The sequence below is a fragment of the Haliotis cracherodii genome, unplaced genomic scaffold (genome assembly GCF_022045235.1).
Source record: "Haliotis cracherodii isolate W230 unplaced genomic scaffold, xgHalCrac1.p SCAF_7, whole genome shotgun sequence".
In the NCBI taxonomy this organism is placed as follows: Eukaryota; Metazoa; Mollusca; class Gastropoda; order Lepetellida; family Haliotidae; genus Haliotis; species Haliotis cracherodii.
Window position 1 is genome coordinate 18771716 of NW_027266330.1, and position 121896 is coordinate 18893611.

Consider the following 121896-nt stretch of genomic DNA (forward strand, 5'->3'; position numbering starts at 1 on the left):
GACAGTGTGAATGAATTGCCCTAACCATTTCACATTTTGTCGTAAAAGGAGATTTCAAAAGTTTGGCCACGACATCTAACGTTATTCGACGTCAAATTGTAAACAAATTGTGTCAAGGTCGGTTTCACATGTGGTGGTTCGGCCCTCGTTACTGTCGACGGTACACGCGAAACATAAAACAACTATTGAATACATCGACATAACTTCTAAAATACGGTTTATTTGGTTTTGTTTTTTTGTTGTTTAACGCTGCACTAAGCAATATTCCAGCTACATGACGACGCTCTGTAAATAATCGACAGACAATCCAGTGAATAATATCATGAGCATCGATGACATGCATCAATCAAGTCAGCGAGCCTGACCACCCGACCCCGTTAGTCGCCTCTTACGACAAGCATAGTCACCTTTTAGGGCAAGCATGGATTGCTGAAAACCTATCCTACCCGGAAATTCACGGGTTCTAAAATGACAGCAATACCTTTTTTGCATTTGGGTTAACCGCTTATGGATACGATGTGCTGTAAAGTACGATTTTGATTATTTTTCCTTTCATTGGAACTGTTATACTGGCGCTATGATTGGCTTGCTGAAATAGTATTTTCCGCGAGTAATGGTACATGCTGTGATTGCACAAGATAATTGATAATCAATTATGTGTGTATATACATCATCAAATGTGTACATCAATACACATTATAAATGTCCTCAGAAAATGGAATATATAACCATACGACTGCTCGTATTTCCAACATTCTGCCATGGATATAAGATCCAATTGATATTAAATTTACAAATTATTGCTGTAGACTGTACTCTCGATTAACGTATTATAATCTATTGTGTGTCTTCAACTCTCATTTGATATGTTATCTGAAAAGTCAGTACTGAGTAAACGCTTTACATTTTTTCGTTTAATGACGTTACAATCTTCAATTTGATTTGTGTAGGCTAAATAGACGGTCCGTGACTTCTCGCCACTGTGATTTTGTCGTCTGGAAAGGTACGCGTGATTTGACCACGCGTGTTGTGACGTGAATGACGTCACGTTAAACAGCTGATCTAATGTTGTTGTCGTTCGTATAATGGATACACGTGGTTTCAGTTTCCAAATAATAATATATTCTCTTTGACAGAACTAGAAAGTAGACTAGTACGTCACGAATGGGAAGATTACCACGGCGACCGACGAGTGAATGAGACCCTTTATCACTAGACTAACAGTCAGAATATTTGGGACCATTTTCTGATTTTGGTATGTTGACGAACGTGCTTTTCAGATCTCTTTAAAGGTTTAATATTCCAAGAAAATAATGTGCATCTAGTTGAGTAAGGGAATGGAATGTTTAACGGTGAGAAATCTGTCAAAATGGACCCAATATTAAACAACCTTTTGTTTATTTTTTAACCTCATACACGTATATTAGAATCTCGCATGGTTCAATTTATAACATAAACAGTAAATATAATCAGATCTACACGCAATATATAGGTAAATTCATAATCGATTTCTGAATGACAAAATGATTTCAGTGTAGACTAACTGTGATTTCGTTTTGATGTTAGAAATAGTTTTCATTTTGTTTTTTTCACTGTGCATTATATATATTATTAAATACTTCGATCAGTGGCATACGTATTTAGTAATAATTACTTTGTTTGCATCCTTAGTAAGAAAGAGAATTTGTAAAAGAAAAATCTTGTCTAAGAGAAAAATGAATGCGTTCTTGTGGGGTTTTTTTCACAATTTTAAATTGTGTCTTCCTCAAAGCTGTAGTTAAACTAGGCCAAACGAAAAAAGGAAAGACATAATAACTGAAAACAATTAATATTAAAGATTGTGTTTAATTGGAAATAAACTATCACAAATGTCTTTGACTGTGCATGTACATACCTAAGTGTAAAATACACTTCTAAAGTCGTATTTATAAAACAATATGAAAGAAAAAGTTGTATTTCAAGGACTAACCATACAAGTATGTTTTGAGCAATGTTCTAAGCCAAGTTCGAAATACATGCTGAGTGGTCATTGTGAAACAATTCTTTTCAGAGTTTTGAGCACATGAACTGTATGTACATTGAACACTACTTCAATCGAAGTAATTCATATTTTCGTAATTTTCTCTTTCACTTGACCTAGATATTACTTTTAATTGTACCGCAAAAACAATAATATTGCCTTCTTTCACCTGTGCAAGTTATCGTTTCCTTGTATTAAATATAGCCTACTCTATGTTTCTTGGGCTTCCAAATTCAAGTATTAAAATTGTCCAATTAATCTCGTTTCAAGCTTTTTGTAAGGTAGATTTAAACCATTAACAACTCATCATAACACACGAAGTATAATTAAGCGGTCTGTGTGATTGCACAAGGAAGCAATATGCTTGTATGACATACAGCGCATAAGTAACGAGTGATCGAAATAGCTTTGTTCAATAAATTTCAACCTATGAAGACCGTTCATGAACCGTTTCACCGATTTTTATTGAATGTACATGTACTTACTCTTGCGTGGTAGTACGTTAAAATCTTGTTAATTATTAAGAAAAAATGATTATGTCAGATATTGAGCGATGTCAATTTGAGTATTGTCAGGGCTGTTGAGCGATCTTTCACATTTTGTCCTTTGAAAATGTCCGATGTCATTTACCCCGAAGTTGTTTTTATCACTAATGAAAGAGCACGGACACGGAAACCTACATGGACGTAATCGGGATTTCTTCAAGATATTCCAAAATGTCATTCGTATTGTAACATTCTCTTTGACAGCCTGCGTACGAACTAATCACGACAACTTCCGTCAATTTTGTTTGGATGTGAAAAACACTAACAATTTCATCGGGATTTTATAAAGGTACTGACCAGTTATCGCTGAGAAATATTTATCCGAAAATGATGAATAAAATGGACTCGTGATAATTAGAAAAAAATCACCAGAATCACCTTGCTGAAATACAACTTTAGAAAAGATGCGTGGGCTGTGTCACGTGAGTATTTCATGCGAAAATATAAATCAAACAACACAATAAAATATTTTCAGGTCTGTCATTTCTTTCTATCTGTCTGGTGCTTCCATATCACGATTAATGTAGAAAAGAAGGAACCTTACAATACCGGCACTTTTATCGATGGCTAGGCAGTGCCAGTAGAAATACTGAAACGCCCAGACAGTTTTGACAACAGACAAATTTTATGTTAAAATGAATCATATACATATTCTGTCACACCATACCAAACCAAACCAAAAACAACCTCTGGCAAATATATATTTAACCATTTCATTTATCGGGACAAAAAGTGTAGAGACCAAACCATTATATGAACTAGTGCCACACACCTGGAGCTACAGTATTAGAGACCAGCCCATTATATGAACTAGTTCCACACACCTGGAGCTAAATTATGAGAGACCAGCCCATTATATGAACTAGTGTCACACACCTTGAGCTAAAGTATTAGAGGCCAGCCCATTATATGAACTAGTGTCACACACATGGAGCTAAAGTATTAGAGACCAGCCCGTTATATGAACTAGTGCCACACACCTGGAGCTAAATTATGAGAGACCAGCCCATTATATGAACTAGTGTCACACACCTTGAGCTAAAGTATTAGAGGCCAGCCCATTATATGAACTAGTGTCACACACATGGAGCTAAAGTATTAGAGACCAGCCCGTTATATGAACTAGTGCCACACACCTGGAGCTAAAGTATTAGAGACCAGACCATTATATGAACTAGTGTCACACACATGGAGCTAAAGTATTAGAGACCTGCCCATTATATGAACTAGTGCCACACACGTGGAGCTAATTATAAAGTTTTAGAGACCAGCGCATTATGACAGGAGATATCTCAACTAGAGCTATAACATGAGTGAACATCACATAATAAAAGATGTCACACCTGTAGCTGAAACGATAGAGATGAACTCATTATATGAATTGGCGCGTCACAACTGGAGCTAAAACATTAGAAACCACGGTCTAGATTTTCGAAGCGATCATAGTTACTGATTTCTTAACTACTTACGTTCAAAGATAAGATATCTCAAGTTTAAGATCAGATTCATTTTCGAAACTAACTATCAGAGAACTCATTTGTGTTAGAGATTGAAAAAGCGGGGTGTTTTCCAGTGATGTCACGGGTATGTCCCAGCTGCTGACAATAACAACATGGAGAAGTGACACGGAATTCATAATCACATTGTCAGGTCACACTGTTTCACACGCAACATTTTGAGTGACAGTCCGTTAAGTGCTACATATGTCCAATGTGTAGACGTTTTGTTCTTATGATAAATGATACCATGACTCCCCGAACACAGATATCATTCGTGCGCCATGCAAAGTGAGTGAGCGAGTATGGTTTTACGCCGCTTTTAGCAATAATGCAGCAATATCACGACGGGGGACACCAGAAATGGGCTTCACACATTGTACCCATGTCGAGAATCAACCCGGGTCTTCGGCGTGACGAGCGAACGCTGTGCTATGCAAAGGCATTTTTTAAACAAAATAAATGTTATAATCAATACCACATTATAGTTATTAGAATTGAAATAATGTGCAAAAAAGATACTTCACTATTTTCCCTTTTAACGATCCTCTCGCGAGAGGGCAGAGCTTTATGTAAACACATCGCGTTCAAAGTCAAGAACGAAAGTAATTAAGGGACGTTATTCTAAATGACAAAGGCGAAACCTATTATCGAATAGCTGGCGTTCAGCATTTAAGATGCGCGTTCAGGTCTGATGTTACGTGATGTATGCTGGGTTAGTTTCACAATACTGCTTGTTTATGTGTTTATGTAAAGAGTCAAGTTTATAGAGAAATCACTTACATTATACCTGGAAACACTCAAAAAAAACAAAAATTGTTCAGGAAGCAGCGCACCCACGAGCGAGTTACAAGGACAATGTAAGTTTCTTTTGTTATTTACAAATCCAATATATTTCAAGAATAAACAAAGGACTCAAATACAATATCAAGCTTCTTGTATTTAGATTTCTTTATTTTAAACCTATCTAGGTCCAATTCTTATCAAAATTTGAAAGTTACACTTTCGTTCACAAAGGGATCTTCAGCGTGGACTCGGATGGAAATATATTGTAACTATTGACTATAGTTATGTGGATCGCTGTCGCGATTAAGAACATTTCTAACGTGATATCTTCGATGCGTTCTTCGTGGTTTTTTTTCCGAATTGTCAATTTGAATCACACAGTTTAACAAAATGAAATGTCAGTCTTTGAACGTAAATCAGATTATTTGTTTGAAAACAGGTATGGAGCTATCTTAGATTAATGACAATCTTATGATATCTTAGGGTTACGATAGTTTCGAAAATACTCTACGATAGCCTACGATTTCCTTACGATAACTTTACGATAAGTTTTGAGCTACGATCGTTTCGCAAAAAATCTAGCTCATTATGATAGAAATAATACGTCTTAGCTGGAGCTAAAGAAGATACACTCATGTTAATAAAAAAAATGGGGCGCCTCAACTGATACTGACACATTAAAAACATTAAAAGATCAATTCATTTCAAGAACCATAAAATTGAAAACGATAATGTCTGTATCTGCATCGTCTAAGAAATCTAGATAGATTTCAACTTGAGCTTAAACATTAAAAGTACAACTCATTTTAATAGGAAGTGGCGCGTCTTAAATGGAACTCATTAAAAGACTTATTGTAGGAAGTGGGATGTCACAAATGAAGCTAAAACAAGCTACGAGACAATCATGACAGGGTTTCACGCATCTGCGCTGGAGCCAAAACATTAAAAAACGCACTCATTATTATTCATTCTTTCACATTATTTCATGGTATAATCGGCCGTAGCAACTACTATCAGCGACAGCGACAGCAACATCCCGGCATCAACATCAGCACAACGTCCGACTCGCAAACATCTTTCATCCTCCACCACTAAAGTCTCCATCTAAAGCCTCCGACCCTACCACAATCCAACAAAGTCCTGTCCGCATTCTTCTTCAAATAAATAAAAGCGACAATATCCTTACCACATTCAATAGAAATCTCTGCTAAAAGCAGAGTCGATTGTACGACATCCGACTATGTCATGAGCATGTGTTTATGAATCACTCGAGAATAGTGATGATACCAGGTGTTCGGGAAAGGTGAGCGTATCCTGCACCACCGGTGGCACCCGTCACAAACACATGTAAAGGCAAGTTAATTGTTCACCTGAAACAACACGGGAACATACCCCATGCAGCCACCATACCCACCGCCATTGCTGGCGCCAGTCGAGCCCCAAAGTTCATTCAGTTTGTACCACACTCTGTGAAGGTTCATTCTTCAATAAACTCACCCAAAGTGAAAGTCGATTTTTAAGTAATCCCTGAGGGCAAGAACTGGAACCTCCCTCAACACATTACTTATATTATCTCACCTATTATCTACCCCCGCCAACTCTAAAACTCTTTAACTTAGCAAGATGATCAAAACATTGTAAATCTATATGGACATAAATCCCTTCACACTAAAAGCATAAACTAAATGGAACATTTTGTTCTTACTCGACCCATTTAGACAAAGTAAGTTCAAGAATTCACACAGCCATTGCAGATCTAAACTCTGCAACTAAACACCACAGTGATCAATGTACAAACTGCAAAACCACCGCTGACCTTGACAACTGATCTCTATATCACGATCAGTAACTAACTTCATTCTTCACCACTCGCCTCTTTCCGTAACCTGCAAGAAGATATCGCTATTCGGCTTGTCCCGGAATAACACCAGTTGGTCACGAATGTAACTAACTTCTGTTCTATACATCAAAATATAAAAAGCAATCTAGCTTTTCTCTTCAGGCCATTTAATGCATCGACAGTATTCACGGCAATTTCAAATGGCATTATAATACACAGCAAATATATTAGATTAGGGTTTGACAAAACATATTTCCAAACTAACCAAATGCCATATATATTGAATCTAAATTCGTTTTTGTATATCTTTGTAAGCTTGCTGATGTCAGTCAATGGGTGAAGGGGTTTAGCAAAGTCTCACCTTGTGAAGATTTGTTGATAAGAATTCCGAAGGAAAACGTGACATCTAACGTCACCCCTCCCAATTTAGACACTGTACTAACTTTGCGGTTGCTTACAGCGGTTCAAACAACTACCATCGTCGGAGTAAGACTGCTGAATCGACGGAGCTAAACTCGTTTTTATTGCAATTAGTACTAAGATTTATTGATATTTAACCAACAGTTTGCAGGTTTCACAAAGAAAACAACATGTATTGATGTTACGACACCTTTCATAGCGCAGCTGGACAAGATAGAGCTGCAATGAATGGTTAAAAGCGTCATTTCGCAGCAAATACGCTGTATGTACATGCATATGTTGTTCGCCTATGTGTGGAGGTATTGGACAAAATTCTTACAGCCACAGCGATTGTTTACATAATTATATGTTCACCAACAAGATTGTTTAATTACATATTGCTGCACTTACCATGTCGTTTTGTTCAACGTCCTCTCCAGAGTGAAATCATACGGCAGGGCAGGAAATCAAGCTGAAATGTTTCTTCGTGAAAAGTCTTCATTATGCACATGACATAACAAAGTTTTAAACGCATCGTTCAAAATAGCGCGTGAATAATATTTACATGAGAAATAGGGGTCTAAGCCCATTGTAATCTCTATTTTATATGAATTCTAAGCAAATTGTTGAAATTAATTTAACATGCACCGGTGCATTTGATAATGTAAACGTCGTCTGCTTCGATCAATAGAGTCTGGATTACGCGCAGGAAAATCTCGTGCAACGGAAGTGGTCCCCGATTGGCTAAACTCGTAACCATGACATCGCGTGACTATTCTGGTGAACACCTGCATGAAATATACAACACTTCAAACCTGATTTGACATTTGTTTATATAAATAATCTTAACCGACAAAGCCATTGGCGGTGGGGTTTGTCTAGCGAGGATAAAGCGTTGAGTCGTCACACCAATTCACCACATGGGTACACCATGTAGAGCCGATTTTCACGGCCCTCTCCGTAATATGGCTTGGATTTTGTTCCAAATTTCGCAAATGATTTTGTAATAATAAATGGTAATATTTAGCGGTATTCATCATAATAGAATGGCGATGTAACACAGTGGATGGTCGACCAGGAGTTGCCAAGCGACTTAACATTTTAATGCGTGTTAATCATAATGATGATTATGAAAAACAAATTATCACAGAATTATGAACAATAAGTATAAAGTACCACACGAGTAAAAACGTATTAACTGAGGGTCAAAGGAGAGTATACCGAGTTTGTTTTTTTATATAATGGAAAATAATTGAAAGAACTGTTGTTAGATTTGATTATGTCTATTTAACCATCACTCATTCCTGCAACAGTGTAAGAAAAGTAATCTGTGGCTGAATAATTTTGTGTACAAATATATAGGTTCGATAAAGACTAGGGTAGGAAATGAATTTGCAACCACATGACCGCTCATGTTTGAAATGTTATAAATCTATGTCGAAAAGAGCAAATTTATTGATTTTCAAGATATCAAAGTACCCATCAACGAAATTCATATAGTCGGTCCCTTAGAATATATATAACCAATAATTCTGTTTCTAGACGGTCATTCAACGCACCTGACCCCAGAACGGTGCACTGTTTGTGTGGAGAACAACATCGTCCTGTGCTGTCTCCCTTCACACGCATGACTTGTTATTAGACCTGAGTTTCTTTAGTCCTCTCAAACATGCATGGCGCCAATCTACGAGATTTTCAGATTTCAAATATCGGAGAATGCCTGAGCAAATGTACCTTTGCAAACGTATTCAAAACTGCTTCTTTCACAGAAATTGCAAAGAGGGGTTTCTTCGAATCTGGCCTGTTTCCGCTCAATCCTGGTATAGTAACTGATAATCAGAAATTTAAACCCAGCACTATCTTCGATACATGCAAACCAGTCCTTCAGTCAACCCCTGTAACCCCATCCACGGTCAGAACATTCCCATCTGCACCCCGGCAGACACTCGGTTAAGTCAGGAAACTCCATCCCAACCTTCGGCTACACTAACATCACCAGAATGTGCATCCTCTCCAGTCGTACAAACAACTCTGCCATCATCACCTACAAACCCACATGCGGACCGCCTCCGTGGTCTAGTGGTAGGGAGTCCGCCCGGAGAGCGGGAGGTCCGGGGTTCGATCCCCTGCGGGTCATACCAAAAGACGTTAAAAGATGGTACTTGTTACCCTGTCTTGCGCTCGGCATTAAGAGTCTAAAACAAGGACTGGTCGGCTCGGAGTCAGTATACTGAGCCCGAGTGGGGTATCCATGTTAAACTGCGGCATGGTATCTCATTGAGCTAGCACTATAAATCGGCATCAGTGCGGACTAGAACAAGCAGCCACACAAACACATAAACGTACATACACGTCGCTATATAAGTGCAATAATCTTGGACGCGACGTTAAACCCAATTTCACCTCACCTCACCTCACAAACCCACAGACACCCGTACAATTACAAACTGGACACATCACAACGCATCTAACAGACACTTCACCCCTCGCCTTACATTCTACATCAACTGTAGCCACAGCCCACACAGCCAACGCATTTGACAAATATTTGGCTCTCCCTCAAGTATGGAGCCGTACCCAAAACTGTAAGCCTACAATGTTGCCCAAATCATCAGAGAACTTCTCCTATCAAAGAAGGAAAAGGCAGAGGAAGAGAAACAGATGAAAGAAAGCAAATGAGAGAGGAGACGAAACTTAAACGAGTGAGTGAGTGAGTACGGTTTTACGCCGCTTTTAGCAATGTTCCAGCAATATCACGCCGGGAACACCAGAAATGGGCTTCACACATGTACCCATGTCGGGAATCGAACCCGGGTCTTCGGCGTGACGAGTGAACGCTTTAACCACTAGGTTACCCGACCGCCCCCACACAATTGGGATCGATGACATGCATCAACTAAGTCAGTGAGCCTGACCACCCGATCCCTTTTGTCGCCTCGTACAACAAGCATAGTCGCCTTTTACGACAAGCATGGGTTGCTGAAGACCTGTTCTTCCCCGGATCTTCACGGGTCTCCCTATCTACAACAGGAGAAGGGAACTTCAAAGAGGGAAGAAGGAAACAGAATACCCGACCGCCCCTTAAACGAGAAGAAGAGAAAGCAGCCCGGAAAGCCCTAAAAGAAAAGGAACGGGAAGAGAAGCGTGAACAGAAGAGAAAACAAGAAGACGATAAAAAGACATCCAAAATGTTAAAACAAATTGAAATGAAAAGAAAGGAAACACCAGACAGTGACGAAGACCTCTCTGATTTCGAGAATCCCTACATGGATGACGACGGCTACGACGACAGCGATTTTCCAGATAATACCCCCGGGTTTTTTGTCACCTTTTTGGGGGTCAGGATTTGGCGGATGATGACGACTGGGTTGGATGCCTAAATTGTACAAAATGGTTCCACAAGAATTGCCTTGGATACCAGACATTACCACGCCAACAACTGGCCGACCTTCCATTCACGTGTCACACTTGTAGCTGAGAGAGAAAAGAATGTTTCCCTCATATGCAATGTGAATTTTATTATTGGCATAGTTTGCTATTTTTTTTAAAGTGAACTCAGTGTTAATTTCACATTAAAATGTACAAAACATATACATTCTTTTCATATTTAACAGAAATATGGAATTTCACTTTGACGCCCTGTTCCACGAGATCCATGCATACTCTGGACCACCTGGGTGGGGTATAGACACCAATGCAGCTATCACCATAGCACGAGACCCACCGAAATATTTTCGTCAATAACTGGGTAATATTAAACCTGAAACTATATTCATTGGCTGTAATGGTTTATTTCTATGATTATAATTAATGACTTTGCACCTAATTAACAACGGAAGATTATTCAGCGAAAGTTGCCACTTGTCATATTATATTTTCTTTCTTCATAGGTACCATGTGTATCATCTGAAGCCGTTACCATTTATGGCACTGAAGATGAATCAGGAACCAGAAAACAAACATCTATCACGTAGAACGCCCTCAAAATTAGCATTCCCGATGAAGCTGACATACATTTCCGTAGTTTAGATCTGACACAATGAGAAAAACACAATTGTAATTATGTTATATTCGGGTAAAGACATTTTTTTTTTAATTCTTAAAGTGCCCGGGTACTGCCGCAAGGGTGTCCGACTTCAACCGCTGGCGTCCGATTACTACCGAAGTATTCGTCGAGGATATATCCTTCGAATTTGCTGAAACAAGCACAGGAACACGTCCCGTCCATTTGCTGTACATATGTGCCTTAAACGAACTATTTGGTTATAACGAACTAAAATAGTGCTCCTTTTCAATTCGTTATAACCGTAGTTTACTGTAACACGAATCTCAAAAGCACGTCAGAATTTACTCTACAAAGGCAGAATGTCAACCACAGACGAAACCCGACAGGACACTTGCTGAGCTCATAAAAGGATGCGATTTAAAGTTAAATTACAGAAAAAGTATCGAAATATAGAATATGTAAAGAAATCGTTTTAATACATCATTATCATATCAAAATGTTGAATCTGAGTACCAGATACGATTTTATTTGCGTCCCGTGTAATGCCCCCGTCACGCTTATTCGGAATCAGCAGGTCAAAGCAGAACCAGCCGGAAAGAAGAATTTTCAAAATTCGTGCCACATTCGGGGGGAATTTCAAATTGGCCAAGCTTTGTGAGAATGCTGTTCGAATACTTAGAATACGCTTCGGACACGCCTCGAATGATTCTTGCACATTCCGGGTGTATTAGCTCTCGAATGTAGTGGGAGCACAGTAGGAATATCTAGAATACAGTCAGAATATTTAGAATGCCATACGAGTGCGGTTCGATTGCTGCCCGAATACCGCCCGAAGTCTGGTTGAAAGGTGCTCGAATGCTGTACGAAATCACCTCGGATGCAGTCAGAATGGCCGCCGAATATGGTTCGAACGTCCAAGAATTCAAACAGAATGCAGCTCGAATACTTAGAATGTACTTCGAATGAAACACGAATGTCCCGAGTATGTGAGAGATGTGAAGGAGGCCAGGAGGAGAAGACCCAGAAGATATCAGACCCAACAATGGCCGCGGCCACTGGTGGAGTCCTTGACCTTGGCTCCCTAAGTTCCTCCTTGGCGGCATGACGTGAATTATGTCCGGACTCATTCGAGGGCCAGTCGGGATGTTCCGACTGCATTCGAGCCGCATTCGAGCGGCAATCGAAAAATTCTGACGGCATCCGAAGTGTATTCCAGCTGCATGAATGCTTTTAATTTCGAAATAGATTCCGGCAATCTAGTTGCATTCCAGCTCATTCGAGGTGCATTCGGGACATTCTGGCAGGATTTGATGTGGCTTGGCGTTTCGATTCTCCCTCGAATGCGATCAGAATGTTTCGAATGCTAATATTTAGGATGCGGTCAGGGTGCAGTTAAAATACACTTCGAATGCCGTTCGATATGTTTCTCCACTTCGAATACACCTCGAAAGTTTTGAGCATGAGCAAAACATTCAGGCCGGCCACCGAATATTTGGAATGCACTCAGAATGCAGTCAAAAGTTCTTTAATGCACTTCGAATATCCAGGAATAAACAAAGAATTTTCATTCAGACTTCATTCCGCCTCTAGTCCCGAACACCCTGTGAACAGACCCCCGAATTGCGCCTACCGAAAGGGGGTTGAATTGGCAGCCCCACAAAACGGAAGCGACGTCGGTGTTGGGGGTTGTATGAGGAGGGTTGAATAAAGATTGATCTAAACGTTTATTGTGCTGGATGGAAAGAAGAAGCTTATTTGAAGAGAAAATGAAATAAATCGAGGTGCGCTAATTTAGAATTTTCCGTTATATTCCGCCTCGGCCGTCGACCTCGTTTGCGAGTTTATTATTACAGAATATTAATATTAGTAAGTTAATACTAACATCATGGACCGTAAAACAGATTATCTATTTTATGGTATCTGGTAACATACGGTCCTGTGCTTCAGACAAACCTGTTATCATGTAGATCTACGTTCCCTTAGATCTATTAAACTTTTTTTTTTTACTAAAATCTAACATATATCTGGGTCCACAGTACCATGTAGGTCACATTATAAAACATTAGTGACATGCTTCTGAGCTAAATTGATAATATTGAAATAAAGCTTTCTGACATGATATAAGCGACATTATTATTTATTTCGCTCAGCGACACTAAGGGAGATAACTCTGTGTGGCACACACGGTCAGGATATCAACAAAAGCAAAGACATAACAGTGAAACATGCGGAACGATTGAAAAGAGGTACCCCAGGCCGGCTGGAAATGTTTTGTTGAACCACACACGTTTACAACGTGTTTTAATCGTAAAATTGAAATAAACCAGACAATGACAACTGGAGACGGGGGCATACGATTTCTCTGGTTATCTGGTGTGTGTGGCCCAGTTCTCTTGCTCAAACGTTTGTAATGAAGCCTTGGTTGATATGATGTATTGTTGTGATTGTGGACCAACTGTAACAGAGGACAGAGACACAAAACATTAACTCGAGGTTAATGGTTACTCAAAATAACTATACCAAAAAAAACACATGTCTCGATAGACAACTGAAAACTTGTTTTCTGTCTCTGTTTATATATGTTTTCTCTTTCCATGACCATTTGACTTTCTTCCTAATAGCCACTTTGGAATTTTGTACATTTTCAAGAAAAACACTTTCTTAAAATCAATATTGAAATTCAAATTGTATTCATGCCATTTCACATTTCATATGAAATCAACATGTGTAAAGTACAAGGGAAGTACAATACTTTGGTACCACGTAAGTTGGTCACGTTCATGGTCATTCTGTTGTATATTCAGCAGGTACTTTGTGGCGAGGATGGGACGTTATTCTGATAGTGATGATGATTATGATCTGAAGAAATCCAAGAAAAAGAAGAGGAGAAAGTCTAGGTCCAGATCAAGGTTCAGTACATCATCACTTAATGTTGTTGCTATTCACCCATCTGTGTCAGAATTTGGCAACTAATCATGCTAATGCAGCCAAATTCATGTCTGACAACGCAGTTTATCATAAAGATGTCTATAGTGGCTACGTCATAGTCATATATGCAGACATAAAGGCTGGGACAGGTAACTTGGGTGGGTACTTAACCTGCTATTAGCACAGCCACGGCGATTGAATTAATTAGTATCAAGCGCTTCACTCAGTACTGTGGACCACACCCGTCTTGCGTACAAGAGACGGCAGAGCCGTCTTGTGTACATGTTAGGTCTTACAAAAGCAAAGTCATTTTTTTACTGCAAGCATGGATTGCTGAAGACCTGTTCTCTACCCCAGATCTTCACAGGTATGTAGTTGTAGTAACAATGAAGACAGTTGACGTGTGACAGCATTGAAGCATATTTAAAGCATAGAGAAATGGTTCAGAATTATAGCCCTCAAATGATACAAGTCAATGAGGACTACCATCATTGGATTTGTACTTGTCCTCAGGACAATTTTGTAGTCTCGGGCTAGTGGACGAGTGTGAATTTCGAAGGCTGTTCCAATGATAATGTGACATGCACAACCAAAGGTGTTTCATGGCAAGTACTCTTTGCGAATTTATGCAGTTTGTGTCTCTATCATTGATTAAACAAAGACTATTATCATGATTATGTCCATTAACTGTTTGCTCTACAGATCAGCTAGCAGTGGAAGCAGCAGGTACTCCAGTAAGCATAAAAAGTCAAAGAAGACGAAGCACAAAAAAAGATCTCGCAGTCGCTCAAGAGATCGCCCTTTGAGAAGGTCAAGGTCAAGAAGTAGAGGTCGGAGGTCAAGGAGCAGAGATAGACACAGGTTAGTTCGTACTAGGAGTAACATCAAGTCTCTGAAATAAAAAGTTTTACAGAAAAACTGTTATGTTTTCTTGATCAAATATTGTAAAAAGAAGCCCAGAGACTCTCTTCCTGATACTTCAGTAATCTAGACTTGCCGACTATTATAGACTTGCATAGGCTTTTTAGATATATTTGTTTCAGGGTCATTTGATGGTAACAATTCACCAAACATTCAGTGCATCGCATCGCAATACTCTGCACGGCTCAAAAAAATATTTGAAGCCTTCGAGTTTTTGTTATATGTTTAAAAAATGTGGAGATATAGCGATCAGCATGTCCATCTGTCCGTCTATGGTCTGTTCACCGTTCGTTTTCCGTTTTCGGAGCTGAACTCCTAAACCTGTTGAATATTACTTATTGAAACGTGCTATACAGATCAGTCTAGTGATGAACTGGTGCCTTTTGATGATTTTGAACTTTTATGTATTTATATTTGTTATTATTTTCATTGATGACAATGAGGGTGCTTGTTTCCAGAGCAGAACTCCAAAACCGTTGAATATTTCTTGATTAAACTTGCTTTGCAGATCAATCTAGTGGTGAACTGTTGGCTTTTAATGATTTAGGCTATTGAAAAATAATGAATAACTTTATTTTTTTCTTCACTGAACTGAAGGTATCCCATGGCAATGAACCCAAAGTGGGTATAAGTAGCCAAACTCCATTTTCGAATTGCATCAGACCCCCCTGTCTCTTAAATGGCTTTTGTTCTATTTTGTTGCTAAAGTATGACTTTCCTTTAGAGGGGGGGGGGGTTCTTCCTGTATGTTTCCACTTGATGAAACACTTCCAAAATCTTTTTTATATTCTTTTTAATCTAGGTCAAGGTCAAGGAGTCTGGAAAGAAACCGAGACAGATACAGGTCAAGAAGTAGAGACAGGCATACTAGGAGAAGATCCAGGTCAAACTCTAGAAGCAGAGCTCGGAGGTCAAGGTCTGATTCAAGAAGTAGAGGTCGGAGGTCAAGGTCAGATTCACGAAGTAGAAGTCGCCGATCAAGGTCAAGGAGTAGAGGAAGAAGATCAAGGTTTGTCAGAGACATTTTTTCTCAGAATGTTCGAGTGAGGAGGTGTATGTTTCTGCAATTGAATGAAACTTTTGTCTAGATGGGTTTGATAAGAATTTTTATGTGGAGTAAGTGAATGTCGTTTTATCATGAGTGGTTGGATCTGGATCAGATCACGTGTCACGGTTATAGTAAGCAATGGCTCCAGATGGGCACCTCGTAGATTTGCCTCAACAATAACCATGGTGACAGTAATGTTGCTTTTTATGGCATAAAACCCCCTTTGTGTAGAGTAGTGATGTTATTGTAAAACCTGATAATGTTACCATGGTTACAGAACTCCAGAAAAGAAGAAAAACAGATCCCGCAGAGAGAGCCCAGCTCCCAAAGAGTGAGTATCTGACTGACATGATCACTATCAGCTTCTGGGAATAATATACAGTATCGATGTACCACTGTCATACTTCCTGCTCCTGGAATAGAACTGGACTTCAGCAGTCCATGCTTGTAGTATGAGGCGACTAACAGGATCAGGTAGTCAGACTCGCTGACTTGGTGTTAGATGAGTTTTGTGTCATTTTAGTATCACTACTTCACACAACATACACATCTGGGGAATCAAAACACCAATGTTATGACCTCTACCACGTTCCCTAGAAGTTATACTGCATCAGTTGTCTAGTTGATAGAGTGTCTGTACTGAGAAAGGAAGGTCGATTGTTTAAAAAAAAATGTTAAAAGATGGTACTTGTTGTTACCCTGCCTGGTGCTCAGCATTAAGGGGCTAAAACAAGGACCGGTTGTTACAGAGTCAGTATATTGTATCTGAGTGGGGTATTCCTATTAAACTGCAGCAAGTTATCTCAGTGGGCTGGCACTATAAAAGCAGCATTATTCCAGACAAGTACAAGCATGCATGCACGTACGTCGCTATTAAGTGCAATAATTTGGAACACAACGTTAAACCCTATTTCACCTTCCACTATATTTGTTACATGAATCTGCTTGAAACCTAAATTACTCATTTCATCCTTTCAACTTGTTCAACAAACACGTTTCAGAAACATTTTATGTTTTGCAGCATCCAGGCAGATATTCGAGAACAAATACCTGGATTTGATGATATGGTGAGTGATTACATGCACACAGGAAGGCCTATTTGCCCTGTCATGAAATGTGTTATAAGTTGTGGGTTGTCTCCCTTACAACTGTCCGTGCAATCTTGCTCAGATCAGTTTTCTTTGTAAACTGCTGTAGTATGTCTCTTTCGTCGACAAATTTCCATTTAAGCTTACTTATCATTGACAGATCACTCCTAATAGAAGTTTCAACTGGAATATAACAATAAAACATATAATTTTCCTCATTTGTTGTAAAACTATATGCTTAAAAAATGGTTGGGGTTCATGTGTCAAATTGTGTCTGTTCCCGAAGTGAAATTGTTCCATTGTACTAATTTTCTGCAGGGTAATTATTCCCAGGAAACAGTTTTACTAGCTAATATTTTCTAAGATACATTTACACTGGAAATATTTTTGTCGGATGGAACTATTAATCACTGACACACACGCCGCCACTTTTATCCGTGTATGCCAAAAAAACAAAATGTAATCCTCCTACCTGGTGTGAGAAATCCTTGTCTTGTTTTTCTTCCCCACAGACACCAGGAGAACAAGCTAGTGCCAGAATGAGACTGGCGCTGAAGGCCGCAGGTAGGCATGTCTTCATGTTCATGTAGGACCGGCTCTGTGGTCTAGTGGTAGAGCTTCCACCCGGAGAGAGGAAGGTCAGGGGTTCGGTCCCGGCCGCGTCATACCAAAAGACGTATATAGATGGTACTTGTTGTTACACTGTCTGGCGCTCAGCATTAAGGGGCTGAAACAAGGACTGGTCGGCTTGGAGTCAGTGTACAGTGTCTGAGTGGGGTATTCATGTTATGCTGCGGCATGGTATCTTAGTGGGCTAAAACAAGGACTGGTCGGCTCGGAGTCAGTATACTGTGTCTGAGTGGGGTATTCATGTTAAACTCCGGCATGGTATCTCAGTGAGCTAGCACTATAAATCGTCCAGACGAGTACAAGCAGGCACACACACACACACACACACACACACACACACGTGCATGCACATAGCTAAATAAGTGCGATAATCTTGGATGCAACGTTAAACCCCATTTCACCTCACCTCACCTCATGTTAATATATCAGCCTGACTCATTGAATCGAGATATGTAAAACATGTTCAGTAGCAGACTGAATTATCCAGTGTACCTTACCTCCATTAGCTACCATAGTTATATATCATGTCAAATTCAGTTACACAAATTGCTAAAATCAAACTATTGTGGATTGGGATTAAGGCCAGTTTAGACAGCAGTCCGGATTAGACAGAAATATGATTGCCGGGTAGTCAGACTCACTGGTTGATGCATGTCATCATATCCCAATTGTGTAGGTTTATGCTCAAGATGTCAATCACTGGATTGTCTGGTCCATACTCAATTATTTACCTAATTGCCATGTGACCCACAGCTGTAACCAGTGCTATTTGACCCACAGCTGTAACCGATGCTATATGATCCACAGCTGTAACCGATGCGATATGATCCACAGCTGTAACCAATGCTATATGATCCACAGTTGTAACCAATGCTGTATGATCCACAGCTGTAACCAATGCTATATGATCCACCCCACAACTGTAACCAATGCTATATGATCCACAGCTGTAACAATGCTATATGATCCACCCCACAGCTGTAACCAATGCTATATGATCCACAGCTGTAACCAATGCTATATGATCCACAGCTCTAACCAATGCTATATCATCCACAGCTCTAACCAATGCTATATCATCCACAGCTGTAACCAATGCTATATGATCCACCTCACAGCTGTAACCAATGCTATATGATCCACAGCTGTAACCAATGCTATATGATCCACAGCTGTAACCAATGCTATATGATCCACAGTTGTAACCAATGCTGTATGATCCACAGCTGTAACCAATGCTATATGATCCACCCCACAGCTGTAAACCATGCTATATGATCCACAGCTGTAACAATGCTATATGATCCACAGCTCTAACCAATGCTATATCATCCACAGCTCTAACCAATGCTATATGATCCACCCCACAGCTGTAACCAATGCTATATGATCCACAGCTGTAACCAATGCTATATGATCCACAGCTGTAACCAATGCTGTATGATCCACATCTGTAACCAATGCCATGTGATCCACAGCTGTAACCAATGCTATATCATCCACAGCTCTAACCAATGCTATATCATCCACAGCTCTAACCAATGCTATATGATCCACCCCACAGCTGTAACCAATGCTATATGATCCACAGCTGTAACCAATGCTATATGATCCACAGTTGTAACCAATGCTGTATGATCTACAGCTGTAACCAATGCCATGTGATCCACAGTTGTAACCAATGCCATATGATCCACCCCACAGCTGCAGCTGATGAGAAGATCCGGGAACAGCTGCAGGAATCAGGGGTGGAGGACACGATCAGCTTCAACAAAGCTGTTGCCAACATCGAGGCAGACAAATTCAAACCAGCAGTGTTCAAGTCTAACAGGGGGGATAAGATAAAGGTTGGTGTCTGATGTTTATACTGATAATGAAACTATAAGCCCTTCAAAATGTTGGCAAAAGTTAAAAAATAATAAAGAAGTATAGTGTATTTGAGTAAATATATACATGACACATCATCATGATCATTACAAAAAAATATTTCAAGATTTGTTTTTGAAAATTAAATTTTTCAAATCAACCCCAAAAACAGCTTAAATAAATATATTTGCCTCCTGCCTTATCTAAGAAGGAAATATCAAGGTTGAAAATCTCCTCATTCCAAAGTTCTCCCTTTCACAGACGGAGCCTGCAGATGATGGCTACACTACACACGAACAGGCCATGTTTGGGTCGGGGAAGGTCAACATCAAGCTGGATCCTGTCAAACCAGTTTACATTGAGCCCGACTCATATGCCCATCCTAATGTATGTGGTTTCCTTTTTATTTAGTTATATCATTAAATGACATTAAGTGAATTCGTAGACATTAAGTAGAATAGGTTTTCAGAAACCCATGCTTGCCGTTAAAAGTGACTAACGGGATCGGCCATGATATAACTGTAATACTGTTCAAAGTTGTGTTAAACCCAACTCACAAACTCACTAAAATCTGTGTGAACTCAAAAAATGTTACCGTGGTCATAATGAGGCTGGGATGGGCAGCTTCGGGTTGGGATGGGCAACAGTTTGGGAGGGGTCCTGAGTAGGACCCGGGTACCCACAGGACTACCCGAATCTGTGGATAGTCATGTGATATATTTTTGGTTGACAATAACAATATACTGCATGGTTACACTACAAGTTGGTTACACTACAAGTTGGTTACACTACAAGCTGGTTACACTTCAAGTTGGTTACACTACAAGTTGGTTACACTACAAGTTGGTTACACAACAAGTTGGTTACACTACAAGTTGGTTACACAACAAGTTGGTTACACTTCAAGTTGGTTACACAACAAGTTGGTTACACTACAAGTTGGTTACACTACAAGTTGGTTACACTTCAAGTTGGTTACACTACAAGTTGGTTACACTACAAGTTGGTTACACTACAAGTTGGTTACACAACAAGTTGGTTACACTACAAGTTGGTTACACTACAAGTTGGTTACACTACAAGTTGGTTACACAACAAGTTGGTTACACTACAAGTTGGTTACACAACAAGTTGGTTACACTACAAGTTGGTTACACTACAAGTTGGTTACACAACAAGTTGGTTACACTACAAGTTGGTTACACTTCAAGTTGGTTACACTTCAAGTTGGTTACACTACAAGTTGGTTTCACTACAAGTCACTGATGTTCACATTTCATTCTGACTTCAGTGTCATAATCAAATCTTTTGATACCTGTATCTAAATAGATTTTGCCAGGTTTCCAATAAAACATTTCCCAATCAGACAGTTTGTATCCAACTCTTGAGATCTACAGCACCTAGGGTAGGGTTGGGTAATAGGGGTTTGGGTTTTACCCAGGTAGTGAATTATGTCTCCCTCAGAATGGAGGGAGACATATTGTTTTTGGCACGGTTCCCGTCGGCGTCGGCGTCGGCGTTCCCACCGTTTCCGGACCATAACTCAGAAACCGTTTAATATTTTTTCGCGAAACTTTGTATACACATTAACCCAGCACTGAAGTGGTGCCTTTTGCTATTTAGAGATTTTTGACATTTTTATTTTTTCTCGTTTCCATGGAGATAAGTTGCACATAGGCTCTGAATGGGGGTAAGCTTTGTTTCCAGACCATAACTCAGAAACAGTTTAATATTTTTTCGCGAAACTTTGTATACACATTAACCCAGTACTGAAGTGGTGCCTTTTGCTATTTAGAGATTTTTGACATTTTTATTTTTTCTCGTTTCCATGGAGATAACTTGAACATAGACTCTGAATGGGGGTAAGCTTTGTTTCCGGACCATAACTCAAAAACTGTTCAATATTATTTCATGAAGTTGTAACATATTAACCAAGTCCTGAAGTGGTGCCCATTAGTTGTTTGAAATTTCTAGGAGTTCTATTTTTGTCTCTGTTATTTAGTAATGGAGGGTGGGAATGAAGAGATGGGGTTTAACGTGAAGTAAACGAATGAATGGGGGTTAGGGGAGTGAGGGGAGACATATGTTTTTACGAGTAAAAACACTTTCTAGTTTGGACTTGTTTCAGCCCTAGTTCATAACATGAATGAGATATTCTATGTTGTGTTTGTTATCGTTCAGTTGCATGGAGATCCCGAGGAAAAGATGCAGCGGTGGTTGCAGAAGCTGGGTGCCATGAGGAAGAAGAAGCTGGAGGGAGAAGCGTTGTGAGGGTCAACAAGGAGACGGTTGCCGGACACCCAAAGACATGAGGGGTCACATGGAGGAAACTGACATTGGGAATCTGAAAATAGTGTTATTACATAGCCTGTTGATACCTGTCCTTGTGTATGAGTGTCAGATCATCATCATCACCATCATCATAACCATTGACTAACGGGATCGGGTGGTCAGGCTCACTGACTTGGTTGATGCATGTCATCGTATCCCAATTGCGTAGTTTGATGCTCATGATATCAGTCACTGGATTGTCTGGTCCAGATTTGATTATTTACATACCACAGCCATGTAGCTGGAATATTGCTGAGTTCGACGTTTAAAAATGTGATTATTTACATACCACCGTTATATAGCTGGAATATTGCCGAGTGCGGCGTTTAGAAACAAACAAGCAAACCATTCATCAATAACAGGCACTCAGTCATAAAACTATGTTAACGCAATTACTGCTGTAACTCCTAAACTATCACATAAACATGCGGCAATGACAGCAATAAGATTTCATGATGGACAGGTCCCTGGGCAGGTGGGGTTCCCGGGACCAGGGGAAAAACATGGATGATCATTATGGATATGTAAGCGAGGACAGATAATATATGTCCTAAATATGTTTCCGGGGTAGAATAGGCCTTCAGCAACCCATGCTTGCCGTAAAAGGTGACTCTGCTTCTCGTAAAATGCGACTAACTGGATCGGGCAGTCAGGCTCGCTGACTTTGTTGATGCATGTCATTGATCCCAATTGCGTGGATCGATGCCATGATATTGATCACTGGATTGTCTGGTCCAGACTCTATTATTTACAGACCCCGTCATATAGCTGGAATATTGCTGAGTGCGGCGTTAAACGACAAACCAACCAACCAACCTAAATATGTTGTGTTGAACAGCTAGGACACCCTAGGCGAATTCACAGAAATTCGGATCTATGTTAGTTAAAGTCCATGATATATCTTGGGCCAGAAGTGTTCTCTTTTGTCAAATAAATGGATATCCGTGCTGTTTCCCATGTGTGTTGGTAGTTTGTCTGGTTATTCAAGGGTTTAGAACCTTGCAGATTTAATGGTGGTTACAATTTACCTCTATGGGGTCCATTGTGAGGTTAATGCTGCAATTGTATTGGAAGTCATCTTGCATGCTCTGTTGGAGTAATGAAAGTCATGGCAATCAGATCACTGTGCATTTGGAACGTGACAAATTTAGGTCTGTTTGGTTCCAGAGTTGAAAGTTCCATCAAAGGTTTACACCACTTAACTATTACTGGTAATCCAGGATAAGTTCAATCAACTCACAAAACACGTTGTGCACGTGCAGGTCATGACGATGAAGTTGACTATTTACCTGTTGCTCAGAGATCGGTACCACAAGTCAATACTAGAATTCTCAAAAAGTTGTTTAATAGAAGTTACTTATTAACAAATAAACAAGCTAGGTATGCATGGCCAAATCATAATTCTCATGCTTGAGATTTGGCCTATTATGTCATAAATTACATGGAGAAAGTATGTACAAATATATCTCAAGCACTGTCAAAAGTTTGCATTGCCACTGGTCTGTCTGTGTGTCTATGCTTAAGCGCCTCAAGAGCCGAAGGTATCGCTCGTGACAATTGTGAGAGTTGTTTCATCAGCCCAAGTATGTGTCTGGTGATCAAATCCCAACTTGAAAAAACAACTACCAACTCTAGACAATATCTGTGACATGATCAAAGCTGATCTGAATTATGAGACCCGTGAAGACCCGGGGTAGAATAGGTCTTCATCAATCCATGCTTGTCATAAAAGGCGACTATGCTTGTTGTAAGAGGCAACTGACGGGATCGGGTGGTCAGGCTCACTGACTTGGTTGATGCATGTCATCGATCCGAATTGTGTGGATCGATCATGATATTAATCACTGGATTGTTTGGACCAGACTCGATTATTTACAGACCGCCGTCATATTGTGGAGTGCGGCGTTAAACAACAAAACAACCAACAACCAACTGAATTATGAGGGTTCTGGAGAAAGCTTTAGGTTGGGTAAAAAACATATGGCATTTAGATGGAGTAAATGGAAGGTCATGACACTATTCATAATTGCTCTGTGGGATAAAAGTGGTATTCCATTAAAACAGCAAATGAATGCCCTTCATTGTCACGATACTTCTCAATTTTACTCAATGGGACCTCAAAGGTAGCATTTTAGCCTTCGCCATTTTCAGTCATCAATTTCCTCCTTGTGTGGATCGATCATGATATTAATCACTGGATTGTTTGGACCAGACTCGATTATTTACAGACCGCCGTCATATTGTGGAGTGCGGCGTTAAACAACAAAACAACCAACAACCAACTGAATTATGAGGGTTCTGGAGAAAGCTTTAGGTTGGGTAAAAAACATATGGCATTTAGATGGAGTAAATGGAAGGTCATGACACTATTCATAATTGCTCTGTGGGATAAAAAGTGGTATTCCATTAAAACAGCAAATGAATGCCCTTCATTGTCACGATACTTCTCAATTTTACTCAATGGGACCTCAAAGGTAGCATTTTAGCCTTCGCCATTTTCAGTCATCAATTTCCTCACATCAGCATGTACTATTTTGTGCTATTGAACTCGCCACGTGAACTTGTTATCCCAGACAGGACACTTACGTATCCATTGTACTATTTGTTGCAGACCACCTGCTACCCCTTCCTTCACAATGGAAGGTGCCAGTGGGCCTAATTCATCATCATACGGGGTAAATTGTCAGGTCACGACTCAACTTATTCTGGCTCACCAGTAGACAATTCATTTTCTGAAGACATGCCATATTGGCAATTTCATTGGGACCTGGCGAAGCACATAAAGATTCTGAAAATTGTACCCATGTGTGGAATCAAACTCGGGATTTTCAGCCAAATATGTCTTCTGGCTCCTGATTATGATGGCGTTAGCTGCCTCCTAATTATGATGGCGTCTGCTGCCTCCTGATTATGATGGCGTCTGCTGCCTCCTGATTATGATGGCGTCTGCTGCCTCCTGATTATGATGGTGTCTGCTGCCTCCTAATTATGATGGTGTCTGCTGATATATGTCTACTCCCTCCTGATTATGATGGCGTCTGCTGCCTCCTGATTATGATGGTGTCTGCTGCCTCCTGATTATGATGGCGTTTGCTGCCTCCTGATTATGATGGTGTCTGCTGCCTCCTGATTATGATGGTGTCTGCTGCCTCCTGATTATGATGGCGTCTGCTGCCTCCTGATTATGATGGTGTCTGCTGCCTCCTGATTATGATGGCGTCTGCTGCCTCCTGATTATGATGGTGTCTGCTGCCTCCTGATTATGATGGCCTTTGCTGCCTCCTGATTATGATGGCGTTTGCTGCCTCCTGATTATGATGCCGTTTGCTGCCTCCTGATTCTGATGGTGTCTGCTGCCTCCTGATTATGATGGCGTTTGCTGCCTCCTGATTATGAAGGCATCTGCTGATATATGTCTGCTCGCTCCTAATTATGATGGCGTCTGCTGCCTCCTGATTATGATGGTGTCTGCTGCCTCCTGATTATGATGGTGTCTGCTGCCTCCTGATTATGATGGTGTCTGCTGCCTCCTGATTATGATGGCGTCTGCTGCCTCCTGATTATGATGGTGTCTGCTGCCTCCTGATTATGATGGTGTCTGCTGATATATGTCTACTCCCTCCTAATTATGATGGATCTGCTGCCTCCTGATTATGATGGCCTTTGCTGCCTCCTGATGCTGATGGCGTTTGCTGCCTCCTGATTCTGATGGTGTCTGCTGCCTCCTGATTATGATGGCGTTTGCTGCCTCCTGATTATGATGGTGTCTGCTGCCTCCTGATTATGATGGTGTCTGCTGCCTCCTGATTATGATGGCCTTTGCTGCCTCCTGATTCTGATGGTGTTTGCTGCCTCCTGATTATGATGGCGTTTGCTGCCTCCTGATTATGATGGTGTCTGCTGCCTCCTGATTATGATGGCCTTTGCTGCCTCCTGATTCTGATGGTGTTTGCTGCCTCCTGATTCTGATGGCGTCTGCTGCCTCCTGATTATGATGGTGTCTGCTGCCTCCTGATTATGATGGTGTCTGCTGATATATGTCTACTCCCTCCTAATTATGATGGATCTGCTGCCTCCTGATTATGATGGCCTTTGCTGCCTCCTGATGCTGATGGCGTTTGCTGCCTCCTGATTCTGATGGTGTTTGCTGCCTCCTGATTATGATGGCGTTTGCTGCCTCCTGATTATGATGGTGTCTGCTGCCTCCTGATTATGATGGTGTCTGCTGCCTCCTGATTATGATGGCCTTTGCTGCCTCCTGATTCTGATGGTGTTTGCTGCCTCCTGATTATGATGGCGTTTGCTGCCTCCTGATTCTGATGGTGTCTGCTGCCTCCTGATTATGAAGGCATCTGTTGATATATGTCTGCTCGCTCCTGATTATGATGGCGTCGGCTGCCTCCTGATTATGATGGCGTTTGCTGCCTCCTGATTATGATGGTGTCTGCTGATATAAGTCTACTCCCTCATAATTATGATGGCGTCTGCTGCCTCCTGATTATGATGGCCTTTGCTGCCTCCTGATTCTGATGGCCTTTGCTGCCTCCTGATTCTGATGGCCTTTGCTGCCTCCTGATTCTGATGGCGTTTGCTGCCTCCTGATTTTGATGGCATTTGCTGCCTCCTGATTCTGATGGTGTCTGCTGCCTCCTGATTATGATGGCGTTTGCTGCCTCCTGATTCTGATGGCCTTTGCTGCCTCCTAATTATGATGGCGTCGGCTGCCTCCTGATTATGATGGCGTCTGCTGCCTCCTGATTATGATGGCGTCTGCTGCCTCCTGATTATGATGGCGTCGGCTGCCTCCTGATTATGATGGCGTCTGCTGCCTCCTGATTATGATGGCGTCTGCTGCCTCCTGATTATGATGGCCTTTGCTGCCTCCTGATTATGATGGCGTCTGCTGCCTCCTGATTATGATGGCGTCTGCTGCCTCCTGATTATGATGGCGTCTGCTGCCTCCTGATTATGATGGCGTCTGCTGCCTCCTGATTATGATGGCCTTTGCTGCCTCCTGATTATGATGGCGTCTGCTGCCTCCTGATTATGATGGCGTCTGCTGCCTCCTGATTATGATGGCCTTTGCTGCCTCCTGATTATGATGGCCTTTGCTGCCTCCTGATTATGATGGCCTTTGCTGCCTCCTGATTATGATGGTGTCTGCTGCCTCCTAATTATGATGGTGTCTGCTGCCTCCTGATTATGATGGCCTTTGCTGCCTCCTGATTATGATGGCCTTTGCTGCCTCCTGATTATGAAGGAGTCTGCTGCCTCCTGATTATGATGGCCTCTGCTGATATATGTCTGCTGGCTTGGGTACGACAGTTTCTGTTAATAATCTGTTGGTGGCATTTAGTAGCTGTGAAGATCCGGTGAACATGGTGAAGAACCCATGCTTGCTGTAAGGGGTGAATATGCTTGTCGTATGAGGTGACTAATGGGATCAGGGGGTCAGCCTTGCCGACTTGGTTGATGCATGTCATCGTGTCCCAATTGCATGGATCGATGCTCATGATGTCAATCACTGGATTCTCTGGTCCAGACTCGCTTATTTACAGACCGCAGTCATATAGCTGGAGTATTGCTGAGTGTTGCGTTAAACAACAAACAATCAATGCTTCATAAAATAGCATCTGTACCAAAATGGTGAATTAAAAGAATAAAAGAAGTTAAAATCTATAAACTGATAGAAATCTCCCGATTCCGAGGTAGGAACTTGAAACACATAAAGCGAACCTGGACTGAAGAGGATGGGAATGCTTTATTCTCATTTAATACAGATTTAATCTCAATGCAAGTAAACAAACAATGTAACCATGAAAACTTATTCCTTTCCTCAATACACTGTTGTACAACATAAATATTCCTACATATTGCACATGTAAATATCTGTACTAACACCAGTTTAACAAACACCAGTATCTTACAAATGGGTGTTGAGAGCAAGTCTATTGTGATAACCAGTGAAATATAGCAATTCTTCTTATGATGAAAACAAAACAAAAAAGCCAAGTGCCCTGGCCCTGAAGCTCACCGTGATACGTCAACAGTTCCTAAAATGTCCAAAAGGAGAGTCCCTTATGCAAGTTGATGTTCGCATTGTTCTTGTTTCACAAGCATCCTCTGCAGTGAGGACTTCAACAAACTTGACACAAAGTTTCAGCTTTTGAAGTATTGTAGACTTTGTGAGTATCATTTTTAGACATTTTATTAAATTTGATTTTTCTCTATAATTGAGCCAAAAAATAATCAAATCAAAAAGATCTGTGTCATCATTAGATGTGACATGTCAGCTTTGTCAGTCCAGCAGTTTTACAGAAGATTTTGCCAGACTCCAGAAAGCGTTTTTGAGAGTGTGAAGGCAAAATCAAGGTCAAAATTTAAACTTTTGCCAAAAGCACACTTACATTAAAATTCATAAAATTAAAAAAAGATGCCCAAATATGATCATAAATTGGTTTTCGAAACAGTTGCAGACCTATCATTGGTGGGAACATACATGCCAAACTTTTGTTTCATTGGACCAGCAGATTCTGAGAGGATGTGTTCAGATGATGCAGAGGTAGGGCGACTGACGTCGAGGCCATGACATAATGTCACTTGACTTTCAGTCAGGTGAGCTAAAAATGTTGAAAAAAGGATACCAAATAAATCGTATCACAAGACATGTTGAATGAAGATTGTCACAAGTTGATGTCATACATTGTCTGATTACAATAAATGCAACTACACGAACCTGATGCACCATTTACTGTTAATCCACCATAGCAATTTCTTTGAAATCAATTTAATTGACAATTTTCACAATCCTAAAAGTAATATTTTGTCAGCATCAAAAAGATGTAATTATGTAAAAAATGACTACCAATGCGTGGTAATTTTGATTTTAACCTGCCCAATATGTTGATGGTGAACACAACGATCTATGCATATCTCTATCTGCTCGGATCAAAGTGACTAGAACTGCCTTGATCACAAATCCCACTCCCTACTGAAGGAAGAGTACAGCGCTTTACAAAATGTTCATAACCATGTCCCCTCTACCTTTAAGCACCTCTTGTAGAAAATGCCCTGTTAATAGAACAAAACAAGTGTACTGGGGTATAAAAATGTACATGTAAGGTTGAACATGGTCTTCATGAACATGGTCTCCAATAAATGTCTTGCTTATGAGGAAGGTGTCAGTATGGGACAAACTGACCGTGTTACACTAAAACGTTTTCTGTATCTCATGAACTAATAGGTCCTCTGTATCTCATGCAGAAATGGAATGTGGTCAGTGTGTCATTGTCATGTTGGACATTAAGTGAGTGAGTGAGTTGGCTTTAACACCGCTTTTAACAGTATTCAAGTCAGCTTAACGTGGGAGGAAAGTGATGCAGGTCTCAGACGTTTACCACTTCAATGAAACCAACGAGCATTGGTATGGTGCTGACAAACGTAGAAACATAATTGGGGCGCGTCCAAGGGACGCAACTCTGCATAGCGAATTGCGGCACCTTAGATGACTAGGCCACCTAGTGGATGGTCTCCAGAGGTCCTTCAAGCTTACCGCTTTAGTACTTCGGGGAGTGACTATAGAAACATAATGGCGCCAAACCAGGATTCAAACCCACAATCATTGGTTCCTGACGTGCCCAAGGGACACAACTATGGATGGCGAATTGTGGAGCCTTAGATGACTGGGTCAGCCGTGCCCCCTTCAGTATATGAATCTAGGACCAACTAAATATCAAACTTTTTACATTCAGGATAAAACAAGGCTCTTTAAAGCAAATGTCTCATTTTTTCCACTGCGTCGTTATGTGGCCACGATGTGTCCTCGGACTGTGTTCTGCATCATTACTCGTAATATCAACCAGTGGTTTGTCTGGTCCAGACTGTACTACTTATAGGCCATTGTGATAAAATGACAATATTGCTGACAGCGGCAAAATACAACAATCGCTCACTCTACCCTGAATTTGTTCGAGGAAACGCGTAATTGGCTGTCTGGCTGTGACAAACGATTGAGGAGCTATCATTGATGAGGCCTAGAAAACTAGCTCCCAAGTGATCTTAGCACTACGGTTTATGGGAGTTATAATCATCTTAGCGGTTACTTATGTGACTTATATATCATCTTAGCAGTCGTGTATTGGAGTTATGATATTCCTAGCAGTCGTTAATGTGTACAATCATCTTAGCAGTTGTTTATGTGTGGTCATCTTAGTGGTCATTTATGTGATATAATCATCTTAAAGGTTGTGTATGTGATATAATCATCTTAAAGGTTATGTATGTTATATAATCATCTTAAAGGTTGTGTATGTGATATAATCATCTTAAAGGTTGTGTATGTGATATAATCATCTTAAAGGTTGTGTATGTGATATAATCATCTTAAAGGTTGTGTGTCATATAACCATCTTAAAGGTTGTGTATGTGATATAATCATCTTAAAGGTTGTATATGTGATATAATCAACTTATAGGTCGTTTATGGTTGTTATGATAATCTTATTAGCTGTCGTGTATATGACAATCATGTTGGTTGTAGTTTATGTGACATAATCATCTTAGCAGTCCCTTAAGGGAGTAATTATCATCCTAGCGGTCACAGGTCATTGTTGGTGTGCGGTTTTACGCCGCTTTTAGCAATATTCCAGCAATATCTCAGCAGGGGACACCAGGTCATTATCCAGTTCGGGAGTTATGATTGTCTTAGCGCTAAGATTGGTTTTTGAAATAAGGATGAACATGAGACAATTCATATTTTTTTAAACCCCAGAAGATTAAACCCGGGAAACACAGTGAGAACCAGTTTGAATAGCAACATAATGTCAAAACAGGTTCACTGTTAACAGGACGCTCTTCATACGAGGCTGGCACTGTTACCCCCATTATGGTTGCCACTGGTCAACAATTTGGAGTGAGTGAGTGAGTGAGTGAGTGAGTATGGTTTTATGCCGTTTTTAGCAATATTCCAGCAATATCACGGCGGGGGACACCAGAAATGGGCTTCACACATTGTACCCACGTCAGGAATCGAACCCGGGTCTTCGGCGTGACGAGCGAACGCTTTAACCACTAGGCTACCCGACCGCCCCCAACAATCACATGTGCATGGAAACTGAAAGCAGGGTTTCATTACTCGTGTCAAAAATCATGAATGTCCTCAATATTAATACATGTACCCAACAAATAATCAGAATAATAATGGAAACTAGTTATTGATCATGATAAGGAAAATGTAAGTCTTGAGGATGAAAAATTCAATGTGAGAAGAATACTAACAAAACCAAGGAACAATATAATCTGGACATTTCATGTCAGTTTGAATCTAAAAGAAATATCTGCCTTTACCAAACTGGATAATAACTCGTTTCAGTCTTACTTATGGAACTGCAACACCAAATCGAAAATGCAAAGGAACTGAGACAAAACATTTTTCAACAAATAATTTGAAAGACTACCATCTTGAAGTAATGATAGCAACCTTTCTGAAACTGTTGCTTGAAGAAAATCATTTTGGTTTCTGCTTAAACCATCACTCCAAACTATGGAAACTACTAGATTAGAGAAGACTTGTAAACAATGATTCCCTTTCCTATCTTGGTTATATGTCAATATACACTGAACAAAAAATGTTAGGGGTCATGTTAGTTTGAGGGAATTGTTTCTGTAGTGAAGTGAAAAAATTGCACGATCCTTGACTTATTTTGTTCAGTATAGTAACTATACGATGTACAAACTGTGAAGAGCCAAGCTCTTCCGGAAATGGGCCAGAGGACCATATTCCAGGGTTAGAATTTAACACCAGCACGCTAGCTCGTGGCTAGTACAAATGCCTGTAGGCTAGTACAAATTTCCAATTTACCCATCGTTTTAACATTACAAACGCATTTTACCCGGGCTAGTAAAGCTTTTGAGTTCATGTCCTGAACTCACCACATCTCATGCCTTGTAAACTAGCTGCGTCATTCCCGTGAAGTGCTTCTCTCAGACAATCTCATCATAATCAGATCTTATTCCTCACTACAGCTTAAAAAGATCTGAGTGAGTGAGAGACTGAGTTGGGTTTAACGCCGCTTTTAACAGTATTCCAGTTGCGTGTCAGCTTAATGTGGGAGGAAAGCCCAAAGTGATGCAGGTCTCAGACGTTTACCACTTCGGTGAAACCCGCCAGCACGGGTATGGTGCTAACAAACCTAGAAACATAATTGGGGCGAACCAGGATTCAAACCCACAATCATAGGTTTCTGGCATGCCCAAGGGACGCAACTCTGCACAGCGAATTGCGGAGCCTTAGACGACTGGGCCACCCGTGCCCCCCCTCACTGAGAGAAGCTAATCCAAGTAGCCAGCCAACCTAGCTCACTGTAACCTGTCAAGCTTTGGGAAATGACAGGAGATTCATCTATTCTGATACTTTGCCTCATTTCAATACCAAGGCATCAGTTTCAGTGAGTGAGTGAGTATGGTTTTACGCCCCTTTTAGCAATATTTTAGCAATATTCCAGCATTATTCCAGCAATATCACGGCGGGGACACCAGAAATGGGCTTCACACATTGTACCCATGTCGGGAATCGAACCCGGGGCTTCGGCGTGACGAGCTATCGCTTTAACAACTAGGCTACCCAACCGCCCCGCATCATTTTAAGACATAGGACAAGTTCAAATTATGGCTTGGCTTGTATGTTTCAGATCTGAAAAATTACTGGATAATGACGAATAATTCATAAATAATTATACAATTTTAGCCTAAATTCTTCTTCGTTTTAAGTGTCAAACAATTAAGTATTCATACCAAATTAAAAAGAATCAATTATCAGAATTCCAAGACTGAACTATGCTACAAAAAAATCATAAAATGTTCAACTATGCATGAGGATGGGGAAAAAAATGTAATCGCTCAATTCTTTAACAAGATAAACTACATGAACTATCAACACATTAAAAGTGAGCAAGATATGATGTTAAATATATTAATCACATTAAAATTACAAGTGATGATTGTAAAACAAATGTAAACAGGACAACATAAATGCAAAAACACATGTTCATGATGTCTTAACATGTCCATTCAATCGCTGTTGGTCAGAGTTATCCTCCCTTGGGAAAGGGTGATCTCCCCTTGGATGATTACTTTGGTGAAGATACTTGGTGTTGCTCCTTTCCCAGCAGCTAACTTCCTGCATATGTTCTTTTGATTGTGCTCGCCACACGGGTAGATGATTGGCGATTACAACATAAACTTTTCCGAGGCATGGTATGAGGATTGTTTGGTGGGTGAGAGCACACAGCCGGTAATAGGGTCCGTGGAAGGGGTCGGACACAGCAGGACAGAGCATGTTGTTCAGGTTGACTGTGGAAAACTGGAACAATATACACACAGTTAAATGAGTTTTTCACAATGCATTGTTTGTTTGTTGTTTAATGCTGTGTTTCTTTAGTGCAGTGTTTGGAATGAGGTGAGGTGAGGTGAAATGGGGTTTAACGTCGCGTCCAAGATTATTGCACTTATATAGCGACGTGCATGTACGTGTGTGTGTTTGTGTGGCTGCTTGTACTAGTCCAGACTGATGCCGATTTATAGTGCTAGCTCACTGAGATACAATGCCGCAGTTTAACATGAATACCCCACTCAGACACAGTATACTGACTCCGAGCCGACCAGTCCTTGTTTTAGCCCCTTAATGCCGAGCGCCAGACAGGGTAACAACAAGTACCATCTTTTTAACGTCTTTTGGTATGACCCGGTTGGGGATCAAACCCCGGACCTTCCGCTCTCCGGGCAGACGTTCTACCACTAACCACGGAGGCGGTCGTGTCTGGAAGAAGCCTGAAAGTCCAGGGGTCCTGGTCATAGAAACGTTACAGATTTAAACATTTGTTTGCTGTTTATTGCCCAGTCAGCAATATTGCAGCTACATGACGGCAGTCTGTAACTAATCAAGTCTGGACCAAGACAATGCAGTGATTGACATCATGAGTATCGATCCACGCAATTGGGATACGATGATATATATGCATCATCTAAGTCAGCCAGCCTGACCAGCTGATCCCGTTAGTTGCCTCTTACGACAAGCATAGTCGCCTTTTATGACAAGTATGGGTGGGCTGAAGACCTATTCAATCCCCGATCTTCACGGGTTTCAAACTGCATTGCTTTTATATAGAGTATCATCATAAACAATGGGATGAGTGAACGAGTCAACGATTAGTCAGTCACTATATCATCATCTTCTTGGTACTTGATGATCTCGCTTGATTTTGAGATTACCTATTTTTTCATATGATTTGTTGATAAATCAGGACAAAAGTGATGCAAATTTGCTATCTTACTTGAACAAAATATAATCCAAATGCAAAATCACTTCCCGTATCGTACAACTGACCCCCGTGTTACTCACAGATGACCCCTGAAGAAGATACTCACAACTGACCCCTGAAGGAGATACTCACAACTGACCCCCGTGTTACTCACAACTGACCCCTGAAGGAGATACTCACAACTGACCCCCGTGTTACTCACAACTGACCCCTGAAGAAGATACTCACAACTGACCCCCGTGTTACTCACAACTGACCCCTGAAGAAGATACTCACAACTGACACCCATGTTACTCACAACTGACCCCTGAAGAAGATACTCACAACTGACCCTCGTGTTACTCACAACTGACCCCCGTGTTACTCACAACTGACCCCTGAAGGAGACACCCACAACTGACCCCCGTGTTACTCAAAACTGACCCCGTGTTACTCACAACTGACCCCCGTGTTACTCACAACTGACCCCCGTGTTACTAACAACTGACCCCCGTGTTACTCACAACTGACCCCGTGTTACTCACAACTGACCCCTGAAGAAGATACTCACAACTGACCCCTGAAGAAGATACTCACAACTGACCCCCGTGTTACTCACAACTGACCCCCGTGTTACTCACAACTGACCCCCGTGTTACTCACAACTGACCCCCGTGTTACTAACAACTGACCCCCGTGTTACTCACAACTGACCCCGTATTACTCACAACTGACCCCTGAAGAAGATACTCACAACTGACCCCTGAAGAAGATACTCACAACTGACACCCGTGTTACTCACAACTGACCCCCGTGTTACTCACAACAGACCCCCGTGTTACTCACAACTGACCCCCGTGTTACTCACAACTGACCCCCGTGTTACTAACAACTGACCCCCGTGTTACTCACAACTGACCCCGTGTTACTCACAACTGACCCCTGAAGAAGATACTCACAACTGACCCCTGAAGAAGATACTCACAACTGACCCCCGTGTTACTCACAACTGACCCCCGTGTTACTCACAACTGACCCCCGTGTTACTCACAACTGACCCCCGTGTTACTAACAACTGACCCCCGTGTTACTCACAACTGACCCCGTGTTACTCACAACTGACCCCTGAAGAAGATACTCACAACTCACCCCTGAAGAAGATACTCACAACTGACCCCCGTGTTACTCACAACTGACCCCCGTGTTACTCACAACAGACCCCCGTGTTACTCACAACTGACCCCCGTGTTACTCACAACTGACCCCCGTGTTACTCACAACTGACCCCGTGTTACTCACAACTGACCCCCGTGTTACTCACAACTGACCCCGTGTTACTCACAACTGACCCCTGAAGAAGATACTCACAACTGACCCCCGTGTTACTCACAACTGACCCCCGTGTTACTCACAACTGACCCCTGAAGAAGATACTCACAACTGACCCCTGAAGAAGATACTCACAACTGACCCCCGTGTTACTCACAACTGACCCCCGTGTTACTCACAACTGACCCCCGTGTTACTCACAACTGACCCCTGAAGAAGATACTCACAACTGACCCCTGAAGAAGATACTCACAACTGACCCCCGTGTTACTCACAACTGACCCCCGTGTTACTCACAACAGACCCCCGTGTTACTCACAACTGACCCCCGTGTTACTCACAACTGACCCCCGTGTTACTAACAACTGACCCCCGTGTTACTCACAACTGACCCCGTGTTACTCACAACTGACCCCTGAAGAAGATACTCACAACTGACCCCTGAAGAAGATACTCACAACTGACCCCCGTGTTACTCACAACTGACCCCCGTGTTACTCACAACTGACCCCCGTGTTACTCACAACTGACCCCCGTGTTACTAACAACTGACCCCCGTGTTACTCACAACTGACCCCGTGTTACTCACAACTGACCCCTGAAGAAGATACTCACAACTGACCCCTGAAGAAGATACTCACAACTGACCCCCGTGTTACTCACAACTGACCCCCGTGTTACTCACAACAGACCCCCGTGTTACTCACAACTGACCCCCGTGTTACTCACAACTGACCCCCGTGTTACTCACAACTGACCCCGTGTTACTCACAACTGACCCCCGTGTTACTCACAACTGACCCCGTGTTACTCACAACTGACCCCTGAAGAAGATACTCACAACTGACCCCCGTGTTACTCACAACTGACCCCCGTGTTACTCACAACTGACCCCTGAAGAAGATACTCACAACTGACCCCTGAAGAAGATACTCACAACTGACCCCCGTGTTACTCACAACTGACCCCCGTGTTACTCACAACTGACCCCCGTGTTACTCACAACTGACCCCGTGTTACTCACAACTGACCCCTGAAGAAGATACTCACAACTGACCCCCGTGTTACTCACAACTGACCCCCGTGTTACTAACAACTGACCCCCGTGTTACTCACAACTGACCCCGTGTTACTCACAACTGACCCCTGAAGAAGATACTCACAACTGACCCCCGTGTTACTCACAACTGACCCGTGTTACTAACAACTGACCCCCGTGTTACTCACAACTGACCCCCGTGTTACTCACAACTGACCCCCGTGTTACTCACAACTGACCCCCGTGTTACTCACAACTGACCCCGTGTTACTCACAACTGACCCCCGTGTTACTCACAACTGACCCCCGTGTTACTCACAACTGACCCCTGAAGAAGATACTCACAACTGACCCCTGAAGAAGATACTCACAACTGACCCCCGTGTTACTCACACCTGACCCCCGTGTTACTCACAACTGACCCCCGTGTTACTCACAACTGACCCCTGAAGAAGATACTCACAACTGACCCCTGAAGAAGATACTCACAACTGACCTCCGTGTTACTCACAACTGACCCCTGAAGAAGATACTCACAACTGACCCTTGAAGAAGATACTCACAACTGACCTCCGTGTTACTCACAACTGACCCCTGAAGAAGATACTCACAACTGACCTCCGTGTTACTCACAACTGACCCCTGAAGAAGATACTCACAACTGACCCCTGAAGAAGATACTCACAACTGACCTCCGTGTTACTCACAACTGACCCCTGAAGAAGATACTCACAACTGACCTCCGTGTTACTCACAACTGACCCCTGAAGAAGATACTCACAACTGACCTCCGTGTTACTCACAACTGACCCCTGAAGAAGATACTCACAACTGACCTCTGTGTTACTCACAACTGACCCCTGAAGAAGATACTCACAACTGACCTCCGTGTTACTCACAACTGACCCCTGAAGAAGATACTCACAACTGACCCCTGAAGAAGATACTCACAACTGACCCCCGTGTTACTCACAACTGACCCCTGAAGAAGATACTCACAACTGACACCCATGTTACTCACAACTGACCCCTGCAGAAGATACTCACAACTGACCCCCGTGTTACTCACAACTGACCCCTGAAGAAGATACTCACAACTGACCTCCGTGTTACTCACAACTGACCCCTGAAGAAGATACTCACAACTGACCTCTGTGTTACTCACAACTGACCCCTGAAGAAGATACTCACAACTGACCTCTGTGTTACTCACAACTGACCCCTGAAGAAGATACTCACAACCGACCCCTGAAGAAGATACTCACAACTGACCCCTGAAGAAGATACTCACAACCGACCCCTGAAGAAGATACTCACAACTGACCCCCGTGTTACTCACAACTGACCCCTGAAGAAGATACTCACAACTGACCCCTGTGTTACTCACAACTGACCCCTGAAGGAGACACCCACAACTGACCCCCGTGTTACTCACAACTGACCCCTGAAGGAGACACCCACAACTGACCCCTCCCCCCCCCCCCCCACCCCAAAGAGACACCCACAACTGACCCCTGAAGGAGACACCCACAACTGACCCCCACCCCCCCACTCCCTGAAGGAGACACCCACAACTGACCCCCCCCTGAAGGAGACACCCACAACTGACCCCTGAAGGACTCACAAAGGACTCCTGGGTCACACACAACAGAATGAGATACTCACATAAGCCAGGAGCTGGAGGGGCACAAAGTGGTAGATGTAGAGGATGCCCAGGGACATGAAGCCCCACGTGAAGTCCAGGATGTTCTCTGGAATGTATGCTCCTGAAACAACAACACGGAAAATGTCAACACAGGGGACGGAGGCAACATCATACAAATAGTCATGGAGCCGTCGTACAAAACAACCGTAGAGCTACGGCCAATCTCATTAAAATCAGATCTTAGTTCTCGCTGCCGCTTAACAAAGAACTGAGGACATCCCATTACGGGTCACATCAGACCGACCTTGCCCGAACTTTGACTGACCAATGGAATGACCAATCAGAAGGCAGCTTTCTCATGCTTTACGGCACTAATTTCAAATTGGTGTATACATTTCGCAACATATTTTGACAAATTCTCGATTAATAATTTGAAACCTAAACAAAAGAACATTCCGGAATGGTAAATAGATGGTCCAGATTGTATGGATTCAGTCGTTAAACCCGTAACTATCGTTCGGAATACCCCGTGTTAAAGTTTTCGAGGTTGTATGATTAGAAATCACATTCCGACTGTCCCTTTCATGATCTGGTAAGCAACGCTCTGATTGGTCGGATGAAAGGTCGTTCTGACGTGATCCCAATGGGATGTCTTCAGATCTTTGTTTAGCGGTAGCGAGAACTAAGGTCTGATTTTAATGAGATTGAGCTACGGCTATCGTAAGTCTATGTTAAGGTATGGGAGTTACAACCACCTTAGCGCTAAGATTGCTTTGTACAACGGCACCCTGCAATGTTATGCATAGGGATTATTACACAAGCATGTGTGTCATACTGGTTTCATAAAACGAATGTCAGAATTCTTGAGCGAGAGCGAGTGTAATGCTAAATTCTTACACGAGTTTCGTAAAACCAGTATGACACACATGTGAGTGTTATAATTTCTTTATTACCCATTATTTCGTAATTCTTTAGAGCGCCCCTTTACAAAAAATGCACTGATCACCACCGCTGTCCTAGAAAAACACAATTTGTCAAATGACGTCAACAATCTTCAGCTATGATGTCGTTTCTAGTGTGACATCATTCCATCCTAATGTCACAATGAAATTGGAATGATGTCAACTGCCGTGCAGAGGACGGAAACAATACACTGGTGTGCAAGAAGTGATATTTCCACTACTGCACAATGAGTTTTATGAACTCCATTATATTTCTAACCCTATGGGTAATAAAGTAAGTTTGGTTGTTGTTTGAAGCATTAAAAATATTCCACTTACACAGGGCTGGAGTTAAGAAACTTGTTTTAACCTGCACCTGGTGCATGTTGACATGAAAACCTAGTTGCACCAGGCAAAACCAGTTTGCACCCTGGTCAAGGGATTGACTAAGGCTGCAATTCAATGATATCCTGCATAGTTGTCGTAGATATTGCTTCAAAATTCAATCAGCGCAATTGAAAATCGCGTACATCTTTCAATAGTTTTATCTACATCGACACTCTCATTTTCATCTACAAATGTAGTATTGCTTGAATAAAATTATCTACCGTACCTAAAAATGTCAATAATAAACTTACACAGTAGTTTATCCATTCGTCAAAAGTGTTCAATCAAAACAGCAATTTGCATACTCACAACACTGCATGCTATCTGTTACTGTGCATAACCCATTCCTACATCACTGCATGGAGCTTTGCATCAGCTGACAATGGTCGATCGCGCAACATTATTTATCCCAGATTGGAAAAACAAGTGTTTGTTTTTACAATACATACACTTTGGTAGCGCCCGAAAATCCTACACCGAGTCATTAAACATTTAAAAAAAAACTTAAATCCTAGCAGAAATCAAAGACGTACATGTATGTGCATTTGAGCAGAAATCAAGAGAGAAAAAAGGCAATCACGAGTAAAGTTTCAAAACACGAGCAAATTTCGCTTTTGGAATGACAACAAAACAAAAACTAAATGAATATAGCTGCAACTCTTTCTCCATAAAAACATACAAATTTCAGATCACAAATGATTGTATTTTAGATGAGATTTGCCTAGCCTTTAGATAAGATGGCACTGAGTTTTCATGAACAGTCCCCTCATACAAGAATGGTCACTGAGCGTGAATTACAAATTTTGAACTATTTCTCGTAGCCAAAAAGCAAGTTGGATTTAGATTTTTTATAATATACTACGATACGTTTTTTTCCAGAGCTGTCCAACAAACTTGAAAACTGTGACTTAATCTTTCAAATGTAATTCATAAACATCTTGAATGTCAACAGTCTTTTCAGCTTTCGGTAACATTTCTGGCTGCTGCACATGGCAAACACGCCACCTTCTGCGGAAAATGAATGACTTAATTGTTGCTAATTAAACAAAAGGTGAACCTGGAGCAATAGTCGTCATATACTAAACTGTCACTTCTAATCAATCGAAAAGTCCATATTGATAAGATTTAATTTGATACGGTCTCTGATACGGTACACACCAAAGACAAAAATAAGACAGCGAAATTGATGAAAGCGCTGGAATGTAAGTAATGTATTTTTTGCCAACAAACTATCGCTATTTCTTTTTATCATTTTGAATATATCAAGTTACGATCTAAACACACTGTCGAAATTTGATAACTGCAGATTGTTGTCTCCTGCATGCCAACGAAATGAATAGCTGATGGTTGTAAAAATGCCTCTTAAATGATCTATAATTGTCCTCGAGAATATATCCCCACCAAGTCCACAATGAACGGAAATACATCAATATTAGTTTAATTTCTCCTACTGTAGACAATCAACAGAAATATAAGTACTAATGTAATGTTTTGTTAATACTAATGCTAATATTTTTAAATAATCGCAGTGGAATAATTAATGTTCGAAAAAATAGGATATCTGAGGATACATCCATATAATCTTGTAACATTAATTGCAACATTATTCGAGTCACAAGTACCAAAAATCAAATACAGTTTCCACTGTGTGAAGACGAAATATCTCTGAAAATTAGCAAAATCCAACAAATCTCTTTTCTCTCATAGGTAAAAAATTTCAGGATAATCCCTGCTGGTTCCATACACTTATCACAGTTGAAACACAGGCCAGTCTACAAGCAGGTCACATAAATGATTGCAGTAAAACAGAAAAGGAACATGTGCACATAATCTTGAAGTACCCACAGTTTGATGTTGTCAAGCCCAAGAGAGCATGACAAATTACACGTATCACAGGGATTAGTGTTGTAGTTTGGTAAATAAACTTTAGAATTACTAAGTGTGTACAAAGATTGATTTTGTGTGGACAAGTAAGGGTGCGTCTGAGACAAACTTGAAAATGTTTGATCTGCACTTGGTGCATGTAGACATATATATTGGGTTGCATTTTTCAATAATTGGTTGCACTTGTGTATGTTTCATATAGCTTAATCGAGTGCTGCTACATAATGGCAGCCTGTAAACAATTAAGTCCAGAGTTCGATGTTATGGTGATGACCTACAACGACAGGCTATGATGACATGCTATCAACAAAGTCAACATCCGACTAGCTGATCCAGTTAGTCGCCTCTTACAACCAGCATCGGTTGAGGTGAGGTGAAATTGAGTTAAACGTTGTGTCCAAGATTATTGCACTTATATAGCGACGTGCATGTACGTGTGTGTGTGTGTGTGTGAGGCTGCTTGTACTCGTCCGGACTGATGCGAATTACTAGTGCTAGCTCACTAAGATACTATGCCGCAGTTTAACATGAATACCCCACTCAGACACAGTATACTGACTCCGAGCCGACCAGTCCTTGTTTTAGCCCCTTAATGCCGAGCAGCCAGGTAGGGTAACAACAAGTACCCTCTTTTTTACGTCTTTTGGTATGACGCGGCCGGGATCAAACCCCTGACCTTTCGCTCTCCTGGGGGACGCTCTACCACTAGACCACGGAGGCGGTCTCCGGGCGGAAGCTCTACCACTAGACCACGGAGGCGCTCTCCGGGTGGACGCTCTACCACTAGACCACGGAGGCGCTCTCCGGGTGGACGCTCTACCATTAGACCACGGAGGCGCTCTCCGGGTGGACGCTCTACCACTAGACCACGGAGGCGCTCTCCGGGTGGACGCTCTACCACTAGACCACAGAGGCGCTCTCCGGGTGGACGCTCTACCACTAGACCACGGAGGCGCTCTCCGGGTGGACGCTCTACCACTAGACCACAGAGGCGCTCTCCGGGTGGACGCTCTACCACTAGACCACGGAGGCGCTCTCCGGGTGGACGCTCTACCATTAGACCACGGAGGCGCTCTCCGGGTGGACGCTCTACCACTAGACCACGGAGGCGCTCTCCGGGTGGACGCTCTACCACTAGACCACAGAGGCGCTCTCCGGGTGGACGCTCTACCACTTGACCACGGAGGCGCTCTCCGGGTGGACGCTCTACCACTAGACCACGGAGGCTGTCCAGCATAGGTTGAAGCAGACCTAACATAACCTGAGTACCCACAGTTTGTTGCAATAAAAAAGGTTGTTTGTTTGTTTTTTAACGCCACACTCAGGAATATTCCAGCTACATGACATCCGTCTGTAAATAATCCAGTCTGGACCAGACAATCCAGTGATTGACATCATGAGCATCGATCCATGAAATTGGGACATGATGACATGCGTCAACCAAGTCTGCAAGCCTGACCACCCGATCCATCGAGTCACCTCTTATGACAAGCATAGTCGCCTTTACGGCAAGCATGGGTTGCTGAAGACCTATTCTACCCCGGATCTTCACGGGTGGAGTCGCCACAGATTGGCCACACAGCTTATTAGTCTTATCAAAGGTCAATGATCAGATTGGGGGAGGTAAGTCCAGAGAGAACCAGGTTGTAGACGTTTATAATTTTGGTGAATTTGGGTGTGTTACCACCATATCCCTACACAGTCATACATACATGGCTACCCGTGAAGATTCCGGGGTAGAATAGGTCTTCAGCAACCCATGCTTGCCGTAAAAGGTGACTATGCTTGTCGTAAGAGTCAACTAACAGGATCCGGTGGTCAGGCTTGTTGACTTGGTTGATGCATGTCATCGATCCCAATTGCGTGGATCGATGCTCATGATATCAATCACTGGATTGTCTGGTCCAGACACGATTATTTACAGACCGCCGTCATATAGCTGGAATATTGCTGAGTGCGGCGTTAAACAACAAACCAACAACCAACAACATACATGGCCATAGTCAAATGACACCTCTATCAATACATTAAATGTGATAGGATGAAATGGAGTAACCACTCAGACACATTATACTCCAAGCTGACACCACCTGGGCAGTTGAAGGGTACAGTGGAACTCAGATCTCTGTTTTTAGACCAAACTACACGACACATATATTGACACACTGTACACGCTAGTCACACCAGTCTTACTCTAACAATAGCATCACACAACGTTCACAATGAAGAACCTTGCTATGATAAACACCCTACCTCCAGTCTTCAAGAGGTAAAATGGTATGACAAGCATCAGGATATGCTGTATGTAGTAAACCTCTGTCTCCATGGGCAACTGAAACAAAGCATGGAGCCCATTAGTTGGAAACTAAACAAGTTTCGCAAGTTTAGCATCTGACAACTGTTAACTCATCAGGGAATCACAATTCATGTAAAAAAAACAACTCTGTAGACATCATACTTTTACCTGAAAATAAATGGAATCTCCATTGTAGACATAAATACATGTTCGTGAAAACGCAACTTATCTGACATACCTGAGGCAAATTTATTTTGTTGGGCGACACTTAGGTTTGCAAAGTCGTGATGTTGATGAGAGTCGTGGAAAGTTTCCATAGAACCAGGAATGAGTATATACTATTTCGGTCTTTGGTCTTAACCTAGTCTGTGTTATTCAAAGTTTGTTTGTTTGTTGTTTAACGCTGCACTCAGCAACATTCCAGCTATATGATGGTGGTCTGTAATACTCGAGTCTGGACCAGACAACCCAGTGATTGACATACTGAGCATCGATCCACGCAAATGGGATATGATGACATGAATCAGTGAGTCTGACCACACGTTCCCGTTAGTTGCCTTTTACGGCAAGCATAGGTTGCTGAAGACCTATTCTACTCCGGAACTTCATGGATCTCTTTGGTCTTAACCTAGTCTGTGGTATTCGAAGTTTGTTTGTTTGTTGTTTAACCCCACACTCAGGAATATTCCAGCTATATGACGGTGGTCTGGACCAGACAATTCAGTGATTGATATCATGAGCATCGATCCATGCAATTGGGATAAGATGACATGAATGAACCAAGTCAGCAAGCCTGACCACCCCATCCCGTTAGTCACCTCTAACGACAAGCATAGTTGCTTTTTTTCGAAGTAGTATACTATTAAAAACAATGTCCACGGTGTATTGTCATAAATGCAGTGCTCCAGAAGGATGCGGGCGGGCGGGTAGCCTGGTGGTTAAAGCGTTCGCTCGTCACGCCGAAGACCTGGGTTCCATTCCCGACATGGGTACAATGTGTGAAGCCCACTTCTGGTGTCCCCCACCATGATGTTGCTGGAATATTGCTAAAAGCGACGTAAAACCATACTCACTCACTCACTCACTCACTCCAGAAGGATGCATCAAATACACAAATCGCCATTACCCAAATAACTTTAATTTGCTTGCAGCATGCGCATGCAATTACACAAGAAATTATAAAAATAAACCCCAGTAATATAACAGCACTGCACATAATTAACCAAATAAGTCTTTTCACCTTCTGTACCTGTTTTTTTCTTACAGATAATTATTTACTGATAATGCATACTATTTTGAGAATCTCACCTGAGTGTCTTTTGATATCAAATAAATCAACACAGGTAATTACAAGTTTTTTTCATCTTGCACTGATGAGTGTGGATATATTTCATACCTAAAGAAACAAGGATGAGATACCACTTATCATCCAAAATCAGTCTTCTAACTTTTTCAGTTTTGTAAAAAGGAATAAACAGGGTCCACAAAGCGATCGTAGCGCTACGACTGTCGATCATAGATACGATCATCCTAGCGCAGAGATCGCTTTGGGCAATGGGCCCCAGTGCCTTGAGTCTAAAGAGTACAGCTAACCTGCTTCAGTGGCAAAGAGATTAGTGATGTCATTGTGATGTCATGATAACCGATGATGTCACAATGGTCTGCAAAGCGTTTTGATATCCCCATTATTAACACCAAATGCTAAGGCCAGATAAAACATTTGCTTACCCATATATTCTACTCATAAAAAGCTAAGGTTGTTGGTTGCATGTTTTGTTGTTTAACGCCACACTCAGCAATATTCCAGCTATACGACGGCGGTCTGTAAATAATCGAGTCTGGACCAGACAATCCAGTGATTAATATCATGAGCATTGATCTACGCACCTGTATATACTACTCATAAAAAGTTAAGGACCATTCGGTTCTTTCAAACGTCATGCCATGACAGATTAATGACAGTAATACGAACCAATCGGAAAGTCCTTAACTTTTTTGGAGTAGAATATGTTGCATAACTCAAAACATATTGTGAGAAAACTTCGTCTTGCATCTGTAGAGATTTCACATATTTATTGAAACAGTAGGGGGTGGTGGGGTAGCTTAGTGGTGAAAGTGTTTGGTTGTCACACCGAAGGCACAGGTGGGATTCCCCACATTGGTTCAATGTGTGCAACCCATTTCTGGTGTCCCCCGCCGTGATATTGCTGAAATATTGCTAAAAAAGGCATAAAACCATACTCACTCACTCACTCACTCATTGAAACAGTGAGTGAGTGGGTTTAGGTTTGCTGCCACTTTGGGCAATAGACCAAGCATATCATCGATGGGACACCAAGAATGGGCTTTACACATTGTACCCATGTGGGGAATCAAACCTTGGTCCTGAGTGGGATGAGTACATGCTTTACCCACAAGGCCACCTCCACTACCTTGTAACATAAGGAAAGAATCTGTTGAATCCAACTGACCGAGAGTGAGTGAATGAGTTTGGTTTTACGTCACTTTTAGCAATATTTCAGCCATATCACGGCGGGGGACACCAGAAATGGGCTTCACACATTGTACCCATGTCGGGAATCTAACCCGGGTCTTCGGCGTGACGAGCGAACACTTTAACCACTAGGCTACTGACCGAGAAGCCTGATTAACAATGCTGTATGTTATCATAAACGCTTGGCAAAGCAGGAAGTGGTTACTTCCTTGATAAGGGATCTAAAATACAGAACCATCTGGCCTTTCTTCCATCAAGATTTTCTTTCAGAGATAGCAACCTAATGAAATCTCAAGAATTTATCATCAAAACCACCATTATCTTTCCCTTCCTTGCCATGTGGCCTGAACACACGGTAGTCCCGAACCTAACACTACAGCCAGATGTCGTGTAGACGCTATCTTCCTGTATACATGTCAGACGTGCCTGTATACAACCTGTTTCTCATAGAGTAAACATTTCCTTCACTTCCTTGTCTGACACAAGACCCCATGCTCTGTGTCCTGCTCCAAGAATAACAAGGAGGATTTTCAAATGATGATGAAATGCTTAGTAGAACATTCTTTGCATAGACCAGTCATATCAACCTATCACGGATATCGGCCATTGTTTTGGACAGAACTTGTCTTTTCATAATAACCTCTTATGGAGTGAGTGAGTGAGTATGGTTTTATGCCACTTTTAGCAATATTCTAGCAATATCATGGCAGGGGACACTGAAAATGAGCTTCATACACTGTACCAATGTGGGGAATGGAACCCAGATTTTCGGCGTGACGAGCGAACGCTTTAACCACTGGGCTACCCAACCGCCCCTGATCAGTTTGAAAATGTTTTACTAGAGATTCTTTAGGAATTCCCTTTTATACATAGTAGTAGACAAGAATGTTTTATGGATAACAGCTTCTTTATTATACTGTAATTGGGACATTTCAGTATAGATCCTGATACCATTGTCAAGACTGACTAATGACCACTGAGTCCAGATTGGCCGTCACAAGCCTTCTATCAACAGAGATCTAGGCCATTTCATCCCATTCGCCTACCATGAACTCATCAAGCACTAGTTTTCCCAAACATCCCAGCTAACAGCTTAATCTGGTTTAATTGGCTTCCAGTTAATTGGCTGCCTGATCGTCTTCTCTATCATGTTGTTAATATATTTTCCTGCTGTTGTTATGAGTTAACCTTTCCCTCTCATGTATGCAATAGTTTTTATTACACGGCCCTTTCCATGCATAATTCTGTACCATGTTTATTAGTCAGTCTTGCGTGACAACGGTATAAGGATCCATACCAAAATGTCACAATGACAGTATGATATAGAAGTTGTTATCCACTAATTATCCACACAACGTTGTAAATCCCTATGGAGTGTTTATTCATTGTGACCACCGGATCACATTAATTACCTTTACACAAACCACCAGCCACTAATCACATCAAATACGGTACTCTACCTGACCCTACATGCCACAACGTTGTAAATCCCTATGGTCTGTTTATTCATTGTGACCACCGAATCACCATAATTACCTTTACACAAACCACCAGCCACTAATTACATCAAATACGGTACTCTACCTGACCCTACATGCCACAACGTTGTAAATCCCTATGATGTGTTTATTCATTGTGACCACCGAATCACCATAATTACCTTTACACAAACCACCAGCCACTAATTACATCAAATACGGTACTCTACCTGACCCTACATGCCACAACGTTGTAAATCCCTATGATGTGTTTATTCATTGTGACCACCGAATCACCATAATTACCTTTACACAAACCACCAGCCACTAATTACATCAAATACGGTACTCTACCTGACCCTACATGCCACAACGTTGTAAATCCCTATGATGTGTTTATTCATTGTGACCACCGAATCACCATAATTACCTTTACACAAACCACCAGCCACTAATTACATCAAATACGGTACTCTACCTGACCCTACATGCCACAACGTTGTAAATCCCTATGATGTGTTTATTCATTGTGACCACCGAATCACCATAATTACCTTTACACAAACCACCAGCCACTAATTACATCAAATACGGTACTCTACCTGACCCTACATGCCACAACGTTGTAAATCCCTATGATGTGTTTATTCATTGTGACCACCGAATCACCATAATTACCTTTACACAAACCACCAGCCACTAATTACATCAAATACGGTACTCTACCTGACCCTACATGCCACAACGTTGTAAATCCCTATGATGTGTTTATTCATTGTGACCACCGAATCACCATAATTACCTTTACACAAACCACCAGCCACTAATTACATCAAATACGGTACTCTACCTGACCCTACATGCCACAACGTTGTAAATCCCTATGATGTGTTTATTCATTGTGACCACCGAATCACCATAATTACCTTTACACAAACCACCAGCCACTAATTACATCAAATACGGTACTCTACCTGACCCTACATGCACAATGTTGTAAATCCCTATGATGTGTTTATTCATTGTGACCACCGAATCACCATAATTACCTTTACACAAACCACCAGCCACTAATTACATCAAATACGGTACTCTACCTGACCCTACATGCCACAACGTTGTAAATCCCTATGATGTGTTTATTCATTGTGACCACCGAATCACCATAATTACCTTTACACAAACCACCAGCCACTAATTACATCAAATACGGTACTCTACCTGACCCTACATGCACAATGTTGTAAATCCCTATGGTGTGTTTATTTACAGCAGCATGTAGCAGGAGTGTGGAGCTGGCAGGGCTGCCTTACCTCAAGTACATCTGGAGGCAGTTACCACCAGGTATACATGCCCTGATGGTCTGGCAACAAACACCACATGGGGAACTGGCACATCCAGCAGTGAGTGAGTGAGTGAGTGAGTGAGTGAGTGAGTGAGTGAGTGAGTGAGTGAGTTTTAAATGTTTTGAGTGAGTGAGTGGGTGAGTGAGTGAGTGAGTGAGTGAGTGAGTGAGTGAGTGAGTGAGTGAGTGAGTGAGTGAGTGAGTTTTAAATGTTTTGAGTGAGTGAGTGGGTGGGTGGGTGGGTGGGTGAGTGAGTGAGTGAGTGAGTGAGTGAAAAATGTTTTGAGTGAGTGAGTGAGTGAGTGAGTGAGTGATGTTGCAGATGCTGGGATGCAGGGATACAGAGAATCTCACCCTTGTGACTTTTGAGGTGAGGTGAGGTGAGGTGAGGTGAAATGGGGTTTAATGTCGCGTCCAAGATTATTGCACTTATATAGTGACGTGCATGCAAGTGTGTGTGTGGCTGCTTGTACTAGTCCGGACTGATGCCGATTTATAGTGCTAGCACACTGAGATACCATGCCGCTGTTTAACATGGATACCCCAATCAGACACAGTATACTGACTCCGAGCCGACCAGTCCTTGTTTTAGCCCCTTAATGCCGAGCACCAGACAGGGTAATAACAAGTACCACCTTTTAACGTCCTTTGGTATGACGCGGCCGGGGATCAAACCCCGGACCTTCAGCTCTCCGGACGGTGGCTCTACCACTAGACCACGGAGGCGGTCTGTGACTTTTGATATCAAATATATCAACGAGTGTTGATATATTTAATATCAAAAGAGACAAGGGTGAGATTTTATTTTTCATCAAACATTATTCTTCCAACTTTTTCAGTTTGTAGACAGTAATAAGCAGTGTCTTAAGTGTAAAAAGTACTGCTCACAGCTTCAGTAGCAGAGCCTTTAGTGATGTCATTTGATTGTGACATGATGGTAACAATGAAAGTCCCCTAATTCTAGGTACGAAAAACTTATACACAGCAAAACAGTCAAGTCTCGTTAAATGGTCAATCAACTTTATCTGACACAGACTCGGAACCGATTTAATCAGTGTTATTTAGACCTATTAATCTGACAGGCTCGCACTCCGACTCAGACCTAATTCGAACGAAATACCAAAATCACTCTAAACAGTATCGTTAATCCGACACAGTGATCAGCGTACTCCGTGGTCATCTGCTCGTGAGTACACAGCCCGTGTTTTGATGCGAGACGAGTCGGTTGGTAGCTGCATATTACAACAGCTGCAGAGATAAACTTGCTGAACATTAAACAATTAATGCTTTTAATAAAGAAAACAGGATTAATCACATGCTTACATTACTTCAATCTCATTAAAATCAGATACAAGTTCTCGCTATCGGCGAGGACATTCCATTACAGGTCACATCAGAACTACCTTTCGCGAACTATGAGTCTGACCTACCAATGAAATGACCAACAGGAAGTCAACTTTAGCCACTTAGAAAGCAGTTTTCTTAAGCTTTGCGGTACCAGTTTCAAACTTGCGACTTCCATTCCAGACTATGCTTTTTAAAGTATTTTGAATAAGTCATACAGTCTGTAACAGTTGTTTAGTGTTAAACTTTAGAAGTTGCATGATTAGAAAACATATTCCACTAACAATGTAACATAGCAATATGAATATTTATTTAATATTTTTTTATTACGTGTTTGAATCGTTATCTATCATGTAGTTGTCCGATTATCGATCACAGGACTTGACTGTATACGGTAATCACAGCAACATGTGTCTACTGTCTAAGTTACTAGAAGCGAGATGTAGCACTTATTTGCGATATTCACTGCAGTAGAGTAGGGCTGGGATGGATAACTCGTGTATTCGGGTCTCGTGGGTACTGAGTAGGACAAGGGTACCCACACAACTACTCGGACCCATGGTTATTCACATAATATTTGTTTAATGGCAAAAATTATCTAGAACTCTATGGTTACACAACAAGTCACTAATGTTCGTATTTTGTCCTGACTATGTACACATTCCTTCTGACTATCATAAGCTTGAATAAAGATACAACTTCAGTCAACTTAAGTGTATGCATGACCAGATCGTTTTATACGTGTATCTAAATACATTTTGCCTGGGCTACAGTCAAACTATTCCCCCAAAGACATTTTGTACCTATCTCTTGGGACCTACAGGGGGTACCCGGGTAGGGTCAAGTAACGGGGGATGGGTACGTGGGTAAAAGGGGGATGGGTACGCGGGAAGTAAATTTGGACTCGTCTCAGCCCTAAGTAGAGTTCCTGTATATGTGATGCCTGATTCAATCAACAAACAAAGATCTGTCAAGACATGCAGGTACACAAGCTGAAATGTCCACATTGGACAGTGTTGGGTACCGTATATGTCTGCAGATAAGTCGAATTTTGAGGATCAGAAAAAAGATTCTGTAGAAAGGGGTCGGCTTATATACGGATACACTTTCATGATAGTATTTTTCAGATAGTGAACTGTCAAATACATCGCCTGAAGGACGGGCTGATAGATTACAACTTTACAACATTTAACGACCATTATGAGATTAAAAAAAGACAAGAGATGCTTCCCACATTATGAGAGTGGATGACTGGTTTGTTAAATCTTTATTATAAATAATAATGACTTTTTCAATATAATTACGTTATTCTTCTTATATTATTGAATATCTGCGAGTACCAGCACATGTCTTGCAGTCCGACTTCACAGTGTTTTTTGCCTTTCACTTCCTGGTTCGGTTTATCTACGGGTCATATCATTTTCTTTTGTATTTCAATGGTCAAGTTAATACCTCGGCTTATCTACGTGGTCGGCTTATCTACGGGGTCATATACAGTAATTATTCACATTTCTCATACAAAAGTTGTTTTCAAAATTTCAAGTGTATTTGCAAGCAGCTCAATATGAATTGGGTTATGGTGATTTTTTTATCGTATCATATGCAAATACGCAGCCTATTTGGAGGTCTGTTTGATGTACCCTATCAGCCAGGTAAGACTGTCATCAGTGGTCAGAATAAGGCACAGTATTTTACTTGTCTTGACACTTGTCACTAAAAACATTAAAGTCTCAATAATAACACCACAGGAGGAAACCCCAAGAAGGCAAACCACTGATTGACATCATGAGCATCAATACACGCAACTGGGATACGATGACATGCATCAAACAAGTCAGTGAGCCTTACCACCCTAACCCATTAGTCGCCTCTTACGATAAGCATAGTCGCCTTAATAGGCAAGCATGGGTTGCTGAAGACCTATTCCAGAAGAGGAAACCCCAAGAAGGCAAACCAGTGATTGACATCATGAGCATCGATCCACACAATTGGGATCGATGACAGGCATCAACCAAGTCAGTGAGCCTGACCACCTGATCCCATTAGTCGCCTCTTATGACAAACACAGTCGCCTTAATAGGCAAGCATGAGTTGCTGAAAACCTATTCCCGAGGAGGAAACCCCAAAGAAGCTTAGGACCCTAAATTTTGATCAAATTTGTTTCTTAAGTTTCTTAAGAATAAGATATATGGACAAACAACTTCTTTATTACAACTAGGAGCTATGTTTCGATGTAGGTTCTAACATTTTGTTTGTTTGTTGTTTAACACAGCACTCAGCAATATTCCAGCTAGGTATTTAGCTCTGATACTGACAAAAATGTGTCAAAATATCGATCTTAAGTTGTTTGTTTGTACAAACCTAAGTTCTATGTCAGTCCTAGGATTCACCCTGATTTTGTTTTAAGATTTGTCAACACTGTTCTTTCCGTGCTCATGGATTTCACCAAAGCGGTAAACGTGTAAATCTGCATCACTTCAGGTTTTGCTCCCACATTAAGCTGACATATAGCTTGAATACTGTTGAAAGTGGGGTCAAGCACGCACGCACGCACGCACGCTCGCTCACTCGCTCACTCACTCACTCAGTTACTCAATCACTCAAGTGGCGGCACGCACGCACGCAGACACGCTCGCTCTCTCGCTCACTCACTCAACCACTCAAACACTCACTCACTCACTCACTCACTCACTCAATCAATCACTACACGAAATCGCACCCAGTGTTAGAGCTGAGAAGGATTTGAGAATAAAATGCAGGTGATTGTTTCGTTAAAATAAATTCTTAGGTCTGTAAAGGAGACTAGACCTGGATGTACAGTCAGGACCTTGTTCCCTGCAATTCTAGTACCCTAACTCAATGTACAGGAGAGATGGCAGTGTAGCTCTAGGTCTATACTAACATCTGGTCTCTGAAACGAACATATTGTACAGAAAAAAAAACAGTTGTTAAATTATCTTAATAAAAATATAATACTGCAGTAATCTAGACTTGCCAAACATTATAGACTTGCATAGGCTGTATTTGATAGATTTGTATCAGGGTCTGTAAGACAGACTACTCTCGTTTTCTGTAAAAGGCGACTATGCTTGTCGTAAAAGGCGACTAACGGGATCGGGTGGTCAGGCTCGCTGACTTGGTTGATGCATGTCATCGATCCCAATTGCGTGGATCCATGCTCATGATGTCAATCACTGGATTGTCTGGTCCAGACTCGATTATTTTACAGCCCGCCGTCATATGGCTGGAATATTGCTGAGTGCGGCTATAAACGACAAACAAACAAACAAACAAACAAACAAATACTCTCGGTTTCTCTGTGGTCACAAGTAAACATGGCAGCAACTCACCAATCTTGTATTCACAACAGGAAACAGGACAGCTATAGGCGCCCCCGTCAACATATGCATGTGTAGTCGAAACATCGCTGTCACTACTTTGCTTGGAGGTGCCGCAAGTAAAAAAATCTGAAACAAGCAAAATAAAATCACTACCAAATTCATTGGCAGATATGTGAAAGATCAATTCCTCAGAAATATCATCCATCTTTGAAAAAATGTCTCTCTTTTAAATTAGGAATTTTTTTAGCTGTTTTTCTTAAATTAATTACGACTTGTCTTCAGCGTGTTTCAGAGTTTGTTCTGTTTGCATTTCCCTACATTCATTATGAAACTATTACTATATACAGTCCAAGTGTAACAACTGATAAAACTGTTACATCATCAGCAAACACAAGTAAAAATAGTTGCGTTAATTCTGGATGTAGTTGGATATCTGGATGACAAGTTAATTCTATTTTTCTGCCAGTTCATTTATAAATATTGAAAATATAAAAGGGCTCAAGACACAACCTTGAGGTACACCAATATTACACTTAAACATCTCAGAGAGGAATAATTATATTTAAAACATGACTTTACAGCGGCATAAATAGATCTTATACAACCTGTCATTCTTGTTGATATTGATAACCAGCACGGAACCCTGCCTGTGAGTCAACAACCCAATCATAAGCATCGCTCCAAAAACTTTGTCAAGTTTTAATAATTGAAATGTATAATTTACTGTGATGCCTCTATAATTAGAATCCGTACGCGGATCCCCCTTTTCATGTAAAGGGACAATTAGTCCCACTGACCACCAAGTTGGACACGAACACTTATCAAACAAAATATTAAACACATTAGCAAGACATGGCACCAGTATATCCCTGGAGCGTACAAGATATTCTGCAATTATTATGTCACTTCCTGCCGTCTTTGCACACTTTAGATGACTTGATGCCTCATTTACTTCCTTGATAGTGAGTCATGAATAGAGGACAGCTGATGTATACTCGTCCGAGATACAGGACCATACCATATTGCTGATCAAAGTTGTCTTTCTTTTTGTCATTATCCATAGATCAGTCAAGGGAAACTGCCTTGGAATCCACAGAGGCAAGCAAGGCACATTTGGGGGTTTAGTCAAGGGATTCGCTTTGGAAGCAAGCCACATTTGGGGGTTTAGTCAAGGGATTCCGCTTTGGAAGCAAGGCACATTTGAGGGTTTAGTAAAAGAATTCTGCTTTGGAAGCAAGGCACATTTGGGTGTTCAGTCAAGACAACCTGACCAGAACAACCCAAAGCAAAGATAAGAAGTGACCTACCTGTATAACTGTTGCCACATGACACGGATTAAACACCCATATAAACTGTCGCGTAGCGAACTTGAACCCAAGTTCGATCCCGAAAGTTAAACACATCATGACTAGAAGAAGGCGTTTCCCTATCTGATTGTCCCTTAAGTCATCATAGGAAATCTTTGGCAGAGTCAGGCGTGGATATGCAATCCACATGACAAACAATGAAAACAGGGTGGCACAAGAACTCTCCACTATCCGTTGTGAGACTCCTAGAAACTCCACACACTCCCGCCCACCATTGCCTGGTAGCGTGTGGTCCACTCCCTCGTACATCCACTCAATCAACGCCATCCAGCCGGAGCTGTTCCGAAACTTTCCTGAATCCATCGTCATCTCGCTTCCTGGCATCAGCTGGTATTTCGTGGACTCATTGATACCTGAAACAGGTGGAATATATTTGTTATTTGAGTGTCAAACAATCATTCCTTGTGTCACATAGCCTCGCCCTCATCATGTTTCAGTGTGAGTTTTTCATTTATTATTATTTTTCAGCTTCAGTCAGCAATATTCCAGCTACTGTATATCACACAGCCTGTAAATAATCAAGTTTGGGTTGGGCAAAGTGGTTGATGTTTTCAGCAACTTTCCAAGCTTTTGGGGTACAATGATATACAATTAAACAAACCAACAGCCTTGACCTTCCCGCAATTTTTGTTGACCCTTACAACAAGTGTAAGTTATCTGGGACCAGTTCCATGCTGGGATCCCAACAGGGGCTTCGGAATGAAATGAACAAAGATATGCCATGTTTTGTATCATACTGGTATGGTAATCGGCAGGGTTCGAAATTAACATAAGTCGGCTTCATTAAGTTAATTGTGTGTGGACTACCACTTTTTTCAATTAAGTAGAAGGCAACACTGCGACAGATCATTTTTGCGGACTATTGTGAATACAAATTAATTTCTAACCCTCCTCATCATCAGAGGACAAATGTGACAGTGATGTGCTTCAAATTGGACTCATCTTGTTACAATCAAGGACATTAGCAACTGGGCTACTCCAGCAATCCAAACTTGAAGTCAATACATCTCAAGCACCATTTATACCAGTTGGCACAAGAGTGTCAATATCGTACACACAGTGCTGTGCCTGTACCCGCTGTACTAAAAAAGTTACTACATCAAGCACATTGTCTATGCAGTCATAGCGACCGACTGATGACATTCTGAGTGAACATTTAATCCAACAGGCTAATGATCAGGCAGCCAAAACATGTATTTATGTCTAGAATCACTTAATCCCCTTTGTTAATTCCCCTCATGATTGTATGGAGCATTCACAGGCAGCCGCCCTGAACGGGGTGTGCTCTGTTTATAGTTGTGACTTAATCTGTGCAGTCTTTCAAATATTTTTAAAACCCAACAAGACAGCAAAGGAGGTGCCCCACAAGTGTTGCCTGCTGAGTTAGTGAAGATCTGGGGTAGAATAGGTCTTCAGCAACCCATGCTTGCCGTAAAAGTCGACTATGCTTTTCGTAAGAGGCGACTAACAGAATCGGGTGGTCAGACTCGCTGACTTGGTTGATGCATGTCATCGGTCCCAATTGCTTTGATTGATGCCTCATGACGTCGATCACTGGATTGTCTGGTCCAGACTCGATTATTTACAGACCGCTATCACATAGCTGGAATATTGCTGAGTGTGGCGTTAAACAACAAACAAACAAACAAACAAACAAACCTGCTCGCATTCACACATTATATATATTGAAAAATTGCAAAAAAATAAGAGAGAATCGTGTCTTGTTCAGTTGAAATAATGCAAACAATTACTTGACTATCTCCAAGAAGTTAAAATAAACTGAATACGTAATTACTCATAAAATTATCAACCAGATACCAGGCAGTCGGGTAGGTGTGGAAAATTTCATGCAGCCCAACAGAAACGTTACCCACCAGGGGTAGGCGGGTAGGAGGGTAGGCGGGTAGGCGGGTAGGCGGGTAGACGGTAATTTCAGACACTGAATCTGTGTCAGATGCCTGTCAGCACTCATTTTAAGGGGCTAGATATAGATTGCACTTGGTGCATGTTGACATCAAAATCGTGATCATTGTTGATGCACCAGACTAAGCCAGGATGCACTCGCTTCGATACCTATTACCTATTAACCTGATACAAATATATCAAATACAGCCCATGCAAGTCTATAATGTTTCGTAAGTCTAGATTACACCAGTATCTGAAAATGAAGAATATCTGGGCTCTTTTTTATAAAAAAATTTAAAGATAATTTAACAACTGTTTATTTTTCTGTATGATACTGACTAAAGTGTTTTCAAAATGGCAGATGTAATTCTAGAAATATTATCCACTAGGGCACCAACTGGTTGTACTTGTAGCCTAATCTGACATGCTTCCACAAGCACAACCTGTTACTTTCACTGCATTATTTATTATCTATAAAATGTTGACATGCACCAGGTCCATGTAGAAATAAATAATTGGTTGCATTTTTTAATATCAGGTTGAACTAGTGCATGCTATGTATAGTTCAATCGAGCCCTGCCTTGCCATATAAGCCATGGTCCAGAGACATAGAGAGGTTTCACACTCAACTTTGCTAGGGTTAAACCAGGTGTTCTGACCAGGGCACTTTATGATCACTCAGTAACCACTGTCAGGATGTGCTGACCAGGATGTGCTGACCTGGCACATAGGGTTTCTTGTATAGATCGACTTGAATAAAGCAAACTTGTACACAACCCAAACTACCTACCCCATGTCGTCACTTCCTATCGAAAAACAGTCCTTAGATCCCTTGCACAAAAGGAAAATGCACACAATCATTATTAACATCGCAAGCATCTTGAACCCTAGTCTGTCTTACAGACCCTGATACAAATATATATCAAATACAGCCCATGCAAGTCTATAATGTTTGGCAAGTCTAGATTACTGCAGTATCAAGATGAAGAGAGTCACTGGGCTCCCTTTTATTATATTTTTATTAAGATAATTTAACCCCGTTTTTTTCTGTACGATATGTTCATTTCAGAGACTAGATGTTAGTCTACATGAACCCAAACGCGCATCACATGCTCTTAGTGTCTTTAACCAACTGGCACCATAGGGTCAATATCTCAAGCAGTCTGAGGTCCATAATAAAATAAAATCTTTGGCAAAACATCTGACAGACAAATGGGGAATAGCATTAGCGATTTCTGCGACTCTAGGTAAGCTTAGCTAATAATAGTCCTGATAATAACACTAAATTCTACTGAATAATATGCTAAGAGCCAAGTTCGGGCAAGCACAGACTGTCATGATCCGTACTAACCTGTTATTTTTGAACCAGTACAATTAGCAAATATACACACAGTCTTTACAATGTTGCACACAAGCCAGTAGATTTCACTGTGCTGAAGTGAATTTGGAACTGAACGCACAATGCATTGCCACACACTTCTGGAATAGTGTATAACCCTAACTCAGCAGTTTGTAACCCAGAACTGTACCTATTATTTCAAAATGTCTACCTTCTATGATTGAGAAACAACAATGCCTTCCTGTAAGTGTAAATATCAGCATCCACTGTCATTAAATCAGCAGTTTCTATCAGAGATGGTTATCGTGATTTGAAACCTCTAATTAACCAGAATCAAATCTTTTCCAAATTCATGGTAGAATTATGCAGTAAACTTTCCAATATTCTCTTGCAGGGACAAATATTTCTTCATTAAACGTGTTCAGAACTTATTTTGGGGTAGACTAAGGCCTCATGGCCACCCATGCTTGCCGTAAAATGCGACTATACTTGTAAGAGGCAACTAATGGGATCAGGTGGTCAGTCTCGCTGACTTGGTTGATGCATGTCATAGTATCCCATTTGCATGGATCGATGCTCATGATATCAATCACAGGATTGTCTGGTCTTACCTCCGTCATACAGCTAGAATATTGATGAGTGCAGCTTTAAACAACAAACAAACAAACAATCGTAACTTATTTCTTATGTCCAACTATACCTTAAATCGTTATCATGTCCATCATTACATTACATCTGTAATATGAATCCAATTTTTAAAAAAACAACCTACATAACTAATTCTTTGAAAATTTTACAAAATCCTAACCTTTTCTAAACTCAACAATACCCTTAGCCTTTCCAAAATAGAACAAAAAACATACTTACCCGGGCACACAAACTGATTCCACCATGTAGAGACTTAACTGACTACCCGACTCTACTGACTAATGATATATATACACCACACAGCTTTGGAACAATATCAGTAATTTATTGCATGACCACATCATGGACAAAGAACAGTTTTAAATGGCCGACAGATGCTGCAATAACCATGTATTAAGCATGTTAAGTGCTGTTTTACTATTTCAGATGAATTGTTATCACATTTTAGAAGTATCTTGAAAACAGTAAAGAAGGCTATACATAAGTCAATGAACACATTAGAGCTGAGTATTGCCTTGTAACTTGCAATACGATTCGTATCAGGATACGGACTGACGATAATACTTGTATCACGATACACATCAAATGGTAAGAAAGGATGAAATCACTTAAATACAGATCTAAAACCTCTCTCTTCATACATTTATTTATTGTCTGAAAAACTTTCACAAAGAGAACCACAAAAACAAAACAGTTTTAAATGAGTGAGTGAGTATAGTTTTACGCCGCTTTTAGCAATATTCCAGCAATTTCACCGCGGGGGACACCAGAAATGGGCTTCACACATTGTACCCATGTCGGGAATCGAACCCAGGTTTTCGGCGTGAGGAGCGAACACTTTAACCACTAGGCTACCCGACAACCCCCAGTTTTAAATGAAAGATTGGTTATTAAATATAACAGTTAGTTGATGTGCCCTGTCCCAAAGTGTTCTGCCATGCTTACAGGTGCCGCTATGATACTTCTGCCATTACAGGAGGCAACTCAATTAGTTCCACACAAACACACTGGACTAATAATCTCTCTATATACACAATTGATTATATTTAATGTCTTTTACCATTCAAGCCTTTTCAAGTCTTTTCGTAGCTGAACATCTCATTCTGTTTAAACCTTGCTTATGTTCATAACTTTCACATTATCTTGCTAAGAGACCTTGTGAAATAACTACCATTTACATTAATGGCATATGCTGATTGGTCAATGAAACATCTGTGCTAGCAATAAGATTGGCTAATGAGCACACATGCCTATTACAGAACACTGAAAGAGACAAGGAAACATACTTGGCAGTATAATCTGACAGTTAAGTGTATTCTAATAACTTCAATAGCAATTTGTTCAGCTTACTGAAAAGCGAAGTCAACAAATCTGCTTTACCATGATCAAGGCTGTATATTGCTACTATACTATTGTCAGTTGAAAGTTTGATATATATCCATTTGACCTGCAATAAAATAAGCCACATGTCTAAAACAGTGTTTGCCTATTTCGTTTTTAAAGATCTCTTAAAGTCCTTAATGAGTAATAGCTGATACATGTTGTAATTCTCTTTTCAACATGTTCAAGGCATGTAGTGAGTGAGTGAGTGGGTGAGTTGGGTTTAACGCCGCTTTTAACAGTATTCCAGTTATATCACGGCGTGTCAGCTTAATGTGTGAGGCAAGCCCAAAGTGATGCAGGTCTCAGACCGATACCACTTCGGTGAAACCCACGAGCACGGGTATGGTGCTGACAATCCTACAAACATAATTGGGCGAACCGGAATTCGAACCCACAATCCTAGGTTTCTGGCGTGGCCAAAGGACGCAGCTCTGCACAGCGAATCGCGGCACCTTAGACAACTGGGCCCCCCGTGCCCACCTCAAGACATGATGTAAAGATAGGAGGCATGTTTCCTTCTCCAAACATTCTTATCAGTTCCGCTGTTACCTTTCAACGCGTTAACATTAAGAACATCTGCTGGTACGGTCTTGTGTTCATTGCACAACTCAAACTGTTCAGTATCGGAAGTCATGTTTGTGAAACAGTTGGTTCACAATATCATTGCTAACTGATGGTTAAAACTTTGGATTACACTCCCTTCAATGCTTAGGTGGTATAACAGATAGTCTTGAAATATCTTAAAAGTAAGTCTGAAAATACATAAGCAAGACTGGACAACAAAGACATAAGAACGTCTACAAAGACGTGAGTAAGTCTACATAGACATGATTAAGTCTACAAACACATGATTAAGTCCTTTACTTTGGCAACTCTACAAAGACGTGAGTAAGTTTTCATAGACATGAGAAAGTCTACAAGTGTTGAGCAACTCTATATAGACATGAGTAAGTCTACATAGACATAACTAAGTCTACATAGACATGAGTAAGTCTACAAGTGTTGAGCAACTCTATATAGACATGAGTAAGTCTACATAGACGTGAGTAAGTCTACATAGACATGAGTAAGTCTACAAGTGTTGAGCAACTCTATATAGACATGAGTAAGTCTACATAGACATAAGTAAGTCTACATAGACATGAGTAAGTCTACATAGACATGAGTAAGTCTACATAGACATGAGTAAGTCTACATAGACATGAGTAAGTCTACATAGACATAAGTAAGTCTACATAGAAATGAGTAAGTCTACAAGTGTTGAGCAACTCTATATAGACATAAGTAAGTCTACATAGACATGAGTAAGTCTACATAGACATGAGTAAGTCTACATAGACATGAGTAAGTCTACATAGACATGAGTAAGTCTACATAGACATGAGTAAGTCTACATAGACATAAGTAAGTCTACATAGACATGAGTAAGTATACATAGACATGAGTAAGTCTACATAGACATGAGTAAGTCTACAAGTGTTGAGCAACTCTATATAGACATAAGTAAGTCTACATAGACATGAGTAAGTCTACATAGACATGAGTAAGTCTACATAGACATGAGTAAGTCTACATAGACATAAGTAAGTCTACATAGACATGAGTAAGTCTACATAGACATGAGTAAGTCTACATAGACATGAGTAAGTCTACAAGTGTTGAGCAACTCTATATAGACATAAGTAAGTCTACATAGACATTAGTAAGTCTACATAGACATGAGTAAGTCTACATAGACATGAGTAAGTCTACATAGACATGAGTATGTCTACAAGTGTTGAGCAACTCTATATAGACATGAGTAAGTCTACATAGACATAAGTAAGTCTACATAGACATGAGTAAGTCTACATAGACATGAGTAAGTCTACATAGACATAAGTAAGTCTACATAGACATGAGTAAGTCTACATAGACATGAGTAAGTCTACATAGGCATGAGTAAGTCTACAAGTGTTGAGCAACTATATATAGACATGAGTAAGTCTACATAGACATAAGTAAGTCTACATAGACATGAGTAAGTCTACATAGACATGAGTAAGTCTACATAGACATGGGTAAGTCTACATAGACATAAGTAAGTCTACATAGACATGAGTAAGTCTACATAGACATGAGTAAGTCTACATAGACATGAGTAAGTCTACATAGACATGAGTAAGTCTACAAGTGTTGAGCAACTCTATATAGACATGAGTAAGTCTACATAGACATGAGTAAGTCTACATAGACATGAGTAAGTCTACATAGACATAAGTAAGTCTACATAGACATGAGTAGGTCTACATAGACATGAGTAAGTCTACAAAGACATGAGTAAGTCTACATAGACATGAGTAAGTCTACAAGTGTTGAGCAACTCTATATAGACATAAGTAAGTCTTCATAGACGTGAGTAAGTCTACATAGACATGAGTAAGTCTACATAGACATGAGTAAGTCTACATAGACATGAGTAAGTCTACATAGACATGAGTAAGTCTACATAGACATGAGTAAGTCTACATAGACATTAGTAAGTCTACATAGACATGAGTAAGTCTACATAGACATGAGTAAGTCTACATAGACATGGGTAAGTCTACATAGACATAAGTAAGTCTACATAGACATGAGTAAGTCTACATAGACATAAGTCTACATAGACGTGAGTAAGTCTACATAGACATGAGTAAGTCTACATAGACATGAGTAAGTCTACATAGACATAAGTAAGTCTACATAGACATAAGTAAGTCTACATAGACATGAGTAAGTCTACATAGACATGAGTAAGTCTACAACTCTGCAAAGATGTGAGTAAGTCTACAAGTATTGAGCAACTCTACAAAGACATAACTAAGTCTACAAGTATTGAGCAAGTCTAAAACGCCATTAAAAGTCTAAGGTCATGAGCAACTCTACATTTCCGACATGAGTAAGTCAACACATAAATCAGCAAGTCTATAAAGACGACAATGACAAAACATCGATCGACAGAATGTAAAACACGGAGGAGACTTTCCTCACAGCTCTCACTACTTCAGAAACGCAAATGACCACAAAAAAATTCACTCACCTGATTCATAACCAACTGCACATAGAAACACAGGCTGCAATAAACGCCTGACCGCTGACAACACTGATATATGGTGAGGCTGTTCACACAGTAAACATGACCATACTGCTACAGACAGGCATCTACATCATAAACTATAGGTCACGCTAAGCAGGCCTAGCTGAATACGACTGCCAGTTATGAGTCCTTTCTGTGCCATCTTCCATGATCCGCTGACAACTAGGTATATGTGTGTATTAAGTACAAAATCAATTGATCATAATTGCCCCCTTGTATGATATTAGTGATCAAAATATAAATGTTTTATTGTTGGGAGGCAGTTTATGGTTGATTTAATTGATTTAATTGATTCATGCTTCAGGCTTCTGCTTCGATTCCAGCGATTTCTTTATTTATTCTTCAGCAATGTTGAGGCGAGTACCCACACGTTTAAAGTCCAACTATTGCACTCTCAATATCTAGATTTCTACCTCCAGGGCAACCGGTAGATATTTATCATATTCAGTATCCAAATAGCTTTTCAGAAAGCTTAATCTCATTGAACTGTTGAAGTTAACTGGATGTCTGAACCCCATTCCTGCTGGGTCAGACATGAGTTAAACCTGGTCTACACACCATTCCTGCTGAGATAGACATAAGCTAAACCTGGTCTACACACCATTCCTGCTGAGATAGACATAAGCTAAACCTGGTCTACACACCATTCCTACTGGGTTAGACATGAGTTAAACCTGGTCTACACACCATTCCTGCTGGGTTAGACATGAGTTAAACCTGGTATACACCCCATACCTGTTGGGAAAGACATGAGTTAAACCTGGTCTACACCCTATACCTGCTTGGTCAGACAAGAGTTAAACCTGGTCTACACCCCATTCCTGTTTGGTCAGACATGAGTTAAACCTGGTCTACACCCCATTCCTGTTTGGTCAGACTTGAGTTAAACCTGGTCTACACACCATTCCTGCTGAGATAGACATAAGCTAAACCTGGTCTGCACACCATTCCTGCTGGGTTAGACATGAGTTAAACCTGGTCTACACACCATTCCTGCTGGGTTAGACATGAGTTAAACCTGGTATACACCCCATACCTGTTGGGAAAGACATGAGTTAAACCTGGTCTACACCCTATACCTGCTTGGTCAGACAAGAGTTAAACCTGGTCTACACCCCATTCCTGTTTGGTCAGACATGAGTTAAACCTGGTCTACACCCCATTCCTGTTTGGTCAGACTTGAGTTAAACCTGGTCTACACACCATTCCTGCTGAGATAGACATAAGCTAAACCTGGTCTGCACACCATTCCTGCTGGGTTAGACCTGAGTTAAACCTGGTCTACACCCCATACCTGTTGGGAAAGACATGAGTAAACCTGGTCTACACCCCATACCTGCTTGGTCAGACAAGAGTTAAACCTGGTCTACACCCCATTCCTGTTTGGTCAGACATGAGTTAAACCTGGTATACACCCCATTCCTGTTTGGTCAGACATGAGTAAAACCTGGTATACACTCCATTCCTGCTGGGTCAGACATGAGCTAATCCTGGTCTACACCCCATTCCTGCTGGGTTAGACATGAGTTAAACCTGGTATACACCCCCTTCCTGCTGGGTTAGACATGAGTTAAACCTGGTATACACCCCCTTCCTGCTGGGTCAGACATGAGTTAAACCTAGTCTGCATCTCATATCTTAGCAGTTGCTTATACAACATTTAGAACGACATTTAGGGAGAAAACAGGCAGGCCTTTTTGATTTTCAGTAGGGCTGACTACTGGGGCTATGTTCTCTATTGTGATTGTATTGTGGGGAGGTCGGGTAGCCTCGTGGTTAAAGCGTCCGTTTGTCACGCCGAAGACGGGGTTCGAATACCGACATGGGTACAATGTGTGAAGGACCAAAGCTGATCAGCACCGAAAAGCGATCATATCTCTCTGATTCGATGGAAGCCTGCTGACCAACTGAGTTGTTTGCTTGTTTGTTGTTTAACGCCGCACTAATCCAGCCAAACAACCGTGGTCTGTAAATAAATCGAGTCGGGACCAGATGATCCAGTGATTGACATCATGCTTATCGATACACGCAATTGGCATACAATGACATGCATCAACCAAGTCAGCGAGTCTGACCAACCGATCCCGTTAGTCGCCTCTTTCGACAGGCATAGTCGCCTGTTACGGCAAGCATGGGTTGCTGAAGACCTATTCTACCCCCGACCTTCACGGACCCCCACTGAGTAGAATGTACACACCTCTTAGCATAAGTTTTCCTGGAGCTACAGCTGTAATCATAGAGACACACCACTACACACTGTTCCGCTATGCAAGCTAACACTCTTGTCTGACCAACACTCTCATCAGAAAATACTACGTGTTAGTTTCTGTAAAATATGTACATAGGAGAAAATCGCTGTCAAAAACAAAACATTTTGCTCGATTTTTGCACATTTTTCTCCCAATTTGACCGTTTATTATTTTTCTTATGACATTTTTTTCATGTCATTCAATAACTAGTAGAATGATCAATAACTGTACTTAATTTTGTTTTATTATTTTCACAAATAACGCTTGTAGAGACATTTTTTCAACATGCAGAAATCCATGGTCCACTGACAGGCCGTCACGCATACGAGTGACCCCCTCTCAGGTGGTCACTTGTACGCGAGACGGGAGAGCCATACATGTCTCGCGTACATGTTACGTCCTCTGCTGCTCATCTAAAGTACAATGCAGATCCTTCTTAGGTTTCTTAACTTTCCTGGGTGGGATTTTCAAAGTGCAATGTTGATTGTTTGTACTATTAAACATAACCTACACATGTCATGGTATTACCTGGTCCAAGGTCAGATTTTTCCCAGTTGACGAACCAACAAAGGGAGGCCTAGGTATCCAATAACAGAGATTTATCAAAATCCATTTATGATGCTGTTCTGAACAATATAACATCATCAACCTCACAGCTTAATCTGACGCCTATCGATCACAAGAACCCTAAAACAGGTCAAGCTATCTTGCAAAAGGAATAGGGTGAGATGAAATGGGGTTTAAAGTCGCTTCCCGGATTATTGCACTTATATAGCGACATGCATGCACATGTGTGTGTGGCTGCTTGTACTAATCCGGACTGATGCCGATTTATAGTGCTAGCCCAATGAGATACCATGCCGCAGTTTAACATGAATACCCCACTCAGACACAGTATACTGACTCCGAGCCGACCAGTCCTTGTTTTTAGCCCCTAAAAGCCGAGCGCCAGACAGGGTAACAACAAGTACCATCTTTTAACGTCTTTTGGTATGATGCGGCCGGGGATCAAACCCCGGACCTTCCACTCTCCGGGCGGACACTCTAGTAACCACTGGACCACGGAGGCGGTCTGCAAGAGTAATAAGGTGCTACAAACAGACCACATGGTAGAACTCGACATCTGTTTCATGTACTGTTCCATCAAACTTCAGGTTTTACAATTTCCGACACCTTCCCAATATCTTCACACTGACAGCCTTGTTTGGAACAATGTTGATTTAGATGGCGAGGGACAAGAATTAGGCCTTATTTTCTACCACATTTGGGTATAGTCCCTAATGGCGAAATACATTTTGGCATTTGTACACAAGTTTCTATTGCTCAATTCAAAAGAAACTGCTTTACCTGAGAATCTACAAATCTACTGCTTTATCCGAGAATCCACAAATCAGATCTGACCAATTCCTAGCACATGATTCTTTACTCAACGTCTTCCACAGAATTGATAAATGGAATTTTCACACCTTCACTGATCCACTGTATTTTGTCTGAAGCACCCAGTCGCCATACATTAACATAGGATTGAAGTGAAGCCGCTCTTAATGCTTACAAGACAAAACTAGAAATCAACAAACATTTGTTTTGTTTGTTTGTTTGCTGTTTGATGCCGCACTCAGCAATATTCCAGCTATATGACGGCGGTCTGTAAAATAATCGAGTCTGGACCAGACAATCCAGTGATTAACATCATGAACATCGATCCACGCAATTGGGGTCGATGACATGTATCAACCAAGTCAGCGAGCCTGACCACCTGATCCCGTTAGTCGCCTTTTACGACAAGCATAGTCGCCTTTTACGGCTGAAGACCTATTCTACCCCGAAATCTTCACGGGTTAGAAAACAACAAACAATTCAGTTATTTATATATTATGAGTAAAGCTTAAATTCAATGAAGTTCACTGTTCGGAATGTCATGTATTGTCAAAAGCCAAAGGGAGATAACTCTTGTTGCACAAATTACCACCTGTCATCGGTTCTGGTACATGGAATGTTCATGTCACTGAAAACATATCACTCTGTGAATAGCAAGGCCTCCGACCACTGAAGCCTTGACCGCGACCACGAAATGGATGGGAATGGCTGAATGTTCTTTGATTTTCTTGTTGAGTAAGTAACGTTACCACAACAGCATTATGCACATTTTCTATGGCATCTTGTTTAAGCGTGGTGTATTTTGTCTAAATGCACAGAATAAACTTGCTGCTCCGTTGACAAGTGCAGAGTGCATATTCGTCTTGCAAATAGCGGATATTAGCAAGCAAAACTACATAAAAGGCCCAGAGGGCTTGACTGACACCAGAACTATTGATGCTTTGCAGCACCTTCAAACCAGTCTCGATATAACGAGCACACAGAATAGAGCAGTTGTTCTTGTCATCGAATACCGTTGCGCAAATCCTGCAGATTATGATCCTGTGCAAGTCTGACACACTGAAGACTCTCTCTAATGGTGTGAAATTCACCCTGCACATCAACTGCACTCGTAATTCTTGTCATTAAACAATATATCATGTGACTAACCCCGGGTCCAAGTAATCCTGTGGGTACCCAGGTACTACTCACTACCCACCCGACCGAGTACCTGAGTTACCAGTCCCAGCCCTAATAGAGACCTATATGCCTCTTTGTTACTGACCTTAAAGTCTTCAAAAATCAGTCAGCCAAACACCATAGCCCCTTAATGCCGAGCGCCAGACAGGGTAACAACAAGTATCATCTTTTAACATCTTTTGGTATCACGCGGCCGGGGATCGAACCCCAGACCTTCCGCTCTCCGGGCGGACGCTCTACCACTAGACCATGGAGGTGGTTATTGGTTTATAGGAACAGGTGCCCTGGACTGTCATACTTGTGAATGGGGATTGATGCGGTGATGGTGTGGAAATGAAATATCGCCCAATCTAAAAGGCTCATTGGTATATTATTATTGTTCATAACAACAGGAGAGACATCCCAAATCTAAATAAGTCCATTCTACCACATGTAGAGCATATCTGTCCCAAGCTGAGTGAGTGAGTGAGTGAGTGAGTGAGTGAGTGAGTGAGTTTGGTTTTATATACGCCGCTTTTATCAATATTCCAGCAATATCACGGCAGGGGGCACAAGAAATGGGCTTCTCACATTGTACCCTTGTCGGGATTCGAACCCGGGTCTTCGGCGTGATGAGCGAACGCTTTAACCACTAGGCTACCCGACCGCCCCCATTGTAATTAAGGCAGATGTAATTGAATTCTTCCTGGTAATTACTGCTGATACTGTGACCACCAACTTCCAATACCTCATCAACATACTGTATCCGGTACGAGACTTGGGGTCACTTCCTAGAAGTATTGTGCGACAAGAACTGAAACCAGTCGTGCTGCCACGCTGTGTTATCCTGTTTACAGTTATACAACAAGTCATAATCCTGCCTGGAAGTGACCATCTCAATATCCTGATAACAGTACGTGTCTGCTAACAGCTTCCTTGTCCATCTTCCTGTTCTGAAATGTGCCAATGTAAGTATCAGTGCTGTTTAGGGCTAGGACGAGTCCAAATTTACTACCTGGGTAACCAACCCCCTATAACCCGCCCCTACCTGGGTACCCGCCCCCCTATTACCCGACCCTACCTGGGTAACCAACCCCATATTACCCGACCCTACCTGGGTACCCACTGTAGGTCTCAGGAGATGTCTGATGTCAAAATGTCTGATTGGGAACTTTTTTAGCATAGCCCTGGCAAAACATATTTAGATACATGTATTAAACAATCTGGTCATGTATACACTGAAGTTGACTTAAGTTATATCTTTATTCAACCATATGAAAAATCAGAAGGAATGGTGAGAGTGAGTGAGTGAGTGAGTGAGTGAGTGAGTGAGTTTGGTTTAACGCCCCTTGTAACAATATTCCAGCAATATCACGGCGGGGGACACCAGAAATGGGCTTCACACATTGTACCCATTTCGGGAATTGAACCCGGGACTTCGGCGTGACGAGCGAACGCTTTAACCACTAGGCTACCCGACCGCCCCTGCATAGTCAGAAAGAAAAGCGAACATTAATGACATGTAGTGTAACCATAGATTTCGAGATAATATTAGTCATCAGACAATATATCACGACACTAACAATGGGTCCGGGTAGTCCTGTGGGTACCCGGGTCCTACTCAGTACCCACCCGACCCGAGTACCCGAGTTACCCGTCCTGGCGCTACTGGTGTTGACTCTCAAAAGGAGGACTTGTCTTGAATTGTCTGGCTGTTCTAGCAACTTACTTAAAACCCACCTTGTCTGCATAGGCCATTAAAAACTCCAAATTTAAAATGACTATATCATTGAGGTGAGCAGCATTACTGGTATGGAATGATTTGACTTACTAATGAATAAATATCAGTTTATCACAAACCATTTACCGGGTTAGAAATTGGCACTAGTCCTATAGTCCTTGCCAAACTGCCCAATAGTTAAGGTATCATAAGGACTAGTAGACATTTGCCATTTTAAAGGGTTTTGCTATACATTATCATTATAAGGACTAGTGGTCCAAAAATATTTGTTTCTACCGCTGATTTAGAAATGGTATATTGCGTTTTTCAAAATTATTTTCATCTTGTTGGCAACATTTAGTGACAAGTTGAAATTGAAATTGAAATTATGTGATTGAAAAAGCAAAACTTGTATATAATGTCTCATATGCATAGCACCGTCCATGGCGGATGACTATGAATTTGTAAAAAATGTGCGAGGGTCTTTTGCAGTGGTCTTTAAAAATGAAACTAATCACATATAACAGCGTACAAACACTGTGACTCTCTTATGAAATATGCTTCATGTCATGTGGGTTATTTTTATGCAGGTTCATAACAAATTACAGATGAAAGAACACATGCAATATATCGTGGTGCGTAATGCAGTACATGAATGATTACAGCAAGACACTGCAATACGCAAGTCAGGCCGATACCCGACCCTAATATATCAGTCTAGCAGACATGGATTAGTCCAACTACACAGAAGCAATGTCGAGTTAACTGATAACAATGTCCAGTCCTTGCCAGGGGCGGTCGGGTAGCCTAGTGGTTAAAGCGTCCGCTCGTGCTAAAGACCCGGGTTCGATTCCTGACATGGGTACAATGTGTGAAGCCCATTTCTGGTGTCCCAGCCGTGATATTGCTGAAATATTGCTAAAAGCGGCGTAAAATCAAACTCACTCACTAACTCCAGTCCTTGCCTGGAATAGGGCTCCAGACTGTAGGGCAAAGTCACCCTAAAAGGTGCAGAGAGGATGTTAATTTTTCAAGCATATTTTCAAAGATTTTGTTATTTTGAGGAATGCCTAACAGTGTTAGAAACTAACAGTTTTAGACCACTAGTCCTTATAATGATAACATCTAGCAAAACCCCTAAAAATGGCAAATTTCTACTAGTCCTTATGATACCTTAACTATTGGGCAGTTTGGCAAGGACTATAGGACTAGTGCCAGTTTTTAACGCTGTCTGGTCCAGCTTTTATTTTTCACAGACCACCTTTCCATGCGGTCGGGTAGCCTAGTGGTTAAAGCATTTGTTCGTCACGCCATAGACCCGGGTTCGATTCCCGACAATGTCCTGATACAATGTGTGAAGCCCATTTCTGGTGTCGCTCGCTGTGATGTTGCTGGAATATTGCTAACACTGCCTAATCTTTTACATGATGAACCCTTTATGCAATAGCACACATTTGTAGTGATTTGGGGCAAATAATGAAGTTTGAGTGGATTGTGGAGTTCCGTAAACCTTATTTGCCAGTGTCCCTGAGATCAAGGTGCGATTCCCCACCTCTGCTATCTTGTACTGCCTAGGGATGCCAGTTACCCCGGACATTCCCCAGTGTATGGAGGTGAGACGAATAGAAGTACACGCTATTATTTATTATTAGTGCTAATTTCTATCGATGCCACGGACCTGGTTTCAGACTGATCTTCCTCAATGACAAACTTAAGTGAGTTAGTGAGATTGTTAATATTTATATTCACATCGGCATTATTTCAGCCATATCGTGACTACAACAAGTTAGACATGAATATGAAATATGTTTAGACTTCCTAAAAAATCTGTCAGCGAAGAACAGTAAAATCACTAGAGTATCGCAGACATTTTTAAAACTAGTACAGAACGATAAAACGATATCACTATACATAACAATACCGGATGAAAAGAGCTAGAGATCGCCAGTAGCCAAATTTGGCCACCATACTAGAAACCGTGGGGACTTAGAATACTTCTGCTACCTGCACGGTTCCAGCAGGATTTACACCATTCCTTCAGCTGCTGGCGATGATACGGAATATAGCCATCAATTAAAATGAAAAATATACTACGTTTTAAAACTGTAGTAGGAATGTTACTACATTGAATGATGTGGTCTAACATATCCTCTCAGGGGGACAATAAGATTACACTACTTAACCCCCCTTACACTACTTTAAACCACTAAATTAACCACTTAATTAATATTAAAAGTAACTTTGAATAAAACTAATGAAATAAGTTACAAACAAGTCCAGACATTCAATGAACACTTTTATAACCAGACTGTGTAATTACATGATTAATTTGCATACTTCAGTACAGATTTGTTGACATGGTATTTCCGGTGTTACGTGCTCACGGTAATGTCTTTGCGTTAGGGGGAAAAAACATCAAAACTCATTATGACATGTATAATGTGCACCCCCTTCTACACAGCTGTTTTTAGGGGGAAAAGTGTGCACTATACTCAAGAAAATATGGTTAACAAACTTAACAGTAAAACTAATGAAATAAGTTACAAACGTAAGTCCAGACATACAGTGCACAATGGGGGGAAAAAACATCAAAACTCATTATGACATGTATAATGTGCACCCCCTTCTACACAGCTGTTTTTAGGGGAAAAAGTGCGCACTATACTCAAGAAAATAGGGTAGACAAACTTAACAGTAGTGAAGACAGAGCAGTTTAAACGAGAGACAAACGGACTTACAGCATGTACCGCACACCAGAAAACACCCAGAAGCGATGGCTGCTGTGCAAAAATGAACGTTTCGTTCAACTTCCCCTTACAGGACATAGATAGTTGTAGACTACTCAATAAACTAATGCTATCTGCGTGTAACGTGACTGCCCTCATTTAAGAGACTCGGCCAAGAGACAATCAATAACTTCTATGGTAATGAAGCTACACATTTAATCCAGTGACACAAGCTACGTGAAATTGACGTGAAATTGACGTGAAATTGACGACTGCAGTATAACCACACAACATGGTGTCGCCTTACAAAACAGTCAACATTGGGAAATATACGGGAGTCTGTAGGCTTGAACAAAACAGATGACAAATACATTTTTGATGGAGTGAGTGTGTGAGTTGGGTTTAACGCCGCTTTCAACAGTATTCCAGTTATATCACGGCGTGTCAGCTTAATGTGGGAGGAAAGCGCGAAGTGATGCAGGTCTCAGACGTTTACCACTTCGGCGAAACCCATGAGCATGGGTATGGTGCTGACAAACTTAGAAACAATCGGGGTGAACCGGGATTCGAACCCACAACCATAGGTTTCTGGCGTGCCCAAGGGACACAACTCTGCACAGCGAATTGCAGCGCTTTAGACGACTAGGCCACCCGTGACCCTTGATGGAGTGAGATGAGGGCGAGTTTACTGTAAGTCAGAAAATGTAACTAGAAATTTAATACATGGCTATTTAATGGTTCAATTCTTCACTTGTCAGAAACATATTAACAGTGTGAAAGGTACAGGATTTCATTTCTATATGCATTTCACAAACATTTTATCAACAAATTCAAAATTCTTAAATTGAAATGACATTAAAACATATTATTTTAAAGCAAGACACTGATCTCTTCAGCAGCATTCTCAAATCCTACTCCTATCCTAATTTTGGGGGAAAACATAACAATAATTATAGTAATTGAGCTGAATTGTGCTACTATGGTGGATTCAATGATTGAATTAATGAATTACATGAAGTCTTTCTGAACAATGTTGACGTAAAGTACATTCATGATGAACTCAACATTACAGCTTTCTTTGTGTTAAACATTTCTTCTTCTTTTTTTAAAACTATTTTTATTTCAATTCAGAAGACATAAATGAAACATTGGTACATGAGGTATATAAGTGTAGCAATTCACAGAATCTTAAAACATGATCAGATATGGGTATATACATATATTGATTGACTGATAAATTATATTAAGTAGGCTGATAATTCCTTCCACTCTGTCGATTTTATTAATCCTACTATTTTTCATTGCGATAAATTTTTCAATTTTCATACATCTTTCAATATTTTTATGAAGAAAGGAAAGCATAATGGAGTATTCTTAATGCTTGACTGGTGAATGGGTTTTTTTACAAGATGTTAAACGTTTCTGATTCTACTTCCTATAAGGATCCTGTAACAACACGATATATTCATTTCATTTGACGAACAATCTAACCAACAGTTTCCTCAAGATGTCATTTTGTCGGACACAGCAAACTATTCAGTTTAATTTTTAACTCTCGACGTGATCAATACACTGTATCATATTTAGATCAATCAATATGGTTGAGAAGCTATTAATACATGTAATATTTCTGCTGAACATACTACATGGGGTCTGAGACAGATTCTGGATTAAAGTACGTCCCCAACAGACGAAGCAGACTAAAGGATGGGTGGTCAACGATTTGGTTCATTGTGTGTCATCAAGCCCTATGGCATGGATTGCTGCAAATCACTGAATTGTCTGGTCTACACTCAGTTATTACAGGCCTCCATCAGATGGAATGCAGCTGAGTGGGCATCATCAGCAACAACAAAATCCTACCTGAGTCAGTGAGTATGGTTTTACGCCGCTTTTAGCGATATTCCAGCAATAGCACGGCGGGGGACACAAGAAATGGGCTTCACACATTGTACCCATGTCCGGAATTGACCCCGGGTCTTCGGCGTGACGAGCTAACGCTTTAACCACTAGGCTACCCAACCGCCCCTATATCCCACCTAAAAGATCTGAGTTCTTGACTTAAATAATGTGAGCCACAAGTTTGAAACCCGAGTTTTCTAGCCTAGTGAGTGAGTGGGTTTAACGCCGCTTTTAACAATATTCCAGTTATATCACGGCGTGTCAGCTTAATGTGGGAGGAAAGCCCGAAGTGATGCAGGTCTCAGACGTTTACCACTTCGGTGAAACCCACGAGCACGGGTATGGTGCTGACAAACTTAGAAACATAATCGGGGCGAACCGGGATTCGAACCCACAATCATAGGTTTCTGGCGTACCCAAGGGACGCAACTCTGCACAGCGAATCGCGGTGCCTTAGACGACTGGGCCACCCGTGCCCCCTTTCTAGCCTAGTGAGATCAGCTTACATAAATACTAGTCCATCTACAAAGACTAAAATATACTGAAAATAATATAAAAAATACATGTTCAGACAAGAGGACACAAAGGTTTTTGTAATACAAGTCCGGATAATTAAGAGAATAAGATTTCTGGCGTGTCCAAGGGATGCAACTGTGCATGGCAAATTGCGGCGCCTTAGACGACTGGGCCACTCGTACCCCTAACAGCTTGCTGATCATGTTTAACGCCCCACTCAGCAATAGTCCAGCTTTATAACTGCGGTCTGTAAATAATCAAGCCTGGACCAAATAATCTAGTGATTGACATCATGAGCATCGATTCACGCGATCCCGTTAGTCGCCTCTTATGGCAAGCATAATGGCCTCTTAAGACAAGCATGGGTTGCTGAAGACCTATTGTAATCTGGATCGTCAAGGGTATGGTATTATATTGACAAGTCATGGCAGTTTTACTGCTTGTACAGATCACAAGTGGCCTATTGTATGTTGTTCACTACATCACAACAGGCTTTGAATGAGTCCCAGCACAGGTAGGTCACACAGTGTGAATGTCAAATGCAGAAATAGGGCTGCACAATTGATACATTGTCCTGGCCGGAATATTTATGTTTAAAGATCTGCCAAGCTCCAGATAAGCTGCGTATATGCATAGAATACACAGATCAAATCACCATTACCCAGTTAATATTGAGTTAGTTGCGTACAAATACACATGACTTTTTTTTTAAACTAAATAGTATAGCAACACTCTACATAATTTTAGTAAAACCTAAATATTTTTTACATTTGTATACTTATCCTGCATTACGACGATTATTACCCTTTTCACCTAATATGTATAAGTATTTCTTTACCGATCTTTATTTGCTGATAGAGTACAGGCAATGTACATACATAAACAATGTGGCTACGCCTTGCTTATTGTTGATTAGACATGCACATCAGTTTTGTGAGTTGATGCGACAGGTTACGCACTTGGGGCAGCACACAAACAGATACAAAACTAGAAATCACTAGTAACCAGTCGCAGACGTAACGTGTACGCGAGAAGGATCTGCCGTCTCTTGTACTCGAGACGGGTGCGGTCCGCAGTACTCAGTGAAGCACTTGATACTAATTAATTCAATCGTCGTGGCTGTGCTGTCACCCGCGACCTCCGCGAAAGTAATTAAAGCGCTATGTAAAATCACCCACTGCCGAGAGAGCCCCCAATCCACCCAGGGCCGTGACTGGCAGATCGCGTGTGCATCGAGGTATTCACCTTCCCATCTTCACATACCCTATTTTCAAACAGTTAAGACATGTCAACAGCATTAAAAGCAGAATTATTTTTAAAAATGTCATTGGTGTAAAATACCAAAAAGAGTTACTATAATGAACACCTAAAGAAAACTATTAACACCTAATGTGAACGATAAGATGTGACTAAATACTAGAGCTGTTACAAGTCACTCGTGTCGAACTGTATCCCTTCATGAATTGAATTCGTTGTCACTAGAATTTAAATATTTTTAAAACAATTTTTAAAAGATACTTTATGTACTCTGCACTCAGCAATATATGACCGCGGTCTGTAAATAATTGGACGGACAATCCAGTAATTGATATCATGAGCATCGATCCACTTAATTGTTATATGATGACATGCATTAGCCAAGTCAGCGAGTCTGACCACCCCATCCCGTTAGTCGCCTCTTACGATAAGCATTGTCGCCTTTTACAGCAAGCATGGGTTGCTGAAGACCTATTCTACCCCGGAATATTCACGGGTCGCTTTTTTTTGTTTTAATTTCATTCAGGATATTGGGAAAAATGATTTCAATGAAATACAGATTTGTCAGAAATTTGTACAAGAAAAGATAATGTCACAAACATTTTGTTTTCATATACATGTATTCATGTCGTCAGTTGAGTATCACGTTGCCAATCTGCGTGCATGTCTACGAATGCTAGAAATGGGATCCAAACCTCCATCAGTTGTAGGGCTGTAAATAATATTGGATGTGCTAGCCAGAGCCTTGTGACACACCGTAGAGGCCTTTATCTCTGTCTCCTACATCAGGTTCCATGAGGGGCGGTCGGTTCGCCTAGTGGTTAAAGCGTTCACTCATCACGCCGAAGACCCGGGTTCGATTCCCAACATGGGTACAATGTGTGAAGCCCATTTCTGGTGTCCCCCGCCGTGATATGGCTGGAATATTGGAAGTGGCGTAAAACCATACTCACTCACTCACTTAAAAAGGCAAATTTCTACTGGTCCTCATGAAACCTTAACTTTTGGGCACTTTGGCAAGGACTACAGGACTAGTGCCAGTTTCTAACACTCCACTGCCCCGAACTAAACACATCTTGTTTATGTCCTGATGTAGCATTCAGGAACGGTTGGTATACAGACTTGTACATCACCACAATGCTGTGTCATGGACTGTCACAGGCATATTGATTAGAACTACATATTGCATGTGTTGCTTGGGAGACTCAAGCAACATTTCCTAGCTGTCCACATGTACATTGTGCAGGAATCAAACACTTGTAATGATGCTGTGGGTGATGAGCACCCACTTGACCCACTTGGCTATCCTAATGCCCTGATCGAATAATTCAACTAACACCTTGTTCCCAACAAGAAGCCATTTTGTCTGTAAGTTTACTGGGTTAGTTAATATTGTCTGCTGCTTGCAAGTTTATTTAACAATTGAATATAAAATAATTAAATCTTATACATTTATATAAGATATGCATATAACTTCCATAATTTGCCATACTTACGCATGCCCTCTATAAATGTTGTAGGAATCATTCAATGCATTGAGGGGGGCACGGGTCGCCCTGTCGTCTGAGGCGCTGCGATTCGCTGTGCAGAGTTGCGTCCCTTGGGCACAGCAGAAACCTATGATTGTGGGTTCGAATCCCGATTCCCCCCGATTATGTTTCTAGGTTTGTCAGCACCATACCCGTGCTCGTGAGTTTCACCGAAGTGATAAACGTCTGGCTCTTCGGGCTTTCCTCCCACATTAAGCTGACACGCCGTGATATAACTGGAATACTGTTAAAAGCAGCGATAAACCCATCTCACTCACAATTCAATGCATTGCTTAGAGCGAGTGAGTGAGCATGTTTTTTACGCCATCTTTAGCGATATTCCAGCAATATCACAATATCATGCAACGTACCCGTTTGGGGAAGCGAACCCAGACCTTCAACGTGATGAGCAAATGCTTTAGCCACAAGGCTACCCCACCAGCCCTAAAAGAAGAAACTATTTAATAATGCCACCCCTTTAACAGAAAGTGAGCACGGGAGTAATTTGCTGTTTGTGCCAAATAGTTTTCAGGTTATGTTCAAAGAAACTCACACCCAAATACATTCTATAGCTTATGGGAGTGGATTGTTTTCTGGTCTACCAATTAATCAAATAAGACATAAAGAAATGGCTTTGTCATAGTGAACAATAGGTACCATGTTGTTGGCACACACCAACAGTGGCAAGCAATGAGCTTATATTTCCACTCCAATGTTAATTAAGTATTCATTGTTATGGTCCTTGGTAAGAGGTGAGGTGAAATGGGGTTAAACGTCGCGTCCTTGATTATTGCACTTATATAGCGACGTGCATGCCCCTGAGATACCATGCCGCAGTTGAACATGAATACTCCAATCAGACACTGTACACTAACTCCGAGCCATGTGTGGGACACTCAGTACACCAGGTCAGCATGTGGGGTGGGACACTTAGTACACTGGGTCAGGGTGTGGGGTGGGACACTCAGTACACGGGGTCAGGGGGTGGGACACTCAGTACACGGGGTCAGGGTGTGGGGTTGGACACTCAGTACCCTGGGTCAGGGGCTGGAACACTCAGTACACGGGGTCAGGGAATGGGACAGTCAGTACCAAGGGTCAGGGTGTGGGACACTCAGTACACAAGGTCAGGGGGTGAGACACTCAGTACACGGGGTCAGGGTGTGGGACACTCAGTACACTGGGTCAGGGGGTTGGGTGGGGCACTCAGTACACTGGGTCAGGGGGTGAGACACTCAGTACACGGGGTCAGGGGGTGAAACACTCAGTACACTGGGTCAGGGTGTGGGACACTCAGTACACTGTGTTAGGGGGTGGGACACTCAGTACACTGGGTCAGGGGGTGAGACACTCAGTACACTGGGTCGGGGTGAAACACTCAGTACACGGGGTCAGGGGGTGAAACACTCAGTACACTGGGTCAGGGGGTGAGACACTCAGTACACTGTGTCAGGGGGTGGGACACTCAGTACACTGGGTCAGGGGGTGAGACACTCAGTACACTGTGTCAGGGGGTGGGACACTCAGTACACTGGGTCAGGGGGTGGGACACTCAGTACACTGTGTCAGCGGGTGGGACACTCAGTACACTGGGTCAGGGGGTGGGACACTCAGTACACTGGGTCAGGTGTGGGACACTCAGTACACTGGGTCAGGGGGTGGGACACTCAGTACACTGTGTCAGCGGGTGGGACACTCAGTACACTGGGTCAGGGGGTGGGACACTCAGTACACTGGGTCAGGGGGTGGGACACTCAGTACACTGGGTCAGGGGGTGGGACACTCAGTACACTGTGTCAGGGGGTGGGACACTCAGTACACTGTGTCAGGAGGTGGGACACTCAGTACACTGGGTCAGGGGGTGGGACACTCAGTACACTGGGTCAGGAGGTGGGACACTCAGTACACTGGGTCAGGGGGTGAGACACTCAGTACACTGGGTCAGGGGGTGAGACACTCAGTACACTGGGTCAGGGGGTGAGACACTCAGTACACTGGGTCAGGGCGTGGGACACTCAGTACACTGGGTCAGGGTGTGGGGCACTCAGTACACAGGGTCAGGGTGTGGGGCACTCAGTACACTGGGTCAGGGTGTGGGACACTCAGTACACAGGGTGAGGGCGTGGGACACTCAGTACACAGGGTCAGGGTGTGGGACACTCAGTACACAGGGTCAGGGTGTGGGACACTCAGTACACAGGGTCAGGGCGTGGGACACTCAGTACACAGGGTCAGGGGGTGGGACACTCAGTACACAGGGTCAGGGCGTGGGACACTCAGTACACAGGGTCAGGGGGTGGGACACTCAGTACACCAGGTCAAGTCAGTTGATGTGGGGTCTGAGACACACCAATCAATGGGACAACTCTACAGTTACTACTGTTGCGTTACCATGGTCAGCAACCTTCAAGTTTCAAAAGCCGTGGGTTTCAATTTCCTCATCATACTGCCATAGATGATTACCACTGACAGAGAAGTAAAATAAATTCATAAACAATCTTCACATAAACATGCAATACACATCCATATGAAATGAAACCCCAATGATCTGGGATAAGGACTGTTACTAGTTATATCCCCTGTATTTACACATTCCCAGACTAACAAATGTCATTCTACCATGAATTTGGAATTTACTCGATTCTGATTGGTCAATCAGAGGCTATTAAATCACAATAAACCCCCTCTGATTGAAACAGCTGGTTTGACGGCCGCATCACCGCGGAAGCTAAAATTGATAGAATAGTATTATTTTCAGTCATTGTCGGTAGGCACATTTAAATAATTATATCTACAATTACGGGTTACAAAATGCACAGATGCGGTTACTACAATATTCAAAGGATGTGTGGCAATACATTTCGTGCAGAAAAATACGACAGAAATCAACAAAGGGAATGTATTTACGTTTTGGAGACAACAGAGAGCGAAGTATTACGGTGTAAACAAACTGCTTGCGTATATACAGCACCATATTTTGTTCGGTGATTCCGCAATTCAGATCAATAACCCACTCAAAACACTGAACTCAACCCATGCCGCTTCATTCAGTATATTTGCTAACACCAAAGAGTTCGCGTTTTATTTAGTCATGGTAGAATGGAGATAAACATACTGTGTTTTCAATGTAGAGCTAGGTTACCTGTAGATCATGGTAGATTAAACCCTGCTAAATTTAACATTTGAAACCTCACGCTGCGCGTTCGGTTCCAAATTCAATTTAGTGGGGTTAAATCTACAGGTAACCTAGCCCTACATTGAAAACACAATATGTTTATCTCCTAATTGGCTGTAGAGTCCTGCTAGTTTGCATACCTGGGACTATACATTTGGTTCTGCAGTAGACGTAAACCAAGAAAGAACAAGTATTTGTCACAGAGTGACGAAATATCCCCCGCCTGTACACCATAGTACCAAATATGAAGACAATCCAGCGATTAGTTCTTGAGATATTGTGGCAACACCGTTTTCCAACTCCAAAAACAGATTTGCCTGCTGTGACCTTGAAAATGGGGTCAAGGTCACCAAATCTGACAGGTGTATGCGGTGTCTGTATATACACTATAGTTCCAAATATGAAGACAATCCAGCGATTAGTTCTTGAGATATCGCGGCAACACTGTTTTCTAACTCCAAAAGCAGATTTGCCTGCTGTGACCTTGAAAATGGGATCAAGGTGACCAAAACCGACTGGTGTCTGCGGAGTCTGTATATACACCATAGTTCCAAATATGAAGACAATCCAGTGTTTAGTTCTTGAGATATCGCGGCAACACCGTTTTCCAACTCCAAAAGCAGATATGCCTGCTGTGACCTTGAAAATGGGGTCAAGGTCACCAAAACCGACTGGTGTCTGCGGAGTCTGTATATACACCATAGTTCCAAATATGAAGACATTCCAGAGATTAGTTCTTGAGATATTGCGGCAACACCGTTTTCCAACTCCAAAAGCAGATATGCCTGCTGTGACCTTGAAAATGGGGTCAAGGTCACCAAAACCGACTGGTGTCTGCGGAGTCTGTATATACACCATAGTTCCAAATATGAAGACAATCCAGTGTTTAGTTCTTGAGATATCGCGGCAACAAACAGGTGGGACGTACGGACGGACGTACGGACGGTCGTGAATACTATATCCCCCGCTTCGCGCTTTCGCGCGGCGGGGGATAATAATCATGATACCTGGCCACAAAAATTCCCTTGTAACATGTTTAGGGTCTCAGTAACAACATTCTGCCTCGTGTTGAACTTTTTTGTGATGGGAAATCCAAACTTTCATTCATATTTAAAAATCCCAATCTTATCATAAGAATATTGAAATATACAGTACAAGTTACCTTAGTCCTGCACCATGACCGTGGAATATATTTATTTTATGAAAAAAATAATCTAGAAATGTATACAAAAGCAAGTCTAGCCAGCTTAAGCTAAATCAGCTTAGGGAATTTTTTTATTTTTAGAGACAAGAGGGATATTGTGCAATATAAGATTTGAGAGACTAAATGTTAGTCTAAAGTTACCTGAATAATATGTATTTGAAAGTACATTTGCAGCAAGGAGCTGGTCAATATTTTAGTAAAATAAGTGTCACACAAGGTAGCTTAAATTATATTGCACAGGGAATTTTCCTAGGTAGACAATGGTACACCTGATACTTCTTTGATAACAAAACTTATCATCCCAAACTGGCTTCCACAGGCAATATCGCTTGGGTGAGGTCAATGAAATTACATCACAATGCTTTGCAGACCATTGTGATGTCATTGGTTACCATGATGTCACAATCAAATGACATCACTAATGGCTCTGCTACTGAAGCTGTTAGCAGCACTTTTTACACTGCTTATTAATGTCTTCAAACTGAAAAAGTTGGAAGAATGATGTTGGATGATAAATTAAATAATAAACCTTGTTATTTTTTTATATCAAATATATCAACACTTGAAATATTTGATATCAAAAGACATGAGGATGAAATTCTCTATTCATTTTCACATGGCATTTTGTCTTCTTGATACAACTGATTTCCAGCTGGGTGCTGGGGGTATGAACTTCAATTATAAACCTATTCATTGGGATTGCTATTAAGTAAGCGAATTCTTTCTATAGGCATTAACACCTATTGTGAGGTTTTACTTTCCAGTCGGGTTAAATCTCATAAACAGGGACGTTGTAATATCCCAAGGATTTTATATAATATCCCAGGGATATTATATAATATCCCAGGGATTTTATATTATGTCCTGGGTATTTTATTAATATAACTTCTGTTCAGATTGTAACATGTAATGAAATGTAAAATCAAATGACAAATGTTTTCTTTATATTCCCGAGGATTGAACTCGCAACCTTCATATCTGTAGCCCAGTGAGTGTACCACGAGGCTACAGAGGTGTTGATAAGCCTCATTGGTTTTTAGAATGTCCTTTTCAAGATCCGTACCTAGCAACAGATATTTTACGCGTGTTTCCTAAGGTTCATGGAAAGTATGTTCGAAACATAAAAATGTTGATAAATGTTGTTTTAAGTTTCTTTTTTTGGTTTATAAGCATGGAAAAACACTTTCCCTCGGTTTTGGTAGACAGAGCATGCCCTGGGCGTCGGGAAAAACCACGGGGCTTGCCTCTTTGGTTTTTCCCTCTCCCCAGGGCATGCTCTGTCTACCAAAACCTCGTGAGCGTGTTTTCTCCAATACGTCATCCACTGGCTTGTAAAGTGTACTCCCGTCAGCATGCTGTACATCTAATTATAAGAGAATTACTCCACGACCTCGCAAAACATTAGTTGAATGTAGGTGAATGTTAGCTCAGTATGGTTTAGCTACCTGAGTATACACAGTGGATAAAATGAGTTAGTACCAGGCGTGATATTGCATATTAAACTAAGGACCATTTAACAATGTTTAAATATTTTAACTGTAAAGTCATGCCCCCCACTGCCTTGACATGCATGTATTTCTAGGTTTAGGAATGATATCCTCTTGCAGAAGTGGAAATCCATCAGTCAACCCTGTCTTCCACAACACACACAACATTGGAACAGTGTATCATATTAAGCACAAAGAACGTGGGACTTAGCATTACTATAACATCACATGTAAACATGATTAAATATTAAATATCACAAGAGGATCCCTGCATTCAAATACTGTGGCCACAACAGTATCGTCCACACACACATGCCATATAAGTTCTCGTATCGTCCACACACACATGCCATATAAGTTCTCGTATCGTCCACACACACATGCCATGTAAGTTCTCGTATCGTCCACACACACATGCCATATAAGTTCTTGTTTCGTCCACACACACATGCCATATAAGTTCTCAAATCGTCCACACACACATGCCATATAAGTTCTCGTATCGTCCACACACACATGCCATATAAGTTCAGGGCTCGATTTAAATATGAAAAAATGCACAATTGCAACCTATTATTGAAAAATGTTTCCAAAAAGTTTCAAATTTGTGTCTGACTAACCCTTACTTTTCCACACAAAATATTTGAACACTTTCAAACCTCTAAAGTTTATTAAATACTGTATCACTATCCTTGTGTTGCCATATTTGACATAATAAGTGCCCCACTCTAATAAGCGCCCACGGCGATATTTGCAAATATTATTGGCTAGTGAACAATCCCAATTAGCACCCCTTCCAATTGATCAATGTACACTTTTTACTCATGTATAATACGCACTCGTGTGTTATATGCACCCTTAATTATGGGCAATTAAATTCTGAGGAATATTTATGTCGTGTATAATACTCACAGACTTTTCTTTAGTATCATTTCAGGCTACGATCAATTTACGATCTTTCAACTGTTTTTTTTCTCACCCAAATCATATTCTAATAAGAACTCCGTATTTCTAATTTTGAGAGCTCCCTGGGCACTTATTACGTCGAATACGGTATATGTAATTTGTCATACATTCTTAAGCTTGACGTCATCAAACTGTGGGTACTTCAGGACTATGTGCCCATGTTACCATTAGGTGTGATAGCAATGCATCATACATTTACGTGACACTGGCAACAGACCGATCTATGTTTCAACTAAGATCAATTTATGGTGTTTGGCGAAGCATGCAATGGTGCAAATTAGATCAAGTTCCTTACATCATGCCTTAAGTGCAATGATCAGATAATCTTGACCATTTAACCACGTTTTACCTCACTATTAGATCATAAGTGTCGTACATCGGCCCATCATTTTAAAAGATATAAAGTCGTCAAGACAGGGTTGGAAACTAACAGTTTTTGTCCACTAGTCCTTATAATGGTAACATATAGCAAAACCCTTAAAACAGGCCAATTTCTACTAGTCCTTAGGATACCTTAACTATTGGGCAGTTTGGTAAGGACTACAGGACTAGTGCCAATTTCTAACACTGCAACATTCAACAATCATCAGCATTCAAGGAGTAAAATTTAACATAACATTCAAATGAAGACACACACATATGAATGTCCTTATAACAGAACAAAGAAGTTGAGAATCTGTAAGTCAATCAGTCTATATTGATATTATAGCTTCTACAATGCCACTTGAAGATAAAACACCCTAATTAGGAGTCACACATACCTAGAAATATTCCAACTTGAACACGTCTGAAGGTTTCGACTCGTCACACTGAATCAAACCTAGATCCTTTCCCTAGACATGAAGCAGCTTGAGGTATTGACATCCTGTTGGTCAATACTCTGATAGTAATCCACAGCTTTCAGGGAATTATATTCAGGAACACATGTACGTATCAATTGTTCCAGTTTGATGTTCCAGCATGTGGGGAAGGCTCGCTGCCACCTGTCACAGTCCGGGGCCTGACTTCTACATTGCAGTCTTATAGTGAGTGAGTGAGTGAGTGAGTGAGTGAGTGAGTGAGTGAGTGAGTGAGTGAGTGAGTGAGTGAGTGAGTGAGTGAGTGAGTGAGTGAGTGAGTGAGTGAGTGAGTGAGTGAGTGAGTGAGTGAGTGAGTGAGTGAGTGAGTGAGTGAGTGAGTGAGTGAGTGAGTGAGTGAGTGAGTGAGTGAGTGAGTGAGTGAGTGAGTGAGTGAGTGAGTGAGTGAGTGAGTGAGTGAGTGAGTGAGTGAGTGAGTGAGTGAGTGAGTGAGTGAGTGAGTGAGTGAGTGAGTGAGTGAGTGAGTGAGTGAGTGAGTGAGTGAGTGAGTGAGTGAGTGAGTGAGTGAGTGAGTGAGTGAGTGAGTGAGTATGGTTTTAAGCCGCTTTTAGCAATATTCCAGCAATATCACGGTGAGGACACCAGAAATGGGCTTCACATATTGTACCCATGTCGGGAATCGAACCCGGGTCTTCGGCGTGACGAGCGAACGCTTTAACCACTAGGCTACCAGACCGCCCCTGCAGTCTTATAGTACCTTGACTTTCATAACTCTGTGCTGCAGTCCCTCAACATCATGATCTTCACTTCTGCTCAGCTATTACTGTAATGCTATAGCTCTTAATGAAGCAAGTCTAGATTTTCCACAGAATGTCCTATCTCACTGGGACTCCTTTTCAATATAAATGGAGTTTACTATCAAAATTATCTATTTTCAGAGACTAAGCATTTGTCTGTAAAAGATGGAGTGACGATAGTCATAGTGCCTAGATTGCATATACCCCTAGACATATATTTGATGAATCTATTTTTGTTTTGATGATGAGAGCTATAAAGGTCTCATGAAGCAAACTTCCCCTTATATGACGCAAAAATACCCCTTATTATATATTTTTCGGCTTTTTAAAAATAAAATATCAGTCAGAACTAGTTCCAATAGTTTGTTTGTTGTTTAACGCCGCACTCAGCAATGTTCCAGCTATATGACAGCGGTCTCTAAAGTCTTGACCAGACAATCCAGTGATTGACATCACAAGTTTAGATCTACGCAGTTGGTATACGATGACATGCATCAACAAAGTCAGAGAAGCTGACCACCAGATCCTGTTAGTCGCCTCTTACAAGGATGGGTTGCTGAAGACCTACTCTCTCACACGGATCCAATGCACACGTGAAGTATTGCACGACGCTTCTTTGTAAAAAGGAGCTGGGGTAGAATAGCTTTTCAGCAACCCATGCTTGTCGTAAAAGGCGACTAACGGGATCGGGTGGTCAGGCCACAAAATATGGACACGATGACATGCATCAACCAAGTCTGTGAGCCTGACAACCAGATCCCATTAGCCACCTCTTACGATAAGCATAGTCGCCTTTTACGGCAAGCATGGGTTGCTGAAGACCTATTCTACCAAGGATCTTCATGGGTCAGTTCCTATAGAAACATCCAGATTCAGAATTTTTTGAGAAAGGTGTCTGTGCACTCTTCCCAAGTGATGAAGTGAAACAGATGGAAACTAGAGAGTGTTTTTACTCGTAAAAACATATGTCTCCCCCATTCATTCGTTTACTTCACGTTAAACCCCATCTCTTCATTCCCACCCTCCATAACTAAATACCAGAGACAAAAATAGAACTCCTAGAAATTTCAAACAACTAATGGGCACCACTTCAGTGCTGGGTTAATGTGTATACAAAGTTTCGCGAAATAATATTAAACGGTTTCTGAGTTATGGTCCGGAAACGGTGGGAACGCCGACGCCGACGGGAACCGTGCCAAAAACCATATAAGTTCTCGTATCGTCCACACACACATGCCATATAAGTTCTCGTATCGTCCACACACACATGCCATATAAGTTCTCGTATCGTCCACACACACATGCCATGTAAGTTCTCGTATCGTCCACACACACATGCCATATAAGTTCTCGTATCGTCCACACACACATGCCATATAAGTTCTCGTATCGTCCACACACACATGCCATATAAGTTCTCGTTTCGTCCACACACACATGCCATATAAGTTCAGGGCTCGATTAATATATGAAACATGCACAATTGCAACCTATTATTGAAAAATGTTTCCAAAAAGTTTCAAATTTGTGTCTGACTAACCCTTACTTTTCCACACAAAATATTTGAACACTTTCAAACCTCTAAAGTTTATTAATTACTGTATCACTATCCTTGTGTTGCCGTATTTGACATAATAAGTGCCCCACTCTAATAAGCGCCCACAGCGATATTTGCAAATATTATTGGCTAGTGAACAATCCCAATTAGCACCCCTTCCAATTGATCAATGTACACTTTTTACTCATGTATAATACGCACTCGTGTGTTATATGCACCCTTAATTATGGGCAATTAAATTCTTAAGAATATTTATGTCGTGTATAATACACACAGACTTTTCTTTAGTATCATTTCAGGCTACGATCAATTTACGATCTTTCAACTGTTTTTTTTCTCACCCAAATCATATTCTAATAAGAACTCCGTATTTCTAATTTTGAGAGCTCCCTGGGCGCTTATTACGTCGAATACGGTATATGTAATTTGTCATACATTCTTAAGCTTGACGTCATCAAACTGTGGGTACTTCAGGACTATGTGCCCATGTTACCATTAGGTGTGATAGCAATGCATCATACATTTACGTGACACTGGCAACAGACCGATCTATGTTTCAACTAAGATCAATTTATGGTGTTTGGCGAAGCATGCACTGGTGCAAATTAGATCAAGTTCCTTCCGTCAAGCCTTAAGTGCAATAATCAGATAATCTTGAACATTTAACCACGTTTTACCTCACTATTAGATCATAAGTGTCATACATCGGCCCATCATTTTAAAAGATATAAAGTCGTCAAGACAGGGTTGGAAACTAACAGTTTTTGTCCACTAGTCCTTATAATGGTAACATATAGCAAAACCCTTAAAACAGGCCAATTTCTACTAGTCCTTAGGATACCTTAACTATTGGGCAGTTTGGTAAGGACTACAGGACTAGTGCCAATTTCTAACGCTGCAACATTCAACAATCATCAGCATTCAAGGAGTAAAATTTAACATAACATTCAAATGAAGACACACACATATGAATGTCCTTATAACAGAACAAAGAAGTTGAGAATCTGTAAGTCAATCAGTCTATATTGATATTATAGCTTCTACAATGCCACTTGAAGATAAAACACCCTAATTAGGAGTCACACATACCTAGAAATATTCCAACTTGAACACGTCTGAAGGTTTCGACTCGTCACACTGAATCAAACCTAGATCCTTTCCCTAGACCTGAAGCAGCTTGAGGTATTGACATCCTGTTGGTCAATACTCTGATAGTAATCCACAGCTTTCAGGGAATTATATTCAGGAACACATGTACGTATCAATTGTTCCAGTTTGATGTTCCAGCATGTGGGGAAGGCTCGCTGCCACCTGTCACAGTCCGGGGCCTGACTTCTACATTGCAGTCTTATAGTGAGTGAGTGAGTGTGGTTTTACGCCGCTTTTAGCAATATTCCAGCAATATCACAGCTGGGGACACCAGAAATGGGCTTCGCATATTGTACCCATGTCGGGAATCGAACCCGGGTCTTCGGTGTGACGAGCGAACGCTTTAACCACTAGGCTACCAGACCGCCCCTGCAGTCTTATAGTACCTTGACTTTCATAACTCTGTGCTGCAGTCCCTCAACATCATGATCTTCACTTCTGCTCAGCTATTACTGTAATGCTATAGTTCTTAATGAAGCAAGACTAGATTTTCCACAGAATCAGAGTTCACTATCAAAATTATCTATTTTCAGAGACTAAGCATTTGTCTGTAAAAGATGGAGTGACGATAGTCATAGTGCCTAGATTGCATATACCCCTAGACATATATTTGATGAGTCTATTTTGTTTTGATGATGAGAGCTATAAAGGTCTCATGAAGCAAACTTCCCCTTATATGACGCAAAAATACCCCTTATTATATATTTTTCGGCTTTTTAAAAAAAAAATATCAGTCAGAACTAGTTCCAATAGTTTGTTTGTTGTTTAACGCCGCACTCAGCAATGTTCCAGCTATATGACAGCGGTCTCTAAAGTCTTGACCAGACAATCCAGTGATTGACATCACGAGTTTAGATCTACGCAGTTGGTACACGATGACATGCATCAACAAAGTCAGAGAAGCTGACCACAAGATCCTGTTAGTCGCCTCTTACAAGGATGGGTTGCTGAAGACCTACTCTCTCACACGGATCCAATGCGCACGTGAAGTATTGCACGACGCTTCTTTGTAAAAAGGAGCTGGGGTAGAATAGCTTTTCAGCAACCCATGCTTGTCGTAAAAGGCGACTAACGGGATAGGGTGGTCAGGCCACAAAATAGGGACACGATGACATGCATCAACCAAGTCTGCGAGCCTGACAACCCGATCCCGTTAGTTGCCTCTTACGACAAGCATAGTCGCCTTTTACGGCAAGCATGGGTTGCTGAAGACCTATTCTACCAAGGATCTTCATGGGTCAGTTCCTATAGAAACATCCAGATTCAGAATTGTGAGAAAGGTGTCTGTGCACTCTTCCCAAGTGATGAAGTGAAACAGATGGAAACTAGAAAGTGTTTTTACTCATAAAAACATATGTCTCCCCCCACTCACCTAACCCCCATTCATTCGTTTACTTCACGTTAAACCCCATCTCTTCATTCCCACCCTCCATTACTAAATAACAGAGACAAAAATAGAACTCCTAGAAATTTCAAACAACTAATGGGCACCACTTCAGTGCTGGGTTAATGTGTATACAAAGTTTCGTGAAAAAATATTAAACGGTTTCTGAGTTATGGTCAGGAAACAAAGCTTACCCCCATTCAGAGCCTATGTTCAACTTATCTCCATGGAAACAAAACAAATAAAAATGTCAAAAATCTCTAAATAGCAAAAGGCACCACTTCAGTGCTGGGTTAATGTGTATACAAAGTTTCGCGAAAAAATATTAAACGGTTTCTGAGTTATGGTCCGGAAACGGTGGGAACGCCGACGCCGACGCCAACGCCGACGCCGACGGGAACCGTGCCAAAAACAATATGTCTCCCTCCAGGGGGATGCTGTGTGGGGATGTGTGGGGATTTACACACTATATCAACAGATCAGTCAACGCAACATCCATGGTGTTATTATATGCAATCAACATCAGACCAACAGTTGAACTCATGCATGAGTTATGATAATTAGGGATCGTTGCGTATGCTGAACGAAAAAAGATAGGGATCACGAATATTTTTAAGGGATATTTTTTGTTGACTGAGCACTCAAAAATACCCCCTAAACTATTGATGATTCCAATTTCATATTTTTCAGTCTATATCGCAATATCGATGTATCAATAAATTTTTAATGTTGATCCTGTATCAATAAATTTTTAATGTTGATCCTGTATCAATATAAATTTATGAATATAAATACTAAATTACTGATACGGAAAAGTTTACATTTATTAAGATAACCATGAGAAAGCAGACAATGAGAAGGCAAAAATTTCAATTCGAAACATTTAATGGATTACCCAAGTTCATATTTAGCATTAAACTGGATAATTAAAGGTCTAGATAGGTAATTTTTATCTATACCCACACAGAGTACATAATTTTATTAAATGATATATCATGATACTTTTGAGTCAAAATATTGATACTAACATTTCCAATCAATGACACCCTTTGACATAACAATTATAGTAGGATGAACACAAAGCTACTATAATTTCATAGCCTTATACAAATCTATACTAATCTATATAGCTACATAATATAACAGATTTAAGATAGCTCTAGCCATGTAATATTAAAGTTTGCATTGTGATTCTATTCTAATCTATACACATCACAGATGAACATAATCATAAAGATTATAAAGATGACCCAAGGTAATAAATTTAAAATAACTGAAGTCCTACAAATGCATTGAGGTTTTCCTATCACGACTTTTCCATGGATTATAATATATACAAAGACTTCATGTAACCTTAAATCAATTTGTGGAATTCCCATATTTTAACATGGTCTTAGTTGTATCCTCAAACATGTTGTAAGAATGTAGAACATGTTCCATGAGAGGGTGGTTATTACCGTATTCCCCGGATTAAATGCCCAGGCATATATTTCTTAAAACTCTTTACCCTGGTGGGAGAGATTTCGAAGTTGTTAATGAACTTGTGGCAGTTACATATGTTAGGCATCATTGATCAACTGGCCGATCATTGTAAGGTGATTGAAGATGCGTCAAATAGACAGTAAGGTGAGTGAGTGATTGAGTGATTTGGGTTTAACGCCGCTTTTAACAGTATTCCAGTTATATCACGGCGTGTCAGCTTAATGTGGGAGGAAAGCCCAAAGTGATGCAGGTCTCAGACGTTTACCACTTCGGTGAAACCCACGAGCACGGGTATGGTGCTGACAAACCTAGAAACACAATCAGGGCGAACCGGGATTTGAACCCACAATCATAGGTTTCTGGCGTGCCCATGGGACGCAACTCTGCACAGCGAATCACGGCACCTTAGACGACTGGGCCACTCATGCCCCGACACTAAGGTAAATTCATAGATTGCTGGAGACGGTCAATGTCAGCCTAGGCACGGATTGAGGCGTTACTACGATAGTTTAGATGTGCATTTCTTCATTTGTTCATTAGGATGGGCCGCAGCGAGGATATTCGTGAACAATCATGCAGTCACGCTCTCTGACATTTCTCAATGTATACTGAAACACTGAGACCAAGAATAAAGGTTCTAAATGATCAGAAAGAACGATTACGTATGTTTTCGTGCTAGGGAATTCCCAAGGGGTTTCCCCAGGGATGTGGCAGTAGTCCGTCAGTGTTTACATCATTTCAAGAACACGATCTCGTGAAAAACGTATGAACGTCAAATTGTGTAGTTCATACACTTATAAACGTCAATTTCACGGACATGTGATCGACCTCTCGTCCAATGGAAAAGCCGTATATCGTGTAAACTTCAAATTAAAAAATTATTCAAGGGCTCGCATTTATTGTTGTCAGATACTCAGGACCTCGGATTTCATTCTCAGCCAGGTGCTGATAAGTTTCAGATACCCCGTACCCCAGCAAAATGATATTCAAGACTCAGCGTTTATTTGAGGAAATATGGTAAGCCCACTAAGATACAACCTGATTTATTGCAGGAGACAGGTTCATCATGTTAATGGTTCCTGGTTGTCAAGTCTGTCATGGGAGAAGACTTTCAAGCATCTAGAACAAGAAAAATATGTGGACCTCCCCATACATTGACTTAGTTGTGTATACTCAGTAACTAAGCCATCATTCTCTTTTGTTTCTAAGATGTACACGTTGTATGTGTTCAAGGGTTTACATGACACAAAAAACTGTGCATATGCATTAACATGATCAACAGAGAATGAACGAGAATAACTTGCACTGCAAGTTCCAAGGGGTGACAACAGAATGGCTGTTTGAATCACTGAGAACGAAGTGTAGCCATGGTAGTTATCATGGCAGCATCTAATATTTGGAAGTTTCTTCTTTCATCAAACACTAATTTGTGTTTCTAACAAGGAAATTAATATCATGTTAGCTAATAAGCCTTCCCAGACACTTGATATTCATATTCTGCTGGTCCGTGTGTGTGTTTGTTGTTTAACGCCGCACCCAGCAATATTCCTGCGACATGACGGCTGTCTGTAAATAATTAAGTCTCGACCAGAAAACCCACTGACTGACATCATGAGTTCGATCTACAGAATTGGGATACAATGACATGCATCCATCAAGTCAGCGAGCTTGACCACTCGATCCCGTTGGTTGCCTCTTACCACATGCATAGTCGCCTCTTACAACAAGCATAGTAGCCTCTTACAACAAGCATAGTCGCCTTTTATGATAAGACCTATTCCAACGGGTCTACTACAGTGGTTTAACTGAGATGCCTGTTTTCATACCTAGGACAAGCATGACAGAGAGTCCCAAAGACTCGCCTGAGAAAAGCCAAGGCAAATCGACCCATGAAGATCCGGGGTAGAATAGGTCTTCAGCAACCCATGCTTGCCGTAAAAGGCGACAATGCTTGTCGTAAGAGGCAAATAACGGGATCGAATGGTCAGGCTCGTTGACTTGGTTGATGCATGTCATCTTATCCCAATTGCGTGGATCGATGCTCATGATGTCAATCACTGGATCGTCTGGTCCAGACTCGATTATTTACAGACCGCTACATCATCAATATGGAATGGTAATGTAAACAGCGTGAAGCGTGCGCTGTTTACATGGTTTAGAAAGGAACCAAGTCCATCCAAATGTCTCAAGATAGTAGATATAATTCAATTACCGTATTCGACGTAATAAGTGCCCCGCTTTAATAAGTGCCCACGGCGATATTTGCTAATATATAAGCTAGTGAACAATCCCAATTAGCACACCTTCCGATTGATCAATGTACACAAGACTTATTTATTCGCATATAATACCCACTCGTGTGTTATATGCAACCTTAATTAAGGGTAATTAAATGCTGGACAAATATATTTGTCATATATAAACATTTCAGGCTGTCAGCATAAACCGCGAAATTTATCTTTCAACTGTTTTTTCACCTAAATAATATTCTAATAAGAGCCCCCTATTTCTAATTTTGAGAGCGCCCTGGGCGCTTATTACGTCAATTACGGTATATATTAATTCATCTGCGACTTTCGGAAAATATTGATATGCAAGGGTTGTTTTGCTATATGTGTATTGCTGACGGGCGTATTGTAATATATTGGTATAATCTACTGTCATAACGACTGATTTACGACCTCCATTGTCTGGAGAACATTTAATTGCAAAGGCTCATTACCCTGGAGCCATGACATCTATATGCCTTGAAACACTTAATTGCTGTTATTTATGAAATGCTAATCCTAATTGTTAATCCCCATTTTTTTGTACATCGACCGTCTGCCATCCTGAACGAGATGTGCATGTATGTCACTGATGAATTACTGTTTACATTTATATTTATTACTTACTAAATGTCACCGTTGATGATCATTTGCTTGATAACGGTGTTAGAATCTACACCGAAACGTCGCCCAATTGTAATAAAGAAGTTGCTCATCCATAACAATTTTGTCTTAGTTACCGAACATCAAAATAAAAAAACATCCTACAGAACAGGGTTAAAAAATAAAATTAACACATACCTGTCTTGTTTGCGACATGCGAAAATGGAAAGATGACAGTAAAACGATGACAGCATAAAGGCTGTAGCCATGCACTGTATTTCACATGCCAATGACCAACAACAAGGGGCTTTCCAGTACACATACAGGCCTTCCATCAAAAATCTAGGCCACGCTCACTACAGTGAGCTTCATGCACTCATGTTTACAGAAGATATTGAGATAGCTTCCTTGACATGGGATAGCACTGCTAAGCCTCACTGGGTTGTCACTGAGACTTACTAGACTTGCATGGCATATATCAGTGCTACCAGGGATTTATCCCCGATTCAAAATTAAGTGCCCTTGCCAGGCAATTTGGACTTCTTTTCCATTTTGCTCAAATTGGTCAGTGAAATATAAGTCGCCTGTATAAAGCTTAAACACTACTTATTACTTTACAACATGAGTTTGTAAATTTCTAATTCCAATTTGGGATTGTTAACTGACTTTCTTTATTAAACTTGTTTAGAACTTATTTTGGGGTAGAATAGGTCTTCAGCAACCCATGCTTGCTGTAAAATGCGACTATACTTGTAAGAGGCGACTAATGGGATCGGGTGGTCCGGCTCGCTGACTTGGTTGAGACATGTTATTGTATCCCAATTGCAGGGATTGATGCTCATGATGTCAATCACTGGATTGTCTGGTCCAGACTCGATTATTTACAGACCGCCGTCATATAGCTGGAATATTGCTGAGTGCGGCGTTACACAACAAACAAACCTCTAGCAGGAGAAAAACAGCCCAGACACTGTGAGTGTGGACCGATGAACCATTAATTCATGTGTGTACAGACTTGATCATCATCATCATTGGAAGCAGGCAGAGGCATGCCACAAGAATAATGTTTGCTCAGTTTCCTGTGAAGAAGTCACCAAAAAGCACACAAGAAAAAACAAAACCTTAACATCCATCAACAGAACCTACCCAAGGAACTGAATCACATCAAACAATCAAGATCATATGTTTACCACCAACATGTTCATAAATATCCATCTTGAAAGAACCTTTCTATTCTCCCAGTGCTTCATGGTTTAGGTTTCAAGGCAAACAAGACACACAATCCTCTTAAGTTTAGCACTGTTTAGATAGCCTAGACTTTTTCCTATTCCAGAGATAAGAAAAATACTCCTGTCACGATAATGTACAGCCTTCAAACTATAGAAACTAGACAACTGCTTACATCCAATGTTAAACCTTATAAAAATTCATAATCTTTAACAGGAAAGGTGCAATCTCAAAACCAAAATGATAAGTACTTGACACATATGTGTATCTGCAAAGGTTGGTTGGTTGGTTGTTTAACGCCGCACTCAGCAATATTCTAGCTATATGGCGGCGGTCTGTAAATAAACGAGCCTGGACCAGACAATCCAGTGATTAATATCATGAGCATCGATCCTCGCAACTAGGATCGATGACATGCATCAACCAAGTCAGCGAGCCGGACCATATCTGCAAAGGAATAATCTTAATGAGTGAGTATGACTTAGCCTCACTTGTAGTGATAAATAAAGTCTACATAAATGGATCTTAACATTCACAATATTCCTGCCACAACATCATCATGATCATGACCAAAGACCCAACTACGACATGAACTTAACTAAAACAAACGAAAAATAGCTTTAAAAGAGAAGTTTAATCAATAAAATATATGATGCTTATAATTCTTCTCAAAGGATAAACATAATTAATAACTGGCAAAATGCTTATTTACTTCCTTCTTGTTTACTGACCTGACCAAATTCTCTGAAAATTTTATGTTTCTCTCTGTTGCCGTACTCGGCAATATTCCAGCTATATGATGGTGGTCGGTAAAAAAACGAGTCTTGACCAGACAATCCAGTGATTGACATCATGAGCATCGATCAATGCAATTGGGATACGATGACATGCATCAACCAAGACAGCGAGCCTGACCACCTGATCTCCCGTGATTGCCTTATACGACAAGCATGGGTTGCTGAAGACCTATTCCACGCCAGATCTTCACAGGTCCTTTGAAGCTGTTAAGATCATAAATAACTGATGTAGACCAGAGAGTTTATCCTACACTGAAGACTCCCCTACCCCCAGCAGATTAAAAAACAGGCAAAAACAGAGTTGTGTTTCAGGTAACCTGAACGACCCATTGAGACCCAAATGCTTTTCATCACAGCAGGAAACGGACATAAAGAAATCCAGACCTTACAGACAGAACTAAAAATTGTCATTATTGTATTGTAGCTTTCTAAATAATCTGTGATACACTGCAACTTACATCAGTTCTAAACAACCTATTCCTGTTAAATTATTTAAAACAAAAACAAAAACAACCATCAAATCAATCTAATTTTGGGCCATGTTACTTGAAACACAAGTATTGTTTTTGCTAACATTCAAGACGTGGTGGCAATCCAGGCCAATATAAATTACTCCCCGATCAATGTGGCTCTACCAGATATTAATCCATATCCTTCTTCCTGTTTGCAGACCAAGGGAGAACAAGTTATTGTTCCCTAAGCTACAGTTCTATGTACACACTTAACATCGGATATAAGCAACAATAACATAGGAAGTCTGTTGACATGACGTATTAATTGTAGCCTTCAAATATGGATTTACAACCTGCTTGAGATCGTTCTTCACGATTGATTGCCTTACGAAAGTTCATACCAGCATTATTTTATTCCTTAAGCATTTGAGACTCTAATATGTCTTAGAACTTATTTCAACATATGAGCTCTGTAGGTACCAGAAGACATTACGGTCTACTTGAACTTTGTGTATTTGCATAAAAAATGTATTTTCCTCCTTAAGCCAAGATTTACTTTTTAAAATGAAATTAAGACAAATATAACCATTTAACTGTTTATGTAAAAAAAAAAGAAGTAAAAAAATGTGAAAATATGGTCTGATATCCTGTGATTGAATTCAGACAGAGTTGTGAAAATTGACCCCTCGAAAAGCCTCATAAACACAAGGTTTCCCTGGTTAATAAGCACAGCTCAACATAGCTATATATATCATGCACCAGAGCAAGCTATTACTGAAAAGGGGCGGTCAGGGAGCCTAGTGGTTAAAGCGTTCGCTCGTCATGCCGAAGACCCGGGTTCGATTCCCGACATGGGTACAATGTGTGAAGCCCATTTCTGGTGCCCCCCGCCGTGATATTGCTGGAATATTGCTAAAAGCGGCGTAAAGCCATACTCACTCACTATTACTGAAAACTACAGCCTAATATTTATGTCTACTTGCACCAAGGGCATGTAACAAAAGACAAATTTGAGTCTAACCCTTACTTTTCCACATAACATCGATCTTTGAATACACTGAATACCTCTTAGCTTCATTTACCATACTACATCCCTAATCCCTGTGTTACGTGTATTTTGTCATGCTTTCTTGGGCGTGACATCATCAAATTGTGGGTACTTCAAGATTATTTGCATATGTTCCTGTTACATTTTAAAGCAATACTTATTAATATACCGAATGTAAAATCATGACAGTCATCAGAGGTCTCTGTTTGTATGAATTTTACTTTCGATAAATTTATGGGACCAGGGTGCATCCTGGTTTTGTCTGGTGCAACTAGGTTTTCATGTCAACATGCACCTGGTATAAGTGAAATCATTGATAATCCTTATGTAGTCATAGTAATGACAAGACCGGTGAAGATCCGGGCTAGAATAGGTCTCCAGCAACCCATGCTTGACGTAAAAGGCGACTATGCTTGTCGTAAGAGTCGCCTAACGGGATCGAGCTGTCAGGCTCGCTGACTTGGGGGAAGCATGTCATCGATCCTAATTGCGTGGATCAATGCTCATGATGTCAATCAATGGATTGTCTGGTCCAGACTCGATCATTTACAGACCGCCATGCTGAGTGCGGCATTAAACAACAAACAAACCATCCAAGTAATGACAGTTCAAATCACATCAATAGCCTTTACATTCTGTTATAAACATGTGAATATGCCTTTTAAACTTTTCACAATTTGATCAAAAAAGACTTTCAACAATCAAGATACACAGGTACTAGACTACATAATCTTGTGATAATCAGATAAAAAATGAAATAATCATCTTTTCTCACGGATGAGCCAAGTCCGTTATCTGTGAGTTCATAATATCATTTCATAAAAGGTCACACAAAACAAACAATAACTCATTAATATAAGAATATGAATGAATATTACCTGCTAGGTACTACCTGGGTACCCAAACCCCAATTTAGGCCTAATTACCCGATGCTACCCGGGTACCAGATGTAATTATCAAGAGTGGTTACAAAATGTCCGATTGGGAATTGTTTGACTGGAGCCCTGACAAAAAGCATTTAGATACACGATAAAATGATCTGTTCATGCATGCTCTGAAGTGGACTGAAGCTTAATCTTTACTCAAACATAAAAAGTCAGAAGAAATGCATACAGTTAGAAAGAAATGTGAACATTAGCGACTTGTGTAACAAGTACCCGGATCCTACACAAAAACAACCCAACCCAAGGACCTGAGTTACCTGTCCCAGCCCTATTTACCTGTAGCCTATTTCAAGCCACAACATTTGTTTGTTTGTTTGTTGTTTAACGCTGCACTCAGTAATGTTAAAGCTATATGATGGCGGCAATAGTGACTGACATCATGTGCATTGATCCACACAATTGGGATACCATGACATGATTCAACAAAGTCAGCGAGCCTGACTACCTCATCCCGTTAGTCGCCTCTTACGACAAGCCCATTAGTTTTTTAAGGCCGCATGGGTTGCTGAAGACCCATTCTATCCCCGATCTTCACAGGTTCACGCCATAACAAAGAGTCAGTTAATCACAATCATGTTGGCAGGACTCTCACATTTTCATCTAGATGATGACTTAAAGAACAATAGACCCATAGTCCATTGAACAGATGTCTTAACCTTCAGTCAATGGATTGGGTAAAGCTTTTGTGATCAATAAACACACATAGATCAAGTTATTTGTAAACAAACTTTTGGATTCAGCAGTGAAGCTCACCTTGAACTGCTCCGTCTTCCATCTTACAGATCACATCAAAATGGCAACACAATACTTCCCTTTCACTTGAAGTCAACAGGTGAGCCTTACAGAGTCTGTACTCAATACAACATTGTACAACATACTGTACACAACTGGCAAAAATCAAACACTTCCTCCTTTAAATCAAACCTCATAAACTGTGATTGCAGCAATGGCAATCTCTCCTATGAATCACGGAGAATGACATCGAGGTCAGGACTAAATGGGCACATGACAACTGACACACTGGGGAACCCATGTTAAACACCACTGTGCCTTGCGACATAGGCTTACAGACATGTATATATGGGATTGCCTTTTGAATGTCTTAAAATATGTAATCCAGTCATGGAGGGATAAGAATAATCCAGAGTTTCTTACTCATGAATGGTGACAGGAGTGAATGGTGGCCCGAGCACAAATGCCCCAGGTTCACTGTCATTCATGCATACATCATATTGTACAAGTACACCTGGACTAACACAGTAAATTTGGGACAGTTAGAACTCCATCGTCAAGTCAGCGTTATTTCCAAAACTAAGTTGTACTTATCATGCTTATATAAATAAGTCTCTTTGAAAAGAAGGAGAGACACAACCCACCCTGTCCCTATGTTTCCCTAAAATAAGTTTAACATAAGAAAATAGGTAACATCTATGAGTGAGTGAGTGAGTGAGTGAGAGTGAGTGAGTGAGAGTGAGTGAGTGGGTGAGTGAGTGAGTGAGTGAGTGAGTGAGTGAGTGAGTGAGTGAGTGAGTGAGTGAGTGGGTGGGTGGGTGAGTGAGCCTACAAATATTCAGTTAGACAAACCAGTGATCGAAAGCATGAGCACCGGCCCCTATCACCAGGGTACACTACAGACAATAAGCCAAGTCACCATGGTCACAGAGCCTGATACTCTTAGTCATCCACTCTTACAACATACATGGGGTAATTACATCATCCATCAGATATAGAACACTTAAATTTAAGGTCTTTTCAAGGCTTTTCAAGGCTGTCAGCTGTCATTTTCCAGGTTTTCTTTTGTTGGGTTATTAGTCTGTCAATATTGTATTAAATCCAGCATGCCATACTATTATATCATAGTCTTATCAAAAGCAGTATGACCATCACACATTTTCCAACAAGACCTGTTTTTTACACCCAACAAAAAATTCAATTACCCGTAAGTTTGTCACGAATTCCTGCATTAGAAACTAACAGTTTTAATCCAGCAATCCTTATAATGATAACATATAGCAAAACCCTTAAAAAGGGCAAATTTCTACTAGTCCTTATGACACTTTAACTATTGGACAATTTGGCAGGGAGTATAGGACTAGTGCCAATTTTTAACACTGAATTCTTCATCACTTTGGCAAATATGTCTATCACTGTGATAAATCTCACTTTAAACATTTTTTGGTACTTTTGTGGGCTTTAATACTTTTATTTACATCATTGTACATGTATATGTCATTTTGAACAAATTAAAGGCTTTTCAAGCTATGTTGGTGATTTTCAAGGCTCTTAAAGGTTGACGCTAAAACTACAAACTAAAACTTAAAATTCAATGCCTTTTTAGGCCTGTACGAACTCTGACTTACATCCTGAGGTCCCCTCACGACACACACACATACACATAGTGTGATATCAGCTTGGAAAAGGATGGTGTGATAAATTTAGGTCACTGTCCATTATTCGCCAAGACTTTGCTTATTTTAAGGGGATTCGCTACACTTACTGCCATTAAAGGACCAATATATTTTAATCGAACATGTTTTCAAGAGAACATTTTATTCGAACATGTTTTCAAAAGAACATCCTATTATCATTACAACAGAACAGAAAATATTCCTTTGGACATTTTGAAGTTTATTCATCCTGAAATGTAAACCAATGTTAAGAAATTCCCAAATTGTATGGGTAGTGAGCAGGAAACTTTAGGCTGGGCTATTTATTCCCATGCAGCATGAATCAACTTATCCTAAGATTACAAGGTTCAAGAAACGTGGGTATGTATTACAGCAGGGATTACGTGAACAGGTATTGAGTACTTTTCTGCCAAGTCATAGTGATTCAGGTTGTGAAGGGGCTAGTCACTGGTTCCAGAAAACAGACGCTCCAAGCCTGACTATTACCGGGTCTATCATTTTTCACAGGTCTCATGATACATACTTGTTCACAACAATCTGAAGTCACTAATCACTAATTACACTGTGAGATTCCGGGGTAGAATAGGTCTTCAGCAACCCATGCTTGCCATTGTGTTATGCTGTAGAAGCTCATCCATATACTTTACTAACATATATATTACAGGTATAGGAAGTGTGTAGCTGCCTTGTGAGGATCCGGGGTAGAATAGGTCTTCAGTAACCCATGCTTGTCGTAAAAAACGACTTTGCTTGTCATAAGAGGCGACTAATGGGATCGGGTGGTCAGACTCGCTGACTTTGTTGATGCATGTCATTGTATCCCAATTACGTGGATCGATGATCATGTCAATCACTGGATTGTCTGGTCCAGACTAGATTATTTACAGACGGACGTCATATAGCTGGAATATTGCTGAGTGCGGTGTAAAAAAACAAACAAACAAAAAACACTTGTTGGGGTAGATACAGAAGTCAGCAAGGTGCAGTGTTACAAGGCATGCTCCATAGCAGTGTGCAACACCTTCATTACACTCTCACGTTAGAGGACAAGGAATGAAACAATGCTGTAAGGAGCCCTGTTGCAGTATCAGATACTCAAGAAGCAGGGCATCACTTTTGTCATGCATAAACAATCTTATGATTGACTTACATAAAGATCCGCGTGTCAGAAAATCAAAACATAACAGTGGTATCAAACTGAAGATGCAATTGAGCTTTTTATTGAAACAAAGTATGGAAAAAGACAGTGAATCTTGCAATGGAGTTGACTCTCCTATTCACGTATTTGGGGATCAACAAGCCAAATTTCACATGAAAGAGCGAGCTCATGCTCTTCTGTCACTATGCCCAAAACGTTGTCCTGGACCAACGGACGAGAAAAGAGGCTGGCTTTATTTCTTTGGGTGCTCTTAAAGTTTGGAAAGTTAATGTCTTGTGAATGTGCATTTAGCCAAAAAACAACAACCACACACAACCTTTTCGCAAATGGCTCCACTTTCTCTGTTAATTGTGTGCTCCCATAGGACCCTTCTTGTTCGTAAACTGAATGCATTGAAAAAAATACTGAAATAACCCAGGATTTAAAAAAATAAGGACATTTAAGAAAGTCGCCATTTTTAACAAAATTAAGTCTTTTTACCCAAGTAATCTTCCAAGGGCATTTAGTTCTGAATCCTATTTAAGTCCTTGTACGCATTGATTGTAACCATGGCAACAATCATGGTATTATTCAAATATATTTCTTTAGGCAAAAAATCTAAACCTTAGTGGCGCCTCTGTGGTCTAGTGGTAGAGCGTCCCAGAGAGCGGAAGGTCCGGGGTTCGATCCCCGGCTGCATCATACCAAAAGACGTTAAAAGGTGGTACTTGTTGTCACCCTGTCTGGCGCTAGGCATTAAGGGGCTAAAACAAGGACTGGTCAGGTCAGAGTCAGTATACTGTGTCTGAGTGGGGTTATCATGTTAAACTGCAGCATGGTATCTCAGTGTGCTAGCACTATAAATCAGTCCGGACAAGTACAAGCAGCCACATACACACACATCAATATATAAGTGCAATAATCCTGGACATGAAGTTTAACCCAATTTCACCCCACGTTAAACTTTAGACACTCACTGGACCATGTTGACTCATCCAGACAGATGCATAACGCATACTTCCAAACTTGGAGTTAAACATGGTTAAAAACGATAAGATCACCAAAACGGTATACGAGTCAATATTTAAAAAATGTTCATTTTGTTCCTGCATGTTACCATGGTAACATGATGCTAACACTGGTTAACATGGTTAAACGAAAGGTTTTCTTCAGATATGTCACAGTACCAGCTTTAACTTGTGTATGGCTTTAATAACACTGATCATTGATCGATTAATTCTCCAATAATCATGATTGAAAAACAACATACTAAACATGCTTAATACAGTCAGGTAATTAACAAAGATGGGACAGTCATTTCAGTGGATGCAAAATATATTTAGGTTGACCAGGCTATCATGACAAAAAACAGGTAATTTCTCTGAATATACACAAAAACATCAGTTGACTGCTTGGAACAAACTGGAGCCAATGGTCTACGTATGTCAAATGACATCCATCTACAGCACATTCAAGTAGATCTTCAACTTACTTAACCATGTTAACAGCTTAACAGTTTTGACAAGTCAACTTGAGACAAGAGTTCATTCCCCACGTGCTACAATGAATGCAGAGTTTCGGATGTGAAAGATGTTTGTGTCAGTTATCTGATTCTCAAATTACCAAATTCGACGTAATAAGCGCCCACAGCGATATTTGCTAATATATTGGCTCATGAACAATCCCAATTAGCACCCTTTCCGATTGATCAATGTACAAAATACTTATTTATTCATGTATGATATGCACTTGTGTGTTATATGCAATCCTAATTATGGGCAATTAAATTCTCGAAAAATATACCTCTTGTATATATAAACATTTCAGGCTGTCAGCATCAACCACGAAATTTATCTTCCAACTCTGTTTTTTTTTCGACAAAATAATATTCTAATAAGCATAAGAGCCCCCTATTTCTAATTTTGAGAGCACCCTGGGCGCTTTTTACATCGAATATGGTACTCCCAAGTCCCAGCTTAATATGTGGAACAGAAAACGAGGAGGAAAGCCTCCAAGTATTCTGGCTTAAATTTGTTGCTTGGAATTCTTAGAGTTTAGTGTTAACTTACAATGACATATGAAGTATAATCAGCTTGAACAGTAGGGGTGAAACAATACATTGGTGCATTATGAATTCTCTTGGGACTATACAATACAAGATACCTTCTTTGCTGTATCCACACAACTACAAGACGATACACTCGCTGAAATAAATTACTTTCTAAATGTTTAATACCCGTGGCATTTTTGTCAGTTAGATATCGCAAAATGTGTTGTACTTAGGGTTTCAATTTCACTTCTAGAAGTAGCCACTAGGAACATTTATCATCCAAAACTGGCTCCCACGGGAGATATCGCTGGGATGAGATCAAGCAATATCTACATTGTATATATCGCTGCAATGAAATTGCATCACAATGCTTTGCAGACCATTGTGATGTCATTGGATACAATGACATCACAATCAAATCACATCACTAAAGGCTCTGCTACTGAAGCTGTTAGCAGTACTTTTTACACTTAGACACTGCTTATTACTGTCTCCAGCTGAAAAAGTTGGAAGAATGATGTTGGATGATAAATAAAATCTCACCCTCGTGTCTTTTGATATCAAATATATCAACACTCGTTGATAAAAGTGGAAAAACTCCTCAGCAAACCTTGGAGTATTTCCACTTTTATTGTGTTGATATATTTGATATCAAGACACTCGGCCGAGATTCTCTATGTGTCTATAGCTAGCTTTTCCTTTTGAACCTGCTCTGAAATATTTATTGTCAAGAAGTTTCCATGAGATTTGCTGGAAATATGTGTATCGCGATAAGTATCGTATTGTGACCTATGCATCATGATATGTATCGTATCGTGACCTTGCTGTGTCGTTTCATCCCTATTTAATAGCATACTTGACCAAATTAAATTTTACAAGACTCCTGTTTCAGACCAAAGTCAATAAGTACATTCCAGGTCCTCCTGTACTCAGTGTTTCCACTGGCTTTGAAACTGCAATGGCGTCATCTCTGAAGTAACTTAGTTAGATCTACTCATCATTCACACAAAGTTCAGTCACAATTTACTCTTGTTTTAATATTTCGAGACTAAGTCGCTACAAATATATATTTAACCTCAAACCAAAGCGAAATGTTATTTCCTTGCACTAAAAATGGACAATGGGAAACCCTGATGGTAACAGCCAAGCTGACTTTGTTAAAAACATATCCTTATTTGAATATCGCCAGTGTTTTATTTAACAACAATAATTTATGAGGTACTTTATATGCTGGTCCACAGGGACTGACAGTCACATAAATTACCAGTCCAAGCCTAATTTTACCGGTACAAAACTGGTAATTATCTGTAAACGGGAACACTGTGAACTGAAAACGGTTATCATAACTATACGGAGTCACATATTTGGGTCATATTCCATGTTAAATTTTGGAAAATAGCATTTTTAACAGTTGATATATCATGTATGTGTCCTTATACTGAAACAAAGGTATAGCATAATGAATTATGCGTGACAGTTATTGCCAAAATGGCAATTCAGTACACCTTTAGTTAACATCTCATACACTAAGCAGCATGTCATACAGCGTATGTAAGTGATATACAGGTAGAGCTCCAGATAAGCTTTTGGTGTTGTGGGTATTTTACCCATGCATTTGAAAATCGTTGGGTATCAGTAATTCTATCTGGGTATTCAAATTTCTGTTACCCACTAGTTTTTACACATGTGGGTATTTAAGTTAAATATTTAAAAACACTATGCATCTAGTCCCTGCAAACTGGTGTCGTGTGGGTTCGAGAGCTTTGTAGGACTCAAAAATACCACGATTCTTCCACAAGAAAGTGTGATGGCAAATGATCATGATGTAACTGTCATCTAGGAGTTTGGCAAGGTTGACGGAATGCCCGTTTATAATTTCAAAATAAGTTGCTGATTTGCTAATCGAATACGCAGGGTTATTTCACAATATTTTGATGATACGCACAAGTTATATTTTTGTAGTGTATCTGTAATGTTCGTTGCGTATTTGATACGCTTGGATTTTTTTACTGCGTATTTCTGCATTTCTGATGCGTATTTTACGCAGATACGCAGCTTATCTGGAGCTCTGACAGGATTACTGCTTGACTTCACAAGATGTGCTCAATTGTATGCACACAGTTTTTATAACTTTTCCCATGATCAAGGAGTCACAATAATAATATGGTAACCTGAATGGACACGTTGTTTAAACCTGTTCGGGAATTACATTCAGAGTTGCAGAGAAAACAATATGACTCAGCATCCACAACTCAGTGACTGCATAATTATATATGTCATCTTGCTCATCATCTATATGTTCTAAGGTGAGGTGAGGTGAAATGGGGTTTAACGTCGCGTCCAAGATTATTGCACTAAGATAGCGACGTGCACGTACGTGTGTGTGTTTGTGTGGCTGCTTGTACTAGTCCGGACTGATGCCGATTTTTAGTGCTAGCTCACTGAGATACCATGCCGCAGTTTAACATGAATATCCCACTCAGAAACAGTATACTGACTCCAAACCGACCAGTCCTTGTTTTAGCCCCTTAATGCCGAGCGCCAGACATGGTAACAACAAGTACCATCTTTTAATGTCTTTTGGTATGACGTGTCCGGGGATCGAACCCCGGGACCGTCCGCTCTCCGGGCGGACCCTCTACAACTAGACCATGGAGGCGGTCCTATATGTTCTAAAGCATGTAGACATGGTAGAATGACTTGTTAAACATTTCATTACAGTTTCTATTAGGCCTATTTTATTGACTTTTCACAGAATGTTATCGTCAGCGAGGAGCGGGTAAATTTCTCCTATTTGCATCTGTTTGCGCCAGTAAAAATTTGCCATTCTGACAAGGAGGCCATGTTAGCCAGTACTTGTGACAGGACTGACACCACTCTCTTTTTCTTTCAAATCTTATTTTGTCTGCTTCTGGCATTCATTATTGCTGAGGTGCCATTTTAGCTATAACCTGGTGACGGGTCTCTAAAGAAAAATAACTGAATACTTCCTCCTAAGCTTATGAGTATGATAGAAACTCAGGTCTTCATTGTGGTATTTTATTGTCTGAAACTTGCACAGATATATCCAAAACCTAAATGCCAAACAGCTTTTAAGTCAGAATATGTGTCATGGGATCCATGGAATTATAGACTGGGAGAAAAACAACAGAATTTGATTTTCATGATTTTGGAAATGAGAGTATATGCAACTTAAAATATATGCCATACAACATATAACATACTAAAAGGTGACAGTTGAAAACCATCCTTATCATGAATTATTTATATACAATGTAGACAACCAGGTGAATAAACTAACCGGTATTTTTGTGTGCTAAAATGTAAACATGGTTCTATGTAACTAACACGGTTAGATATGGACATTACATGTGTTATCTTTGTTCCCTCCAAACAATGCTGTAGCAAACTATCCAAGTATCAACTCATAATTGTCAACATATTCACTGTGTTGAACTTGCCATTTGACATTGTATTCAGATATATAAATAGAATCACTCACGCCAGCTGACAGCTCAGCCACCGAGACGACGTGTATACCAACTGCCGGCGCCAGCAAATCAACGGAGCTTCAGTGAGAGGTGATGCTCTTGTGGCAGTTTCAATACTTTCTTTGCCTGCTTACCGATCGTGGGAAATGAAGAGGCAAAACATGAGAATACTGGAAAATAAATAATTCACACTTATCGGCCAGATATCGCGCACTAATCTGTATCCGGTTCCTACGGATGTAAATGCATATATGATGCTGATTGGACAATAAACATTAAAATACTTCCGGTAGAATCGCAGTTAATATTAGGGTTGTTTTCATTGGTAGAAATAGCTGGCGCGTAGTATCAACGTGAGGATCACGCTTCTTGGTATCGAAGAGGCATCTCGATTGAAAGTAGTGTTTATTTACTCTGAATTAGTAAAAAAATGGTGATACTGACAAGCTTCCCACCTCCCACAGAAGGAATTCGGCATAAACAAGAGAATACAGTTGCGAATATCGATGGCAGCACTTTAGGAAATGGAACTCTCTATGTTGCAGAAAGGCAATAATATTTTTTTCATTTTAGACCGGTCTTTAAGTAACATTATCTATTTAGCTACAAGTTTGACATTTTCATTCGGTATTCCTTATCTGACATATTTATACATAGATTATTTTCTCTCGTTACAGCCGGTTGTCATGGATGGGTGAAAATGGACGAGGTTTCTCACTGGAATACCCGGCAATAAGTTTGCATGCAGTCTCGCGAGACACATCCAGTTTCCCTCAAGAATGTCTGTATTTGATGGTGGAGGGCAAATTATCAGGTATGGACACTGCTTAAATGTTTTCGTCTTCTTCATAAGGAGTTTGAGTGGGTAAGTCGTCTAAGGCACCACCAGTTGTTGTGCAGAGTTGCGTCCCTAGGCATGATAGAAACCTATATTGTTGGATTAAATCCCAGATTCGCCTAGCACCATACCTGTGTCCTTGGGTTTCACCTTCTTCCTAACTGACTATGAAAGTCCAGTTTCCACCCTTGCCGACTAGGCTAGAATTTCAAGGCATGATTATAGCGCCACCAGTGACTATCCCTTCTATCATGTCTATGTGTCCCTCCTATTGACCAATCAGATTCCACCACTCACATCCCTTGCATTTTCTTCAAATAAAATGGTGGCGCCCAGTTAGAACAATCTCAAGGTAATCGAAGAAAAGTTTCACATTCACTGCCTCACAGACACCCAATGCATGTGGCTTGTAGTACAACGCTTGAGCATGTTCAGATTAAGAAAATACCTGTCGACCCCAAGTTGACATTACACATACATGCTTTGCAAATCCAGCAATCGGCCAATTGTCCATGTTTTTGACGAACAGGATGTCGATAACACAATCTTGATTTGGACTATGCATAGATTGTCACTCCAGTGAACCATTAGCTAAAAAATTGCATCTTGGTTCGCCAAGGAGCGGAAACTGGATTTTTATGGTCGGTTAACTCCGACTCAGGAAGATGGTGTTTCAACTAAGTGGTAAATGTCTAAGACTTTATGACTGTTGGCTTTCCTCCCACATCAAGCCGACACATCCGAGATATAACTGTAATACTGTTCAAACTTGCACACTCACTCATCTGCCTAAGCATTTGCCGAAAGGGGCACGTGTGGACCAGTCGTCTAAGGCGCTGTCATTCGCTGTGCAGAGTTGCATCCCTTGGGCATGCAAGAAACCTATGATTGTGGGTTCGAATTCCAGTTCACCCCAATTATGTTTCTAGGTTTGTCAGCACCATACCCGTGCTCCTGGGTTTCACTGTAGTGGTAAACGTCTGAGACTTGCATCACTTCGGGCTTTCCTCCCACATTAAGCTGACACGCCGTGAAATAACTGGCATACTGTTAAAAGCGGCGTCAAACCAAACTCACACACACACATTTGCCTAAATGGTAAGAACATTATTGTAAGCTCAGAAACATCCACTAGGGGATTGATTCGGGTTCGTGGCCTTAGTACATGTAGTAAGTAATATGAATTATCCTGAAGCAGCTGGGGTGACTTCTTGAAAATGTTGATTTTCAATTCCAACCACAGAACCTGGCCTATTACGTACTTGGGCAAAGTCACTGAAGCATGCATAAAAGAACATTTAACATGTTAAGGTATAAAATGCAATTGTCACATGATATTGTTTCAAACAATGTGGTCTGTATAATTCAAGTACCACCTCTGACACTGACTATTTTACCAACCAATAAAAGTAAAACGGTGTATTTGTTTGATTAGTTATGTGTGCGATAAATTGATTGTAAAATAAGCTTAGACAGACTGGAGAGATTTATTTCTTTAGAACATAGATATTTATTGCAGGTGAGCCTTTATTCATTCGCCTTATCTGTGTTCTGACATACATAAAATGTCCTTGGTGTTCTTGTTAAGGCGAGGCACAGGACGGGTCATCTGAAGGGGAGGAGGAAGACGACCCACCAATCGGAGAAGTTCGCTTTGTACCAAGCGACAGAGGAACATGTGAGTTAAGAGATTTATCTCAGCATTCTTTAAGGGGGGATGGACTCTTCAGAATATATTGAATTTCTGGTTTCTGATTTTCATGCATTTGTAATAATGTTAAATGATGAGAAGAATTCAGATGATGAAAGAAATAATTTAAGTTGTATGTGTGGTCTTGAAAATACTTAATCATTATGGCTTTAGCATTGTTTAGTGTTCTGATTAGGGGCATAGTTGGGCCAGTTGCTGTTCAGAGTTGCTTCCCTTGGGCATGCCAGAATTGTGGTTCTGGATTCCAGTTCACCCTGATTATGTTCCTAGGTTTGTCAGCACCATGCCCGTGCTCGTAGGTTTCTCCAAAATGGTAAACATCCGAGACCTACATCACTGTCTCATGCAGAAGGCCTTGAATGCCAAGAAAATGATCTGAATATAAGCCAAATCAGCCACTTGTACTAAGATTTCAAAAGTGGATGTCTGCTAACATCCCGGTATCTGTTAGTGTTACTTTGTGGGGAGGATGTGTATGACGGAATGTTCTCATCCTGGTTGTCTGTGTTGCAGTGGACGCCATGTTTCTTGCCATGAATGACTGCCAAGCCCTACATCCGGACCCACAAGACTCCGACTCAGAAGCTGACGGAGATGGTAGGTGGTTGGTTTATATTGTAGGTCAACTACCTTCGAGCTGATTTTTAAGCTGAGTTAATTTAGGGCAAAAAAGGACATGAGGTAGTAGGTCTGGTTGTCCTATTTTATTTTACTACGAAACTTTCTCGATACCCATGTCCGCTATTTTCCAGTCTCACATACCATATATCGCTGTGTATAAGGCGCCCCACGTATAAGACGACCCCCCTTTACACGCCTTAAAAAATCAACCCAAAATCCTATACTCCGTGTATAAGGCGACCTGGAATGAAACACATCACAAGTCTGACTGATATACCGGTAGAAGATTTAACGTGCTCTTGCCGACTGTAGCGTATTTCGCACACGGACATCACAAATTAGTTAGTTAGTTACTTCGGAGATTTAATGTGCGCTTTCCGACTGATGCGTATTTCGCACACATCACAAGTGCGCACAAAAACCTTATATATGCAATAAAAATATGTTTATCTTGCGTTGTTTTTTTTTCTACAATGATAGGTCGCGTGTGTAACTCCGGCACACGTCGCCATTTTGTGTTTACACGGTACGACACCAAATTGGTGCCCATAAAAAAAAATTCATTTATGAAGTAATAACATATAAGAGAAAATGGTGAGTAATTTAATCGCCAATTAACTATGTTGTAACTAACTAGGCTTATGTTTGCTTCACATTCAGCGTGTTTATTCCACAATCACTTGTACACACCGTCTCCAACACTTGTTAATACAACTGTAAAAACAGCGGGAATTGATTTCAGCTTCACCGGTTATCACATGTTAGGTCACATGTGCAATATGCAAATGATTACCGGTACTTCCGGCTCTCTACTCAAGGATGTTGATTGTTTTACCGTGTCAGCTGGTTTGACAATCTGCATCTAGGAGAGGGTCATTTCAACTTTATTTGCAGAAATTATTAAACTTTATTCAAGGAAAAGAGATACAAATCATGTTTATGTATGGAAATAGTTATTTGAACAGTTATTTAGGACGAAATGCGAAGTTTTATTGTCAAATGCTGGGCTGGCTATCGGACGCCGGTTGACATTGCCAGTGGAAAAAAATGAGATCTTCGACTCCGTGTATAAGACGACCCCCCTTCTTAGCCCCCTCATTTTAGGTACGAAAAACTCGCCTTATACACAGCGATATACGGTAAATCTGACAAATCAGTTGGACCCAATTACACATCACCTCATGCATTGACGTTGCAGCGAACTCCCTACGCACTCTACCGCCTCCGTGGTCTAGTGGTAGAGCATCCGTCCGGAGAGCGGAAGCTCCGGGGTTTGATCCCCGGCCGTGTCATACCAAAAGAGATAAAAAGATGGTACTTGTTGTTACGCTGTGTGATGCTCAGCATTAAGGAGCTAAAACTAGGACTGGTCGGCTCGGAATCAGTATACTGTTTCTAAGTGTGGTATTCATGTTAAAATGCAGCATGGTATCTCAGAGGGCTAGGACTATAAATCGGTATCAGTCCGGTCTAGTTCAAGCAGCCACACACACACGTGCATGCACTTCGCTATATAAGTGCAATAATCTTGGACGTGACGTTAAACCCATTACACTTCACCTCGCCCTACTCACTCTTTAGGTCATGTACACCAGAAACCTGTGATTATGGGTTCGAATCCCGGTTCGCCACGATTATGTTTCTAGGTTTGTCAACACCATGCCCGTGCTCGTGGGTTTCACCGAAGTTATAAACGTCTGAGATCTGCATCACTTCGGGCTTTCCTCCCACATTATGTTGACATGATGTGATAGAACTGGAATACTGTTAAAAGCGGTGGTAAACCCAACGCACTTACTCATCAAGTTCCAATTGTGTTGGATATTGCTTAGAATGACAATCCCTGGTTTGCCTGATCTAGTCATGCAATCCTGAAAACTTTAACATGGTGTATTCTGAAAGATAGTTACGGGTTTAACGACTGAATCCTTACAATCTAGACCATCTATTAGCCATTCCAGAATGTTTTTTTGTTCAGGTTTCAAATTTGTAATTGAGAATTTGTCAAAAATATGTTTCGAAGTGTAGTCGCCAATTTGAAACTTGAGCCGTAAAGCACGAGAGAGCTGCCTTCTGATTGGTCATTCCATTGGTCGGTCAAAGTTCGGGCAAGGTCGGTCTGACATGACCCGTAATGTGATGTCCACAGATCTTTCTTTAGCGGTAGCGAAAACAAAGATCTGATTTTAATGAGATTGGATATATTGCAATTCGATTTATGTGCCAATATGCCAACTCTACTTTAAACAAAGTGCTGTGTTGTAGAAGCTCATCCATATACTTTACTAACATATACAGGTATAGGAAGTGTGTAGCAGCCCTGTGAAGATACGGGGTAGACTAGGTCTTCAACAACCCATGCTTGCTGTAAAAAATGACTTTACTTGTCGTAAGAGGCGACTAACAGGATTGGATGGTCAGACTCGCTGACTTGGTTGATGCATGTCATCGTATCCCAATTGCGTGGATCAAAGCTCATGATGTCAATCACTGGATTGTCTGGTCCAGACTGTTATTTACAGACAGCCGTCATATAGCTGAAATATTGCCAACTGGCTCTGTAATACCAATTCCTGTACCTTCCAGTGTTTCTTAACCTGTGTTATGACCTGTCACTGTTTTGATTTAATTGAAGGCAGTACTTACTGATCATTTCTTTGCACATCTTATTCAATTTTGTAGAAGACTTCTTCACAGGAGAAGAAGGTGAAGGTCAGTTGACAGAGCAAGGGGAAGCAACTCTACAGCATCTAGACAATCTGTTACAGGTGGGGCAAGGCGATGGAGCTGAGGGGCAGCAGAACGGCCACCACAGGGGTGAGTGCAACTAGTTCGATGTCCTCATTCAGGGAAAGTTTTATTCTGACTCAATATTTTATACTTCTCAAAAGAAGTTAAAGGCCACACGATTCTTTCTTATTACTATAGTTAATCTGTCATGAACATGCCAAGATCCAGGTGAAGATTGGTCTTCAGCAACCCATGCTTGTTGTAAGAGTAGAGTAACGGGATGCATGGTTGACTTGGTTGATGCGTGTCACTAATTACACGACCGTGAGTATCTGGGGTAGAATAGGCGACTATTCTTGTCATAAGAGGCGACTAACAGGATTGGGTGGTCAGACTCGCTGACTTGGTTGATGCATGTCATTTACGTGGATCAATGCTCATGATGTCAATCACTGGATTGTCTGGTGCAGACTTCATTATTTACAGACAGGCGTCAGAGAGCTGGAATATTGCTGAGTGCGGAACTCTGTATTCTCCATGCTTAGATTGTTGCTGCTGTTTCAGGTGGTGGTGGAGGAGTTGGGGAGGAGAACATGGAGTTGGGTCAGTTTGAGGACGCCGACATGGAGCAGTAAGTGTGACAGGGGGGCCTGACTCGCTGTCAGTCGTGGAGATGCTACGGTGATACTGCCACCATCTGTTCAGACATCTATCTGGATGAGCCCTGGCAGCGATTACTCTAAAGCCTTGTGTGAAAGCTGTGTATGTGTGATGTACGCCTGAAGATAGTGTATGTTCCATAGATGAAGAGAATAAAGGACAGCAGCCTGTGTTACCGAGGTGACTAGTCTGAAGACCTCAAGAGAGGTGTTCCTGAGACTGTCAGCCTGTTGTTGTCAAGATAACAGCTGCATGGTGGCTAGTCTGAAGAACTCAGACGAACAGCTGCAGGTGTTCCTGAGACTGTGTTCCTGAGATGGTCATTCTGATGTTGTCAACATAACAGCTGCATGTGTTCCCGAGGTGGCTAGTCTGAAGAACTCAGACGAACAGCTGCAGGTGTTCCTGAGACTGTGTTTCTGAGATGGTCATTCTGATGTTGTCAAGAATATGGCTTTCTGAGATGGTCATTCTGATGTTGTCAAGAATATAGCTGCAATTGTTACCGAGGTGACTAGTCTGAAGACCTTAGACGAACAGCAGCAGGTGTTCCTGAGATGGTCATTGTGTTGTTGTCAAGACAACGGCTGCATGTGTTACCGAGGTGGCTAGTCTGAAGACCTCAAGAGAGGTGTTCCTGAGACTGTCAGCCTGTTTCTGACATGGCCATTCTCATGTTGTGAAGAAAACGGCTGCATGTGTTACCGAGGTGGCTAGTCTGAAGACCTTAGACGAACAGCAGCAGGTGTTCCTGAGACTGTGTTCCAGAGATGGTCATTCTGATGTTGTCAAGACAACGGCTGCATGTGTTCCCGAGGTGGCTAGTCTGAAGACCTTAGACGAACAGCTGCAGGTGTTTCTGAGATGGCCATTCTCATGTTGTGAAGAAAACGGCTGCATGTGTTACGAGGTGGCTAGTCTGAAGACCTCAGACGAACAGCTGCAGGTGTTCCTGAGACTGTGTTCCAGAGATGGTCATTCTGATGTTGTCAAGAAAACGGCTGCATGTCTTACCGAGGTGGCTAGTCTGAAGACCTTAGACGAACAACTGCAGGTGTTCCTGAGACTGTGTTCCAGACATGGCCATTCTGATGTTGTCAAGACAACGGCTGCATGTGTTACTGAGGTGGCTAGTCTGTGGACATCATAAGTTCCTGTTTTAGAGACCTTTTATATCAGCAATACATTTAATGCAGTAATGTAAAATTAAGCGTTTTAGGCTCTTCTTCTATAGTGGTCCTGTAATCAGTATAAATACAAGTCACCTGTGTACACCCGGATTAGAATAGATCTTCAGCAACCCATGCTTGCTGTGAAAGGCGACTATGCTTGTATTAAAAGGCAACTAATGGGATCGGGTGGTCAGGCTCGCTGACACTGTTGATGCATTTCATCTTATCCCAATGGCATAGATCAATGCTTCTGATATCAATCACTGGATTTTCTGCTCCAGACTCAATTATTTACAGACTACCACCATAAAGCTGGAATATTGCTGAGTGCACCATTAAAAACAATAAACAAACAAATACGAGTCACCTAGACCAAGCCATTATATTATATGTGACTATATAGATATGAATTGGGAAATTGTTCATTCACATTTGAGATGTTTTGAGATGAGACTTTTGGTACAGACTTTGAGATGAATAACGGCCTTGTAGCTGGTCTAGATTTAACACTGATCGTGATGTATTTGAAACAAATTACTTCACAATCCACTTTGTATCATAGACTACCGTGGTCGACGTAATGAGCACCCCGTTCTAAGCACCCACGGCGATATTTGCTAATATATTGGCTAGTGAACAATCCCAATTAGCACACCTTTGGATTGATCAATGTACACATAACATTTATTTGCGTATAATACGCACTCATGTGTTATATGCACCCTTAATTATGGGCAATTAAATTCAGGAAAAATATATCTGTTGTGTATAATACACACAGACTTTTCTTTTGTGTCATTTCAGGCTGTCAGCATAAACCACGAAATCTTTCAACACTGTTGGTTTTTTCACCGAAAGTGTTTTCTAATAAGAGGTCCCTATTTCTAATTTTGAGAGTGCCCAGGACGCTTATTATGTCGAATACGGTATTTGTATTTGGAATGGATTGTGCATCCGTTAAGACCACTGGGTAAATTTTGTCTTGCTCATGGCCACAGGGGCGGTTGGGTAGCCTACAGGTTAAAGCGTTAGCTCGTCACACTGCTGAAAACCTGGGTTCGATTCACCGCATAGGGACAATGTGTGAAGCCCATTTGTGGTTTCCCCAACTGTGAATTGGTGGAATATTGCTAAAAGCGGCGTAACACCATACTCACTGACTCGTGGCCACAGAATGCACACCCCTAGGGCATGGCCAAGACATGGTGGCGTTGTCTGTTGTGCACACCACTGGGGTATAGCCAGAATATGTCTTGGACAAAAACATTTACTGACAGCAGCATTGAACAATGAAATTTCATCAGTTGATGTCTCAAATTATTATTATCTTACATTCAGCATGGTTTGTAAGGATGTGTTGCCTGAATGTGATGGTAACAAATACAATGTTAATGCGCGACTTCTTGAGCTGTTAAGCAGTTTTGCAACTTGAAAATACTTCCAAGTAGATATGTTATGCAGAGCTCCAGATAAGCTGCGTATCTGCGTGAAATACGCATCAGAAATGCAGAAATACACAGTAAAATATAATCCAAGCGTATCAAATACGCATGAACATTACAGATACGCTACAAAAATAAAACTTGTGCGTATCATCAAAATATTGTGAAGTAACCCTGCGTATTCGATTAGCAAATCAGCAACTTATTTTGAAATTATAAACGGGCATTCCGTCAACCTTGCCAAACTCCACGATGACAGTTACATCATGATCATTTGCCATCACACTTTCTTGTGGAAGTATCGTGGTATTTTTGAGTCCTATAAAGCTCTCGAACCCATACGGCACCAGTTTGCAGGGACTAGATGCATAGTTTTTTTAAATATTTAACTTAAATACCCACATGTGTAAAAACTAGTGGGTAACAGAAATTTGAATACGCAGGTAGAATTACTGATACCCAATGATTTTAAAATGCATGGGTAAAATACCCACAACACCGAAAGCTTATCTGGAGCTCTGTGTTTTGATTTCTCAATTAGGATTTGTTAGCTCACTAATAACTCCATTTAGTCAAATAAGATGTGTTTCTAATTAGCTAGGGGCTTGACAAGTGTACATGTAAAGTTTATGTACACCCACTTAATATTTTTTGTTTTGTTTTTTACAAGGATCATTTGTGCAACTGAACTCTGATCTTCTTCGAGTGAATCTTTAAAATATGTTGTCTTTTGTTGGATTTGTAGTATGTTGTGACACTGCTGCTATGAATTATGATTTTATTTCAAACTTGTGCAACTCAGCTGGTCAGACTAGGAAGAGGTGCGGTTGAATGTGATTTTATGTATGCTTCAGTAACTTGTTAGAGATGTTTGTTTTCAAGGATTTGTTAAACACAATGAGAATCTGTTGAGAGACTGACTACACTAGGAGCTATAGTGCTGTGTACATATTTGTCATGTGTATCATTCATTTCCAGGCATTGAGTGTAAATAAAGTCATATTTTCGTTAACAATTTTGAGTTTTTCCTTTGTAAATGTGACTGCTTTCAGAAATGAGAATTTGACATACAATGATGTATTTGTTGAACAAGCAAAATACGGGGTAACACAAATGTTACATGATACTAACGTTACTATTCTGTGGTACCTGTGAAAATCGGGCTAGAATAGGTATTTAAGCAACCAACAAAGAAAGAGAGAGAATACAAGACATCCTTTAAGAATTTGTTCAGACTTTGTAATTTCGTTGATTGCTGGTGTGGCATGTTTGCTCACAATATCAGTCACTGGTTTGTCTGATCTAGACTCAATCTTTATCAGCCAGCCATCATATAACCGGGAATGAGTGCAGCATTAAATGAACAATTAACACAAAACCACTTTTGAAAAGAACAGTGAAGGTGCTGACCAACCAGGATTCAGCCCTTAATCATAGGATTCTGGTATGCCTAGGGGATGCAACACTGCACAGCTATTTGCAGAGACTACAAGGCAATCAGTAGAGGTGCTGACCAACCAGGATTTATGATTGGGTGAATCAATGATCACAAGAAATTCCGCTTGTTATTTCACTCACTAATGAGTTTTGATGATTTGTTTCCTCATGGAAAGATATTGCCGTGAGCACGTAGCACCGGAAATACCATGTCAACAAATCTATACTGAAGTACGCAAATTTATCATGTAATTACACTGTCTGGCTATAAAAAGTGTTGTTGTTTTTTATATCTGGACTTATGTATGTAACTTATTTCATTAATTTTATTCAAAATTCCTTTTAATAATATTGTAATTAATTTCGGCGAAATCGCGTGTGAAGCGATCGGAAGATCCCGCAATTCACCTTTATTAACAGCAACCACGGTCAGATAACTGCTATTGACGCCTTGAAACGAACATTAATTGACAGAGAATGGATACATATATCATAAATGCCATACTTTGACTCGTTAAAAGTCATATTTGTTATAGTTTGACGATTCTATGTCAAAACGTAGTTCTCGCGATCACGGTGACTTGTCAGACTGGTTCCATGTGAAAAATTATTATCCGGCAATAGCGTTCAGCTGCTTCGCTTAGGGTTATTATTAGGTGCTCAAGTGAGATGAAATTCTTTTTTATTTTTGATAAATAGTATTTCAATACATAATTGACAAATGAATACTCTTATTGCCATCAAAGGTAAAGTTTGTTTTGTTTGCTTGTACAGGCAGCTCTCGACAATATATTAGGAAGAGGAACATGCAGACAATCTATGTGAAAGAATACGGTAATTTTGTTAATTAAAGGCTGAGATTTGTCTGATCTGTGCAGCTCTTGCGATCTTTGTGCTTCATATGTTTTAACATTACGTCTAAAACCCATCTGATTTCCGTATCACAGCCTGTGGACAATGTGGCTTCTTAGATACCATGGCACAGTTTAAAATGAATAACCCATTAGACACAGCATACTGACCCCGGGCCGACCAGTACTTGTTTTCGCCCCCTCAAATACCATGATGCTGTTGAACATAAATACCCCACTCAGACACAGTATACTGACCAGTCCTTGTTTTAGCCTACTCAGATACCATGAGTACCCCACTCAGACACAGTATACTGACTCCGAGCTGACCAGTCCTTGTTTTAGCCCCCTCAGATACCATGACGCTGTTTAACAAACAAACAGTAACAAACTTTCTTTTTTTTCCCCCGACTAGTTATGCTGTATATACGAGGGGAAAAGTTTTGAGCCTCACACAGAAAAAGTAAAAGAATTGGATTGTTACTACTTTATTTTTCAACATAGTCCCCTCCCAACTCCACACACTTGTTCCACCTAGTTTGCCAGTCACTGATGCCCGATCGGTAGAAGTCAACATTCTGGTCCCCTAACCAACCTTCCACAGCACCAGTTAGCTCATCGTCATCTCCGGCCCCGGAGGTGTTTCCAGCCTGGGAAAGAGGTGGAAGTCACTGGGGGCTAGGTCTGGAGAATAGGGTGGGTGAGGGAGGAGTTCGTAGCCACATTCTTGCACAGCTGTCATTGCAACACGGCTCCTGTGGACTGGTGCGTTGTCCTGGTGAAGCAGAATCCCACGATGGATTTTTCCACGGCGTTTCACCTTGATGGATTGGCGCACCTGCTTCAATAACTTGGCGTAATACTCCCCATTCATTGTGGTGCCATGGGGCAGGTAGTCGATGTGAATCACTCCTGCTGTCCCAGAAGATGGTCATCATAACCTTCTTGGTGGATCTGGTGGCTTTGAACTTCTTTGTCTTTGGAGAAGTGGCGTGTTTCCATTCCATCGATTCCTGTTTGCTCTCGGGATCATAATGATAAACCCAGGTTTCATCACTGGTTACAATCCTAAAAATCTTGGTTGGCGTTTTACCGAGTTAGCAAGGCTCCACTGATGGTGACCCTTGATAGCTTCATGTCATCTGTAAGCATTCCCGGGACCCATCTGGCACACACTTTGGACATGTGGAGTTTGCCATGAATTATATTATGTATGGATCCATATGATAGGCCTGTTGTTTCTTCTAGCTCACGGAGAGTAATACGGCGGTTTTCCATCACTAGTTTGTGTACAGTGTCAATGTTTTCAGGGCTGGTACTGGTTGATGGCCGTCCGGACAGGGCATCATCTTCTAAGCTCTCTCTGCCACGCTGAAATAGCTTCATGTCATCTGTAAGCATTCCCGGGACCCATCTGGCACACACTTTGGACATGTGGAGTTTGCCATGAATTATATTATGTATGGATCCATATGATAGGCCTGTTGTTTCTTCTAGCTCACGGAGAGTAATACGGCGGTTTTCCGTCACTAGTTTGTGTACAGTGTCAATGTTTTCAGGGCTGGTACTGGTTGATGGCCGTTCGGACCGGGCATCATCTTCTAAGCTCTCTCTGCCACGCTGAAATTCCTTCACCCACCGTTTGATAGTTGAAGACGATGGGGAAGACTCTCCATAAACTGCAGACAATCGCTCTCCCACCTGTCTGGCAGATTGACCCTCTAGGACAAGGAACTTTATCACAGCTCTGTACTCAGATTTGTCCATTTTGCCAATTCACTAGGGGTAGGTCTCTTCCACGAAGTGTTGTGATAAAATAATTGCAGCCAGCAGTATGTTTCTACATAGCATCAGTAGCTAAGACGTTCATGTATATCAGGTGTAGCGCATTGTACCATTCGATCAGGAATACTGTGTGAGGCTCAAAACTTTTTGATATCCCCTCGTATGCTTATAACAAACTAAAATTAGTGGTCCCTTTGAGTTCGTTATAACCGTAGTTTACTCTACTGACCAGTCCTTGTTTTAGCCCCTTAACGCCAATAAACATACAGGGTAACAATAAGTACCATCTTTTAATGTCTTATGCTCCAT

General features: G+C 41.0%; 4 protein-coding genes across 7 annotated transcripts; 2 read left to right on the plus strand and 2 right to left on the minus strand.

Moving 5' to 3' along the window:
• Window positions 1-13263: 13263 nt before the first annotated feature.
• On the plus strand, window positions 13264-22845 carry LOC139447648 (serine/Arginine-related protein 53-like). The gene is made up of 10 exons (XM_071229069.1): window positions 13264-13338; window positions 13897-14001; window positions 14723-14881; window positions 15744-15950; window positions 16267-16320; window positions 17011-17056; window positions 17590-17641; window positions 19412-19554; window positions 19835-19960; window positions 21755-22845. Exons 2-10 carry the CDS (start codon window positions 13916-13918, stop codon window positions 21842-21844), a joined length of 963 nt encoding a protein of 320 aa, XP_071085170.1. The 5' UTR covers window positions 13264-13338; window positions 13897-13915; the 3' UTR covers window positions 21845-22845.
• A 4858-nt stretch (window positions 22846-27703) lies between these two features.
• LOC139449092 (transmembrane protein 164-like) lies at window positions 27704-108563 on the minus strand. Of its 3 annotated transcripts, none has more exons than XM_071230565.1 (6): window positions 108352-108563; window positions 55030-55442; window positions 53732-53848; window positions 43678-43756; window positions 38233-38333; window positions 27704-33262 (listed from the first exon to the last, which is right to left on the minus strand). In XM_071230565.1, exons 2-6 carry the CDS (start codon window positions 55411-55413, stop codon window positions 32948-32950), a joined length of 996 nt encoding a protein of 331 aa, XP_071086666.1. In that variant the 5' UTR covers window positions 55414-55442; window positions 108352-108563; the 3' UTR covers window positions 27704-32947. The 3 variants fall into 3 exon arrangements, with proteins under 3 accessions (XP_071086666.1, XP_071086665.1, XP_071086667.1); XM_071230564.1 differs by lacking the exon at window positions 108352-108563 and adding an exon at window positions 100007-100218; XM_071230566.1 differs by lacking the exon at window positions 108352-108563 and adding an exon at window positions 85510-85555.
• Window positions 108564-108676: 113 nt separating this feature from the next.
• On the plus strand, window positions 108677-115206 carry LOC139449093 (methylosome subunit pICln-like). 2 transcript variants are annotated; one of them, XR_011652103.1, is made up of 7 exons: window positions 108677-108889; window positions 109018-109154; window positions 110767-110856; window positions 111403-111486; window positions 114193-114327; window positions 114805-115107; window positions 115192-115206. XR_011652103.1 is itself a non-coding variant. In XM_071230567.1 (6 exons), the coding sequence occupies exons 1-6, from the start codon at window positions 108771-108773 to the stop codon at window positions 114873-114875; spliced, it is 636 nt and encodes a 211-aa protein (XP_071086668.1). In that variant the 5' UTR covers window positions 108677-108770; the 3' UTR covers window positions 114876-115149. The 2 variants fall into 2 exon arrangements, 1 of the variants encoding a protein (XP_071086668.1); XM_071230567.1 differs by lacking the exon at window positions 115192-115206 and having other exon boundaries at window positions 114805-115149.
• Window positions 115207-120412: 5206 nt separating this feature from the next.
• LOC139448720 (histone-lysine N-methyltransferase SETMAR-like) lies at window positions 120413-121569 on the minus strand. The gene is made up of 2 exons (XM_071230266.1): window positions 121056-121569; window positions 120413-120717 (listed from the first exon to the last, which is right to left on the minus strand). The coding sequence occupies exons 1-2, from the start codon at window positions 121567-121569 to the stop codon at window positions 120413-120415; spliced, it is 819 nt and encodes a 272-aa protein (XP_071086367.1).
• Window positions 121570-121896: the final 327 nt, after the last annotated feature.

What these genes read in the sequence shown, in the direction of transcription:
- LOC139449093 (XM_071230567.1), top strand. Translation starts at nt 108,771, where the DNA reads ATGGTGATACTGACAAGCTTCCCACCTCCCACAGAAGGAATTCGGCAT. An exon ending in ACTCTCTATGTTGCAGAAAG is followed by an intron (nt 108,890 to 109,017) that starts GCAATAATATTT and finishes CTCTCGTTACAG; the next exon opens with CCGGTTGTCATGGATGGGTG. An exon ending in GCAGAACGGCCACCACAGGG is followed by an intron (nt 114,328 to 114,804) that starts GTGAGTGCAACT and finishes CTGCTGTTTCAG; the next exon opens with GTGGTGGTGGAGGAGTTGGG.
- LOC139447648 (XM_071229069.1), top strand. Translation starts at nt 13,916, where the DNA reads ATGGGACGTTATTCTGATAGTGATGATGATTATGATCTGAAGAAATCC. An exon ending in AGTAGAGGAAGAAGATCAAG is followed by an intron (nt 15,951 to 16,266) that starts GTTTGTCAGAGA and finishes CCATGGTTACAG; the next exon opens with AACTCCAGAAAAGAAGAAAA. An exon ending in TACCTGGATTTGATGATATG is followed by an intron (nt 17,057 to 17,589) that starts GTGAGTGATTAC and finishes TCTTCCCCACAG; the next exon opens with ACACCAGGAGAACAAGCTAG.
- LOC139448720 (XM_071230266.1), bottom strand. Translation starts at nt 121,569, where the DNA reads ATGGACAAATCTGAGTACAGAGCTGTGATAAAGTTCCTTGTCCTAGAG. An exon ending in AAACCGCCGTATTACTCTCC is followed by an intron (nt 120,718 to 121,055) that starts GTGAGCTAGAAG and finishes CTTCTGGGACAG; the next exon opens with CAGGAGTGATTCACATCGAC.
- LOC139449092 (XM_071230564.1), bottom strand. Translation starts at nt 100,028, where the DNA reads ATGGAAGACGGAGCAGTTCAAG. An exon ending in ATGTGGCAACAGTTATACAG is followed by an intron (nt 53,849 to 55,029) that starts GTAGGTCACTTC and finishes TGCTTGTTTCAG; the next exon opens with ATTTTTTTACTTGCGGCACC. An exon ending in CCCTCCAGCTCCTGGCTTAT is followed by an intron (nt 33,263 to 38,232) that starts GTGAGTATCTCA and finishes ATATTGTTCCAG; the next exon opens with TTTTCCACAGTCAACCTGAA.